We start from the raw sequence: 144179 nt of genomic DNA, 5'->3' as shown, positions 1-144179 counted from the left end.
AGAATAACGTACTCTTTTTCCTTCACTAGGTTTTTATCCCATAGGGTTTTTCCTAGTAAGGTTTTAATGAGACATATTCTTATGTAATGGACATCCAAGGGGGAGTGTTATGAATATAGTGGATGGTCCATTCATTTGTAACTCCCAATATTAATCTCCACTACCCCACTACCATTGGAATTTATATCCCACTACTATTTAGACTTCATTTTCATATTTATTATTGTAATGGTTTTTCATTTACAATTGGTAGCCTATAAATAGAGGCATTGTAATCTTGTATTGTACATATGAGAAATATATGAATAAGAGATAGCCATTATTTACAATCTCTCATTCTTCTTTATTCTTGTTTTTGCTTGTTTATCTTTATATTATAACAATATATATATATATATATAGAGTTAGGCTGGGGTGCTATGGATAGCATAGTGGCCTCTATGCTACGGCTCAATATTCGAGTTTTCAAAATCCAAACGGTCGATCCGAACCGTTCATCTTATTCTCCATATTAATATCTGTTTGGAGACCAAATTTTATAATTTTCTGAATTTTTTTACTATTTATTAAGCCACTTTGAAAATCACTAATCCAACGGTTTTACTGTTTTGTGCAGCCACCGTTGGATCAACAATTTTGTAAAATACTTAATAAATAGTCAAAAAATTCAGAAAAATATAAAATTTGGTCTCCAAGCAGATATTAATATGGAGAATAAGATGAACGGTTCGGATCGACCGTTTGGATTTTGAAAACTCGAATATTGAGCCGTAGCATAGAGGCCACTATGCTATCCATAGCACCCCAGCCTAACTCTATATATATATATATATATATAGGGTCCGGCTAATTTGCTGCCGGCAGCATTTTAGCCAGAGGTGCTGCCACCTTTTTTTTATTTTGTGATGTCCAAACAACAAATCCAAACCGTTAGATGTTTAATCTATATTATAATCTACTTGGAGACCAAATTTTACATTTTTTAGAATTTTTTTACTATTTATTAAGCTGGTTTAAAAACTGCTGATTTCAGTCAATTTCTGCAGCATTGAACTCAGCGGTTTTCAAACCAGCTTAATAAATAGTAAAAAAATTCCAAAAAATGTAAAATTTGGTCTCCAAGTAAATTATAATATAGATTAAACATCTAACGGTTTGAATTTGTTGTTTCGACATCACAAAATAAAAAAAAAAAGGCGGCAGCACCGCCGGCAAAAATTAGCCACAGCCTATATATATATATATATATATATATATAGGATTTGGCTAATATGCTATGGGTACCTAAGAGGCCTCCCGTGCTACGGCTCAATATTCGACTTTTCAAAATCTTAACGGTCGATCCGAACCGTTTATCTTGTTCTCCATATTAATATGTGCTTGAAAACCAAATTTTACATTTTTTGGAAATTTTTTACTATTTTTTTAGATTTATTGAATATCGCTGTTTTTTATGGTCCAGATTTGTTTGAAAAACAACGATTTTCAATAAATCTAAAAAAATAGTAAAAAATTTCCAAAAAATGTAAAATTTGGTCTCCAAGCACATATTAATATGGAGAACAAGATGAACGGTACGGATCGACCGTTAAGATTTTGAAAAGTCGAATATTGAGCCGTAGCACGGGAACCCTCTTAGCTACCCATAGCACCGTAGCCAAGTCCTATATATATATATATATATATATATATATAGGAATATGCTAGCATACTATGCATAGCATAGAGCCCCTCCATGCAACGCCTTGGATTTCGACTTTTCAAAATCCTAACGGTCGATCCGAACCGTTCATCTTGTTCTCCATATTAATATGTATTTGGGGACCAAATTTTACAATTTTGAAATTTTTTTACTATTTCTTTAGATTTATTGAAAATCGCTGTTTTCAGCAAATCTGGACCATAAAAAAACAGCGATTTTCAATAAATCTAACGAAATAGTAAAAAAATTCCAAAAAATGTAAAATTTGGTCCCCAAATACATATTAACATGGAGAACAAGATGAACGGTTCGGATCGACCGTTAAGATTTTGAAAAGTCGAAATTCAAGGCGTTGCATGGAGGGGCTCTATGCTATGCATAGCATGCTTGCATATTCCTATATACATATATATAGGGCACGGCTAAATTGTTGCCAGCAGCATTTCTGTCGGCGATGCTGCCGCCTTTTTTTTTATTTTCTGATGTCCAAACAACAAATCCAAACCGTTAGATGTTTAATATATACTATAATCTACTTGGAGACCAAATTTTATATTTTTTGGAAATTTTTTACTATTTATTAAGCTGGTTTGAAAACCGCTGATTTCAATGCTGCAGAAATTTATTGAAATCAGCAGTTTTCAAACCAGCTTAATAAATAGTAAAAAAATTCCAAAAAATGTAAAATTTGGTCTCCAAGTAGATTATAGTATAGATTAAACATCTAACGGTTTGGATTTGTTGTTTGGACATCAGAAAATAAAAAAAACGACAGCAACACCGCCGGCAGCAAATTAGCCGTGCCCTATATATATATATATACACACACATATACTTAAGTAGCCTGGGTTAACATCTTACTTGGTACCACATTTAAATTATGAATACAGTTATAAAATTAATATTGAAATATTCATTTTGGATCAGAAACCAAATCCTAGTTAATTGAATCGTTTTGGAAGACAAAGTCTTGTATTAAATAATTTAAATATATAACTTTTTTAGTTGTGCCGAAATGGGGACTCGGTTCAACTACTTTCTTTTTCTTTGGGCCAAATTGAGAACTCGGCACAACACTTTCTCTTTTTTTAATTGATTTTCACTTATGTGCTGAATTCCCAATTCGGCACATAGGGTTATTATTATTATTTTTTTAAGTTATAGGTAAATTTGTAATTGGTTAAGATTTGTTTATAAATATTCTTTTCTTCTCTTTCTAACTCTCAGCCATTATTTGTAATTGGTCAGTTTTTTGTTTATTATTATTATTATTATTATTATATGTTTATATATATTTTCAATTATAAGCGTTACGATCAAAATATTTGATAGTATATATATAGAGATGGACTATGGTGCATTGCAATGCATGGAGGGGTTTGTGCATTGGACCATAAATCTAAAATTTAAAATTCAAATGGCCGATTCAAACCGTTCATCTTGTTCTCCATATTAATATGTGCTTGGAGACCAAATTTTACATTTTTCTGAATTTTTTTACTATTTATTAAGTATTTTACAAAATTGTTGATCCAACGGTGGCTTAACAAAACAGTAAAATCAGCAGCCACCGTTGGATCAACAATTTTGTAAAATACTTAATAAATAGTAAAAAAATTCAGAAAAATGTAAAATTTGGTCTCCAAGCACATATTAATATGGAGAACAAGATGAACGGTTTGGATCGGCCATTTGGACTTTGAATTTTAGATTTATGGTCCAATGCACCAACCCCTCCATGCATTGCAATGCACCATAGCCCATCTCTCTCTCTCTCTCTATATATAGAGGTTGGCTAAGATCAAAGTGGTAGTTCCTGAGCTTTGGTGCTACCAATTTGTTTTTCAATTTTCAAAGTTCAAAACGTCGATCCGAACCATTCAAGTTAATCTCTATATTAAAATATGCTTGGAGACCAAATTTTATATTTTTCTGAATTTTTTTACTATTTATTAAGCCACTTTGAAAACAGCTGATCCAACGGTGGCTTCTAATTTTACTGTTTTGTTAAGCCACCGTTGGATCAACGATTTTCAAAATGGCATAATAAATAGTAAAAAATTCAGAAAAATGTAAATTTTGGTCTCCAAGCACAATTTAATATGGAGAACAACTTGAACGGTTCGGATCGACGTTTTAAACTTTAAAAATTAAAAAATGAATTGGTAGCACCAAAGCTTAGGAACTACCACTTTGATCTTAGCCAACCTCTATATATATATATATATATATATATATATATATATATTTTTCGTTCTTATCAACATCCTTTCTTTAATATAATATATTCATTTTAAAGAAGTCATTTTGGAGGATTTCATATTAAATTAATTGAAGGTCTTATTACCTCGCTTGTACTCTTTCTATAATTTTTTCTTCCTCATTTCTGTAGTAATTAATTTATCATACGATATGAATAATATTCTTTTAGTGAAGCTCATACAGGGTGCCTAATCAGGTTTGATATATTCTACAGGTTTAACCCATCAAGTTTTAATAATCAGGCTTGAACCATGGTTCAGATATTCTTCTCTTTTTCTAATATAGTCCGCTGTTTTTTTGTTTTTTTTTTAACATAAGATAGCTTACGAATATTAAACGTGATGATAAAAAATTCAAACCTTAATTTCCATCGATCATATTTATTTGCATATATATAATCATCTCTTCCGTTAAGTAGTGTATATATATAGTAGAGGAGGGTTCAAATGCCTCCATTTTTTGTGTCTCTATAGTGCTTTTATTTTTAAAAACTTTAATAATTCAAAATATAAATCTTAAAATTCAAAATAAAACCGTTGGATATGAACTACATCATTTTATCTATGCACATGTAAAATATTATGGCATTTCAACTTTGTTATGTCATTTTGAGCTTGTAAAAATGTATATTAACGTGGATAATTTCTAGACGTCGATTTTTTAACTTATTAATTCACATAAAAGCAAAATCAAAATGTGATATTTTTTATGGGCACATAGAGAAAATAACATAGATCACATCTAATGGTTTTATTTTGACGTTTAAGTTTTAAACATTGAGTTATTTAAGTTTTTAAAAATGGAGGTATGATGGAGACAAAAAAATGGAGGCATTTGATGCTCCTCTTTATAATATTTGTATTTCGAATTTCATTTATGATTAAAAAAATGATATATATAATATTGAAACATGGTAGATTGGTAGTATATACTAAAGACAACTAGCCGTATAAGTAAGTCACTATTTTGTGTGTGTGTATTATGAGGCGTTTACGCACATCAAAGCATGAGTTTCTTATGAACGCATTACTATTTTTATAATTTATTTCTCTCTGTGAACCGTTCATATATATATATATAGGGTCCGGCTAATTTGCTGCCGGCAGCATTTTAGTCGGAGGTGCTGTCACCATTTTTTATTTTCTGATGTCCAAACAACAAATCCAAACCATTAGATGTTTAATCTATATTATAATCTACTTGGAGACCAAATTTTACATTTTTTGGGATTTTTTTACTATTTATTAAGCTAGTTTGAAAACCGCTGTTTTCAGTAAATTTCTACAGCATTGAAATCAGCAGTTTTCAAACTAGCTTAATAAATAGTAAAAATATTCCAAAAAATGTAAAATTTGGTCTCCAAGTAGATTATAGTATAGATTAAATATCTAACAGTTTGGATTTGTTGTTTGGACATCAGAAAATTCAAAAAAGGCTGGCAGCACCGCTGGCAGAAATGTTGCCGGCAGCAAATTAGCCACAGCCATATATATATATAGAGAGAGAGAGAGAGAGAGAGTAAGGCTTGGATGCTATGGATAGCATAGAGGCCTCTATGCTACGGCTCAATATTCGAGTTTTCAAAATTCAAACGGTCGATCCGAACCGTTCATCTTATTCTCCATATTAATATCTGCTTGGAAACCAAATTTTACATTTTTCTGAATTTTTTTACTATTTATTAAGTATTTTACAAAATTGTTGATCCAACGGTGGCTGCACAAAACAGTAAAACCGTTGGATTAGCGAATTTCAAAGTGGCTTAATAAATGGTAAAAAAATTCAGAAAATTATAAAATTTGGTCTCCAAGCAGATATTAATATGGAGAATAAGATGAACGGTTCGGATGGACCGTTTGGATTTTGAAAACTCGAATATTGAGCCGTAGCATAGAGGCCTCTATGCTATCCATAGCACCCAAGCCTTACTCTATATATATATATATATATATATATATATATATATGAGGTAGTCTACGGTGAGTTGCGAAGTAAAACGTATTTTTACTTCACGCTGTATTTTTATTTTGAAAGTCCAAATTACTGATCCGAACCGTTAGATATTTAATCTATATTGAAATGTGCTTGGAGACCAAATTTTATATTTTTTGGAATTTTTTTACTATTTATTAAGCATTTTTTAAAATTGCTGTTTTGCTGTGAACAGTAAAAAGTAAAATTTTCTGGACCATCAGATCAGCGACTTTCAAAATTGCTTAATAAATAGTAAAAAAATTCCAAAAAATGTAAAATTTGGTCTCCAAGCACATTTCAATATGAAGAACAATATGAACGGTTCGGATCGACGTTTTGAACTTTAAAATCGCAAAATATGAGCGTGGAGTAAAATAGTCGCTTTACTTCGCAACTCACCGTAGCCTAGCTCTATATATATATATATATATATATATATATGGTCCTTTGCAATCTTAATTAATCCTGCACCGAAAAATAATAATTTAACCAATCCGTCTCTTATTATTTTTCCATTGATCCTTAACTTGCAATTAAGTTATAGAATTAAATTAATTGAGCTAGAGCTATACTAGCGTTGTAGCACTGTTTCCGATAGAATTAAAGCACATATTATTAGAAGAGATGGGCTACGGTGAGTTGCGAAGTAAAACGTGTTTCTACTTCACGCCGTATTTTTATTTTGAAAGTCCAAACGACCGATCCGAACCGTTAGATGTTTAATCCATATTGAAATGTGCTTGGACCAAATTTTACATTATTTTGGAATTTTTTTACTATTTATTAAGCATTTTTGAAAATTGTTGTTTTGCTGTAAACAGTAAAAACAGTAAAATTTTCTGGACCATCAGATCAGCGACTTTCAAAATTGCTTAATAAATAGTAAAAAAATTCCAAAAAATGTAAAATTTGGTCTCCAAGCACATTTCAATATGGAGAACAAGATGAACGGTTCGGATCGACATTTTGAACTTTAAAATTGCAAAATATGAGCATGAAGTAAAATAGTCGCTTTATTTCGCAACTCACCGTAGCCCATCTCTTATTAGAATATATATATATATATATAGAGGTAGGCTAATATACAATCGATTGTTCCTGAGGTCCCGTACAACCAAGTCGTTTTCTAATTTTTAAAGTCCAAATGATCGATCCAAACCGTTCATCTTGTTCTCCATATTAATATGTGCTTGGAGACCAAATTTTACGTTTTTCTGAATTTTTTTACTATTTATTAAGCCACTTTGAAAACCACTGATCCAACGGTGGCTTAACAAAATAGTAAAATCAGAAGCCACCGTTGGATCAGCGATTTTCAAAGTGGCTTAATAAATAGTAAAAAAATTCAGAAAAATATAAAATTTGGTCTCCAAGCACATATTAATATGGAGAACAAGATGAACGGTTTGGATCGATCATTTGGACTTTAAAAATTAGAAAATGACTTGGTTGTACGGGACCTCAGGAACAATCGATTGTATATTAGCCTACCTCTATATATATATATATAGAGAGAGAGAGAGAGAGAGAGATAGGCTAATATGCTTTCGGTAGCATATGGGCCGAAATACACACGGTCCAAATTTGAAATTTCAAAATCCAAACGGTCAATCCGAACTGTTCATCTTCTTCTCCATATTAATATCTGTTTGGAGACCAAATTTTACATTTTTCTGAATTTTTTTACTATTTATTAAGTATTTTACAAAATTATTGATTCAACGGTGGTTGCACAAAACAGTAAAATCGTTGGATTAGCGATTTTAAAAGTGGCTTAATAAATAGTAAAAAAATTCAGAAAAATATAAAATTTGGTCTCCAAGTAGATATTAATATGGAGAAGAAGATGAACAGTTCGGATCGACCGTTTGGATTTTGAAATTTTAAATTTGAACCGTGTATTTCGACCCATATGCTACCGAAAGCACATTAGCCTATCTCTCTCTCTCTCTATATATATATATATATATATATATAGGGTCTGTCTAGATTGCTGCTGGCAGCATTTCAGCAGAGGTGCTGCCCGGGCTATATTTAGCCGTGTGATTTCCAAACAACAAATCTAAACCGTTAGATGTTTAATCTATATTATAATCTACTTGGAGACCAAATTTTACATTTTTTGGAATTTTTTTACTATATATTAAGCTGGTTTGAAAACCGCTGATTTCAGTAAATTTCTACAGCATTGAAATCAGCGGTTTTCAAACCAGCTTAATATATAGTAAAAAAAAATCCCAAAAAATGTAAAATTTGGTCTCCATGTATATTATAATATAGATTAAACATCTAACGGTTTGGATTTGTTATTTGGACATCAAAAAATAAAAAAAAACAGCGGCAGCACTGCCGGCAGCAAATTAGCCACAGCCTATATATATATATATATATATATATACTAAGGTATTATATATGAACTCTTTACCTTGAGGCCCTCAACCAACTAATTTGTCATATATTTCAAAAGACTTGTTGATATCACCAAGTCCACAAAATTCAATAATGAGACCAGATATTTAGAAATTACTTTTTTTAGAAATGTTTAGCATTTAGAAAATAATAATTTTATCCCCAGATATTCATAATCTATCTGCTGCTAGGACAGATTTTGATTATGTTTGAAATCTGTATTTTCTTTTCAAGTTCCGAATAAATTTGAATTTGTGGAGGATAAAATATCGTCAAACATATATATTCAGAAACGATTGACATATGTTAAATGTGAATACGGTACAATTTTTTCTTATTAAACATGAATTAAATATCAAATTGAATTAATAATTTTTTTATATCATAGGATATTTCACACATCAAAATCTGTCCTGACAAATTAAAATTCATGCTAATTGTCATTGAAGGATAATTGATAGAAGGCCCAGTAAACTCCCTCAAAATCATTCAACAAATCTAAAAGTTCATAGATGAGCTAGACCTACCAACGGCGACACCCGGCCCAGTAGCTCCAGTGCTCGGCCCAAACCCAACAGCCCAGTTCATAGATGAGCTAGACCTACCAACGGCGGCACCTGGCCCAGTAGCTCCAGTGCTCGGCCCAAATCCAACAGCCCAGTTCATAGATGAGCTAGACCTACCAACGAGTGTATAGTTCCCTACACACAAATAGTTTCCAATAAACGATAAAAATAATTTTCATATAAAATAATAATAATAATAATAATAATAAAGATAATTTTCAAGCAATTTAAATTATGATAGTTTCTCACATGCATTTAATTTTTATGATTCATTTATTTGACAATATTGTTAACACTAAAAAAAACATATAAATTGTACATGTTATTTCCTATTTAAATAGGTCTTATATAAGATTTGTCACAATTTCAATAATAATTAGCCATTTATCAACGACAAATTTATTATTTTAGAATTTTTTTCAAATGTTTAGCTTCTGAAAACGTAACGATTAAGTAACTTTCAAGCTACTCAATTGATGCATAACATGTATAAATGATATAAAATATATTTATATCTTAATTTGGATTATGCCAAATCCATGATGTCTGTAATCCTTGACAGCCAGTTTACTCCTTCAATTGTCTTTTTTTATATATATAAATTTTCTCTAATTACTGTTTTCTTGATGAGCATTGACATTCTTGTTGCTGTTCATTGGAGCCGTATTTGCCAGAACCAAATCTGTTCTTATGTTTAGTTCAGAATTTTAATTTTGTACAAAAAATGGGTTCAAATAATTCATTAAGAATTACATTTTCATTTACAGCTCATAAAATTTGAGGTTAGAATGTTTTATTTTTCCATATATACAACAAAAACAGTAATAATATTTAACTTCTGTAGTCTTAATTTCTAATAACTTCGCATAACTATTTAATTATACAACAAAAAAAATAACTTGACAATTAATTTTTCAAACAGTTCCAAACTAAAACACAACAACACTTGCTGCTCATTATCCAAGTTATAGACACCACATAATTATATCAATTACAATCTATAAATATAGCATATCAGAAAAAGTACCAAGTAAAATTCCCTTAAAATCCTTCATCATCTCTAGGAAGAGGTGAATGTGTACTAACAATAAAAATGTTCTCATAAACCAGACCAGCGAGCCCGCCACCGATAATGGGTCCCACCCAATAGACCCAGTGATCGGTCCAATCTCCGGCGGCTAAAGCAGGCCCAAATGACCTAGCCGGGTTCATGGATGCACCAGAAAAGGGCCCACCAGCAAAGATGTTAGCCCCGACCACTAACCCGACAAGCAGCGGGCCTAGACCCGCTATGATGCCCTTCTTTGGGTCTACAATTGTGGCATAAACTGTGAAGAGGAGAGAGAAAGTGAGCACTATTTCCATTATTACCCCTTGGAAGGATCCCATACCAGCAGCAAGAGTGTGTACCGGTGTTTCCTGCATATGAAATGTAGCATCATGGTTAAGTTTAAGCATGATCAATGGTTTAAATTATTGCAATATAAATTGTATCACTTATCTTTATTTTATTGTGACAAACCAAATACCATTCTGTTACAATTACTATCACAAATAACCAATTTTTTAACTTGCTACTTTCATCACTTGAAGGTTGAACCACTTGCAAAAAACAATATAAAAATGTTATTTACATAATATTCTACCTGATAAAGTACTTTTTTTATAGCTGAAAGAGAATTTTTAGAAAACTTCTGAACTAAAACATGATACAAACTCTGATTTACCACCTAACCATGTCAGTCCAGTTTACTGGTATATACATCCCAGAATAATTGGTAACTGGTACAATTATTAAGATCAGAGTGATTAATGCTGTAGAAAGATTAAGTCTTGATCTAAAATATGCAAACAAATTCTACTGTAACACACAAATTTCTTGATTAATATAAAAAAGCTGCACCAAATACTTGAAAAAATCGCGTACCAATCCCCCTGTGAGGTACTTGAGTAGAAAGCATGCGAAGGACGAGCCGAGTAACTGAGCCAAGATGTACAAAACAGACCTGATCAGAGTGATGTGGCCACCCACAGCAAGTCCAACTGTCACTGCCGGGTTTAGGTGGCCACCTGAAATGTGGAGCCCGGCTGATATCATAACCGCCACCACCAGTGTGTGGGCTATTGCCACCGCTGACAGTGCCATTATTGTGTCGCCTCCGCCCGACATTTTCACTGCTTAAATGGTTAGATATACTAGTACAAGCCAAATAATCATATATTGTAGTTTTAGCCTGTGCCCGATTGAACAATTATTTGAAACTTTTTAATAATTTCATTGCTGATTTATGACAATCACTGGCTGGATATTGAATCCTTTCATTTTGCCTGTTTCTTGACCCATCTAATTACAAGATACAATACAATTCACTGAAAAAATAGACACTTTTTTCTGGATATGAAATCATATTTTGTGCTTAAATACCATTGAATTATAATATATATATATATATATAGAGAGAGAGAGGGGTTGGCTATTCTACTTCCATAAGCATATGTGGGTATATTCTTATAACTTGTTTTTGCGTTTCTAATGTCTAAATGATCGATCTGAAGTGCTCAACATGTTCTCCATATTAATATGTGCTTGGAGACCAAATTTTACATTTTTTGAAATTTTTTTACTATTTTTTCAGAATTTTTCAAAACAGGACTTTTTATTTTTTATTTTTTTTTCATATTTTTTATGACAGTTTTGAAATTTTTTGAAAAAATAGTAAAAAAATTTCAAAAAATGTAAAATTTGGTCTCCAAGCATATATTAATGTGGAGAACGTGTTGAGCGCTTCAGATCAACCATTTGGACATTAAAAACGCAAAAACGAGTTATAAGCATATGCCCACATATGCTTATGCACATATGCTTATGGAAGTAGAATAGTCAATCTCTCTATATCTCTATTTTATTATTAAGCATGTTGGGTGTCCGATCCGCCAACGGCTACGATTGAGAGATGAAACTTCGGATTTGATCTCAGCTCTCCAATTACATATTTTGTTTTATTTTGTTTAAATGCATCTGTTTTATGTATAGAAGTCTAAATTTAGTTAAAAACATACCCACCACATATGCTGCCGCACGATACGTTACAATTAAAATTAAATAAATTCTGAAATTTAGCGATATATTTATCTGTTTTTTTTTTTTTTCCATATTTCTCCTCTTCAATTGAGAAGACTCCACCTTCCATTTTCTTATTTATTGTTTCCTTACTTCTTCGTTTCTATACGGATCACAATGGAAATCATTTTTTTTATTTTCTTATTTCTCTTTCTTTGTTTCTATACATATTGGTGTGGGCAATTTAGAATATATTTCCGATATAGAATATATCAATGTGTGTGTGTGTGTGTGTTCTAAATTGGAAACAAAGAAGAATATAAATTGGAACGTGTGTGTAAATATATATTTTCTTATAATATGTGTGTGTGTGTATATATCATATACATACACACGATAACACTTTTTATTTATGTTTTTTGATACCATATTACATGTTGATATTGAATTGTTGTATGATATTTGATATTAGATTCGAATCGAGCTATTATTTGATACAATTGGTACTTAAAAATAAAAAACCATCACATCATCAAATTGTTATCAGAGATCACGATTAAAGTTAATTAAAAATACATAATCATATAAATATTCTATTAACATGTGTTTTAATTTTTAGATAATTATTATTTTCATTGATATATTAGTTTCTTATAATATGTCCCCGTTGCAACGCACGGGTATGATACTAGTATATATAATATATAATGAGGTTAAAGAGAACTTGGTTAATTGGTTGGTGGCAGTAACTAACAATTCTTTTTAAATTTTGAATGGCAAAATTCATCTGTGTTTGTATGATCATGTCAAGGAGACTGATAGACAAATGTATAGAGAAACATACCAGAAGCCATTGCTGCACCGACACCAGCAAAGACGAAAAGAAATGTGAGAACCACCTCGGCTAGTACGGCACGGACACAGTCAGGCTGAGCCGCTTCATTGTGGTTTCCAAGTGCAATCTTTGCCATGACTTAATATAAACAGTTAACTTGTTTTGATGTGAAAAAGTAAGAAAAATATTAGCGAGTTCTGGGAGGAAGTGGAAGCTGATGGGAAAAGGAATGAGTTAGGCGCTGGGTCTTATAGAGATGGGAGTATTTTATAGGGGAAATTTTGGAATTTCACTTGGTTCTTTTCAGACCAATTCAAGTGTGACAAGGAATAATCATAATAATCACAAAAATAAAATAATAGATTATTAATAAACAAATAAATAAACAACACCATTATTTGCAAAAGAATCAATGTTAACGTTTGATTTAGGGCTAAAATATTGTTCTCTGCGTGAAAATTGCAAGTTCAAAATATATGTTAATTTTTTTTTATATATTTAAAATTGAAAAACTTAACTTCATTTTATCTTAAAAAACACTATCTGCAAAGAAGCAAAGCCACAGGCCCACAACCAATTCAAACAAGGAATAAATGGCCGAACAAAAGGTAAAAGTGAGAACTAGTTTTTGATTTAGTGACAAAGACACATGATATCTATATAAGAGGTATTAAATAGTTGGGAAAGAGGTATTAAACTCGGATGGGAAAATCCTTTGTTATAATAACAAGGGTATTAAATAGTTGGGTATGATCTTCAATTACTAAAAAAAAAAAAAAAGTTAGAAGTCGAACATTATTATTATTATATATATATATATATATATATATATATATATACTAGTATTATACCCATGCGTTGCAACGGGGATATATTATAAGAAACAAATATATCAATGAAAATAATAATTATCTAAAAATTAAAACACATGTTAATAGAAAATTTATATGATTTTGTATTTTTAATTAACTTTAATTGTGATCTCTGATAACAATTTGATGATGTGATGATTTTTTATTTTTAAGTACCAATGATATCAAATAATAGCTCGATTTGAATCTAATATCAAATATCATACAACAATTCAATATCAACATATAATATGATATAAAAAACATAAATAAAAAGTGTTATCGTGTGTATGTATATGATATATACACACACACATATTATAAGAAAAATATAAATTCACACACACGTTCCAATTTATATTCTTCTTTGTTTTCAATTTAGAACACACACACACATTGATATATTATATATCAAAAATATATTCTAAATTGCCCACACCAATATGTATAGAAAGTTAGAAACAAAGAAAGAGAAATAAGGAAATAAAAAAATTATTTCCATTGTAATCCATATAAAAACGAAGAAGTAAGGAAACAATAAATAAGAAAATGGAAGGTGGAGTCTTCTCAATTGAAGATGAGAAATATGGAAACAAAAAAAAAAGGAAACGGATAAATATATCGCTAAATTTCATAATTTATTCAATTTTAATTGTAACGTATCGTGTGGCAGCATATGTGGTGGGTATGTTTTTAACTAAATTTAGATTTCTATACATAAAACAGATACATTTAATCAAAAGAAGACAAAATATGTAATTGGAGAGCTGAGATCAAATCCGAAGTTTCATCTCTCAATCGTAGCCGTTGGCGGATCGGACACCCAACATTCTTAATAATAGAAAATAGTGATATATATATATATATATATATATATATATATATATATCCTATATAGGATTTGGCTAATATGCTATGGGTTGCATAGAGGCCTCCCGTGTTACGGCTCAATATTCGAGTTTCAAAATTCTAACGGTTGATTCGAATCCTTCATCTTGTTCTCCATATTAATATGTGTTTGGAGACCAAATTTTACATTTTTTGGAAATTTTTTACTATTTTTTTAGATTTATTGAATATCGCTGTTTTTTATGGTCCAGATTTGTCTGAAAAACAACGATTTTCAATAAATCTAAAAAAATAGTAAAAAATTTCCAAAAAATGTAAAATTTGGTCTCCAAACACATATTAATATGGAGAACAAGATGAACGGTTTAGATCGACCGTTAGAATTTTGAAAACTCGAATATTGAGCCGTAGCACGAGAGGCCTCTATGCAACCCATAGCACCGTAGCTAAGTCATATCAAAATCCAAACGGTCGATCCGAACCGTTCATCTTGTTCTCCATATTAATATGTGTTTGGAGGTCAAATTTTACATTTTTTGGAAATTGTTTACTATTTTTTTAGATTTATTGAAAATCGTTGTTTTTCAGACAAATCTGGACCATAAAAAACAGCGATATTCAATAAATCTAAAAAAATAGTAAATTTTTTTCAAAAAATATAAAATTTGGTCTCCAAACACATATTAATATGGAGAACAAGATGAACTGTTCGGATTGACCATTAGAATTTTGAAAAGTTGAATATTAAGCCGTAGCACGGGAGGCCTCTATGCAACTCATAGCATATTAGCTAAATCCTATATATATATATAGAGAGAGAGAGAGAGAGAGATAGGCTAATATGCTTTCGGTAGCATATGAGTCGAAATACACACGATCCAAATTTGAAATTTCAAAATTCAAAAAGTCAATCTGAACCGTTCATCTTGTTCTCCATATTAATATGTGCTTGGAGACCAAATTTTACATTTTTCTGAATTTTTTTACTATTTATTAAGTCACTTTGAAAATTGCTGATCCAACGGTGGCTTAACAAAAGAGTAAAACCGTTGGATCAATGATTTTCAAAGTGGCTTAATAAATAGTAAAAAAATTCATAAAAATGTAAAATTTGGTCTCCAAGCAGATATAAATATGGAGAACAAGATGAACGGTTCAGATTGACTTTTTGGATTTTAAAATTTCAAATTTTGACCGTGTGTATTTCGGCCCATTTGCTACCGAAAGCACATTAGCCTATCTCTCTCTCTCTCTCTATATATATATATACATAGGAATATGTTAGCATGCTATGCATAGCACAGAGCCCCTCCATGCAACGGCTCGAATTTCGAGTTTTCAAAATCCTAACGGTCGATCCGAACCGTTCATCTTGTTCTCCATATTAATATGTGTTTGAAGACAAAATTTTACATTTTTTGGAATTTTTTTTACTATTTCTTTAGATTTATTGAAAATCCCTGTTTTCAGCAAATCTGGACCATAAAAAAACAACTATTTTCAATAAATCTAAAGAAATAGTATAAAGTTTCAAAAAATGTAAAATTTGGTCTCCAAACACATATTAATATGGAGAACAAGATGAACGGTTCGGATCGACCGTTAGAATTTTGAAAACTCGAAATCTGAGCCGTTGCATGGAGGGGCTCTATGCTATGCATAGCATGCTAGCATATTCCTATATATATATATAGAGAGAGAGATGGGCTACGGTGAGTTGCGAAGTAAAACACGTTTCTATTTCACGCTGTATTTTTATTTTGAAAGTCCAAATGACCGATCCGAACCGTTAGATGTTTAATCCATATTGAAATGTGCTTGGAGACCAAATTTTATATTTTTTGGAATTTTTTTTACTATTTATTAAACATTTTTTAAAATTGCTGTTTTGCTGTGAACAGTAAAAAACAGTAAAATTTTCTGGACCATCAGATCAGCGACTTTCAAAATTGCTTAATAAATAGTAAAAAAATTCCAAAAAATGTAAAATTTGGTTTCCAAGCACATTTCAATATGAAGAACAAGATGAACGGTTCGGATTGACATTTGAACTTTAAAATCACAAAATATGAGCGTGAAGTAAAATAGTCGCTTTACTTCACAACTCACCGTAGCCTAGCTCTATATATATATATATTTAATATTTAAAGTTAGTACTACATATGCTAGAACAAAAAAGTTTGCAAATGGTTGAATAAGAAAAGCACAAAAAAACAAAAAACAAAAATTCAAAATCAAGTGATAGTACAATAGTAAGCGATATGACATGCGGTGGACGGTGGACCTATTCCGCATGAGTTAGCACAATTTTTCATCTTGGCCATGTTTGATTTTCTTTAAATTTAAGTTAAGGCGTTTTAAATTATTTTAGAGTTCCGAAAAAATATTTATTTGTTCAAAATTTACTTGATTGTTAAATTTTTTTATGGAAATTATCATTATAATAATTCAATTTATTATGTCAAGGAATGATCACAGGGGCGGACCCACATGGTCTCAAGAGGTAGCTGTCTTTTCTGGATCTTGAGTTTTAGTGGAGATTGGAATGTTTCGATCGACTTTGCTTCTATCCTAAAAAATTTTTTGCCCTCTTCTGAACATTTGATTTGTAATTTGTGTTAAATTTAGAATAATAATTAAAATATTTTTTTTGAATTATGATTGGTAAATAGAATTATAGGTTTTAGAGAATCAGAAATTACAAATAAGAATAGTGGAAAGTATAAGTTAAAGCATTATTTTTTTTTTTATCGAGTATCTAATTAGTTAATAGATATAAATCCGATTAGCTATTTAAAACTCGATTCAATATTTTTTTGCCTCATGACGAAAATTATGAATCTGCCCTAGATGATCATACATTTATAAGTTTTAGAAAATAAGAAAAGAAAAGCGTCCGAGGCAATCACCATGTACAGAATACTTTTCCAAAATTTGATTCAACCAATTGCCAAAAGATGAATTGGGAAAGTAAATTCAATAATTGATACTTCTTACCTTATGCTGGTCTGGTGAACCAGCTCTGCATAATCTGTTAAAAATATACAGCTGTGATCTATGAACATACATAACATTGAATAATATTAAAAGAAAAATTCTGAAAAAGATATATAAATATCAAATCACATTAAGATTCAGAGATGATACGAACTAGAGCTCTTGACACCGGTTAATTAGTATAATGGTTAATTAACTTAGACAAGACATAACTATTATGTCTTATTATAAAGAAAATCAGGATACATGAACCAGGTCAATTCAATACTCATTGCAATATTATCTTTTGTTTCTTCCTTCTTGCTTTCTTTATTTTTTCTCCTTTTTAAACTACACATTGGTTGGATCAGAGATAAGATAAAGATATATATATATATATATATAGTACAGCGGCTCAAAGTCAGATAGGTTAATTAGTTCATTTCATGTACTCTGTTTGGCGTTTTCTCATAAAACAAGAGAGAGGGTTCTATTAATTCTATATTTCCATAACATTCATGCTGGACCTTTTTTCACTTTAGACCTTGTGAAATTTAATTTTTGTTCTCTCTTTATGCGTCACTTGGTCTTTATATTTGTCTTAAAATTTTTCTTTCTGTAATCACCGGCATCTCTAAAATGATCTATTAAACGGTCTAAGTTTAACAGGGGTGAGAAAAAAATTGAAGTGAGATATTTTTTTTTATATTGTTTTGAATATTAAGTATATTTTTATATTATTATTTATAAAAGCTTAGAAATAGAACCATTAAGAAAAATGTTAGGATCATAAATTTATAAATTTATAATTTTGTTTTTTAGAAAATCATACAAATATAAGCTATTATTTTAAAAAATTATGAGACAGAGAGGACATGTAACCCGTCTAGTTCGAGTCCGCATCGTCTCTATTAACTCAAAAGAGCATTTTTGAGTTAATACATCTCAACCATCTAATTTTAAACGAAGCCAATTTAGACCCCCACCTATAACGTAGGAACTTTTTAATATTAGTGCGGATCTAATCTGCACGAATATTAAAGTGTATTGAACAGTTCAAATGCATTACCTCCAAAGATTCTTATTAAGTTAATGCAGAGGATACAAATTCGTCCGGTTCTATGCGGCTCCGTACTAAGAAATTTATATCACGGCGGCACGGCCTAAGATAGCTGAATATTTATGTTCTGATCTGGAGCGTCCAATCAAAATTCATATGAATATTAAAGGAAAATTTGCATTTCACCTTGAACCCGAATGATTCAAATTCTAATCAGACGGTCCGTATCTAAACAAAAATATTATGTTACCTCAGCGGATATGGACTCATAAGTCCTAAGTGTGACCTTAAAAAAACAAAAAACAAAAATCCTATGTGATGTAGTTTATAAATAAAATTACTAAAAAGAGAGAAAATAATCTTACCAAGAAGAAGAAACCTACAGTAATAGTTATGTGCTCAATTGACATATAGTTAAAAATAATTAAGTTTGTGGGAGTTAGTAGGAAAGGAGACAGGCTATATTTTTTTTTCTTACACAATTTTTTTAACACAAGAATACAAGGTACTATCCTTCTATTTTTTTTTTTTTTTTTTTTTTTGAGGTAATACTTTCCTGTTTGTCACAGAAACAAGGGGACAAATCAAAGTGTGAAATAAAATAAAGCCCTTGTTTTTCCTGTGCACTTTCTATATGGCCATTCGTGTCAAGCTAAAATTACAGTATGGGCCTGACAATCAAAGTGACAAGACTCGCGAGAAATTAGCGTATTATTCGTTTTTTTTATGTTACAGAACTGAACTCCGAATAACACGCAAAAAAACGTATAATACGAATTATTCGCAAAAAATAAATTTTACATTTTTTTAGGGTTTTTTTGGGGGTTTTTTTTTGTTTTGCTTCCTTGTTGTACCGAATCATTCCCGAATGATACCCGAAACACGAACTTTTGACCCATCGAACTGAATCTGAACTATACGTTTGTCATTGTGCTGGTAATCTCCTCCCCTCCTCTCTGATTATATTCCAGTGAAAGAAAATTTAATGTTCTCATTGTAGCGGGTATCATAGTGACAAACGAATAGTTTAGGTTCGGTTTAGCAGGGTCAAAAGTCCGTGATTTGGGTATAATTCAGGAATGATTCGGTAAAATAAAGAAGCAAAAAAAAACTGAATTTTTTTAAAAAAAATTGGCTTTTTTCGAGTTCTATCCGCAAATGAAACATATTATATTTTTTTTGCGTTTTATTCGGAGTTTGATTTGGTAACATCAAAAAAACGAATAATACGCAAATTTCTTGCGAGTCTTGTCACTATGGCGGGTATCCATTTGCAGTACAGACGGGTTTGTACAACCCATTATACCATTTAACAACAAATGCTCCATGCAAAATTTATTCTAACCATTAATTCCTGGCTGGCTCCCAGCTTTTACACAAGAGATCCTCTTAAAGTTTAATAATTGCAAATAGATATTGAACAATTTAAAATACACAACATGATTAAAAAAATTACTTTTAACGTTTAAAAATTAAAAAAAAATGTAATTATCAATGCAGAAATAATATTACTATGATGTCATATACAAATTATAACTTGATTCTTTCTCTGAATTGATTGCTCTAGAGTCTAGACATACATAAGCACCAACAACCTATCTATGAAAAGTTGCAAAAAAATAAGGCTAGTGACAGCTGAGCCATCAGTACTATAAGAGTAAAATTGTACTAGTGTGCCAGGGGAGAGGGAGGTTTCCGATGGGCATCGAACCAAATTCTGTTCGATGGGCTGTTAGAACCGTCATATCTGCTTTAGGATTCGTGTGTACGGATTTTAAAGCAGATGCGAAATTGCGGGCGCGAATCCTAAAGCAGATCCGACGATTCCAACAGCCCATCGAACAGGATTTGATCCGATGCCCATCGGACACCCCCCTCACCCGTGTGCCAGTGTGTGTTGTGATGGAGACAGAGGGATAATGTATTCAGGTTTCAGGCATGATACACCTTGATTGATGATTCTTGTCTTTGCATGTGGTGCACAATATGGGTCTGTCATGCCATTATTCTAGGAGATCCAATGATAAGGAAAGTCAAAACTTTATTCAATTAAAGAAGAATAACAACAACAATAATAGAACTAAAAAAATGAAAGTTGGAGCTGGTAAAGTTTTTTAATAAAAAAAAAACATTTCTGGAGTTGTTAAAGCTTATCTCATTCTTATTTGCAGGAAGTATTAAATTGTGCAACCTTATACTATTCTTGACTTCTTGTGCTTAAAAGATCACTTGTTGGCATTAAAATAACTCAATAATTGCTCTGGAAGCACACATTATTTCCTTTATAAAAAAATACTACTAAGAAAGTTAATACAAATATGAGTCCCCTGGTTTCCACAAATTTATATAAGACCCTGATACCTCTATATAATTGTTGTTTGAGAAAAGGTTTTTGTCCACAGCCTTCTGTCCACTATTTGTCCACAGCGCTATCCATCTCATGTTTAACTAAATTTAACGGACACCGGTCCCCACTTCTAACCACTTACTCCGCCTATTTAACCTTCCTTCCGTGCTTCTATTCCCTTTTGTGAATCTCATTTTCAAAATATTTCTTCTCCGATCAACTTGTTTCCTTTCTGAGGCGATTTCTTTCCGATATTACTTTTTTGCTTTACGGAGATAAAAATTTCTAAATCTAAAAATCGATCGATATCTGAAAAAGGATTTCTTCTCCGATATCTTAAATTTTTGAGGCGATTTCTTCTCCGTAAAGCGGCTAAAAATTTCTGAGGCGATTTCCTTGTTTTCGTTGTTTCTCCGATTTTCTTGTTTTCATTTGAAAATTTCTGAGGCGATTTCCTTGTTTTTGTTGTTTTCTAAGGAGATTTCTTCCGTGACTCTATTCACCACATCGGAAGTTGTTTCTGAAATCTCTTATTCTTATTCTTCCGATATCTTAAATCGATCGATATCTTAAATCTTTCTGAAAGTCAGTAAGATATCGGAAGTTGTTTCTCCGATCTCTTATTCTTATTCTTCCGATATCTTAAATCGATTGATATCTTAAATCTTTCTGAAAGTCAGTAAGTTATATCTGAAAAAGGATTGGACCGATTGATCGTGGAGCGCGATCGAATAGAAGTTGTTTTTGTTGAAGAGCACGGCAAAATTCAAATCTAATAAGTTATTTCTGTTGAATTTGTTGTTTTCGTTGTATGCAGTAACAGATCTAGCATTTCAAATGAAATCTGGAGGAAAGAGATGATAGAGATGAGATATGGAGTATTGATCTGTTAATTTTACTGTATTGCCCCGTTAATTTTACAGTATTCATCTGTCATTTTACAGTATTCATCTTGTGAAAATCTGGAGGAAATAGATGATAGAGAGGCGATATGGAGTATTAATCTGTTAATTTTACAGTATTTCCTTGTTAATTTTACAGTATTCATCTTGTCATTTTACAGTATTCATCTTGTGGAAATCTGGAAGAAAGAGATGATAGAGATGCGATATGGAGTATTGATCTGTTAATTTTATAGTATTGCCCCGTTAATTTTACAGTATTCATCTTGTCATTTTATAGTATTCATCTTGTGAAAATCTGGAGGAAAGAGATGATAGAAAGACGATATGGAGTATTGATTTGTTAATTTTACAGTATTTATCTTGTAATTTTACAGTATTCATCTTGTAATTTTACAGTATTCATCTTGTGAAAATCTGAAAGAAAAAGATGATAGAAAGGCTTCTTACTCATCCGAACAATATTCAATTGAAAATTCTACTGTATATAAGATTCAATTTTACAGTTCTGCTGATTCAATTTTACAGTATACAAGATTCAATTGTAAATTTTACTGTGTAGAAGATTCAATTTTACAGTATACAAGATTCAATTGAAAATTTTACAGTATACAAGATTCAATTTTACAGTATACAAGATTCAATTTTACAGTATACAAGATTCAATTTTACAGTATACAATATTCAATTTTACAGTATACAATATTCAATTTTACAGTATACAAGATTCAACCCAGTGTTAATAACCGCTAATAACTAACTCTAACTGCCAATAACTTCCTATAACTGTAATTTTCGAAAGTACAGTTTGAAAATACATTTATTTTGTCATGTTGTGCAAGTTGCACTCTTTTTCTAACTATCATGGGACCACTTCAAATAGTTGTTGGATGTTTTGTGATTAAATGATATATTTTATGTGATATATTGTATAATTATACAGCGTGTAGAAGTAATTTTACAGTATTCGCGCAAGTCAAAGCTGTGGACAAATGGTGGACAAAAGGCTGTGGACAATTAGACGCCTCCTTTAGTCTTTAAAGTATATATTCAAATAATAAATTATACATTTATTTTATTAATTATCATTTTTATTTTCATTTTTCCAAGGGTTAGGTATACATACATTAATCCTGGTGGGTTTTCAATAGCATGAAATGATGAAAAGTCATATATAGCAAAAAATTCGAAACAACAAAGTTTAAATGAGGCATGCATTTACGCTTAAACTGAGTTTAAATGAGGCATATTAAGTTCAGGTCGTCGATGTATTGCTTGGAATACATGGGACATTTATAAGGACAATTTCTCTCAAAATGACAGAGGTTCGTAAATGTAATACATTCGGTTTAATGCAAATAAACTTTTGAGGGGGAATATGTAATTTTGATGTTTTCGAGGGGTATATATGAAATTCCACATATGTTATTTATACAATTTATTTGTACATAAATTATGTAGATAGGTTAAACAGTACGCATACAAAAAAAAAAAAAAAAACTAATATATATGATTCTAACATCATTAAAAATTACGCTTGCACATGATTATAAATTTATTTGCCAATTTATAATATAATATAAAAGTTTCATATGTCTATCTTTTTCTTAATATAATATATAGACTTCGCCTTTAATAGCTCAATGGAGGTTAATTTTCAAATTTAGAGTTTTAAGTTTGGCCATACTATTGCAATATATAACAAGGCAATTTGGTACATGGGTTTAATTGGGATTTAGTTTAATTTATACCTCAGCTTGTAAGTAATTTAAAGCAGCATAATTGTTTTGGAAAATTATAGCAGCAGGTAGCTTTGAAATCGGATTTTTTTTTTTTTTATAAACCATAAATAGAAAAAAAAAAAAAAAACTAGCAAACCAATTTGATGGACTTATTGATCTTGAATAAGGATCTCGGCCCCGTGAATTTTAGAAAAATTTTCTTTGTGCCGAGATTGCAAATCAGCCCTCTATTTTTTGCCATATACCATTCTGTCATTTCGGTCCCATTTCGGCCGGTCCATTTCATCCCATTTTTGTTTGTGCCGAATTTTATATACAAACTAATTAGAAATTTAGTTATAAAAAAAATGAAATAACCCGAAGTGCCAAATTCTCAATTCGGCACATAGGTGAAAAATCAATTAAAATGTTATAGGCGAGTCTCCAATTCGGCACAAACAAAAAGAGAATATAATTTATAACCCAACTAGCATTATGTATAGATCAATAATTTTACTTATTTATTATTATCTCAGAAGTCGTTGAACAAGTATTGTTATTGTCAATTTGAATTTAAAATTTATTTAATTTAGGGACATATTCAATCTTGATACTAAGACTCTAAGAGTCTGCTTTTTCTCAAAAAAATAAAAATAAATAAAGCTTGCCAATTTTTTTTTTTTTTTGAAAATAAGATAGAGTCAAGCCCCTAATCTTATATTTTATTGATAAATTAAATATAAGATACAATTAAAATAGTCAAAAAGCAAGGAATTGCTCAATGAGTATTGAGCAAAGAAAAAATAAAAATTACATCTCTTATACCACTTGACCAACCAACTGAAAAATAGAGCAAAATTTGTCTCTAAAGATTCGATTGTATCGCTCTCTCCATAATATGAAGATGACAATCATGAAGACTTTTCTCAACTGCATAGGATACTTATTTTGAAGAATAGCACACAATGGTGTTGCATTTATCATTTCACCATATCTATGTGAGAGCAATAGTATTTAAAATCACGGTTTGTAAGGATTGGTAGAGAGATAAGGAGAAGGGGCATTCATTAAACACTTGCTAAACACTTGTTCCTTTGTAAAACTTAAAACTATTTTCTTAAGCCTCCTTTTATCCATATTTTTAAGCTTGCCTAAATTTTTAAGGAGTCATTCTATATGTCTTAAGCACTTGAAGCTTCTTAAAAAAGCTAAGCATCTACTTTCTAAACTTTTTGTTGCCAAACACTTCTTCCTTAGCAAAGTTTAAAATTTAATCCTACCCACAACTTGCCGAACACCCTCGATGAACTCTTTAATAAAGGCTAGCTAGTAATCTTGTATCATGTATCATTTAAAAACCGACCCGACTCACATAATATAATTAGTATCTTTAATTTTACTTAGATTTATCATATCAAAAATTCGTCGAAGAAGATTGTTACTATCAATTTGAATTTGTTATATGTCAGATCTAATCGGCGACGCTATTGTATGGTTAATGCTACTTTGCAAATTTTAATTAAAACTTTCATCATGTTATTGTTTGTTGGGTTAATTTTTAGTTTGTATTTTAGGGATTATTAATAGTAGTGTTCAATTTTACGTACTTTTGTGTTTAACTTTTTGCCAATAAAAGCATAATATTGGTATGATTTTGAAGTTACAATAGTTAATTATAGAGTAAAAATGCGAACATTTTCAACCTCTCCATGTATAAAATATTTACAAACCACGCAAAATATGGTCAATCAAACTAAAAAAAAATTAGGAGCTGGTAACGCCAAAAAAAAAAAAACTAAATGTTTATAATAAAAAATTCTATAATTATGAGATACTGAGCGAATAACAAGAACAAGTAGAAAAATTGTTTTATTAAAATTTGAAAGAAAAATATGGTTCCATTACAAAGTAAGAATATTAGAAAATTAAAACAAACTAAAAAGTAGTCTACTGTCAGATCCCATTCAGCTGGAAGAAGAACCAAAAATTTGGGTTGTATATAAATAGCACCTATCAGTATCTTCATTAACAAAAATAAGTTAATGAATAGAGACTAAATCATATCTCATTTTGATAATATATATATGTCTATTACATGTGCATAAATTTAACAATGGAGGTGCTCTAAGGTCAGGAAATCAAAACGTGCAACCAACTCCAAGGAAACGAATGAAAGGAAAAGCTGAACGGATCACCAATTCACCAGAGAAGCCATTTTTTTCATTTATCATGAATGAAGGTAATTTCATCCGTGTACAGTTGTACTGTCAAACCGGATAACATTTAGTGCTGCTCATTTCATCACCTTATTGTTATATATAAATTAGGATTTTGACAAAAGTTATGGGTTTAACTTAGAAAAACCAGGCTTGTATTGAATCTGAATTCAAAATTAAGCTGAAAATTCATTGTGTTGGCAACCCTTGACAAATTAATATCATTGGTAGTCAATAATCTTCTAATTAGCAAGCTTTCAACATTTAAGATGTTCTTACATGCATCTTTTTGTTTACACATCAAATTGTTTAAAATAATCAGATCAGGAGATATAAAATTGCAGCTTTGTTTTGGTACATCATGCACCATTTTTATTGGGCTTTAGTAATTCGGAATCCAATTTCCTAACAACAAATCAGAGCAAACAATATCACCCTGTGAGAAATGCATTCATGCACAAAATTGTAAGATACATTCCCTAAACCTGCAACATTGGAAACAACCAAATACAGATCAGCTATTCACGGTTTGCTAAATCAGTAGGGTACAATATATAGTGCCACATGAAAGACAACAACAGAAGATAGAATTAAAACACATTTTACAAAAAAACAAATTCAAAGTTCAAAGAAAAACTCCTTTGCCAATGTAACTTCACCTTTCTTAGAGAGCCCATCTATTAAAGAGTTATGAGTTAAAAGTCGAAATGGAAATCCATGCTATGCAGCACCTTCCTCTGCCTTCTCAATGTCACTTTTCTTGCACAGCCCTCTCATAAAAGTGGAATAAGTCACAACATCAGGCTTGATCCCTTTGGAAATCATGCTATGCAGCACCTCCTTTGCCTTCTTAATTTTACCTCTATTGCACAGTCCATCTATTAGGGTGTTGTAAGTCACGGCATCAGGCTTGATCCCTTTGGAAATCATGCCATGCAGCACCTCCTCTGCCTTCTCAATTTCACCTTTCTTGCAAAACCCATATATAAGAGTGTTGTTGTAAGTCATGACATTAGGCTTGAACCCTTCGTAAAACATCACAAAAAGCACCCATGCCATCTCAGTTTCATCTTTTTTGTACAGCCCATCTATAAGAGTTAGGTAAGTCCTGTCATCAAGCTCGATCCCTTTGGAAATCATGCTATGCAGCACCTCCTTTGCCTTCTTAATTTTACCTCTCTTGGACAGTCCATCTATTAGGGTGTTGTAAGTCACGGCATCAGGCTCGATCCCTTTGGAAATCATGCCATGCAGCACCTCCTCTGCCTTCTCAGGTTCACCTTTCTTGCACAACTCATCTATAAGAGTGTTATGGTAAGTCACAACATTAGGCTTGAGCCCTTCGTCAAGCATTGTAAAAAGCACCCCTGCCATTGCAGTTTCACCTTTTTTGCACAGCTCATCTATAAGAGTGAGGTAAGTCCTGTCATCAGGCTCGATCCCTTCGGAAATCATACTATGCAGCAACACCTTTGCCTTCTCAATTTCACCTTTCTTGCACAGCCTACAGATAAGAGGGGTGTAATTCACGGGATAAGGCTCGATCCCTTTGGAAATCATGCTATGCAGCGTCTCCTCTGCCTTCTCAATTTCACCTTTGTAGCAGAAACTATATATAAAAATGGAATAAATCACGCCATTAGGCTCGATCCCTCTGGAAATCATACTATGCAGCACCTCCTCGGCCTTCTCAATTTCACCTTTGTCACACAGCGCATCTATAAGAGTGGCATAAGTCGAGACATAAGGCTCAAACCCTTTGAAAATCATTCTATGCAGCAGCTCCTCTGCCTTGTCAGTTTCACCTTTGTTGCACAGCCCTCTGATAAGAATGGAATAAGTCACAAAATCAGGGTTGAACCCTTTGGAAATCATTCTATGCAGGACCTCCTGTGCCTTCTCAATTTCAAGTTTGTCGCACCACCCACCTATAAGAGGGTAGTAAGTAAAGACATTAGGCTTGATTCTTTTGGAAATCATGCTATGCAGCACCTCCTCTGCCTTCTCAGTTTCACCTTTCTTGCACAGCCCATGTATAAGATTGTTGTAAGTCATGACATTAGGCTTGATTCTTTTGGAAATCATGCTATGCAACACCTCCTCTGCCTTCTCAATTTCACCTTTGTTGCAGAGCCCATAGATAAGACTGTTGTAAGTCACGACATTAGGCTTGATTCTTTTGGAAATCATGTTATGCAACACCTCCTCTGCCTTCTCAATTTCACCTATGTTGCACAGCCCATATATAAGATTGTTGTAAGTCACGACATTGGGCTGGAGCTCTTTGGAAATTATGTTGTGCAGCATCTTCTCTGCCTTCTCAATTTCACCTTTTTTGCAAAACCCATCTTTAAGACTGTTGTAAGTCTCTACATCAGGAATACATCCCAGCTGGGGCATTTTTTGGGTTACAATGGCAGCAGCCTCACCGATCCTATTCTCGTAACAAAGGCGCTTGAGTATTGGATTGAATATCCCGGTCCCAGCTCTGTGACCCTTTTTGAGAAGCCGACCAAGATAAGAAAATGCTACATTGAGCCGATCCGCTTCAGCAATCATGATCCCAACGGAGGGTTCAGAGTTGCCAACCTTAGCCGATAGAGAGCCAAAATGGTGTGAAGCCACTCTTGGGTTGAAAAAGCGCCCGCCTTTCATTGTCTCAGCCTTCTTCTCTCCCTCCCGCCTTGTTGCTGGTGCTGGTGCTGCTGCGGCCGCCTCCAAATCGTCCCCAAAGATGTTGCCAATAATGTTGTCAAAGAAGCCCAAGTCTCATAAAAATTGTGGGTTAATTCAACCAGTAATTTATATATGGCATCATACTCAATGCCGCATGCAGCAAATTTTTGTTTTAGGGAAGTAAACGGGAAATGGCTTGCGTATCCGACAGTACGAAAGCTGTATATGTTTATGGGATATCCGAAAATTAAAAAGTTACGTTATTATCTGTATTTGTCTCTATATCTGATTCTGTTTCCGAAATTAAAACTGTATAAATCTCCATTTTTCCATTCTATTATTAAGCACGTTGGGTGTCCGATCCCCCAACGGCTACGATTAAAAATTGAAATTTCAAATTTAATCTCAGTCATTCAATTACATAATCTGTCTTTTTTTTATTAAATGCATCTGAATAATGTGTAGAAATTTAAATTTAACTAAAAATATACTCGCCACACGTACCGCCACATGACGCATTACAATTAAAATTAAATAAACTCTGAAATTTAGCAATATAATATATTTCCTTATTTCATTCATTCCTTATTTCTTCCTCTCCAATTTAGCGATATAATTATGTTTCCTTATTTCTTTCATTCATTATTTCTCTTTTATGTTTCTATAGCTATTGCCGTGAAAAATTTAGAAATATTATCAATTTTGTTTCTATACATATCAGGATATTTGATAACAAGTTATCTGGCTTTTAGCGATTTTTTTCTTTGTTTCCTTGTTTCTCCTCTTCAGATATCTACATGTATGAAAATACGTTGGCATATTCTTTTATTGTTAAATAATTATTTTTTATTAGTCTATTTTTCATAAAAATATGTTATTTTGTATGAAATTTTTTTTCTCTTATAATATATTCCGTTGTAACGCATGAAAATGATACTAGTTTTCAAATACAGATCTTGACGAATATTATCCGATCCGTTTGTATCATAAGTCTCTCTGGACAGTTGATATCAAGATATCATTGTATATATCATTTAATCATTGCATTCCGTAATTATTTCCAAACACGAGGACACACCTGTCACCTGTGTAATTTCTGTAACTTTTATGTGCATTTTTAACTAGACATGGATTCAAATGTCTCCGTTTTTTTGTGTCTATGTCATGTCTTCATTTTAAAAATTTAAATAACTCAAAATTTAAACCTTAAAATAAAAAACAAAACCGTTGGATATGAACTACATCATTTTATCTATGCACGTGTAAAAATTTATGGCATTTCAACTTTGTTTTGGTTGTCATCTTGAACTTATAAAAATGTATACTAATGTGGATAATTTTTAGACGTTGATTTTTAAACTTATTGATTCATATAAAAGCAAAATTGAAATGTGATAATTTTTTATGAGCATATAGAGAAAATAACATAGATCACATATAACGGTTTTATTTTGACGTTTAAGTTTTAAACTTTGAGTTATTTTAAGTTTTTTAAAATAGAAGTATGATGTAGGCACAAAAATGGAGGCATTTAAACCGTCTTCTTCCTAACTAATTTCATATGAAGTATTGTCATAAAATATACCGAAATTTTTATTTATACAATAAAAAAAAATCACCCTGGTTTTGAGAAAATTCGAAAAATATTCAGGCCGCACAGGCGATTGACGGCCTCAAATACTGCAATCTGCATAGACATTCTGCGGCCCCAACTTTTTTTTTTAGATACAATGTTTTTGTGGCACACAATCGAACCAATGCAAAAATATTGATTTAGTAAAAACATTGTTTTTACTCCGCAGAAATCCAACCAATGCAATGTGCCACAAAAATCAATGTTTTTGTTTCTTATTAATTAATTTTCTGTAACAAAATAAAAAAAAGTTGGGGCTGCAAAACGCCTGTGCAGACCAATATTTAGAGCTACAGATCGCTTGTACAATATGGGTATTTTTCGAATTCTGATCAAATGAGAGTGATTTTTTTTTTTTTTATGTTATAAATAAAATTTTCGGTAAAATATACGAAAGCCGTGTCTTTGTTTCATAAAAAAAGTGATGTTATTAATACTATATTTAATGCATTTTTTTTTCAGCCGCTAACCCAACGTTATATATTAATTTGGACTCAATTGCATTATTGTTAAGGGTGCAAACGGATCATATAGTGGTGTACAAATCAGATGTTTGACATATACGGATTATATCTTTTAAGTATGCAAGTACATATACGGATCAGATATTTACAAATATAGATTGTATATATGTAAATATATACATAATTTTTTCATAATATATATATTAAACTATATGATATATACCTACTATTTTGAATACGGATAATTGAAAATTAAAATAATATATACATATATATCCATACGGATATTCATATATAATTTTGAGATACGAACATATAATATCTGATCCGTTGCACCCCTAATTATTATAGGGCCGGAAAGGGTCTTACTAAAAGATTAAAAGTTTGATCTTTGAAATTTTAAGGGCTCTTTCACAAATATTCAGATTTTACTTTTTAAGATTTTTCCATTAATTTTAAAAACTTGCAGGGTAGTTCGTGAAAAATTGAAAGGATGGCACTGCGCATTCACCGGTTTTTCGGGGTTTTATTTGTAAATTAATATTTTAATCCAAAGCGATCCTTCAAATTCTTACTATGGCATCAGGATTCGTTCTGTATGCTGTAAGTTTCGTGCATGCTTGATGAGCTTCAGGATTTGAACCCGATTAGGGTTTGCAACCCGTTTAGGACCTTGACGTCGTATCTCCCTCTTGCTGGCCATGGCTGGCCGAGATCCTGATACCATCAGTATCGCCTTGATCTCCTGAGTCGATTTCATATTCTCTCGGTGGCAGGAGATCGCCGGAACTTCATAGTGCCGCATTCTTCTTGGCTAGAGCGAACCTGAGACGGGGAAGGATTTTCATCAAATTGAACAATTCTTTGATTGAATTTTCTTAATTAGTTCTAATTATTTGGATCCTTTAGTCAAATTTGAGGTTTAGACGATATGTGCTACGATCTTAGATCCCAGCAGCTAATTGGATTCAAATGGAATAGAATCCAATAAGAGAAAAGAGAATTTGGGTGGAAACTGAGAATACGGAAAGAACAGAACTTTATTTCAAGAACAAGATGAATTTCACAATTGTATTATTTCATTGATTAAATTGGTTCTCTGATTACATTGGCCTTATAAAGGCGATTCCATTCCAACAAAAATAACAGAAAACGGTTAAGGAATTCTTCTAATCCCTATTGCTTTGACACATCAGCTTCTAGAGCTTTGCTGTCTTCTTACGTGTCTGAGCGACTCTTCAATCATATGGAGTTTTCCTTCTTCTTCATCTCCAGTTGCAAGCCTCACTGACCTCTCCAGTTTGTGATTTAAACTCTGGGCCCCTTCGTCAGTATTTAATTTCTCCTGAACTCCAACGGTCGTCCCTAATTCTGCTGAGCCTCGCTGCATTCCTTCCCCGTTAACAACATTTGTGGCTTCACAAATAAAATCTGGGAATCGACGTGCAATCTCATCATAGTTCTCCCAAGTAGCGTCATCAGCTGTCTGGTTCTGCCATTGTACCAAGATTTGAACTAGGGCGGCATTTCTTCTCTTGACTAACCGCCGGGCTAAGATCAGTTGAGGAGCTGGGTCTGATTCAGCCCTTGGTCCGATGATGGGAAGCATCGGAGAGACCGCCTGAGAATCACCAATCTTTGCTTTGAGCTGGGAGACATGAAACACTGGGTGAATGAGCGAATTGGGTGGCAGGTTGAGTTTGTATGCCACGGTACCGATGCGTTGTACCACCTCAAAAGGTCCGTAGAACTTGGAGCTGAGTTTAGGATTTCGAACCCCTGCCACTGTAATTTGACGGTAAGGCTGCAATTTTAAGTAAACCCAGTCTCCCACAACAAATGTCCTCTCTCTTCTATGTCGATCTTCATTCTTTCGCATGTGCTCTTGAGCTTTCTTCAGGTTCAGTTTTAATTGAGCCAATGTAGCTTGCCTATCCCTCAAGAAAATGTTAACTGATTCTACTTGACTCCTTGGAATGCTCCCTAATGCTAGTTGAGGTGGAGGGTACCCATAGAGAGCCTCAAAAGGTGACATTTTAATCGCACTATGCCAAGTCGTGTTATACCACCATTCTGCCAAGGAGAGGTAATTCATCCATTTTGCTTGCTTATCAAACACCATACTGCGCAGATAACTTTCTAAACACTGATTCACCTTTTCGGTTTGTCCATCCGATTGAGGGTGATAGGCTGAGCTCATGTTTAATTGAACATCTAGCTTACTCATCAGCTCCTTCCAAAACCTTCTTGTAAACAAGGGATCTCTATCTGATACTATGTTTGAGGGTAAACCATGCAATTTGTATATGTGATCCATGAACGCTTGAGCCACAGTAATAGCAGTATAGGGATGGGAGAGAGGGATGAAGTGAGAATATTTGGTTAACCTGTCAACTACTACTAGAATCACCTCCTGACCTTTGGACTTAGGTAAACCCGTAATAAAGTCCATCCCCACACTTGACCAAACTTCCTCTGGAATAGGTAAAGGCTGCAGCAACCCAGGGGTGGGTATATGCTCAGTTTTGTTTAATTGACAGTTTTCACACCTTTGAACGAACTGATGCACATCCTCCTTCATTTTCGGCCAATAGAAGTGCTTCTTAGCTCTGTGATAAGTAGCTGTTATTCCCGAGTGCCCCCCTAAACTTGAGGCATGTACTTCTCTCAAAACTGCATCCCTCCAATCTTTTTGATCTCCCACACATATTCTATTCTTGTACCTTACCACCCCTTGATGCTCAGTCAAACGATGACTTGCAGCTTGATCTGAATTTTCTGAACTCTCCCTCAACTTCCTTCTCAACTCCTTAATCCACTCATCATTTACATAACTTTCTTTAATATCATTCACCCATTGAGGTATCAATTCACTGACACCATTAATTTCAGCCTCATCTTCTCCAAAATACCCCTCTCTTCTAGATAGAGCATCAGCCACCTTATTCTCTACTCCTTTCTTATATTCAATTTTATAATTAAGCCCTAAAAGTTTGCTCAATCCCTTGTGTTGCATAGGAGTATTGACCTTTTGCTCCAACAAGTATTTCAGGCTGATTTGATCGGTTCTGATTACAAATTCACCCCCCAACAAATAATGCTTCCATTTAGAAACTGCTGTGAATAGTGCTAGCAGCTCCTTTTCATATGTAGAGAGGGCTTGACTCTTAACCCCTAGCTTCTTACTCAAAAATGCAATAGGCCTCTTGCACTGCATCAATACTGCTCCTATTCCTCCTTGGCTTGCATCCACCTCTACCACAAACGGTTGCTTAAAATCTGGTAAAATAAGAACTGGAGCTGCAACCATTGCCCTTTTTAGCTCCTCAAAAGCCTCCTGGGCTGACGGGTTCCACTTGAATGCTCCTTTTTTTAACAATTCAGTTAAAGGTCTAGATATAGTACCATACCCTTTAATGAATTTTCTGTAATATCCCGTGAGGCCTAAGAAACCCCTTAGCCCTTTGACATCTTTGGGTGTTGGCCATTGCACCATTGCTTTCACCTTTGTGGGGTCAGTTGATACACCGTCACTTGAAATGATGTGGCCTAGATAGTGCACTTGTTGAACACCGAATTCACACTTTGACTTTTTTACATACAGCTGATGCTCCTTCAGGGTTTGAAAGGTCAGCTCCAAGTGCTTGGCATGTGCTTCTAGATCCCTACTAAAAACAAGGATATCATCAAAAAAAACAAGAATGAATTTTCTTAGAAAGGCTTTGAAAACCCTGTTCATTAGTGCTTGGAATGTGGCAGGAGCGTTTGTCAGCCCAAATGGCATGACCTTGAACTCATAGAGACCCTCATGTGTGCAAAAGGCTGTTTTAGACACATCTTCTTCAGCCATCAAAATCTGATGATAACCGGATCTTAAATCCAGCTTAGAGAAGTATTTAGCTCCATTAAGCTCATCCAGTAGATCATCGATTATAGGTATTGGAAACTTGTTTTTCACTGTCTCCTCATTTAATTTCCTATAATCTATGCACATTCTCCACGTCCCATCTTTTTTCTTCACTAGCAATACTGGAGAAGCATAGTTACTGGTACTGTGCTGAATCAGTGAATTTCTGAGTAATTCTTGTACAATTTTTTCCACCTCCAGTTTTTGAAAATGAGAAAACCGATAAGGTCTTTGGCTGAAAGGTTGGGAACCCGGTTTGAGCTCAATTTTATGGTCAACCCATCTTCTTGGTGGTAGTGACTGTGGTTCTTCAAAAACTGAATTGTACTTGTGCATAATTTTCTGAAGTAAAGGGTCTGGATCAGAACTTTGTTTATCCTCTACTCCTTCTAGTTTAAACAGTTGAGCATATATCACATGGTTACCCTTTTTCTTCTCCTTTGTCACATCAATTTCACCTTCACAAACATGAACCTCATCTTTTACTCCTTCTGACACTAGTCTGATCTTTTTGCCATCCCTTTTTATTTGAAACATTCCCTCTTCAAGGTTCATCTTAAGGGTACCTAACCGGGCAATCCAGTCCACACCTAATATTATGTCATAGCCATTGTGTTCTAATACCCTCAGGTTTGCTGAAAACAATTGGCCTTGTATGGTGAATTCTACTCCTTTGCACATAGTATTTGAAACCACCTTATTACCCAGAGCACCCCACACTCGTAAGGGTTTGATTTTGACTGTTTCTAGGCTCAAATTATGGACCAGATTTGGGTGTATAAAAGAATGAGATGCCCCAGTATCGAATAAGGCACAAATAGGAATCTCTTTCATGAATCCCTTGAATTGTAAGGTTTGGTTGTAAGATGGGTTACTGATACTGTTTAGTGTGACAGTTTGTTCTTCCTCTTCCTCTTCCCCATTTAGGTTTGCTTCCTCTTCCCGTTGTTCTATGCACCCTTGACCCTCTTCTTGTTCTTCCTCAGCATCAATAGCATGAAGACCCCTTTGACATTTATGCCCTTGAAACCATTTTTCGTTACACTTGTAACACAGATTCATGGCTCTCTTCTGTTCCCGGGTGAGGTTAGTCCTAGAGATGGTTTTAGGTGCATCATTCCAAGGTTTTGAATTTGTTTTAATTGTTTCTGTCCCTTTCTGTACATGATTATCTGGTGGTCGGTTGGGTCTGAAATTCTGATTCAGTGGAGGTTTGGAATTGAAGGTTGTTTGAGGCTTGAAAAGATTAAGTCTCTTATCTATGGGACCTATAATCTCCTCTACCTCGAGAGCAAGATTTATGGCTTCATTTAGGCTTTTTGGTTTGAACAATTGAATGGGGTTTTGCAATTCTACTTTAAGGCCGCTGATGAAATTCCACACAAAAAAGAAATCATTATCAATGCCCGTCTCAGCTAGCAACCTTGATTTAGCCCTTTCAAACTTTTCTACATACTCATCTACAGTTCCAATTTGCTGGATTTTTCTCATTTGAATTACTGAATTTGAACCCTTTCTAGGTCTAAACCTCACAAAGATTTCATCAACCAGTACCGGCCATGGTGGGTTTGGATGCCCCAATCTAAAGCTGCTAAACCATTCTTTAGCAACTCCAAAAAAATTCATAGTTGCCATTCTAGTTTTGTACTCTTCAGGAATCTGATACATATCAAAATAAAACTTGCATTCTTCGAACCAATCAACTGGGCTACCCCCTCCAAACGATGGAAAATCTATTCTAGGTAAATTTACCCTTTGAGAGTTGTGTTGGTAGTCATGGTACCGGTATTCTCTTCTTAAGTCATGCCTGTCCCCTTCAGGTGATTGGCTTCTCTCATGGAACTCCCGTCTTCTAGATGGACCAGTTGCTCTCATGGTCGAATTGCTGCCATCACCTGCTTCTCTTTGCTTACTCGAGATATAATCTGTGAACATGCGAGTTAGTGCTTCAATCTTGCCATCCACTTCTTTAATAGCAGCACAATTCCCTTGAACGGTACTCTCTAGTCGATCACACCTAGCATCACGAACTTGGGCTGACATCTGAGACTCTCTAGCCATCCCTGCTAGCTTCTCGTTGATTGTCGCCATGTCCCAGATGTCCTCCTCTTCTGGAGGATCGTTCTTCCTTGATTTCGGCATTCTTGTCTCTTCTTGGTTGTTCGAACTACTACTGCCCAGCTACAACCGAAGGCTCCTGATACCAATTCTGCTACGATCTTAGATCCCAGCAGCTAATTGGATTCAAATGGAATAGAATCCAATAAGAGAAAAGAGAATTTGGGTGGAAACTGAGAATACGGAAAGAACAGAACTTTATTTCAAGAACAAGATGAATTTCACAATTGTATTATTTCATTGATTAAATTGGTTCTCTGATTACATTGGCCTTATAAAGGCGATTCCATTCCAACAAAAATAACAGAAAACGGTTAAGGAATTCTTCTAATCCCTATTGCTTTGACACATCAGCTTCTAGAGCTTTGCTGTCTTCTTACGTGTCTGAGCGACTCTTCAATCATATGGAGTTTTCCTTCTTCTTCATCTCCAGTTGCAAGCCTCACTGACCTCTCCAGTTTGTGATTTAAACTCTGGGCCCCTTCGTCAGTATTTAATTTCTCCTGAACTCCAACGGTCGTCCCTAATTCTGCTGAGCCTCGCTGCAATATGATTCTGTAATCATTTAATGTGTTTGATTCAGGATTAAGTCAATTTGTCAGGAACTAGCAACACAATTGAATACAGAATCGTTAAGGAAGAAGAACGAAAGACTGGGAACCGTTATAAATCATGCGGTCAAAAGGATTTAAAATCCTGACAAACGGGACCCAACAAGAGACAGAAACAAAATTGATGAAATGCCTTTCTAATGCACAGGGACCCACAAAACAGTGAAACATTAAATGGAAATGGAGACGACAGAGATAGGAGAACTGGAGAAGATAAGATTATGTTTTCAAATAGTAATCGTTAGACCAATGGCAATCTTGTAATTCCTTTATAAGAAAATTTCTATTTACTCGCCTCGGAGAGAACCCGTCATAAGAACTAAGAAGTCAGCATACATGATAGGTTGAATAAAGCTATGCTAGCCAAGTGAGCAGACCACGAGACTTCTTCTTTTTTATTAAATTGGTTATACATATTTTACCCAGGTTTATATCACAATCATCCATATTTCTTACATTATTCCAAAAATGCGTAAATCTCAATTTGGCCCAAATTTTCGAAACTTAATTACAAAACAAAGGTAGAAACAAAATCAAGTTAAACAAAGCTTCAACACAATCAAAGTACACAAGTGGACTCCTTGGCACATACCAAACAATTGTTCTGTTTTAGAGAAACAAATTGATGGATATTTATTTACATTCACAGATGATATTGATCAGGAGACTAAAAATTCATCATCTTTTATTCCAATTTCTCCTCTTTGTTGTAAGGTCGGTGCTAGCGAGAGAGAGAGAGAGGAGAATCGTCTCTCTAAAAATCTCAAATAAATTCAAAGTCAGAAAAAAGAACCCAGATTTTCTCTGCTTGAATCATTGATTCCTCTTCTCTCGATTTTGAAACCAGATTACATTTTTTTTTCAGACAAATATTCATTTGTGCATCAAGCCATCAATTTTGGTTCATTCCTTGTTCAATTCAATCATGTTGCTGATTGAAAGGGACATCTCTATTTGAAAGGAAGGGTATATTTGTCAAAAGAACTAATTTAATGAATAGAAGGGGATAAAAGAAAAAATGTTAAATTTCTATGGTGATATTGGATATTAAGATGTTTTAATCGGAAAATCGGCTATTTTAAAAGTTTCCATGGGTGCACTAGAAATTTTCTATTTCTTTATAGTCTCCCATAGCAATTAAGGCTGAGAATTGTAAAAAATACTATGCAATTAATAAAAAGTTATTTCCTTTATATCTATTCTTCTTCTTTTCTCTCTCTCTTCTCCCTCAACTCTTTTTAATCCTCTCAATTCATTGATCCGCATCAATTCCAATCAGAGTTCAACTGAAAACTGACCTTCGTATTTGACTAATTGCCTTTGTTATATCCAAAATTCAATTAAGGATATAACATAATTGGGACACGGAACCGAGATACTGGTATAACAGCTTGGAGATCGCCTGAGTTCCCTTCATTGCGTTTTATACCAATTTTCCTCAAATTCATGTTTCTACATATCATCCATATGATCTAAAGAATCTGAGGGCTACAGGAGCATTGTACATGTGCTAATGTCACTGTTAATACTGTAATTTCCATCGATTTTAATCCAGAATCCTTTCTGAATTCAGTTGTCTCAATTGGTTATTTCTTTAAACTGGTAAACTAGAAAATTCTGGAAAATTCAGATTAAGTGTGTCTACTTTGTTTATAAGGCCTAAAGATTTTAAGAAAAGATTCTAAACCATTTGAGAATGAAAAATTATTTAGTGTTTATCCCAGCTTTGCCCTTGACAGCAACCATACAGTATTTCACTCGTTTCCTCTATGCTTCACGTGTACTGTTGTGTAATAACCTTTCTAAAGACTGAAATTAAACACAAAATAACAAATCAAGCAAAGAAATTAAAGAATACAAAAGAAACTACAATGAAAAGCTTGATTTTAACAATTCTAAAGCTGTGTCAGTATAAAGAAACATATTTGTGTATAAAGGGACAGATTTTGTGTTTCTGTACCGAGCTAAATGAGAACTGTAAACAACACTTGAATCTCTATGAAAATATCTTCATTCAATCTTTGGCTAGTATAAAATAAAGGGAGAATTTCACATATAACTTCAAAATTCTTGAAATTACGTATTCTCCCTCTAAATTCATAATATCATCATATTAACATTTCAAAAACTCACTAATTTATTGTCTATTCTATTTAACCTCATTTAAAATCTATAAAGTTTCTATTTTTCTCTTTATTAAAAAAATAAAAAATATGTAGTCTATGCAAGAGAATAGTCTTCTAATGAACCGGTTTTTTACGACAATAAAGTACCAGTCCTTTCTTCAAAAAATATTAGAATTGCATCCAACGGTATGGTTTGAATGCTCTAATGATGTAATGATTCCGTGTACCGTTGTCGAATAGGCATCTGATGATATGGTGTTTAGATTATCAATTATAAGAACAATTGAACAACAATATATGAGGAAAATACTGACATCTCTATACATAATAGAGAGTACATAGTTTCTCCTTTCCAGTGATTACGAACAAAATTTACATAAAACACATGTTGAGTTTTACTGAGAGAAAATGTGATCGAGAAAACCAAGTCAACAAAATGAAAAGAAATACATTGTTTTTCCTAATTTGTGTTGCTCTAGTGAGCAGCATCTTCTTCTTCACAATGCTTTGTGTAGCTGCTCGAGTCCAAGAGAGAGTCGAGATCTGAAGGGCTGCTTGGTTTCACTTTAATCATCCACCCATCCTCGTATGGGCTTGAATTGATCTGAAAAATAAGAGGAATTAATTAAATATATCAAACAAATCCTTAATTGTAGAATCTAGACAATGGTTTCCTTTCAAAACAAATTAAGAACCAGTTCCATGTACTTTGGTAGATATTACAACCATTTGTACTGGTAAAGGGATATTTCTCTATCTTAATTATTGAGGGGGTCATATATAATTAAAAGGAAAAGAAATAACCAGGCCGGGTGTTTCAGTAAGCTTAGTGTTGACATCAATGACTTCGCCGGAGATAGGGCAGTTGATATCACTGGTAGCCTTCACACTCTCCACTGCTCCAAATCCCTTTCCTTGTGTAACGGCCACTCCCTTCTCTGGCAATTCCACAAACACAACCTCTCCTAGATGACCCTGTTAATTTTTTAGTCCCCAATCATTTATTTAATTAATTAAATATCATATATATATTAATGTCAAAAAGATGGTCGTGCATGAATAATGTGAATAATAAATTAATAATAACCTGGGCATGATCAGTGATACCGACAGTGGCCACAGAACCCTCATGTTTGACCCATTCATGAGATTTTGTGTATTTGAGACCATCTAGCACTGAAACATGAAACCATAAAAACAATTGAACTAATTCTTAGAGTAATTTATATAAGAAATAATAGAAGAATTAAGTTTGATGGAGTTACCAGAGGAGAAGCATCTAGAGAGGGCAGGAAAAGCAGAGATTTTGGTACCACTACATGAAATTTTTAGTGCATTGGCTGCTGAAGAAGCCCAAAATTTTGATGCCATTTCTCTTTACCTCACCTCTTATCTATCTATTATCTATCTAGAGAGAGAGGAGGGAAGGATGAAGTTTTTGAGTGGGGTATTCGTTATAACATTGGAGGAGGGAATTAAGGATGATGGATGAATGGATGGAAAGGCTCCTTACTAAGAATTCGAATCTCCTAAAGTAACTCAAAGTTTGAGTTTGGATTTAGACCGTCCGATAATAATCTGCGCGAATATTAAAGGGTCCTAGGAATTATATCTCAGAATGGATTGGCCGAATTCATATCCAACGGTCTGGATCCGCTTACAAGGTTTACAAGGGATATAAGATTATAGCTTGCGGCTAGGGATGCAAACGGATCGGATACGGATCGGATAGCGGTAAAACCATTTGGCTGAGAAGATGATGAAGAAAGGCTTTAAGCCTAATGATGTCATGAGAATCCCGATAAATGAAGAAAATTATATGTATAGATGAAAAAACAATAGTTGTCAGATTTTCTGTAACTTTACTTTGCAGCTAAAAGTGTAAGAGGTTGAAAAAATAGCAGCAAATAAGAAAGCTTGGATAAGAGTGCGTATCCTCGGAGATATCTCATATTTTTCGTGACTGACGTGTCCGGTGACTATTCGGGGGTGGTGTAGGGGGCCAATATTATTTGAGCTTTGAGATTCGTGCAGAACGCATTGTAACGGTTGAGATTTTCCAAAAAGGCACGCAAAATATGAGATATCTCAGAGGATGCGAATTCGCTTGGATATGAATCAGTGTAATAGTTGTTAGATTTTCTGTACCAATGGCTTCATATACTTTCTGCAATTTGTTAAAAAAAATTTAGTTCAACAAATAAAGTTTCCTCGTTTTGTTTATATTTTACAATTATCAAATTTGCTTTGATGTATCGCTGAATATTTTTAGGAAATATTTTTAATTTTTTTTATGTTTTCTGTATCAATAAACAGCAATCTCCAGTCCAAACTACAAAGCCTCCATTGGAATATTATCAAGGAGTTCAAAACAAATTGACAGTCTTCAGCCTATCACTATAAAAATGAGACACGTTCGTGAGGATAAAAAAAAATACTATATAACAAAAGGAAGGACATTGAATAAATTTCACGTGACCGAGAAGTACAAGAGGGAAAAATTTATCTGTCGATTTTGATTACCTTGATATCATGGGTGTGATCAGAATTGATAAAAAAAAAACATGAACAAACACATAAACACATTGTAAATGCAATATAAATGAATTTTATACATAGTACGTAGTTGGTACAAACAATTAACTTAGCGTATATCTATAATTAACTTAGTGTATGTGATTGTGTATACATGGTACGTAGTTGAGTCTGCAGCATATCACCAGAAACACTACCAGGCAGATCTCTAAGTCTCCTAATTCTCCGTTCTGAGCCGTATTGTACGTAGTTGAGTCTGCAGCATATCACCAGAAACACTACCAGGCAGATCTCTAAGTCTCCTAATTCTCCGTTCTGAGCCGTATTCATAATCGGTTGATCGATCCAGAACCAAGATTATATTCCTATAAAAATAAAATAAAAAAATAAGTGGCACAACCAAGCTCTTCTAATAAACTTTACAATACTAATAAGAATTAATTACTGATAACAACATAATCAAGTACCTGAATTACATCATTGAACGATCCTTCACTTTCCCCCAAACCCAGCTCTTCCAGCCCTTCTGTTGATGAGGTGCAAACTTCACAAGCATCTAAAAGTTCAAATTACTTCAATTTCCAATAAGTGAAAAAGAAATTACATCTAAAAGTACATAAAAGTAACAAATGATCACAAATAATTAATTAAATATGATAGCAATATACCTCTTGATTTAGACACTTCAAGTGATATGTGCGGGGACAGCTGTCACAACATAGCAGCTTGCCACCAATATTGCACTCTTCACATTCATAGTAGTGCTACATACATAAGGATCATAAATATGAAAATAAAAAAAATTTAAAAAGTGTCCATATTTGCCAAAACATTGTAATAAAAATATTATACATTACTTACTCTTGCTATGAGAAAACGAACTTGCCAAAACATCCATATTTCTGTCACACTCTGTGTCTCAGCACGCCGAAGTGTAATCATGACATTATTTTTTGCATCCATCTACGTGATGTTAAACCGACATCCCCAATGAAAAGATAGAAAACAAAATAAACAAAGTCCAACAAAAAGCACAGTTTTGGTTATTAAAATATCCAGTTCGCTCAAAAGGTGTTTATAAAAAACAAATAGTAAATAGATGACTGAGATATTTTACCATAATTAATTTATTTCGAAGCAGTTAATTCATGTACCTTAATTGGTCTTTTATTAAAGCATATGGTAATGGCTCAAAATCCCACAAGGTACATTGGAAAACCGAGAATTTTAGAGGCTTCTGGTAAAGAAACAACCATGTAATTCCACTATAGAAACACATGCTGACAACTCTTAAGGTGACCAATGCAAGTTAATTTGGTAAGGTACAAAAACACTTGGTGACCAACACAGGGCCAGGTTAGCTGACCTCCAAAACACATTTCTATAAATACACTTGAGTTCAATTAGCCACATATAAATTCCTTTTCCATGCACCGAGCCAACCATACTGTCCTTAACCAATGGACATGTGCAAGTCCATTAAATTTGGCAGCCAACAGATGGTCTTTCCCAATGTTTACATGAGATTCTGTAAACCAAAAATCTCAGATGTGTACTTGAAACTAGGATTAAAGTGACTACAACACATTAATTAATTTTATCTAAATTAACTTCTATCCCCAATAGGTGGCTTACCCAGCAACCAAAAGTTTAATACTATTTCATATTGTGCCATCAATTTTGTAAAAATATAATGCAATATGACAACAAATTTACAAAGCAGGATGCCTTCAATTGCAAGAATGAATTTCATGCAATTGGTAAATTAATCTAAGTATCTCAAACTTTCATTCATATTTCAAAATTAATATATATATTTGCCCAAGCAGTTGAAATAGAAAATAAAAAATAAAAAATTTATGTCACAAAGCAATTTTGTTACCTTAAATGAAACCGAGTAGAATTCAGACACAATTCAAATCTTTACCTGAACAAGCAACCAGAATCATCAAACAACGGAGGATCAGATTCAATCAAGCACCACCATCGATCAAACTGGAATTTAAACTTTCTTCTACTTCCGTCGGAATAACAAGCACTAAAAGGATTAAGCAGCTATTATGTAGGTATTATGCTGCTATGAAGGTAGGTTATGGTTTAGGGTTTAATACTTTCTTTGTTTAATAAACAAAGGAAAGAAAGAAATAAATTAATTTGGATTGGGGAGAGAGAAGAGAAGACGGCCGCTTTGTTTTCCCTTTTTCTGTTCTCGGTGCAAGTCGGCGCACAAGAGAAAGAGAAGCAGCCGCTACCAAGGTTTTGAGAGAGAAGGGGTTCTTATAATTGGGGTTTAGGGTTAGGGTTAGGGTTAGGGTTAGGGTTAATGGGCGTTCTTTATGGGGTTCGGCCGCCTTTTCATGGTGCACAAGTATTCTTTATTATTAATTATTTTTTTATTTTTTCGTCGAGTCTTTTAGAACTTTTCATTGAAGGCCTTATATTTATTATTACTATAAAAGAGTCCATTGATAACTACAAAATCACTATTCAAACTTTAAAAAAATGTTACAACTTTACAAACAAAATAGAATGGTTAATATTATAGTTTTGAATGTTATAAAGCCATCCTCAGTATGAATGTGATTGTGAATTTATCACTTCCCTAGATAATTTATCTCAAAAAAATGAAATGGGCTTTTAAAAGTACCCTTGTGGTAAATATGCTCTCTCATTACAATGCATGTTAGGAATGAAAAGTGCAAAATATAAATTGCAGATTATGCACAAAAACAGATACAATAACATGAGAAATGCAGGTATCAAGCATGGGTACCTCTGTAAACCATTCCGTGCAGACATCTGATTTTCTTGTCAAAGTTTACTAAGCCAGGCAAACTGGAACAGCAAGATGACAACTTAAATTAACACAATGAAAATATTTCTTTCCATGTGATGTCATGTCAGTAGAAAATTTTGATCATTCAAATTATATTGAAAACTTCAAATGTAATGAAAAATGCTTGTAGACTTCAAATTATATAAGCAGATGTGTGAACAGAAACCAACATTTTTGTTAAGGTCCACCGAGCTATAAGAACTGAAGCAATAAAGAAGATAACTGAAACAAAATAAAAAAAATAGATTTTTTTTAGACAACACCATGTTTCCAGAAATTTTATCACAGAAATCAGATTAAAAAAATTTGAAGGAAATGCAGTTGCATAATGATTAATGTAAATAATTATCTATGAGAATCAAATGCTGGTACTTCTGGCTGCTGCAATTTATAATGTTACTAATTTTATTTTAGCCAATTGAGCTGGGAAAAACCCAAGTGCTGCTATTGTGAAATGAGCATCAGCACTTCTTCTTTACTTAAATGTATCATGACTCAATACTGGGTAGTCTGATTTGATACAAGGATATATCAGCCTTAAACGCTTATTTTAGCATGAACTAAATTAAGTAATCAGGTATGAGAATCCAAAATAAATGCTTGACATTTATTTAAGGAAATGTATATTTGGTGTTGCTCTTATCAAATGACACGTGAAGCATACAATTTTGTTTATAGAGGTGACAAGATATTAATTTGATAGCAATATTTGACTAATTAGAAGCTAAAAGGTAGACTTTCTGTTGTTTGGAGAAATGAAATCAGAAGTGACAAGATTCTGATATGTGACTCTTTTAAAGTAACTGATGACAGAATGATCCCTCATAACTAAAACTGTACCAGCAAAACTTGTGTCAGCATATTTGGAACGATTATCTATCAAAGCTAAGTCAATAGCAGCATCAAATATAGCCAAAATTAGAATAATGATAGGTTGAATGAAAAATTCATGCACAGATGGTGGTGAAATTTTTTCTCAAATTTCCAAACAGAAATATAAACCAAGCACTACCTACAAAAAGCTATAGCTGGTGTTCAAGCAGTAGAGTGAGAGGCTGAGTAGTTCTGTTAGAATAAATCAAAACATGTATGGGAGATAATACTCACAATAGGAACTAATCAAACTTGCTTTATATAGACAACAATATAATACTTACATTCCTTTCCTCAAGAAGAGAATCAGAGGGGGAGGGAGGGAGAGAGAAAGTACTTGCATTTCCAAGGTAATCTGAAAGGAAATCTATCTTTCATTAGCTGCTTCATTGTCGGCCGTTATTGGCTGTGCAAAACAATCAAATATGTTTGTCAGCTTTACCACATATTACATCTTAATCAAATGCACAGGTACAACAACAATTTGAGTAAGAATATATCAGCTCTAGTGCCAGTGAGTGTTAATAATTTAATATATAAGATTATCATCATAAGTTGTATATTTATAATTCTTTTTTTTTTTATTTGCAATAGACCATTAGAAGTCATACTCTTCCCACAATATCTCTAATTGTACAAAACCTATGCTCAATTAAGATTTGGATTTTCTATAGAGCCCGCATAATAACTTACTGTGATTGATACTTAATTTAGTAGCCCTTTAGCCCAAGGACCCTAGAGTTTTGCAATTTGTACTCATTTTAGCTTTAAATTTCTGCCAAAACATATGCCAAATTATAGTAGATCAGTATCAATAGATATATTAGATAACAAAATTAATAATATGTACGAGCACATCAAAACAATTCCAAGATATCTCATCAATACCATTTGACCAAAAATGTACTAAATTGATCACCCATTTAAAAATTATCAAAACAACCATACATCTGATATCAAGTAAACCAACACCCATCCAAATACTTCACATATCCATGACCCACAATTCCAACTATGACTCCTCCTTGTACCTTTACAAGACTTTTGTAACCGGCTTTTGATTAATGAAATGAGGGGGTTGAACCTGATAAAAATTATAACTCTTCCTTTCTTTTCAAGAGCACTGAACCAACTCCATTTGAAACAACCAAAGAAATATCAGCTGCCTTTTGCGGATTGCTAAATCAGTAAGGCACAATAGTACAGCACAAGTTAGAATTAAAACACATTTTACAAAATTGTAAAATTTACAGAAGCAAATTCAAAGTTCAAAGAAACAACTCCTTTGCATATGTACCTTCACCTTTGTTGCAGAACCCATCTATAAGAGAGTAATTATAAGTTCAAAGCCGAAAGGGAAATCATGTCAAGCAGCAGCTAATTTACCTTCTCAATTTTACCTTACTTGCACAATTGTAAGTCTCGACATCGGAAATACAACCCAGCTTAGGCATTTTGTCGAACATAATGGCTGAAGAACCCTTTTAATTTGAATCCTTCGCTTCAATCAGCTCTTGGTCACCTTAGTTCGCAAAATGCCTAAGCTAGGATGTATACCCGATGTGATCTCGTATAACATTATTATCAAGGCGCTTTACTCCTAATTTGTAAGGTGTTAGGGACAGAAGTGTTGGCGAAAGAGAGAGAGAAAGAGGGGACGGCGAAGGCGGAGGCAAAGAAATTCGGAAAAAGAAGGGATAAGGGAGAGAGAGTTCAGATCCAGGCTAGTGGCTCATGGCTGAGTGGAATGAGATCTGAGTCTTCAGTTTTAGTCTGAAGCGAATCTCAAAACGGACACGGGACACCCATGTCTATGTGTCCGCATCGTCTGCATTAACTCAGAAGAGCATCTTTAGGAATTGGGTAAATTTCGCTCTAGGTCACTAAATTTTGTTATTTGTTACGAATTGGTCACTCAAGTTTGATTTGTCCCTTTTAAGTCACTCAATTTTGTTATTTGTTCCAATCAAGTCCCTCTATTTTTTTCATTCAAAATTTTAACGGAATATACTAATTCCGTTAGTATTTTGGATGGAATATGCTCATTCCGTTAATATTTTGGATGGAATGAGTATATTCGGTTAATTTTTTGGACGGAATAGGAATATTCCGTTAAAATTTTGGATGGAAAAGTGTAGAGGGACTTGATTGGAACAAATAACAAAGTTGAGTGACTCAAAAGGGACAAATCAAACTTGAGTGACCAATTCGTGACAAATAACAAAGTTTAGTGACCTACAGCGAAATTTACCCTTAGGAATTCTATCTTCTTTTTTTGAGTAAAGCCCGTAGGCTCCAATTCTGCCCCCAAGCAGAATCGATCCCATGTCCCTCCCGTAGGGAAACTATGCCTTAACCAACTGCCCCATGCAGTGGTGGTGGCTAGGAATTCTATCTGTTTCACCGGATAATTTCCCGGCCGAAATTTTTATTAATATAAAAAAAAATTAATTTCAAATTCTAGCCATATATTCGCTGAAATTCGAAAAGTGTCAAAATTGACATTTTTTTCACCGATTTCAAGCCAACTTTCCGGTAATAATTTAGTCGGTTTCAAGCCTTCAGAAATCAGTGATAAACTGATAATTTTGCAGACTTCTATAACCGATGAAAAATTTGCATATTTCTTAATTAACTTTTATAACACCGAACCAAAGTAAAATGTAAACCAGTGATTTTATGATCGGTTTTGGAATAGAAACCGGTAGTTTTATCATTAAATCTAGGTAACCAATTAAATTATCACTGATTTTGGAAGGGAGAAATCTGTTAAATTATTGCCAGAAAGTTGGCTTGAAACCGGTGAGAAAAATTCTGATTTGGATACTTTTCGAATTCCAGTGAATAAGTGGATAGAATTGTTTTTTTATATTAATAAAAATTTCGGATTTCTCGGCCTTGATATTTCGTAAAAGAATTACAATTTGTTTAGAAGAAGTTATGGCGTATCAATCTTAGTTTCATATAAATTTTCAATATAACACTAATGCCTTGGTTTTAATCTGATATTTTTGCTAATATGTTTATTTAAATAACTTCTCCTAACGTATCAGATTAGTTTGTACGAAATTTTTATAATTATCGTTGCATCTTCACTGTCAATTCAATTATGTTTAGTTAGTTTTATTTTTATTTCTAGTATAATATTGAACTTTTTTATTTTTCATAAATTTTAAATGAGAGGCTGAAATGCCCCATTGCTTCATGTCGCAATCGTACCTCAACATTTTTATCTTTGATTTCAAAGTCTAAATAAAATATTTGAATCGTTCGACATGATATCCACATTAAATGTTCTTAGAGATTAAATTTTATATTTTTTGAAAAAAAAATTTTATATTTTTTGAAAAAAAAATTTTATATTTTTTGAAAAAAAAATTTTATATTTTTTGAAAAAAAAATTTTCTATTTTTTAAGATAGATACAAAATCACTATTTTTTAATTTTGTGGTTTTTAGCTGTTATAGAGGAATTCAGTACTGAGATACTGAAGTTTGTATATAATGATTACTCTCTATTTATATTAATGCACTTCTTTAATAGTCACTACCAAAATTAAAAAAAAAAAATTCTCGACCCACCAAACAAAATCAGTGCCTTTTTTTTAATAATCATTCACTTTGTCGTTACATTAAAATTTTATATTAACAAATTAATACATAACACTATTAATATTCAGTATAAAATCAAACGGTCAAAATATAAAGATTTATGAGTTAATGTTAATGCATTAATTTTCATTAATATTTTATCGTTTCACTTTATATTAAATGAATTCAAAACTTAAATTTTTTTACATGTAAACGTATTAGTGAAATTTATATTTTTCAACAGTTTAAATTTGTTATTTGAAGTCTATTTGATAGATTCTATAAGCAATAGCACATCAACCAAACCCTTTATAATAACTTGTAAAATATTATTGAATGATTTTTTCCATCCTCAATAAGCAAATTCAACCTTGTTTAGTATTTATGAGTCTATGTCATATGACCAATCTTTTATTTTATCCTCTAATTTTGCACGTAGATATCGCCTTTTTAAGTGCTCCTTTTTTCAAAGCAACATTGTTTTGGAAATTATTTATTGGCAAATTACTCTCCTTAGAGTAGAACTAGGGTGCTCTTAAGCTCACTAAAGTTTTGGTGAGCTTAACTCTAAAACTCATAAAATCAATTTCAAATGACGAATTCGAACCGTTGAAATCCGCCTACCTTACGTGTGATGCATCTACATATGAAATTAGTATAAAGTCAAGCGATCAAAAAACATTCAAAAATGAATACACTAAAATTAATTTATTAACTTCATTTGCTTTTCAGATTTTGACTGTTCAATTAATTCATATTTTTTTGAAAACTTTTATTGCCATCAACTTTTAGTTTTCTTTTCTTTTGATAAAAATAGTTGAAAATTTTGAATTACGACAAACTTTGCAAACGCTAAGGCTTCAAGCCTTCAAGTATGGATATTTATTTTTAACTTGCGAAGGATGAAATTACCCCCTTTTGAAATAGTGGGTGACTAGTTGCTTCCACCTCCAAATTATTTTGGGCCGTGCTATTGAATTTGCAATCATCAGGCGGTCTAAAATCTCTCTCCTCATGGAAGAATCTCTCTCCTCTTTACAAATATTAGTATGATTGATATTTTAAAGAAAGTAAATTAGTGAAGCGGTCAATACACTCCTACTAGGATGACATTATTCCTTTTCCAATTATCACTATCAAAAGCTAACGTTAGACACACCACAGCTATATTACCACTATTTAGTATTCTACATTTTCTATTTTCCAATTACCACTATCTAGAATTCTACCTTTTTTATTTTTTTGATATGTAGCTAACTAAGCTTTCTATATTAGGTTACATGTACTTGAATGAAAGTGTCAAGTTAGTTGACAACTCTTCTTCTTCAGTCTCCACAGAAACCTCCATTAAGCGTTGTAACGCTCTTATGATACTCTGTAAATGAAAATCTTAATTAAAAGATTGACCTTAGTAAATTAAATCAATAGAAGGGTGAAAAGTAGTACAAATTACAATTGTCAAACATATTGAATAAAAAAAAAAATTATACTTCTTTCCAAGTGATAACTTCTAATATTTTTGGTTCTTTGTTTTCATTTCTTTTGTCAATTTACCACCTTAATCCAAAATTCATTGCTTAAGTTTGAAAATATGATGTAATTTTAGATAAAGTTGGTATTCATAAGTCATTACAAGCACAACATTGTTAGAGTTTCTAAGGAGAAACCCTGATGCAAGCACAAAATATGTTAATACTATTCAATATGCATGAAGAAGACAAATCAGTTTTAAAAACTAGTTGAGCTCATAATGTGATATCTCGTAATCATATCTACTTTCCGACCCATATTTTGTACCAAAACCTGTGTTTAGAACCATTAAATCGGTTGTAATTCATTGAATATCTATAGAATATGGTACTGCTGCAAGTTTGTTCTTATTTTACAGGAATCGGGCGAAATCGAGGAAAAATTTGGAATTAAGTTTTTACACGGGTCATACAGCATTCTACGTGGACCGTACAACCCTCTGCCCGACCACAGACACGACCAGGACACCTGATGCTGAAATTTCAGGAGCTGAACTTAAAACAGTCATAGATTTTGACTCGTAACTCCGTTTTTGGAAATTCTGGATCTGTTTTGACCACTTTCCGGCTCGTACAAAATCCTGCCCGGGCCGTACCAAACAAATTCTGAAACAGATCCAGAATTTGGAAACAAGGTCTAATGAAGGAAGGTCAGCCAGAGATGGATATAGACGGGATTTCTTACACCTGAGAGCTAATTCTGGGAGTAGAGAAGCATTCCTAGGGTTTTAGATTGGTGGCTATTGCTTGGAGACAAAGTTGAGAAGCAAAAGACGCGAGTTTTGTTGTGGATCTTCTTCATCTTTTGGATTTTATCATGATTTCTCTTTACTTTATCTGTGTTATTTGTTTCAGAACCATGTTTGAGTAGATTTCTTAGTTTCTAGGGTTAAGATGTAATCGAATGTTTTGTTTTGCATTTTGGATATTGGAATTTTTGTGTTGAAATTTGTGTTTGATTTTAATTGCTTAGCATAAATTGTTTGATTATTATTGGTTTGCCAATAGATGAATGACCACGTCTGTAGCGCATTACAAACTTTATAATCTCTCGACCAAATTAAGTACATGAGGTAGAATTAGTGACCCGAAAGGTAAAACCATTTACTAAATTAGACAAATGATAAATCCATTCCATTACTTAATTCCACATACGAGTTTGATATTGTCACATGGTTCCTCGACAACTCACCCATTCTTGAGAAGCTCACATTATAAAATCCTAAACGAGTTCTCTCAGTGCAAGAAACTTAAGCGAGTTGAGATAAAATTTTGCAAGAATCTCTTCGGTGACCGCAATTTCAAAGAGGCATTGCTTCAAGACATGACAAGTATCTTGAATTTGTATTAATTTCAGCGTGTACTATGCAAATGCAAGCTATGATTAGACTTTCGTTTTTATTTTCTTAAAGAAACTTGTTATTCCTTTTCATTGTCTCTTAATTTCATGTGTTGTGCCTGGTTTAAATATCACTTGTAACATTTTTGTGCTACAAATATCATTGGCCGAGAAGAAAAACTTGCAAATTAAATGATAATATACAAAAGTTGCCAACATTAAAAGCTGCATTTTAATTTTTAAGAGAATAACTGTCACTAAACACAAGCACTTGCTATAGAGATAAGTTGATAATAGTTTATATATCATATTATTTGTTACACCACTATATGGTAGGCACCTTGGCTGGCAACGTAATGGAAGAACAACAATGGTAATACCCACTCTCATCAAATTTGAACCTCTGGGATAGATGAATCTCACTGATCGGGTATTCTCCCCACTCCTCTGACCCGTATTCATCAAATATGCGCCGTGCATCAAAGGAATCATTCCACCTTTTCCTTTTACTGTAAAACATAACACGAGTAATTAATAGCTCAAGGGAGGTCTAATTTTGGAATTGACTGCATATGGCTTTATGGTGTTTATATTGATACTCTAAGATGACAAATACAATGGCTTGGTTAATACTGGCTTCAACAGCTTGCAATTCCTGTAATAGGAATTTGAGTGCTTGTGTAATTTTGGTCTGGTTATTTTAGTGTCAATGTCCTTTTGGATTCAATGGGTCATTCTGGATTTGGTTCAATTTCGGTCCAACAGGTCTGAGAATAAAATTGATTTCAAGATGTAATTAATATTTGGTCCCTGCTTATTGTTCAGGGGAATTTTGCCTTCGGCTTGCTAACTAATGCTATCGCGACATGTCACCCCTGCACCTTCGTCCATAAGTGTGGACATTGTACATATTTTTTGTATACGGTTCACCTGTTTGTGGAACAGCATGGTTGGTTGGTGATAGTGTGGGAAAAATGGCACGGCGGAGCCGGCTCCGTCACGGAACAGCACGGTTACAGCACGGCACGTGTTACTATTCCATGCTGTGACTTGTGTGTCGCGTGCCGTGACCACTCCTTGACATTTTGGTCACGGCACGACACGTAATCACACGAGTCACGTATAATTAGGACCGTTAGGTCTTAATCAAATGGTGAAACATGAATAAACTAACTTAAATTATGAAAAATAGTTAAACATGACCGGTTACATTTGGACATGGCACGCGAGTCGCGTGCCATGACCATTCGTGTGCCGTGACGTTTTTTCCACACTAGTTGATGAGCATGACGCAAAATTTCCACGAGCAAGTAAAATCATTCCCGTAATATATAATGGGTAAAAAAATGTCAGATTTTCAGGTCAGAAGGACTTGACCTATACATTCAGTGTGGTTTTGGTTATTGTTGTATCAGTTTTACAGCTCTATAATTTATTGTAAATCTGGTCAGGTTTCAAGCAGCTCGGATCAGATTTTCTAATAATATGGACCTGTTATAATACAGGTACAGTAAGGAAAAATAATATGAAAAGGTTATTGTACCTCTTTCTGTGCCTAACATTCATCAGAGTGGCATGAAGCTTCAATAGAAGAAGAAAAATCAGAAACTTTGAAGGACAACAAGTATTTTTAAGAAAACTAAAGTATTTATAAGATTCAATTTTGAATAGTTAGTGCTTTGTATAGAAGTCTTACTTTAAGAGTTTGCTGTGCATCCTTGTCAACTATAAGACCTGACTCAACAAATGCATCTCTGATCACCTCTATTTAAAATTCATCAAGTTAAGAGAAAACCATTTACAATTAAATAAACTCACCAATGAGTGCAGCATTGTAACCAAATTAAAGAAATAAAGTACCAACTATGCAATGATGCCATCAAAGCAAAGAGAAAAGCAGTCCCCGCACCCCCCACCCCCAATAGAAGTAAGAAAACGATATTTTTATAAGATAAAAAAAATTTAAAGAGCATGAAATAGGATACGACAGGCTCGAACTAAGCGACCCTCTTCGCCAACCTCAAAAACAGGGGCATATAACACCCGAGCCTTAGCCGGTGAACCTTTCATGCAAGTCTGCAGTATTAAAGTAACTCTGAAACTTTATGTAAAAGGTACAATAAAATAAAATAAAATAAATCTAAATGTACAAAAACTATGCAAAAACTGAAACGGAATAAATACTTAAAACTTGTCTGGCAAGATCTCGGTACAAGATAGCTACATTAAATGGATCAAATGGTAATTAGCCACTGGAAAATGCTATGTTCTTATTAAAATTAGGATTGCAAAAAGGGAAACTCACCAGACCTTTGAGCTGTATAGATATAGGTCTATTTTCAAGTGCATCCATTACTTTTGAAGATATCCTCTGTTTTCAATAGATGGAAATTCCTTTTAAGCCCAGAGAGATTCAAATATAAAATACAATAAATTAGATTCAATAGCATTTACCTGTAGGATATCAGAAGCGGTGGCAACACGGTCTTTATTCCATAACTTTAGCATGAGAACGGTTAAGTGAAATGTTTTTGGTTTAATAAATATTGATTTATCTATGCCCAAACCTGCAATTTATTTAAAGACAGTCCAAATTAATTAATCAACACTAGCAAAATAAACCTATGTTATCCTTGAATAAAAGACACAAGTGCCTACTGCTAAAACAAGAAGGTACCATCAGGGCAGGACTTATACCAGTTGATACCAAACATAAAATATACTGTAATATAGCTAAAATTAAAGATCCTTTACCTGATAAAATTCTTGACTTGGAGCCTGAACCGACCGCTCTCTCAGCAATCTCAACCCTCACTTGGTCCTTTTTCTCTTCGACCTCCAGCTGGACAGAAACGCTTTGGCTCTCCGATTTGTCCCCAGAATCATCTGTTTCACCTGAATCACCCTCTGCAATTTCTCCCAGAATTGTGCTTTGAAACATGACTAGCTTTTGGACAAGATCAGAATGTAAAGCCAATGGAAGAGAGATAAAGTGCGAGTAGTCAAGCATTCGACTTTGTACTGCCTAGTAAAAATAAAAAAAGTTAATTAGCTCACTTTTAATACATTACTTCTATTTGAGCATGTGTGCACATCTGGATCACCTTTACATTTACAAGCTGTATTTAGTGCATTGAGCTGACTCAATAATAAAATGATGGTACTCTGGACATGTTGGGAACCTCGACTTGGCAATTCAACAACAAAAGATAAAAAATTAAATAAAAACTGAGTACCAAAAACATATGATAATTACGTAAAGGTGATAAATTCTCTAAAACATAAGACAATTTACAATGAAAGGCAAATTTACCTCCTCGAGCACTTGTTTGATCCTTTCAGATGCTTTAGTCAAGTTCTCAACTTTGCTTCCTTCAATAACTGCTAAGGTAAACCAAAAGAAACACTATCCATGAAACTTAGCACACTAATAACATTTTATAATATGTGACCAGGTAGCACATACTTCCACTGCCGTTAGTAAATTATTTGGTATGGATTGCCAAAATAATATAAATAATTAACTTATATACCAAGAGAAGTCTCCACTTTAGACGAAGGAAATATGAGTTTGACTTGTAGCTCTTCTTCAATTTGCTTCTGAACAGATCCACTAGAATAGAAAACTAGATATAAGACTAGAAGAACAAAGTTGGTAAGAAAAAGCACTAACAACAAGAATAGGGAATAAAATGTATCGTACCCCTTTCCTTTTACAAAACGTACTAAGGGAGTATCAACCTGGAAAAAGAAAAATAAAAGTTTAAATAAAGCAAAAAATCGTTTTGTTTCAATATACATACCTCCATAGTAATTGAGCACTTTCAAAATTTTGAATAAAGCAAAAAAGACATTTAAAAATCAATCAATTTGTTTCAATATACATACCTCCATAGTAATTGAGCACTTTTCATCTTTCACATTTGCCTCTGTAATTAAATCTTTTTTGCTACTTTCTGCAGTACTACTACTTGACTGTAGACAAACAGAATCATCTACCTCAAGCTTTTCTGTATGATTGAATTCAGGACTGGAATTAATTTGACATATTATAAACAAAGTTAAATCTCATATAATTTTCAAAAGTACCAGATTGATCAATGAATTTGTAAGGCTGATCTCAATTTCATCATTGTTATTTTCAATTTTGTTTCCAATTTTCTTTTTCTTCCCTTGTTCTCCTGCACTTTCTTTTCTTTATGAAAGTTTTAGTTCCCTAAACTAGTTTTATGCTATGATAATCAAGGCGTCATTCACGAGAAATCATTGTTTTAATCGAAAATAAACTCATTCATTTTTTAAATTGAACCCAACATATTCCTATAGTCACAGATTGTACCCACAGTTGCCATCACATTGACTTACTCCAAACTTTAGAGTTAACCCCTACTAGTAGTAAACCATCATTTTTACAAAATAAAAAAGCAAGCCAAAACCAAACAGTGGAGGATTCATAAGATAGATGCATGTTTTAGTATACTAGTCCAAAAGCAAATGCTTTGATCAAAATGAGATATGATTTAGTCTTTTTTTCATTAATTTTTTTTTATTACTGATGGGAGCTATTTATATACAACCCAAAAGTGTCTAATTCTTTTTTCCAAGCCAGGTCACATATTGGGTCTGATAAGTAGAAACTCCCCCCCTCCCTCCCCCCACCCACACACACAAAAAATAAATAAATAAACACCCCTCTTACTACCTTCTCTTTTTTTCGACACCGCTCAGCTGCTGGCAATGTAAGAGCTTGACTGGTATATACCCCCTCTTACAAAAATAAATAAATAAACACCCTTCTTACATAACTGGTATGGTTATCTAACATAAGTACGTAACAAACCTTCACTGGAAACTGCTTCAGTAGAAATGGGCTTCCATACTTGCTTAAAGGTTCTATGCCTTCTCTTTGGGCTTGTCTGATTAGAATCACTTTTAGCCACATTCATTGTTGTAACAGACCTCAAATTTGCTCGACTGTTTGTCCCCTACAATATACAACACTCAATCTCCAAATCAAAAGGATTTGACAAGGGAATGAATAATAAACTATCACTCACTATAAAGTATAAACCTGCTCACCTGCTGCTATAATCTTTCAAAACAATCATGCAGCTTTAAATTACTTACAATAGAAGGTATTAAGCTAAACCCCAATAAACCCATGCACCAAATTGCCTTGTTATTGTGATACTATGACCAAATCTAAAACCCTAAATTTGAAAATCAACCTCAATTGAGCGATTAAAGGAAGCATGTGCTGCAAAACCCTTGAAAACCTCAATTGAGCAATTAAACAACTAGCCTCAAATAAAATCAATATAATATTAAGAAACAAAGCTAAAACCTGAAAAGTTCGCAGAGCATACGAAACTCTAGGAAGACGATCAATCCTACTTTTGGGATTCAAATGTCAGAACCTCACAAGCCATTACAGCAGAAATTTGCTTTGAAAACAATGTTACCTTAAGAAAAGAGCTCTACAACTAGAAGCGATCATCTGATTGAATGATTTGTCAAGCGGAGAGGAAATGTAGAGCGCTTGCTTGAGCGATCAATTTTGCCCCTACTGTTCGCCTCTTCCTTCCCGCGAGATAAGAGACTGTTGTGTTTGTGTGTCGTCACTCGTCACTGGTCGGGTTTGTCGCAGAATTTTGCAAGAAATGTCAATCCGATCCATGATGGAATGCACGGGACTCCTTCAATATTCGTGCCAAAGCAGATCCGACGGTCCTGATCTAAACTCAAAATTAGAGTTACTGAATTCTTATTTCACTGCAGATGTCTTGATTACCTGTCATTAAATTCCTTTTTTTTATTGCATCCTATCAATTTCACTCGAAATAAATTTAATTAAATATATTTATTTTCACGAAAAAAATATTTTTTTGTTTAAATTAATTATTTTAACAAGAAAAATAATCTTTAAATAAAAATAAAAAAACATAAAGCACACCTTATTTTTCTTCAGCGGCCTAATTTTATTATTTATGTAAAATATTTATTTGTTCAATTTGAAAAGTATAAACATATTTTACGCAACATAACTTCTTGTAAAGCATCTACAGCTTTTTTTTTTTTTTTGCTTTTTTTTAAAATCGAGTAACGGGGTTCAAGCCATCAAAGATTTTTTATTTCAATCTTTGTAACAAAAAAAATTTCTCCATTTAAATTTCAAACTCATGACTTCTCACATTAAGATACATGTGTCTTTATATATTCTAATTTTTTTATTAATCTGAATGCACTTCAACTGATTAAATCACCACATAAAATCTATAATGTAAAGAAATAAAATTATTGATTTGGTTTCTTACATTATAGATTTTTTATAATTAAAATTTGACACTGCATATATTTTTTAAAGAATCAAATCATTAATTCGGTTCATACAAAATGTCTAAAAAAAGCAAATCAACTATTCAATTGTACGCTATTTTCGAAATAATATTTAGTGAAAATGATTAGTATCTGAAGCAGGCTTTGTAGGCCCAATTAATACCACTGAAGCCCAAAAATGGTGCCAGCCCAACAAAATGGATTGAATTTAATTGACCGTTGATAGCTCATCAATAGTTGGTAATTAGAATATATGTCTAACAGTTGTTAAAAAATATACAGAGAGATCTTTTTCGGCTGTAATTAGGGGTGCACAAAAAATTCGAGATTCGTGATTCGATTCGAGTTCGATTCGAAAAAAGTTCGAAAAAAATTCGATTCGAAAGTAATTCGGTTCGAAATTAATTCAAACCGGTTCGATTCGAAATTAATTCAATTCGAATTCGAACAGGGGATGATTCGATTCGATAGGTTCGCGAATCTCTTAAGGTTCGAATCTCCGATATTAATCTGAACCGTCCATTTAATTTACGCTTGTTATCTGTTATTTCTCCCTCTCGCTCGCACTCTCACAGGCGACCTAACCTAGCCGACTTTCTTTTCTCTCTCCTCTCGCGAAGCTCTCTCCTCTGACTGGCGCTTCTCTCTTCTCCTCTGTTATTCACTAACTGCGGTTACACCTCTCTGTTGCGAAGCTGCTGGTTACGTTAGGTTTTTTGTAATTTTGAGCCAGAAAAATCTATTGATCTTAATTTGTGCTACTGATAAGTTTTTCTGATTTCTGAAATGAAACGAGCACAAGTGCTTTTTATATAAAAAAAAAATTGATGCTTGCTTGGTTGACGGTACCAGTTTACTAGTTTACTAGTACATTCTCAGTTTCTGGTTGCAATTTCAATTTGATGCTTGCTTGGATGGTTGGGTAATAAAAATTAATTCACTAACTACTGTGTAATCTCTGTGTTATTTCATATCTCTGTTATTGTACTGTGTAATCAAATTGTTGAAAATTGGTTATCTTAACTGAAAATGACTGAAAATCTGTCTCAATTTCGAACTATTTCGAATTCGAATCGAACCAGTTCGAATTAAACCGAACCGAATTCGAACTGGGTTTTTAGGTTTGAAATCATTTCAATTTCGAACCTAGTTCGATTCGAATTAATTTCGAATTCAAATTCGAACCTGGGCAAGTTCGGTTTGGTTCGGTTCGTTTGCAGGCCTAGCTGTAATTATCAAATAAATTTTGAGTTTTCATTTTTATTATTCTAACACTATAACCATCAAATAAATTGTGACACCAACACATGCACTCAGCTCAAAGCACATGGAGTTGACTACCAAAACAATTTTATTTCTCTTTTAAACAAACATGATGGGGGACATAAAAGCCCCATTTTGAGGCCATGGTTCTTTCATGTGTCCAAACATGTTACCTATATAAATTTGCTGATGAATTTTGAGTTATCTTTTTTATATATATATTATATATTCTAACAATATTGTAACAATCAAATTAATGGCGACACCAAACGCATCCACTAAGGTGCAAATGCTTGTGCATTTTGGGGTGTTCTGTTTGGCTTAAAATGCAATATATAACTTTGGTATGATAAAAGCTCAAAGCACATGGGGTTGAGTAGCAAAGTGCAAAACAGTTTGATTTCTCCTTTAAACAAACAAACATGATTAGAAAACCTAAACCCACAATTGGAGGCTATGATTCTTTCAATATTTGCTCAATGCTACTTTAATTTGTGATCAAACCATGAAAATATATACAAGTTTTAATGTTTTGTACAATGTAATTAACATAAAATATTTGCCATGACGCGACTCAGGCACGTGATATGGCGTGACAAAAATAATTTTTTTCCATCATGAATATATACCATATTCTACTTGAAAACCTCAGTGTTGTGTTGGCTTTTGATGACAATCGTCACTCTCAAATCAGGATGTAAAATAATTGTGAGGAGGTGTGCCTCACCTCCGATCTCTCTCCTCACTTCTCTATAATGAGGGGTTTCTCCCTCGTTCTGAAGCACAGCCTCAGCTTTTTATACAATGGTAGAAACATAATATATTTTATCTATTTTGATATTTAAATTTAAGATTTCGAATTATAAAATTCTAAAAATATAGACAAAGCGAAGTCACTAAAAGTGAATGTATTTTATCTCTTCTCTCTATATAAAAATAAGTTAATAGAACTGAGTAAAATTTGGTGAAGTCTTGAATATTTGAAATTCCGTTGAAAATAAACGTTGCATGATGACATAATATGTATGTGTTCTTGAACTAATTATTGAACTTATTCGTCATTTTCAAATATAATTTTTCTACTAAAAATCCAGCAATGTGTAGAAATTAGTAATATATACTTATTCTTTTTACAATGGAGAGCCAATAATTAGATATTCGCATCGCAATATATTTCATCATATGTTTGTGGTATGGAGTTCAGATCTCCTGTCTCCTGGGGTGCAGAAAATTTATGTCTCCAGAGTCACTGCGGTGTGGACCCAGTTACTGTTAAAGAGTTAAAATTAACTGGTTACTGTTTACTAGGGACTCACTTTGCAGTGACTTTAGGGACAGAAATTTCTTGCCCCCAGAGGATAGACGATTAGGTCTCTTGTGGTATGACGAATTGGGATGTCATCCACTTTTGTTTGGGTATGTATTGGTTGAGATGTGTGCCATGTCAGAAATTTGAACTCTCTTACCAATATAAATAATTGAAACCCTGGACTTATATGCTAATGCTCTGCAATACAGAGTTCGGATCTCCTAAAGTAACTCAATGTTTGAGTTTAGATCCAAACCGTCAGATTCGAATCAGACTGTCATATTAAAAGGGACCCGTGCGCTCTATTTTGGGCCGGATTGGCCCAAATTTGAATCAGACGGTCCGGATCTAAACTAAGAAATTGGGTTACTTTAGGGGATCCGGACCCTGCAATACAGTTAAATCTTACTTTCATATTTTTGTCTTTACACTGAAAAACAAACAGGGGGGTGGATCATCAATGTGACACAAGTATTTTTGCAACAGCTGATGCACAAGTTTGACCGGTTAAGAAAAAAAAAATGAAACTGATCCCAGTTAGGGGCTGCAGACTGGTTGTGCGGTTCCGGATAATTGATTCCGCCTATTGGATCTGTGATCGGATATTTTTCGAATTCTCTCGAAATTTAGTTCTTTTTTTATTATGATATTTAAAAAAAAAATCGGGATAATATAAGTTGGCCTATTGTAATTTATGAAGTAAATAACATATTTTATTTCACGCTCATATTTTTATTTTTGAAGTCTAAAACGTTGATTCAAACAATTTAACATAATCTTCATAATACAAATATGACTGAAGACAAAATTTTATATTTTTTTGGAAACTTTTTATTTTTTTTAGAATTTTTTAAAATCGTTTTTTTTTTTGGGAAATTTTGGACTATAAAAAATAACAATTTTCAAAATTCTAAATAAATAATAAAAAAAATTTCAAAAAAATGTAAAAGTTGGTCTCCAAGCACAATACAATATAATATAGAGATCAATTTGATCAGTTCGAATCAACGTTTTGATAATATTATAAGTGATTAGACCATATTTAATATCAAATACTTCGGTGCCAATTCAATTCCAATTAAATTAAAACTCAATTAACTTTTTTTTAATTGATATAGTATACATAAACTATTCAAATTTTTTGTTTAAACAAAAACCAAAAGACTGACAATGTGGCAGTATTTAAAACAAAAATTGTTGCCAATTAAATTCGTCATTATGAATGAATTGCAAGGTTTGTTTCTTGTGACTGAACTAATAATCCCAACTCATCACATTTATGTGAACCACTTATTATATATATATTATCTAATTGCCGAGTAAAGCTAATATACACTTAAGTGTACCGTACACTTAACTTTATGACTGTCAGATTTCTTTAAAAGTCGTGCTATCACGACTTTTAAAGAAATCTGATGGTCCTAAGGTTAAGTGTACGGTACACTTGGTACACTTAAGTGTATTGTTCGCTTACAAAAGTATGCTACAAAGTTTCAGTACAATGATTAATTGTACCTTTTAAAACCTTGAGTTACTCTCGATTAAGGCTGCAAGTGCACAGCCCTGCTCGTATAGTAAATCAGGTATCGATCCACAGGGACGGTTTAATTCGATTCTAAATTCCTACAAATCCGAGCTAGGTACTAGAAGTGTGAAAAGTTGGGTTTGGTTTGTTTATATTTCCTAATTTCGAGTGACAATTCAATTAACAGTAAATGAAAGCAATTAAAGGTTTTGGTTTTGAACAATGATAAAAGGCGCTCCCAGGGTTTCAGGTTTCATCCCAAACTTTGCCTTCTCTGGACCTATCATGCGACTCGCATCATCTCTGATGCGGGTCGCTTGGCCCTCGAGCTGAGCTGACATGTGTTCGTATCTAAGTTGATTTCTTGTGCGAGGCTTCAACCTGAAGCTCTCACCTACTGGTATCTAACCTAAATTGATTGTCTGGTTTGCTAGAAGTATCCACAACCTTTCGATAATGGAAAGTTCACCTCTCGGCTACTATTGACCATAAATCTACTTCAAATACTAAATCTCAATTGCAAGAAACATCAAGACCAAATTACTAGAAGAGATGCTATAGACATCCAACAGTAGACAATCAAGAATCAATCAAGCAATCAAAATCAAGCAATCAATGAATACTCAAACAAAGAATCACACAAGTTCAAACTTAGATCAAAACAACATGCAACTCAAAGACAAAGTTTAGAGACTACATCCTAACCCTAGGAACTAAAGATCTACTCAAGCATGGTGAAAGAAAGCATAAAAGAGAGGAGAAGAGAAGAGATCATGATGAAGCTCGAAGATCCAAGGTGGATTGGAGAGGATCTTGCAATCTTCTCTTCTTCTCCAAGCGATCTCCAATCTCTCTCTTCTTTCTTGATCAACACTCCAATTCTTGAGGTTTTGAATCTTCAAATTCGGAACTCCCTCCCTGGTAGCAGGGGTGGTCTATTTATAGACATTTCAAAACAAGTGCTTCAATTCTGGGCCTTAATTGGGCCTTTGCTGTCTGCTCTGGAAGCTCGCGATGCGACCTGCATCAGGTCTGATGAGGGTCGCGTCAGATGTGATAATGGTCGCGTCAGATGTGATGAGGGTCGCATCAGATGTCTCAGAATTCAGTAACTTCCCTGATTTCGCCCGTTTTCTGCAAAATAAGAATGAAATCGCAGCAGTACCACATTCTATGGATATTCAATGTAAAATACGCGATTTGGTGGTTTAAAACGCAGATTTTGGTACAAGAATTGGTCGGAACAATAGATCAAATATGGAGATATCATGTATATTAGTTTTACTCCTAATTGCCTCAACCATCTTATTCATATAAAATACAGCTTATATTGATGAATAGAGTATATATTTACAAGCTGTTTTCTACTTGAAGATTTACCCTTAGAAAATTGCTATGGTGAATTTTGGAGCCTTTCTAGGAAAATTAAAGTATTTTTTTTTAAATATGAGAACATAACATGATGCATTTGAATGAATCAAGGAATAGTTCGGAATAGCAGCTATTGTTGGGTTCGGAAGAGCCGCTAACCCAACATTTCATAGGAATAGCGGAATAGCAGCTAACCCAAGCTATTCCTTTGTTGAGAATAGCGTTTTTTTCACCCAAATGTGTTGTGTTGAGAATAGCTCGCCAAGAATAGCAGCTATTCCTGAATTAGCGCTATTCCTATGTCACCCAAACGTACTGTTATTTCACCAAAACTAAGTTGATTCGGATTCGATCTCGGCACAATTTAATTGTTTTTCATTATTCTTGAATGATTAGCACACAAGTCCTAAAAAGAGGCTCTACTAGTTTATCATTATTTATGACGGTTAATTGCATTATTAAATTATGTTGTTGTTTTTTATGAAACTTTATTATGTTATTAATTTTCAAGTTGTTTATTTAGATTTTCAATATTATTATAATTATGTTAGATTTTCCAAGAGTTGATTAGAACTTCTAAATTCATTATGTGTTGTAATTCATAAGTTGTCTATTTAGTTTCTCTAACTTAATTATTATGTGATGGTTATATTATAAGAAGAGATGTATCTTCTACTTTAATTCTTTATAATATATGAAATATTTCTTATTTTTTTCTCTAGTGATTTCTCTCTTTTTAATCTAAATTCTCTATTTTATTGCTCAATATCTAACTAAATCAAACGAAACATGTACACGCGGAGTGGAATTAAAAAGCGATGTCGTGATTACCTATTTATAAATTACAGTTTTTACACTACAATGTGTGGGCCCTTAACTAGTCTGATTTAAATTAATTAACAATATAAATAGACATATATAAAAATATTATAATTATATTTTAATCAAATTTTAGGTACTATGTCTGATAATGTTGATGTGACAAAATATTTCCATTAATGTTTTGATGATTTATGAAAGCAACAATAGCTGCATAGAGTACCTCTGATGTGTTCTGATATGTGCTAAACTAATTATTTTTCCGAATTTTTCCAAATTATTCATAAAATTTATTAATTATTTTCAAACTATACCATAATGTTTTTGCCAAAAGTTTATAATTTTAATTTCAGAATTTTGTTATATTTATATGTGTATATCATATATCAAAATGAACAGTTTTTAAAAAAAAAAATTATATCCGTATTATATTTGAATTACAAATTTTTGGCATTTTTATTTTCACACTGATCCTGATTCAGTAGCTACTAAAATTGAAGGAAATAAATCTGCTGCGATCTAAAGTTCGGGAACAGTAACTCTGAAATTTCTCCTTTTCTGAATCCAACCGTCCAATTTTTATTGTACACGCATCTCGAAACAATTCGACAGTCGAATTCAGAAAAGCGGAGATTTCAGAATACTGTTCACACGTGAAAGATCGCAGCAAATTGGGATCCAAAATTTGAAATATGAACTTGAAAATTTGGTGGCTGAATTGGGTTAGGAATATTTTATAAAGTCAGTAATGCATGTACTGCGCCAGCTATAAAGTACATCCCACATTTTCCAAACCAAATAAACAAATGAAAGTTTGCAAAACCGGTTGCACAACATGAAAACCGTATGAAGAGAATTGGAAATCAGAACATTCGAGCACACTTGAGTGGAACAGGGGACCAGTTTAGTTTATGCCTAATTTTTCATCTGTAGCATTTATGAAAAATAAAATTAAACTTATAACATCAAATAGGCAAAAATTCAAAACATAGAACAAAGGATCTAGTTTTAGTGTGCATTTATCACCCTTTCTATTTTTTTTCTAAGAAAAAAAATGTTTTAGTATCGGTTTATTGTGCCATACGGTTCTTGCTACGAAAAAGTTGTTGGTTTATTGTGACATACGGTTCTTACTGGTTTAGAGTTATTAACAGTGATAAAAATACCAGTTTAGAGTATATTAACAGTGATTTATACCACATATTACTGTATACTTATTTATATATATATAATTTTTCATTTAAAATCCGCTTATATAAGTCCGCATAAATATCCGTATATGTAGTATGCAGTGGCTTGCCACATACCGCATATAAACAGAAGAGAAAATGTTTCTGTCCACTAGGTTTTGTCCACCATTTGTCCACAGCACTATCTACCAACAGACTTTCAACGACGCTTTCAAACTACCTTATTTAATAACTTTCCGATCTCTTTCTTTCTCCGTTCTTTTTTCTCTTCTCAATTTTTCCGATCAATCTCCTCTTTCATCAAATTCTCTGCTCCGATAAATCTACATCTCTTTTCTTTCGTTCATCAAAATTTATCTTCTGATCTGATAATAAGAGAAATCAAATCCAATGAACTCTCTCTCTCTTTTCATTTTGTTCTCTTCTAATCTACACCTGTACCTTCGCGTGTAACAAAATTATTAAAAACTCGAATCGAATCTGGAGAATCGATTCCAGGCGCGCAGTGAAAAAGGAGCGACTGGTCTCTGCTAATCCTGTGGAAGGTGAGCGATATTACTTGCATTCTCGTTAATCCGCTAATCCTGTGGAAGGTGAGCGACTGGTCTCCGCTAATCCGCTAATCCTGTGGAAGGTGCGCAAAATTGCAGTATTTCCTGTTGATAAAAGGAAAATTTTGGAGTCTAGTAGTTGGTGACAACGTGAGGGGATTTGTTCTTCAGGTCAACAGTAAAAATAATGCATTTAGATTGAAAAAATATATATAGTTTGCTGAATTTATGTTAGATTACTATATATTGAATATGGTTTTGTATTTGAATCATGCATCAAGCAGTGAAATGGCTGTTTCCAAATGCAAGAATATGTACTATTTTTTTTACAGTATTTTACAGTATTTCCTTGTTAATTTTACAGTATTCATCTTGTCATTTTACAGTATTCATCTTCTGGAAATCTGGAAGAAAGAGATGATAGAGAGGCGATATGGAGTATTGATCTGTTAATTTTATAGTATTGCCCCGTTAATTTTACAGTATTCATCTTGTCATTTTATAGTATTCATCTTGTGGAAATTTGGAGAAAAGAGATGATAGAAAGGCGATATGGAGTATTGATTTGTTAATTTTACAGTATTTATCTTGTAATTTGACAGTATTCATATTGTAATTTGACAGTATTCATCTTGTGAAAATCTGGAAGAAAAAGATGATAGAAAAACTTCTTACTCATCCGAACAATATTCAATTGAAAATTCTACTGTATACAAGATTGAATTTTACAGTATACAAGATTCAATTGTAAATTTTACTGTGTAGAAGATTCAATTTTACAGTATACAAGATTCAATTAAAAATTTTACTGTATACAAGATTCAATTTTACAGTATACAAGATTCAATTTTACAGTATACAATATTCAATTTTACAGTATACAATATTCAATTTTACAGTATACAATATTCAATTTTACAGTATACAATATTCAATTTTACAGTATACAAGATTCAACCCAGTGCTAATAACCGCTAATAACTAACTCTAACTGCCAATAACTTCCTATAACTATAATTTTCGAAAGTACAGTTTGAAAGTACATTTATTTTGTCCTGTTGTGCAAGTTGCAATCTTTTTCTAACTATCATGGGACCATTTCAAATAGTTGCTGGATGTTTTGTGATTAAGTGATATATTTTATGTGATATATTGTATAATTATACAGCATGTAGAAGTGATTTTACAGTATTCGCGCAAGTCAAAGCTGTGGACAAATGGTGGACAAAAGGCTGTGGACAATTAGACGCCTCCTAAACAGAATATTAAAACGCTGGTCCCAACTATGTATGTGCTATGTTTTGAGATATTACTAATTTGTTGGTATATGTTTAATTTTATATTATTAAATGGTATATATGAAAAAAAATATGCAGTTTATGGGAACAAAGTCTATTCACTTGAAAGTGCAGAGAACAGCATTTGGATGGATGTTGCTTTTGCACATACAGCTTTGCATCGCATAAACTTCAACAAAAGGAGAAAGAATACTTTCTGTTACCTTTTCTATTTTTTCTATTTAATTTTGACAGACTTGGATAACATATTTTTCTGAACACTAAACTTTAAGCACACTTCTGTCTTAAATAAAAGGAAGAAAATGAAAATTTAAGCATGCTCAGATCAGGCCACTGAGAATCCAGATTTTTCTATTGATTCTAATACGCTAGAATTATTGTACATAGAATGCCAATTTGTATTCATCTTTTTTTTTTTTTAGAAAACAATTGAACTACTTTTATTCAATTTTATAGATTTTTTTTTTTTTTTTTGTATTCATTTCAAACCATCCAAGTGAAATCAGGAGCAGAGGCAGACTTTCAAGTTATGAGGATCAAATTTCGGAATTTTCGTATGGGCATCAATCATATAATTTTTTTACAAAAATATGGGAGTCAATATTATTGTATTCGTAGTATTTACTCTAAATTATATAACAAAAACATATCAAAGTACATTTTTTTTTTAAAATGAATGGAGATCAATTCAATCATCATGAGTGGCTCCACCTCTGAAGTGAATGATCCGAATGCTAATTTGACGAGTTTTCTGCCACAATACAGTTATCTATCGGTCTGAATGATTGCTCATTAAAATAATATGAGTAGCAAATTTAGTTAGTTCAAAACTAAAGGATATTAACTAAGCATTACTTGTTAAACTTATTATTTAATTATCCACTTTTTTTTTTCTAAGAGAGCAAAAGTTGACATTTTAGGAAGATTCTACGTGAAAAGATTGTAGGGGAATCAAACCCACAATCACTAAATAACTAACCTTCTTTATCTTGTACTCAAGAGTCTCTGCCAAACCTGAAAACAAAGGAAACAACAATGAGAGCTTTCTGTTATTTCCTTCTCATTCCTCTATTCATACATCTATCTAATGCTTCAATTGTTGAAGACACATGCAAGAACATCTCTACCTCACGTCCGAACATTGCGTATGACTTTTGCGTAAATTCTTTCGAGTCGTATGAACATAGCCTTCTTGCGGCGGATCAACGCACTCTTGCTATAATCGCCTCTCGCTTGGCAAATTCAACTGCGGTGAAGACAGTGGTACGCATCCAAGAGTTGATGGAAGAGGAGAAGAACCAACCAAGAAGGAACCGGCTTGATTCGTGCATGGAGGTACACTTTTACATACATTTGAACACATACACACACATATTTTGAGAAAAATTTTAAGGTCTAGCAATTCAAATTTCAATATTTATAAAAAATATTTTATCTAAATTTCGAACATGTGATTTATGAAACAAGGTATATTGTTTTATATCACTAGACCAAAAGCTAATTTTCTTTAAAATAGTATTATCTTACATTCTATGCAAGAAATACCCCTAATTGAATATGTTGTATGAATCAATCATATACCAACTAGCTATTTTGAAATAACAGGAGTACTCGAATGCAATCGATGAATTGAACACTGCAGCAAGGGCGTTAAATGCCAGTCGCGATAGCGATGCGCAGACATTTTTAAGCGCAGCATTGGATGCGGCGAGTAATTGCGAGGATGCATTCGCCGAAGCAGAGGATTCATCTCCTTTAGAGGAAGAAGATGGAGAATATGGCCAATTGGCAGCAATTGCACTTGCCATTGTAGCAGCATTAAGAAGATGAATATTGTATGTTTATACTTTGATTTTCTCAGGAGAATCAAAATCTGACTTTAGCAAATCAGTCTCTGGTTGGATCACATTCCTCATTTGTTGTTCAGATATTTTCTCTAAGTTTGTACAATTAATAAAGCTTGTAGAGACATATATAGTTATATATTGATAGATACTATCATTATTGACCAAATATTATAGTCCAATTTTTTTTTTCCTGCTGTTTTTTTGTATTCCTCGAGTCATAATTATGTGTAATTTAACATATATATTATTGTAATTTAAAAGTTACTATATTAGTTAAGATCTTTCACTGAAGACGGAACAGTAATTTTGCACAAAATTTTGTTAGTCCTCTGAGCCTTTGGATTTATGCATGGAATTAAGGTGAAAGATAAATATGAAAAAACAAGAGGCTAATTAAGTTGTTTACAGGAAAACTTGAAAGAATTTATATATGTCGAAATTTTATTAAAATTGAAGGGAAAATGAGTCAATTTTTTTATTAAAATTTAAAGAATTTGTGTTTTTTCTACTTGTAAAGCTGATTAAGGATAGTAACAACTGGTTTTTCAATGAAATTTGAAATATGAATAGAAAAAATGATGCGCTCTTTGGGGAAGATGAATAGTTTGCAAAATTTGTGGGGTGAGGTCATTTTTTTTTTTTGAAATCCTATGTATATTATAGAAGATCTAAAATAACATAATAGAGAGATAATTTGGAGAAGAATTTCTTTTGTATATAACAGGAAGCGAGAATGTCTAAACTCTAGTTATATTCTTTACTCTGGTTAAAACCATGACTCACACAAATAGACAAAAGGAATAAAGAAGTCTTTAGAAGAATCAGAGAATTATGCTGTTATGCATTTGTAGCTAGCTGAGATTATTTGACTGACTTTGAGTTATTCTTTTGTGCTTCAATAGAAGATTTTTTCACTTTGTAGGTTACGAACTCATGACCTGTCACATGAGAGTCATGTGTCTTTGACACTAGATCAAAAATAACTTGTTGTGGGTGATGTTATTGATTGCAAAAAAAATAGCCTAAGCTCAAGTAGCGCATTGTTGATAGATTTTTTTTAGAATGACAAGTTTGTCCCTTTTGTTTTCTATTTCAGAAAATAGATAATTAAATATCACATTTAGATCTGAAAATGGATCCGGTAATATCCGTCCGGATTCGCTTATGATCTCAATACAAATAAACGGAGCGAATAATTTTACAGATCTGAAAATTTGTCAAATAAGAAGAAAAGATCCGAATTCAAAAATGAATATTTTAGATGATACGTACAAGATCACATCATTCATATCAAAAAATGTTTACAGGAAAATATAAATCATAACCAACTTAAAAAAAGAGCTTGGATATGCTCACTAAATAATACTCATAATTCTTTGATTAATATAGAAAACAGAAAAGAGCTGGGATCAAAACTTGAATTGAATTTGGGCTGAAATGGGAGATTCGGCCCATCTTCAATTTATAGGCCTCTGTTTTGTCGGCCCAAATATTAAACATAGATGATAGATCAGAATCATATGACCGTATTCCGTATATTTATACGAAATACAGGTCCGAACACAAGGCCCCAAATATTGGTCCACGACAGCTCATAAATAGACAATAGTTATGAGAAGCCCGTGGCCATACTGCCACTCTGCTGCCAGCTCCTTTTCGAAATTGCGGAGGGTCATTCTAGTCATTTCACCTCCCATGTAATTCATAAAGGTGGTATCTATCCATAGATTGGGTCCGTTTTACCTAAAGTAACCCAATATTTGATTTTAGATCTGGACCGTCAATTTGGATTCGGCCAAATCTGGATCCTTTATTCTATCAGCTTGATTTAAATCTAACGGTCCGGATCTAAACTTAAAAATTGGGTTACTTTAGGAGATCTGAACTCCCATAGATTAGTCCATCTCTATCACTTCACTTCACTCCCTTGTGCCACTGGACTCGCCTCGATCCTTTTGCAAACAATTAATGGCCATCTCGATGACTTCACACTACGCAGCCCTGCTCCTTCTCCTCCTCCTCCTCTTAGCTTGGCAACCCCACCACACCACCGCCACGGACCACATCGTCGGAGCCAATCATGGTTGGAACCCTAACATCAACTACTCATCTTGGTCCCACAATCAGACATTCTTCGTCGGAGATCTCATATGTATGTATTTATTTAATTTCTATAGTTCTAGCTAGCTAATTAAGTTCTAATTGTATCGATCCACATGCATTTATGCAGCATTCAGGTACCAAAAAAACACCTACAATGTGTTTGAGGTGAACAAAACGGGGTATGACAACTGCACCATGGATGGATATGCCGGCAATTGGACTTCCGGCAAAGACTTCATACCCTTGAACAAGTCCCAGAGGTATTATTTCATATGTAATGGGTTTTGTTTTGGGGGTATGAAAGTTTCTGTACTGGTACAACCTCTCCCTGCGAATGCCACAAATGCAGCATTGCGTGCACGAGGCTCTGCCTCCGGCGCTGTCAAATCTATGGCGGTACAAAGAGTCGGTGATATTATGATCATGGCGGCATCTTTGGTTATAGCAGCAGTTGTCACTGGAGTCGGACTGATGTAATTTCATTAATTTGTCTCCTCCTTATTAATTAAGAACTTTCTTATTCTTTTATTCCATTTAATTTGTCATTTCAAGAGACAATTGATTCATCAGCAAGATCGAGCATTAGTTGTAATTGCAATATTGAAACCGTAATCTAAGATCTTTATATTACATTTTGGGCTGGTACCAGTATGTACTTTGGATACATTCTATTTGCTGTTGATACATAGCAAATAGCATGTATTATTGATTGTATAAGGATATTGATGTCAGCACTCAGATGATTTTACATTTTAGATAAATTTCAACTTATTGATACTTTTATATAATCTATGTAGCCATCAAGAATGAAAATTTTCTTGAAAAAAGCGGAATTATTGCTTTGTTAGCTTTAATGCATATCGAAACTTTTATCGTATTAGAACAAAGTTGAAATGATGCGAAGTTCATTGTTTGCACAAAGTTCGACTAGTTCTATCTATTTGTGTAACTACAATATATATATATATTTGCTGGAGTTTTCTGGTACGGATCAGTGTTTTCTGGTACAGTCCAGTGTTTTCTGGTTCTGACAGTGGTCAGTGTATGCTTCAACTGGTAACTAGTAACTGGTTTTAGAGTTTCTGGTACGAATGCCGGTGCCGAACTGTTGTGAATAGTGGTCAGCGTTAACTGGTACAAGTCCGGTACCAATGCCTTCTGATCCTAGGGGTATGGATGTAAAACTTTCTTGTTTTACTTAGCTTATTTTTCTTTACACTTTGACATTTAGCTTCCTTTTTTAAAGTTATAGTTTATATTTATTTTATTTTACTTCCATTTGTAGTTTCATTTTAATTTTTGTAATTTAATTTTGTTGTTTTCTTTTTTAGGATCTTATGTAAATAATGACACTACTTGTATCTTCTTATAAATGAAAAAGGAATTTGGGGCTTGGCCGGTTGACCCTTATCTTTCATTAAAAGATATATATATCCTAAAGATTTTTCAAATAATTTTTGAACTTGTGAATAATATAAATATTATTCAAAAACTTTTTTACTATGCATAATACAAGTACATTCCCACAATCTATATTCACACAAAAAATTGATGTGCAGTGTCATGTACTTGGGTGAAAATGGAGCGGTTTTACCACTATTCATATCTTCTTTTTTTTCTTCTTTTTTTCCGGATATAGATACAAATCGATTATCAGATGGGTACGGATCTGAATCAGATATTTATTATGTTGAGATTTATGTATGTTTATTGCATTAATAGTAACTATAGGGTTATATTGGTAAGAAAGCAATTATAGAGAACCGTAGGGTTACGGATGTAATTGTAACGCCTATATAGGCCCAAACGAACAAAGGAATGAAACAATTCTATTTTCTGAAATTTCTACTTGGTATCAAGAGCTAGGGTTAGCGTTTTTTTCTTCTTCTCTCTTTTTCCCGTTTTACTGTAGCGACGCTACTGTAGCTCCGCTTCACAGATCAGATCAAGGCAGAGCACCGATCAGCACTGCTGCTGAACCTTCCGCCGCCGCCGCCGGCGGGGATAGGGTCGCCTCCGCCTAGGCCCACCACTGGTAGCCTCCGCCTAGCAACCACCGGTCGGATGACCTAGATCCGCCCCCAGAACCTAAGTTCGTTGCTCCGCCTCGCAACAGTGACCTCCGCCTAGCACCTCCGCCTAGCTCTGCCCGAGTCAGCCACCTCTTAGCCGCTAGCTACATGGTTTTTGGTTGATCCGCTACTGGTTTGGTTTTTTGTTTTTTTTAGTTGATCTGTTACTGTTTTTGGTTATTTGAGAGAGAAGGAAAAAAAAAAAGGGCAACAGTAACAGCTCCGTTTGCAATAGTAACAGCTTCGCTTACCTAAGGTAAGAAGAGTTGTTCTTTGTTGAGTGATTTGGCCGGCATGGGGGGCCTATACCCCACGATACCCGAGAAGCGGGTTTGGATCGGGCTCTTGATCGGGTTTGATCAGGTTTGATCGGGTTTGGGCTCGAATCTTGATGAGGTAGATCAAGATCGGGTCAAGAAAGAGAAGAAGAAAGGGGGAGATGATGTGGATCTCGATCTTAACAGTGTAAGATCGGGTCTAAGAGAGTAATAAGAAGGATTCAGACTTGGATTGATACGTGAGGCGTAGATTTGAGTCGGATCAATGTCAGAGGAGGAGACTGGGAATGCGTTTGCGAAGGCTTGCGCAAAGCTGACCTCTGATGAGATGGCTGTCATGGTGCGACGAGCGTTGGCCGTGTACCAAGCTTCTGTTGAGAGCAAGCCGAAGGTGCAGAAGGTTGAGCTGCCACCTATCGACATGAGACTCGAAGGGAAGGATCTTGAGGGGGTACTTAACTGAGGAGAAGACCCGGATTAGGCTACAGGCTGGGGCAGCAGAACTTCCAGGGGTGAAGTCAGCACTAGCGGTCTCCAACTCAGGTCACACAGGGTTTAGAGGCGAGCCTCGACTGTGTTACAGATGCAGTGAGGTAGGTCACCTGAAGCAGGCTTGCCCTAAGCCACCAAAGGAGAGAGATACAGGTGGGAGGGGGCAGTTTGGGAGTCGCGGCTGCGGCCGTGGAGGTCGGAGAGGTGGAAGAGGAGACAACCGGACACATCTGATGGTTGCAGAGGAGGAAGAAAAAGCTGGTGGGGACCTTATAGAGGAGGATCAGGCACTCGTGGAGGCCTATTCTCAGGGACTCAGGAACAGGCAGAAGTTGATGGGTGATGTGAAGAGCGTGAGAGATGATGCATCAACCTCTGCTTCATCCAGGGGTAACTTTGCTTCTCTTGCCCACACAGCTACAGGTACTCATGATACCCTTGCTCTAGCCTCTATACCCACCACGAGATCACCAGATTGGATAGTCGACTCTGGTGCGTCTCGCCATGTGACTGGTACTGTTGGAGAGTTTTCTTCCTATACTCGCCTAACAGTCCCAGAGAGCGTTCAGATCGCAGATGGTACAGCTCAGCCCGTAGTTGGTAAGGGTACCGTAAAATGTACTGATTCAGTGACTCTGACCAATGTGTTGCATGCTCCTTCCTTTCCGGTAAACCTGGTGTCCATTAGTGCTATTATCCGTGAGCAGAAATGCATCGTGACCTTTGATATTCCGAAGATGGTCTTCCAGGAGAAGAGGACGGGACAGATACTTGGGACTGGTACATGGCGTAATGGGTTGTGGTACATGGATAGAAAAGGGATGGACACAGCGCTGGCATCTGTGGTCGATAGAGTGGGGGCAGGAGGATCTGGGGTGAGTGTGGAGGATGAGTTGCTTCTGATTCATCGGCGGATGGGGCACTCTTCCTTCAGCTTACTGGAACGTTTGTATCCATCAGAGTATGAGAAAGCTGACAAATAGAAACTTGTGTGTGATGGATGTGAGTTTGGGAAGCATACAAGGAGTTCATATGTAAGCTCAGGAAGTATGAGTTCTCATGCCTTTAATCTGGTTCATTCAGACGTATGGGGGCCTTGTCCTACAACTACTGTTAATATGTTCAGATATTTTGTCTCCTTCATCGATTGTTTTTCTCGTGTGACTTGGATTTATCTGATGAAGAATAAGAGTGACGTGTTTGCTTGCTTCAAGGATTTTCACAAAGGGATTCAGACTCAATACGGTGCAGTTGTGAAGGTATTGAGGTCTGACAATGGAACAGAGTACACCAATAGGGCGTTTGGGGAGTACTTGTCATCCCAGGGAATACAGCATCAAACCACGTGTCCATACACACCAGAGCAGAATGGGGTAGCAGAACGGAAGAACAGGCATCTCCTTGAGGTAACTCGGAGTATGATGATTTCGATGAATGTTCCGAAATATTTGTGGGGACAAGCAGTCCTGACAGCCGCACAATTGATCAATAGAATGCCATCTAGAGTGTTGGACTAGCAGACTCCATGTGTGATGTTGAAAGGAGATAATGAGGGTATTCTTCGTCCAAAGGTATTTGGTTGTGTGTGCTTTGTGAAAGACAACATACCAAATGTTGGAAAATTGGATCCGAGGGCTGTGAGGTGTATCTTTGTGGGGTACTCAGCTACTTAAAAGGGTTATGTGTGCTGGAGTCCGGTAGAGAGGAGATTGTTTGTGAGTATGGATGTTACATTCCGCGAGCTCGAACCTTACTACTCAGAGACTGCATCACCATTTGGAGACTCGCTCGATACAGGAGGTATGGGGCGAGAGGGGGGGAGTAGTAGTGATGGTGAGAGGAGGATGGTGAGTGTGGGTGGTATTCCTTGCCCACTGGTGGATTCGACTAGATTTGAGCCGGAAAATGAGGATTCGGCCAGGGTTGAGCCGCAAAGGGAGGATTCGGCCAGAGTTGAGCCGCAAAGGAAGGATTCGGCAGGTGAGCCGGAAGTTGAGAGAAATAGGCCCGAAGGTGGTAGAACTCAAGCTCAGGGGGAGTCAAGATACCGTGAGGTGTATGTGAGAAGAAATAAGCAGAGTGAGGGAGCCGTGCCTACAGTGCCACCTGTGCCAAGTCCCTTGTCCCTACCTAATCCAACTCCTGAGACACTCACACCATCCACCTCAGACTCAGAATACACAGGTGCTATGATTCCTCTCTCTACTCCTCCCACTCCCCTATCAGTAAGAAGGACTCCTCGCGAGAATGCGGGCATTCCTCCTGAACGATATGATTTTCCGCATGAGATTGCCCAGTTTGTCTCTTACTCACACATATCACCGGTACATAGAGCGTTCATTGCATCATTAGACACTGTCTCTATTCCTAAGTGTTGGCAGGTTGCTAAAGGAGATCCGAAATGGAAAGCAGCCATGCAAGAAGAGCTCGAGGCCCTCGAGAAGAACAGAACCTGGGAGCTTGTGTCACTACCACCAGGTAAGAAGACTGTTGGGTGCAAGTGGGTCTTTACAGTGAAACAGAATCCAGAGGGTCTGGTTGAGCGCTACAAGGCTAGGTTGGTAGCAAAGGGGTACAGTCAGACCTATGGCATCGATTATGATGAGACCTTTGCACCCGTGGCGAAGATGAGTACAGTGAGGACACTGGTTTCCATGGCAGCGAATGGAGGATGGAAGTTACACCAACTTGACGTGAAGAATGCGTTTCTTCATGGTGACCTGTTAGAGGAGGTGTATATGGAGATTCCATCAGGATTTGGCACGAATCAGACAGTGGGTAAGGTGTGCAGGCTCAAGAAGTCGCTTTATGGGTTGAAGCAATCTCCCCGGGCCTGGTTTGATAGGTTCAGGAAGGCTATGGTAGGCATGGGCTATCAGCAGATCAATGCTGATCACACGGTGTTTACTAGACAACATGGTGGTCACATTACTATGCTGGCTGTGTATGTCGATGATATGATCATTACCGGGGATGATGAGGGGGAGATTGCACAGTTGAAGGCAAGATTGGGGAAGGAATTCGAGGTGAAGGATCTGGGACAGCTTAGGTACTTTCTTGGGATTGAGGTGGCTCGTGGAGCAGAGGGGATTGTTCTATCTCAAAGGAAGTATGTCCTAGACTTGCTCACTGAGACAGGCATGTTGGGGTGCAAGCCTGCAGTTTCTCCAATTGATGTGAAGGCCAAGATTAGTGCTGAGGCAGGAGAACAAGTTGATCGTTAGAGGTACCAGAGATTGGTAGGCAGATTGATCTATTTGACACATACACGTCCCGATATCTCATTTGCAGTGAGCGTGGTGAGCCGCTACATGCATGACCCTAGGAAGGGCCATATGGACGGAGTGTATCACATTCTGAGGTACCTGAAGAGTGCACCAGGGAAAAGCTTGATTTTCAGGCAGAATGAACATATGAACATTGAGGGCTACTGTGACTCTGATTGGGCTAGTTGCCAAGATGACAGGAGGTCCACAGCTGGCTATTGCATGTTCGTAGGGGGCAACTTGGTCTCTTGGAAGAGCAAGAAGCAGCCAGTTGTTGCGAGATCAACAACAGAAGCCGAGTACAGGGCTATGGCATTGGGAGTTGCTGAGATGGTGTGGCTGAAGAGGTTGTTGGAAGAGCTCAAGGTAAATCACGGAGCTCAAATGAAATTGTGGTGCGATAGCAAGTCAGCGATCAGCATTGCCAACAATCCTGTGCAGCATGACAGAACCAAGCATGTGGAGATCGATAGGTTTTTCATAAAGGAAAAGCTAGAAAGTAGACTATTGGAGCTGAGTCATATAGCTACTGGAGATCAAGTAGCTGACTGTCTCACCAAAGGACTTAGCTCAATAGATTTAGAGAGGTTTTGTGACAAGATGGGCTTGATTGATATCTTTTGCCCATCTTGATGGGGAGTGTTGAGATTTATGTATGTTTATTGCATTAATAGTAACTATAGGATTATATTGGTAAGAAAGCAATTATAGAGAACCGTAGGGTTACGGATGTAATTGTAACGCCTATATAGGCCCAAACGAACAAAGGAATGAAACAATTCTATTTTCTGAAATTTCTACTTATTAAAATGATATAAAAAATATTAAAAAATATAAAAGTTCGTAATATTTATCATTATCTAATTATAATGGTGAATAACATAAATTTTTCATGATATATATGTTAAAATTATATCAGTATTCTTATTGACACGGATATTCAGATATCAGATATTGAATATCTCATCTAAGTTTTCGAAAACGGATAAAATACGATATTGAATATTGTCCATACCATTTTCACCCCTGACTTGAGGAGGCAAAAAAAAAAATGTAGAATGTATATAGTGATAAGAGTCAAATGAACCGGACAATTTTTGAAATGTGTAGCGAATGGTTCCAACGCTTCCTTTGAGAGATACTCAAGAGGATGTGACCAGTCAAATTAACTATTCCAGATTTACATTTTTTTTTTCTTGTTTAGACTATTCAAGCTTTCACTTCAATTTCTGCAGAAGGAAAATGGGACTTGGAAAGGACAGCCACTAACCCCCATTTTTTTAAGAATTTTTTTATATAGAAATTCATTAAAAATGATGATTTGTCTAAAATCTAAAATTTCTTTTTTGACGGAGTATATGAGGTAGAACGGTACATCAAATAATTCGATTTCTTTAAAAAAATGCACAAAGAAACTGATAATTCGGTTTCTTGATAGCATCAAAATATCATCATCATCTTTTTAATTAACTATATTATTTTATAATTAAATTATATAAATAAAAATTGTGGCCCTTTCTGACATGATACATGTCACTTGGTACTTTATCCTTGCTTCTTGCTCACCTATATATATACAGGTGAGCTCTTCTTTTATTATCCAAAGCACCAAAATGAAAATATAATTTTTCCCTTTCATTGTTAAGTTCTCTTATCCATAGAGAGATTATGATGGTGAGAGCTGGTTGTTCTAACACATCTTTTAGACCCCAATTCATCACTGAATTACAACACGCTGATCTTGACATGCTGGTAATTAATTTGTTATTTTCATCAATTTTTTTGGGTGTACTTTTCAGGCTCTTCGGTTAATAAATCATACTCTCTTGCATTATTTATAATATCATCACACTAAGACCTTCATCTTTTTAACCAGTTTTCATGATATAAATTGATATTTTTTTTTTCTTAAATTACTTAGTTTATTGCTTGTTATGTTTTGCTATTAATTATTTTTCCTTTTTGTTTAGTACTAAGAGGTTTACATATGGTCAGTTCTAACTAGGTTCCATTAACCTTTGCTTGTGAATACATACACAATTTCAACATAGATACAAATGCAACTTTTATTCTAGTTTCAGTAATTCTATCATTAGGCCACCAGCCTTGAAAAAAAAAAAAAAAAAAACTCAACAGAACCAATTTTCTCCTTCCAGAAACTTCCATCAGAATTCATGATGCATGTGGAAGACGAAAACAAGAGTCGTTCGTTTGCAACTGTCTTGAGCCCTATAGGTAAAACTTGGAATATCAAGTTAAATAGGGATCAAGAAGAAACCTTTTTGAAAGGAGGTTGGCCTGAGTTCTCCAAAATTCACAAATTAGAAGTGGGTTTCAAGCTGGTGTTTCGGTACGAAGGCAACATGGTTTTCAATGTGAAGGTGTTTGGTTTGAATGGATGCCTCAAGGATTACAATCAAGGTGCAGTAAAAATTCTCAGGAGGATTGGATTCAATGCCTCAAGAGAACAATCTCCAGCAAAATGTGCAAGTGTTACAGAAGGCAAACATCTCTTTAATTATTATACTTCAGTCCCCTTTACTATCACTACTATTTCTATTGTTGTTTTTAACTAGAACTCAATGTTAAATGAAAACAAAGACAAGAATGGAATCTGATATAAGTATATATATAGCCAACCATTTTAAGGGTCTAGTACCAGTAAGCTGGTGAACAATATCCAAAACAACCTCTAAAACTATATTAGTTATAATTGAATTCTTTAAGCTGCAGCGTCGACATCTTCAGGCAAACAAACAAAAAGAAAGCATGAACTGGTGATAGAGAAGGAGACACCACATGACCGCTCCAAAATGCGTGAGGAAATCGGAACAGCAACGAAATCCTATGTTGAGAAGAAAAAAAAATATAGGACTACCATTTCTTCTTCTCATCAAACTCTTATAACAAAAATGACTCATTGCAACATCCATAAATTCTTGGTAACAAGTTGTTTTGTTTATTTTCATTTCTATTTAATTAGGAAAAAAAAATCAAAACCCCCAAAATTTAGAATCCACTAGAAAGCATTGTTCCTCCCAGGCAGTATTATTGGGCTTTGAGATTTGTGGCAAGTTAAAAATAATGGTCCAGATCCACTAATTCTAAAAGATTCCCGATTACGGTACCGAGAAGGATCTGAATTCTAAAATACTAGGGTTATGAACCATAGATCTGATAGCCAGTTGCTCTACTGAAATATGGCTACATGATACTTTAATTAGGATTGTCTTACATTTTCTCTCTGGTATTAGTAGCCCTTTAAGGAATTCAAATCCAATGTAATACCTGACCCCGTAGAATGAGGTCGATCTGAATCATCAGTTTTAATATAGCACGGATCTCAAAGCAGGCTACCTTATATTCCAAATAGGCACAAAATTGTTTTGGCCCGGCTACGAGTATTCTACACAGTAAGGTACCTGAGGGTATACTCACTTGCCCTTTTTTGGTGGTAATTTTAAATTTGAAAAAAAAAAAAAATCTAGCTAAATGAAATGAAATGTCAATTGCAGACTCTTCGAAAAATATTCGGCTCAGTGGCTCCATACAATTTGGAAAAAGGAGAGATTACAGTGAAGAATGAGAAACAAGAAATTTGCAAGGTACGGTTTAAAACTGCTGCTAGATACAATAGTTTGTGTGGAGGATGGAAACAGTTCTGCTGGAAGAACAACATAAAATGTGGAGACATATGCACACTTGAGATCATAGCCAAGAATGAAATTCTAGTCACCATCTCTAAGGCAGCTAAAACTGTGGAAACAATTGATGTCAAATCAGAAGTGTAAATTGTGATTCATCTCTAAGGATAGTAATCAGAAGCTTGGTTGTATCAGTAGGTTGTCCTTTCCTGTTAAATATTTTGCTAGGGAACAAATCCTGAAGGTTAATTAACTGTTTTCTTTGTTTTGATCAAGTTTGTTTCTGTTGTATTATATAACTAATCTAGCTTAGGCGATGTGCATATGCATGCTCGGTTGTCTTTCAGTTACTACTGAATGTATTTCATCGTCTTTTAGTTGACTTTCAATTTGTACTGATTGTCTTTCATACTCCACTGGTTTTCACCGATCTCTAATCACTTTTAATTTGTACTGATTGTCTTTCATACTCCACTGGTTTTCACCGATCTCTAATTTGTACTGATTGTCTTTCTTCTTTTTTTTTTTTTTTTTTTTTTTTTTTGAGGTTTAGTGGAAATGGTCCACTAAAAGATATATTTATAAAAAAGAGATATTTACATTGGGCCGACCGTCAATGGCGGTTTCATAACCTATGTGCTGCTAAAATATTTAAATATTAAAGAGGCCCGCTATCAAAAATAAAAAAGCCAGGACCCTACCAGGGCTAGCCTCCCATAATGTTGCACTAACCCTAAACCACCGCTGCTATATAAATAAGGACTAGTTGTGCACATCGATTGTCGCTGCATTGAGAAGAATTTGTTCTGGTTTGCGCAGCTGGGAGAAGGTCCGACGGTTCCGTTTCTTCCATAGTGCCCATGTACCTGCCGCCCATGCTATATCCCACCTCTTCTTTAGATCACCCCATGTACTGATTGTCTTTCATGGGTTGGTTCATAATACAGATCAATATTTTCGTTTTCAAAATACTTATCATCGATCAGAACCGTTCAACAAAATTCCCATATGAATATGTACTTGCAGACCGAATATTTTTTTTTTACCATTTTTTTAAGATAGGTAGAAAATCACTTGATCTGAAAATTCTAGATCATTCAAAAACAATGATTTTTTTTTTATCTATCTTTAAAAGTAGTAAAAATATTCTAAAAAAATATAAAATTTAGTGTGCAAGTATATATTTATATGAAAATCATGTCGAACAGTTCAGATCAACGGTTAGAATTTTAAAAACAAAAATATTAATTTATATTACAGACCAAATCATGCTATGCATAGTACCATAGACTCACTCTAAATATTATTCAAACTCTTTTACTTTGCATAATAGAAGTACATTCCAACAATCTATATTCGCACAAAAGCTTATATTTTTTTTTTCGTGTTATGATAGCTTAGCCTTTATACATGTAGTTTAAAATACATATGTGGACATGTTCGGCAAACAAATTATTTTGTTGAGATGTGATTTTCTAAATTTTATATGGAATTCCATATAAAATTTAGAAAATCACGAGTACAAAAATATTGGGAAAAGTGAAGGAATTAATAAACCTTTGGGATGTGTTATCATGAAAACTATGCTAGGAGTTTGTAACATTTTAAAAATTAGTCACTTTTTATATATACCAAATTGATTTAGTTTTTACTAATAGAATATTTTTTATATAAACTTATATATCCGTCATTTAGTTTTTATAATTTAGATATTTTCTCATACAAATTAAAAATCAATTATTTCTCCATCTAAAATCACTAATTTTATAAATATTTTTAGTTTATAATTTAATCAATTAAAAATACAGTTTAATATTATAAAAAATATATATCGTTATTAAATGAGATGAATATATATAAAATCTCTCTTACTAATATATGTGGTTTATAGTTGAAACTAGAGTGGGACAAATGGCACGACAGAGCCGGTTTCGTCACGGAACGGTACGAAACGGTACGGTAAGTGTGTCAGTTATGTACTGTGACTTGCGTGTTTCATGCCATAATCATTTTTTGAAACTTTGACACGGCACGGCACGTCACGTGAAAGATCTAGTTACGGCACGTGGTCACGCGAGTCACATATAATTAGGACCATTAGATATTGATCAAATGATGAATCTTGAATAAATTAACTTAAATTATCACGTGAATCACATTTGATTACAACACGGTACATGAAAAATTAACTTGATCACGACATAACACAATACGAGACAAAAATCACGACATATTAACGTTATTTCCACTCTAGTTGAAATCTGAACCCTGCCTATCAGGTAAAATACTTAAATGTATCAAATAAATTTGACAGAGACAGCGAGTGAGAGAGTCAGAGAGAGGATATGGCCCATAGAGGAGCTTCTCCTCGGAATTCAGATCTAGTGGGGTACACTACAGTGTATAATGAGATCTGAATCGTCTTTTTTTAATCAATTACGAATCTTAAAGCGTACCTCTAGTCCAAATCAGCACCGAAATTATTTTGGCTCGGCTGGGAGCTGATTCTACCGAGTCCATATCCTCTGAGGTAACAGAATATTTCTATTTAGGTCTTAACCGTCCGATCAGAATCCAAACCAATCCGACCCGAGTGGAATGCACGGATTATTTAATATTCGTGCGTATTCTGTTCTGTTACCTTAGGTGATATGAATTCATTTTTACCGTGCGGTATCTGAATCCGTATCACCCCAGGTACCTGAGGTGCAAGTGGTGAATCTGGACCGTTCATTCACTTGGCATGAATCTTAAAGCAGACCCTCTACAGCTTCAACAGCCACCGGATTGAGTTTGGCCTGAATAAAATTAATCTAGACCGTCCATTTGTTTCGATTGCACCTCAGGTACCTGGGGAGACACGGACTCGTATCAGAGGATATCCTTCCTCCCTTCTCCTCGCCTTTCCGACAATCGAGAGAATGATTCAGTGGAGAGTGGCGAAATAAAAGCGGTGCCTATTTCCAAATAATAAAATTTTTACCTTAAAAACGCTATAAATTCTGTTCAAATTTCAATTTGGGTTTTCCATATAAGTTTTTGTTAACCAAATTCGGTGTTTGCTCGCGATGGTAAGGGTTCTTCCCATGACCGCTGCCGCTGCCTCATCGCTCCACCTGGCCTCCGTCGCCGCCGTCAGATCCGTATCCAACGGTCGCCTCCGCCTCCCCTTCGCTCGACCAAGTTTACATCGCTCTTCTCTCTTAAGCCTCGGTACAAGTAAGATTTTGATTTTTGATTTTTTTTTTTTTTTTTAAATTGATTGGGAGGAATGGAGATTCAATTTATTATCACATGATCACATAACATGTTACAGTTTCGCAACAAGAGGGTTTGTTTGGGAGGAGAGGAGGTAGATTTATTAGAACTCTTAGTTCGATGGAAGCAGGTGCAGCTGGAAACATGGCGCAAGCAAGCACAGCACTTAAGCAAGAAGAAGCTTTGGATTGGGTTAAAAAAGATAAAAGAAGGCTTCTTCATGTAGTTTACCGTGTCGGTGACCTTGACAAAACCATAAAGTAAATAATTTTCCCTTGTTTTGAATATGTTATTTTATTTTATTTTTTTAAATTTGGAACCGTTTATCATACTGTCATGTATAGCCAAATGTTTTTCTTGAATTATTTACAAACAGCACTGATATGCTGAAATCGAGTAAATCAACTAAACCATGTAAGTTTGTATAAGTTCAACATCAATTCCTAGATCCATTTGATTTGATCTTAATTGAATTTGACTTGGATGCACACTCTCCTTTTGATTACACAAATCCTATGTTATCGAGATAGCAATATAAAGCAGTCTTGCCAGGTGTGACAAATGTATAGCGTTTGGATACATGTGCGTTTTTGCATACTCATACTATACATATCTGATACATTTGCTGGTGGACCTTTTATAAAGATATAATTTTGTTGTTGTGGACAAGAAAATATGACAGTAAACTTTGGATTTTAGGATTTTCTGTATTGCCGTATAATATAATATCTGATATGATACCCGGATATGTGTTCATGCAGCATACCAGAAATCTAACAATGCTTCTTGCTATTGCCATAATACAAAAAAAATAGGTCTTATTATGAGGATCAATAAAAACACAGGCTGGTACTTTTAGAAATTTAATCGTCATGTCTTGCTTTTTCCCACCATCCCAATAAAAATGGAATTAATCACCTAATCCCTCACAAAATTTGGCGCAGGTTCTATACAGAGTGTTTAGGGATGAAACTATTGAGGAAGCGTGATATACCAGAGGAGAGATATACAAATGCATTCCTTGGATATGGCCCTGAAGATTCTCATTTTGTCATTGAATTGACATACAGTATGCTTCGATGCTCAATTTTTATATCACCCAAAATTTACCACACTGCCATGTACTGGTATAAGCTGGTATTGTGTACAGATCCAAACACAGTGCAATACCTCTTGGTTAAAATCTGAATTAGATGATTCAATGCCTGAAATGAATTAAGATTTGTGTGGTGCGTTGTGTCTAACATTTTCTAGATTTGCATCCTGGTTTATATGTCTTGTGGTTTTTGCAAGTTAACATTGAAACGGTTTAAAGATGCGTGTAAAATTGATTAAGTGTCCATATAATTTTGTGTTGTTTCCATCAACTAGTCATTTATAGGCAATCAAACTAGGGCATTTCTTATTTATTTCGGGCAATGTTGTCAAATTTTAATAGAACACAGCTTTTGTGTCCAATAAATTAATGGTTATGGTGTTATTTGTAAATTAGTTTTAATATTGTATACCAGAATGCATATCTGAGAAATTTTGAGTTCAATTAGCCAAAAAAAAAATGATGTTAACTGTTATCTGCAAAACAGAAACACCCTATATTTAATTGGCAAACAAAATAGAATTCGGTATCTGACTTGGGTTCTAGAACTCTAACTTGTTTCCCTTGTGAACAGATTATGGTGTCCACTCATATGATATAGGCACTGGTTTCGGCCATTTTGGAATTGCTGTTGAGGATGTAAGATTCTTACTTGAAATGTTCTGTACACAGCCCTGAGAAATCTCACAAATTCTTAATATAGGAAAATACTTCTTTGGTTTTTTTTAAAATCTACCTAAATTACCCTCCATCATTCATAGAAGAGGATAGCTTTATTTTTATTTTTTTTTTCTGAAAAACAATGAGAAAACGATGAAGGGGCATGCTTTTGGCAAGTGAAGTGTCCATACTTTTGACGGCTGTATAGGATTTTTTTTTTTTTTTTTTTTTAATTTAGCAGAGTCACAGGTACAATTTCTTATTGATATGAAAATTGTTGAGTAGAACTAAAGTGCTCTCAAGTTCAAGTCCTTAATGAGTTTTAACTCCAAAACCTATCGAATTGACTTCAAACGACGAATTCAAATCATTAAAACCAATCTACTTCACGAGTGATGCATTTACATGCAAAATTTATAAGCTTTTGAATTAATTTAGTATAAAGTCGAGCGGTTTAAAAAAAAAGAAGGCTTATAAGTTAATCTTAATACATTTATTGTTCATCATTTTTTTCCGCTTGACTTTATACTAAATTAATTCAAAATTTTATAAGTCTTACATGTAAATGCATCACTCGTGAAGTAGAGCGGTTTCAACGGTTTTGGATTCGTTGTTTGCAGTCAATCCGATAGGTTTTGAAGTTAAGCTCACCAGGAAGCTTGATGAGCTTAAGAACACCCTAGTTTTACTCAATTTTTTGTAGTGTCTTGGTTTACTTGGTTGTCATGCAAGTACAAGTTTTTCTACATTCTCACTATAGGTTGTGAAGACAGTGGATCTAATAAAGGCAAAAGGAGGTACGGTGACAAGAGAACCTGGACCCGTAAAAGGGGGCAAAACAGTAATTGCATTCGTTGAAGATCCTGATGGTTACAAATTTGAGCTTGTTGAAAGGGGCCCCACGCCAGAGCCGCTTTGCCAAGTCATGCTTCGAGTTGGCGACCTTGATCGTTCCATTGATTTCTATGAGAAGGTAAGCAAGTCTTGTCAAAGTGTACCATTTTGAAATACGGTGCAGCTTGAGACCCCCCCCCCCCCCCCCCCACACACACACACACCAAACACACACACACAAATGAAGTATAGAATAAAGATATAGAAATGAGAACCAATCACAACAAAATTGGCGAAGCAATCTAGTTCTTGTTTGACCTAGTACTTTTAAATTGGTATATACTGGTGTGATTTTACCTTCGGAAGCTTAGAATTATACCCGTGTTGGTGTTTGTTTCCGATTTTTTTATCGGTAGATAAAATAATATCAAAATTTCACCCATACCATCGATTTCGGACAGTTTGGTTTTATACCACAACCGTTGAATTATTCAGCTGTTGAAATCTGCGTTATCATCTTTTGAAAAACCAGCTATCTCATACCACAGATTTCAACCGCTGAAGTTGTGGTATAAAACGAAATTTGCCGAAATTGATGGTATTTGTTTATTTTTTTTTGTTTTGTTTTGCTATGAATAAAAAATTCGGCATTTGTTAACCTAAGAAATAGCAACATACTCCTTTCCACTTTGCAAAATGGCTACATTTACTTCTTGTTTTTCTCTTATAAGGCATTTGGAATGGAGCTTTTGCGGAAGAGAGATAACCCAGAGAATAAGGTACTGTTTTCCCATAAAGAACCATTTATGTAGGAAATTAATTATTAATTCATTTGTAAAACCCCGCATGAACACAAATCAGGCGGCACTATAACACGGACAAGAGAACGAGAAATAATTGTTTCTAGTTTTGGACTTGATGTCAGCATGCCAATTTAATAGTTCTGCATTTTATGATATTTCTTTTTTCCTATTTGTTTTAGTATACAATTGCAATGATGGGATATGGTCCGGAAGACAAAAGCACGGTGTTGGAGCTGACATATAATTATGGTGTGAAAGAGTATAGTAAAGGAAATGCCTATGCTCAAGTAAGTTGTACATCATAAAGGAAATGCCTATGTTAATATGCATCTTTCACAGCGGTCCGTGCTGTGGACTTATATCTCCCTTTAAAGTTCAAAGAGTCAATCTGAACCGGTCAACATGAATCTTCATATGAAAATGTAGTTGCAGCCCAACTTTTACATTTTTTTAGAATATTTTTAACTATTTTTTAGATTGGTATAAAATCACTTGATCTGAAAATTATGGACCATAAAAAAGTGGTGGTTTTCTAAATATGTTGATCATGTCTGACGGTTCGGATCGACTATTTGAACTTTAGAAACAGAATTATGGATCCATAGCATGGGTCGATCCGTAATATGCATATTACCATAGCCTCACTCTGATATAATTTAGTTGAGTCATTTACATGTTACTTTTGTGGCAGATTGCTATTGGTACTGATGATGTGTTCAAGACAGCTGAGGCTGTTAAGATGTATGGAGGTCAAATCACACGTGAACCTGGTCCGTTGCCCGGCATAAACACTAAGATTACTGCCTGTGTGGACCCAGACGGTTGGAAAACTGTAAGCCTGAACAACTTTTTTTTTTTTTTTTTAACTTTTATTGCATATGAGCTGTGTCAGTTAGCTTATTCATTTTTTTCACATACTCCTTTACCTTGAAAAGTTACTGGCAAGCTTGAAAAGCTAGCACAATCAATTCATGGGCAACGTGTATCAGAAACACTTTCTTATCTGAAAGTTAAAAGGTGTCAAGTGAAATTTACAGCGGGGTAGTAATTGTACCAAATTAGAACTTCCTGTGGGACTGCAGGCATTACCCAAAAATATAAGAAGCTTGACTTTGTGCAAAAACTGTCTGAAAGTTTGTTCCTGATACGAAATTTCAGTTTAATCCCAGGTCATTTGTTTTTATTTAATTTTGACTTTTTTTTTATTTTTTACGTGTTAGGTGTTTGTTGACAACATAGATTTTGCAAAGGAACTGGAGTAAGCAAACAAATTGGAAGAGCATCACATACCTTTTGTTGGAGACAATAAATTGCCAGGGGTATAATCGTCCTTTGTTGTTGTAAGAGAAAGTAGCAGATCAGCACGCAAGTAGATTTGTAGATAGGCTTAATTGTTTCCCCTTTTGGCATATGAATTGTTCAGATTCTTTGAAATTAGCCAGATATTATCATAGAGAGTAGCAGTATGTACATTAAGCCCGTCATATATTTTAATTTTGTATCTTAAATTTTTTTATATCTGTGAAAATTTCCTGTTTGCTCCAAATTTGAGAAGCATCTGTACTCTTGCTGTTCAACAGATGCTGTATCTTTTGAATGAGGCTATGGTACTATCCGTAGCACACATTGGTCTGTACTTTGGATTAATATCTTTGTTAAAATCCAAACAGTCAATTTGAACCGTTTGACATGGTCTCTTAATGAAAATGTACTTGTGGACTCAATTTTATATTTCTTAGAATTTTTTTACTTTTTTCATTTTAAGATAGGTAAAAGTCACTACTTTTGAATTGTCTAGAATTTTTACATCAAGTGATTTTCTACCTATCTAAAAATATAATAGAAAAATTTCTAGAAAAATTTAAAATTTGATCATATGGTTATCATGTTGAAGCGGTTCAGATTTACTGGTTGAACTTTGTAAATGGAGATATTGGTCCAAAGCACAATGTTACCATAGCCTCGTATTTTTTACTATCTTTTTTCTTTCACAATTGTTTTAATAAAATCCATAGTACTGCACATAGTAACAATATATTTGTTTTTTTTTATGTTTCCGAATCAAATTCTGAATAAAATGCAAGAAAACATATAATACGTTTTATTCGCGAATAAAACGCGAGAAATGAATTATCCGCGAGAAAAAACATGAGAAAAATACCAAAAAAAAAAATTTCCTTTTTTTAGAGTTTTTTTTTTTTTTTGCTTCTTTATTGTACCGAATCATTCTCGAATTATGAATTTTTGACCCCACCAAACCGAACCCAAACTATTCGTTTTTCTCTATGGTACTGCACTCATTTATAATGTTTTGCAAGATTTATACAGGATTTTCATATCTAGTGTTACTAGTTATGGATATTCTAAATTTGCAGAGTAAAAGTATTTCTTTATTATTTATGGGTACATTGTTTTACACAACCATGGGAATATTAATGCTGTCACGGCGATTAAGCATTTCCTTGATCCCTTGGATCCATAATTTCTTGTCATGTTGATTTCTACATTCAAATTCAATTCTTCTTTCAGGTGTTTTGATCCCAAAATATGCTCTTTGGTTTAAGCCTTCTTCCAGTTCTCTTCCTGGCCATGCCGCAACTTCAGAACACAAGTCAATTACTAGACCTGACAGATGATTAAAACAAACTTATTTAAATGTCTAACTTTAAAATTATATAACTAATATAGAGGAATTTTCAAATGTTTTCATTTTTTGTACCTCTATTACGCTTCCGTTTTTAAAACTACAATAACATAAATCTAAAACTTAAATGTTTTTTTTAAAAGCTTCGCAGAGGTGTGAAATCGTGAGAGGGGCTCGAACTCTCGACATTGGAGTAACCAGTTCTAGAACATTTCTCCTAGCCAACTGTACTACCACCCTTTCCTTTTAAAACTTAAATGTCAAAATGAAACCATTATATATATTCTTATTATTTTTCTATGCACACGTAAAAGATCACGATGTTTCGATTTTGTTTTTATGAGTATCAAGAACTTGCATACACCGATGTAGATAAATTCTAGAGGTTGATTCTTTAACTTATCTATTTATATAAAATCAAAATCGAACAATGATAGTTTTATGTGCATGATATAAATAATATATATCACATCTAATAATTTTATTTTAAACTTTAAACTTTAAAAATTTTGTTATTAAAAATTAAAAAGTAAAGATATGACGAAGACACAAAAAATGCAAATATTTGAACCCTCTTATTTCTAAAATAAAAAAGCAGTTTATGAAAGAATCTTACTTTTCTTTGTCTTAACAAAAGTTCCTGCCATGTGTGTACTCTTCAATTTTACAATCACCTGAAGAATATATTTTATGTTATTTTAATTGATAATGGGTGCTGGATAGGCTTAAAAATAATAATATGCAATTTGCACTTTAGTTGCTAACCTGGCAGTTGGAGTTTACATAGACTGAAACTTGTTTCCAATGGAGAATACCTATAAACAACATAAATCAATATTCAAAGGCCTTCTTTGCAAAATCAATGAGCACTAGTATATGTAATTTTAAATTTGTATTCTTAAAAGTTCAGGAGTTCAGATCTTCTAAAGTAACTTAAAATTTGAGTTTTCATCCGGACCGTCCATTTCACATTTGCACAAATATTAAAGGACTTCATAAATTTTCAAATTGGTCCAAATTGGCTTGAATTCTGATCAGACGGTTCAGATATAAACTCATAATTTTAGTTACCACACCACATGTAATCCGACTAAAAAGAAGAAACTAATTAAAAAAAAATACTGTATAATTATGAATTTACAGATGTATGTGTTAAGAAAAAGAACACCTTTTCTTGTTCGTTTGAGAAGTTCACCGCCTCTGGAAACAAAAACCAACGGTGATACACAACTCTCTGTTTCTTTGATTTCTCCTGTGAGATTTGCAGCTTGAAATTCTCTGTGGAGCCTTGCTTTCAGCATTGCTGCTGCCCGTAGAGCTGCATTTATTTGTAAAAAAAAAATACAATTTAATGAGGTACAATGTATACATTATGTCATGTATTTTTCCTCTTCTGAGCTTATATAGCATAATAACAACTAATTTGCTATTATTTGTTTTTTTTTTCTTGAGGTTTAAATGCCTTTATTTTTTGTGTTTCTATCATATCTCTATCTTTAAAACTTCTGTAACTTAAAATTTAAAATTAAAATGTCAAAATAAAATCATTAGATATAATGTATATATCATTTTCTCTATGCACATGTAAAAGAATATGACATTTGAACTTTATTTTGATTGTTATCAAGAGCTTGCAAAATCTTAATCATGTTGATAAATATATAATTAAAAAGGTTATTATTTTTTATTTGCGTGTAGAGAACATAATATAAATCACATTTAACGGTTTTATTTTGACGTATAAATTTTACATTTTTTTTGTTATTAGACAATTAAAGACATTTCAACACTTCTTTTTCTTTTCTTTTTTCTGCAATAGACAGAGGCAAAGAAAAAAATAGATAATTTGATATCCCTTCTTTCAAACAATTTAAGATATTATGTTTGGTCTTATTAATTTCAAATTTTTTTAATATGATATGGTGAAATTTGAACCACGTACCAGTAGCGGCCCCAGCGGTCAGTGCCATGATATCGCCACTGGTCTGCGCATTAACTGCTGATTGAATGGCAGTCAATATCTGATCCTGACTCGCGCCCATGTTTTGCGCCATCTCCACACAGTGCGAAGCTACAAGCGCAGAAGCAGAGGCCACTGTGGCAGCCATCTTCGAGTTGCGGTTGGATTCAGATCTCTCGTGTGCAAACACAGTTTCTGCAACTATAGCTGCAACCGCAGCTGCAACACCCGCAACTGAGGTCGCTGCGTAGGCCTGTGCATTGTGCGATCGTGCTTCAGCTCGCTTCTTCTCCTTTTGTTCTTTTATCCATCCTCCCATTGTCCTTGATTTTGCACTTCTAAGAGGCTGTCATATGAATGCAAATTCAAACTTTGGTAAGTATAATTTAACATGATTAAGTAATCTATATTCTAAAAAAATAAAGAGAATTGATATTAACTTAATCCATTAAAAACATTAATTGTAGGTAAATATTTCCTTTCTCTTAATTTTACCTTCATATCCGGATTAAATCGTGGAGATATCGGCGGGCTAATCGTGTTTGCATCATTCGAAATCGGTGGTACTTTTAGTGCTAATTTCGGTCTCTACAAAAATATTACCAATGTCATTAGTTTTATTAAATGGATTATGAGTCTTAATTAACATGAGACAAAAAATAATTCCTAAAAAAAAATAATGAAATACTTCTTCATGTTTAGCATTGCTGTTTACTAAAAGACTGTTCTTCTCTACTCCTTTTTCTCCTATGGTATCTCTTTTATCTAACAAAGTTAGCGCTCGGGATATCTCTAGAGCCGATAAACTCCATGATCTTGCGAGGAACTCCATTGTTTCTGTTGGTGTTTCTGGCGGTGGGACCGACACTACCGGCATCTCGCTGGTATGGTCGCAATCTTCTCCTTCTCTCTCCATTGTTTCAATGCACTCTACTTGGATATTATCCTCTTCCTCTATGTTCTCAAGTTTTTGAGATGTGCTCTTGGATAGGTGGTGATATTGGTGCTTCATGTATTGTTCCATAACTAATGAAAACAAGTTATGTTTATGGCAAGCAATACTTGCTATGGTTTGGCATAATGTGGCAGTGTATATATATATATATATATATATAAGATGAGAACAAACTAAAGATGCTGTCATGAAAGGATCATTAATTATTGTGCAAGGGATATTTAGAGTGGTGTGTAAAGAGAACATAAAACAAAAATAATGCACAAGCGCATTATAATTTTTATTATTTTGTCAGTACTTGAAACTTTGTAATTATCTGAGTGCACACAATCACTAGAAGTGCATAAAATAATATAGTTACTGGAAATGAGGTTATGAATTATGATATTCTGCTTAGCTTTAATTTAATTATCAACTATTAGCTAGTGCTATGTTCTATTTATAATTAGTAGCATAATAAAATGTACAGGGTACACAAACCATATCTGTCATATTAAACCAAATTTAATTAAGACCTAGATTCCAATTATTTGAGTAAATAGCACTAGGTACTGAGTTTTAACTTATGTATTCCACACGGACAACTATATATATATATGCTATGTTCTTATTTTAAAAAAAATTAATAATTAAATTTTAAAACTTAAATATCAAATAAAACCGTTAGATATGATTTATATCATTATATATACACACATAAATAACATTATAACATTTTAATTTTATTTTGATTGTTCGAGATCTTGCAAATGTATACTGATGCGGATTAATTATGGACATTGATTTTTTAACTTATTGATTCATATAAAAATAAAACAGAAAAATAATATTATTTTTTTTATTTGCATGTAGAGAAAATAATATATATATCACATCTAACAAAAAATTAATTGTATAATGAGAACACCAAAAAATGAAGGCTCCTAATGTACTAATCAACTTTGTTAAATCAAAACTCACAATTGATACGGTTGATGCACTTGTAACCGTCACAGAAATTCATTGAAATTGTAGAAAGTATATATTTTGTGTAAAAAGAGTACTGTCTGGTGCAACTCTGAGGTATCTTTTGATTAAAATTTGCACCATCTTTTCTTTTGTGAAAGGAAGAGCTTGGCCCGGGCTTTTGGAGCGGCGTGTGAAATGATCATTATTGATTTGTTTTTAGTGCACCTCTGGACCCAAAATGTTCCTCCCAATTTGAACCAACTTGAATTTGCAAAAGTCTAAATTAATTAATTAATTAAGTTGAACCAACTTGACTCAAAATTGTTTGTGGGACATGCTATAATACTATGATTTTTATGAAATTAATATTTGTACTAGCTATCATAGCAGAGGAGGGTTCAAATGTTTCATTGCTAGCTTCATGTTCCAATCGTATTCTAACATTTCAATATATTTATATTCAATTTCAAAGTTCAAACAAAAAATCTCAACCACTCAACATGATATCCATGTTAAAATATGCTTAGAGGTCAATTTTTTTTAAACTATTTTTAAGATAGATACAAAATTATTGTTTTTTAGAAAATTGTGGACCATTTAAAAATTATGATTTTGTACATATCTTAAAATAGAGTAAAAAATTCCAAAAAAATATATAAAATTTGGTCTCCAATCATATTTTAACATGGATATCTTGTTGAGCAGTTCAGATCGTCTATTTGAACTTTGAAATTGAAAATAAAGATGTTGGATTACAATTGAAGTATGAAGCAATGGGAGTATTTGAGTCCTCCTCATCATAGCAACCCTCTTAAAATGTACAATTTTTTTGTTTAGAATGTATTAAATATATTGTAATTAATTAAAAAAAATCAATAGTTTTTTTTTGTGAAACCATAGAAGGAATCGAAGTATTGATTCGGTTCCTTCTAGTGCATCGAAAAAAAATTGATTTTTCTCCTTTCCGAAAAAATATTTAATATATCTCTAAAAATAAAAAATCTGAAAAATGTAGATCCAATGTACTCTGGTTGACTCACTGCATTGTACCTGCCACAGAAGATCTGTACTCGTTCTGCACATGTCAGTAACGCTGTAAAAATTGTTTAAAATTCCAAATTTAATGATCTCAAGAGATTACATGCATGTTCTAGTCATGATGGCACAAAATTGTAATAGAACTTTCTATTGGTTAAAATGATTCATAGATTTGTACAAAGTTATTTGTTTGATGACTGCCTTTTGAAAAATCAGATCAAAAGCATCGCTTCCAAAATTTCATGATAGAGATGAAAACATGTTTTTGATTTAAGATTTTTCGTAATATTTTTACCATCAATTTTGTTAGCGTTCCACTTTAATTATTAAGAGAATTTTTCAAAAGATGTGCAAATACCATCGGAAATTATGGATGTGGTACCGCACTAAAATTGTAACAGTCCATCTTCATAAACCATCAAAAAAACATCAATTGTTTTTATTTTATTTTTAATACATTTTTGTAAGAGTTTATGTTAGAGTAGAGTTAGTGTGTTATTAATTAAGCTCGTCAAGTATTTTTATAAATTTAATTTCAATAAATTTGACTTCAATCTAAACATTTAAAACAGATCTATTTACATACTAAATTGTAAGTTTTAATTTCATTTAGTGTATATTCAACCTATGAAAAAAATGATGCAAGTAAATGAATGTACTAAAGCAACTTAGAATTCTTTTTAGAAAAATGTGCATCACCGTTGATGCTGTAAGCTTAGCATTGAAAAAAGAGATGATGCATCCAGGTTTTCCGTAAATGGAAGCGCACTTGTTAGTGGATATGATTGCTGCAAGCATTTACATTTTCTTAATTATTGTTTCTTCAATAGAATTAAAATAACACTAATCAGAGTTCATTTCTACAATTTGGGATTTTTCTTGGTCTTACCGCTTCTCCCTTTCTCTCCCTCTCTTTCCTTGCACACTCTAAATACTTTTTAATCTAGCACAAATAAAAGTTCTATTATTGGAAGGAAATGTGGTATTTAGGAACTTTTTTTTTGGCATTATAATAGAACTATCGAAGCCACTTGTTAAATTCTGGTTAGATATACTTGATGGAGAAGTTGAACTTGGTGCTCTCTTGGGGCTTGGAAGCGACAAGATCACTTCTCTTTCAAATGGATCATATCCTATCATCATAGAGATATCTCTCAAATCTGTACTTTGATATATCCTGTAATTAATGAAATTAAAATGTAATTATGATCATACATTGACTGGCCAACCACCACGCATTTTCTTGGGAAAACCCTACCAAATTAATTTTATAGATGTGATGCAAAATGCCATTGCAGATTTGCACTGATCATTCAAAAAGGAAACAAAAAGAAGCGCTGCATAATGATGCTTCAATTGTATATTTTCTTATATTCATCTCATTATTGCTACATTAGTAACACAAATAGTGGTACATCTCATAATTCCCTTCAAATGGATTTAGGCCCCAGCAAATATATCTATCAACTATATAATTCTTCCACTACCAGAATAGCACATATCTTAACCGAAATTCCCAGATCCTTTATTTTGCACTTTCACTGTTTTTAAAATGTTTATTTTTGAAATTAACATGTCAGTCAAATTTACTTGGGGCAAGAAAAGATCGATGCAACCAGAATGAATATCAAATATGAATTACAATCAGGCAGCACAATTTGTAATCTTGTATGTCTAAACGAAATAACCACATTATTACTAATCAAAATATAGATATATAAAGAAAAACCTACAAGATTATAACCCAAAAACAAAAGATGAGCATTGAGGCAACAGAGGTATAATATCAAACCATGTAGTGGATAGAAAACTATTCATGGGACAGAAAATTGAGAACTGATTTGTCTTGACAACATCACAAAGGTAGCAAAATCTAACCTAATCTGATCAGAGATAATTTAAAGCAAGGTTGGGTGCTATGGATAGCACAAGGTCATCCGTGCTATGGTTTCAAAAATCTAACATATAAACTTCAAATTTCGATTTAAGTAGCTCAATAAATTGGTTATATAATAAACTTGTAGAATACTAATTTTAACTATTTTTAATGATTTATAAAAGATGGCAAAAATGACCTAAAATTAAAAGAAAATTGTCAATATTTTAGACTATTTTTTTGTCATTTTTCATGAATCATAAAAAATAGTTAAAAAATTTCAAAAAAAGTAAAAATTAGTATTCTACAAGTTTATTATATAACCAATTTATTGAACTACTTAAATCGAAATTTGAAGTTTATATGTTAGATTTTTGAAGCCGTAGCACGCATGACCTTGTGCTATCCATAGCACCCAAGCCTTACTCATTTAAAGCCAGACAACATCACAAAGGTAGCAAAATCTAACCTAATCTGATCAGAGATAATTTGAAGCCAGACGGCCCACAACCGAAATGGCTCAAAGGCATACAACCCCTAAAATCTGAAAATGACTCAAACTCAGTAAAGTTCCTTTTCATGCCTTACAAGTACCCACTCTAGCTCTGACACAGTACACTAATGTGAGACTAGGTTAGGTGCCCAATTAGAGCAAGGGTTGTGCAACAAAAATATAAGCAAAATATAACAAACATTATTCACAAAAGCAAAATAAGAGCTGATGACACTATTATTGACAACAGACGGACAATAAGGTGCCACTTTACAACACTAACCCTCTCCCATGTTAATAACAAGAAATACAATACGATGCTTTCTATGCTTGTTTCGACCAATTTTGGTCAGATTAAAATCACAACAGATCAAAGCTATATTTTGAGATAACCAGCTATCTGATATGTCAAATTAAATGAATTACCAGAAGCCAGCTAATGAGTACTAATTTAAACTTTTGCCCCTACTCCCTTTTCAGTGACTCCAGCAGTGAGTGAATACTTCACATCTTTCTTTAAACCACAGGTAAGGGTCCTTTTTTTACTCCTTCGCAGCATTCCTTTTTAAATCAGTGCATGGCATCAAGGACCTAAAAAATAAGTAAAAAAAATTTAGTCAAAACATTGTACAAGCTCCGGAAGCTACTCATCAAGTGCCAAGTAATTAGTATCACAATTTGTATTGTGCTAATTTGTACCATTCCAGACTGGACCCACCTTAGTCTACTTGTTACATTTTATTCCATCTAATAGAAATATGTCAGGTGCCGAACTGTTCAGGTCAAGGAAGTATTGGCCTATGCTGCAATACTCCTAAGTAGAAAGTGCTAGAGAAGGAATGAGGGTATTTTGGCAAATTATAAATCATGGACTTGCTTTGTAAGGGTACACATATGCTCTATATAGGGTCAAAATATTTCTGTGATTCTTAACGGGTTGTGGGTTACATTTTACACTTCTTATTTTTTAAAGCAAACATAGCCACTTTGAGATTCTGCGGGGACGAGAAAACCAATAAGCACTAAATAAAATAAAAATAATAAAAGGGAAAGCATACCAAAGGTTATTTTGCAGAAGCATTACGCCGTAACGTAGGTGGGACCCACGTGCTTGGTGTCGTGTAGTTGTTGGCACCATAACCTTGGGCTTGGTATGAAGTCTCACCCGGCGGGGCCACCCTTGAAGTCGTACCACTGCTCTTCCAAGGAGCACCTGGCGTTGCTGTAAAGGTAGATGCTGATCCAACAACCTGACCCCTCTGTTCAAAATAGGAAGAGTTACAGATTTGTAATCATGGAAAAAACAAACTAAAAGAAAATAAAAGACATCACCAATGCAGTCCAGTTGGTGCCAATAGGTTGGTCCAATTCAATGTATACTCTTATGAAATTAATATATACCTTCCGAGTGTCCCAAAACCATATGCACAACTTTAAAACTGAGGAAATACTACAAATATAATCCTAAAAGATATGACATATATCACCTCAAACCTTACTGACTTGAAAAAACAGAGGAAATACTACAAATATAATCCTAAAGATATGAAATTCTTCATCGCAAAGCTTACCGACTTATTTTCAAATATGCTCAAATTACCCCTCAATGACTTCTCTACAAATGAATGAGTTATTAGATATATGGAGCCTAAACCTGTTTTATTGCCCTCCTTCCATTTTATTTCCGTTCTTCTACATTTTTATTTCTCAGTTTGATCTCGCTATCTTTGATTGCGCTAGTAATGAGAGCAACTTCAGCCTCAAACAAAGTAAGTTATGCACTATGTGTTGCCGACAAGAAGTTATGCAACACTAACAAGGTATATTTTATGTGATGATAATTTTACCCTCGTTCTATTAAATTTCTTTAAATGGAGTTCATATACTTTATGCAAACTGTTTGTAAAACACTTATCTAAGCTAATAAGAAATTTTCATCCTATTTAACCTGGGTTTTATGAAAGATGCTGATTCTTAACTGCTTAGCAAATATATGTCATTAACTATGGATTTGGCAGGGTGGGACCTTTTTAGTTTCTAAGTGAAAGTATAAGTTTTGCTTGTAGAATGCAAACCAGATACCAATCCTACTTCCTAATACAGTCTAAATTAAATGTGTTTAGCTACACAATTCTGAGTGAATGCCGTAAAAAATATAAAGGGAAAATTTCCAATATCTGGAACAGCGGCGTTGATCATTTTTGCAGGGCTAATCAAACGGAAGCAGGGGGCGTCCGATGCCCGCTCAGAACAGTCCGAATAGCTCCAGGATTCATGCGTGCCGCTTCAATATTCGTGTATGTCGCTTCAAGATTCGTGCGGATCAAGTGTACACAAATCCTGGAGCAAATCGGACAGTTCCAAGCGGGCATCGGACACTCCCCGCTTCCTAATCAAATAAGTTAGAGATTACTATCAATGTCCAAACAAACTCAAGTTTCATACTTTCCCTGGCTTAAAAGCTCGCAAATTAATTCTATATCACGACATGTTATTGTTGGAAACACAAAATTCTATATCACGACATGTCATAAAAACCCTCACCCCTTTCATCATATTTGGAAACACAAAATTTAAGCTTTGTTATTGTTGTTTTCTCAAGCTGTTTTAATATTAGGTGAAGGATGACAAGATTAACATTAAAAGGAAATTGAAGTCAATATCAAAAAGAGTACTTATCTTATAAGGTTTTGGTGCTTATTCTAAACAACATCACTACAAGAAAGACAATTATTTAATAAGCCCGACTAATAGCTAGTTTAGCATTCTCTTTTCTTAATAACTGCACTGCTTACATGGAATAAAGCTGCTGTACCCCACAAATTTTGACATCATTTCTAGTATGATAATTTAATTAGTGTCCAAGATGACAGGGTTGGTACAACCAGGTAATTTGAGAACTACATCCTAATTGGGGAATTAGAATTTGTAGATGAACAGGCATAAATTGAAGCTTCATCAGAATAAACCTGCGGAATCTGACAAGACCATCAATTTATTAAGAGTATATGGAAATAAAAAAAAGTTCCTATATAGTAATTGTTTATTGATTTAATTTACGTCGACTTGTTCCGGTCAATACAGGCATGTATGCTACTTATTCCTGGTGGTGGTTGGTTGAGGCCTAAGTTGGTTATTCCAACTTAGGCTGTCCTAAGCTATTTATGTTTGGTTGAGGTCTAAAGTTATATCATGGCCTATGCTATTAAGAAATAGTATTGACTAACGAAGAGAGAGAGGGGGAAAAAATGGATAGTCACTGACAGTGGACCGTAGGGGGGGACTAACTCTTAAACCAACTGGAGAGTGTTTAAATTTAGAGGCCTAATTTAGAGTTAAGCCTAGTTAGGCCCGGCCTAATTAATCCGCGTTTGGTGGAATAATTGAGGGGGAGGAAATTGGATAGTCACTAACAGTCGGGCTGCAAGAGAACTAACTCTTAGGCCACCTGGAGAGGTGGTTTAAATTTAGAGGGCTAATTTAGAGTTAGGCCTAGTTAGGACCAGCCTAATTAATATGTGTTTGGTGGAATAACTGAGGCCTAAACCTCATATTCCATGATTTAGGCCTCAACCAAACACTGCCCAACATTCTTAAAATGTACTATGAGGAGAATGGCATCATAGCAGATGCATTGATAACCTTATTCTATATTTGAACCTCCAAGGTTATGTCAAGGTCAAGTTTCTACATTTGGATAACATAATGGTCATTGATTACATATGTGCATTACTTTTACTCTTTTTGCAAAGTTAGTGTAATACAGTAAGCAACTGGCACAACCAAATAAGGACCAATTAGACGAGGCACATTAACTAAGGAGCCTATGACACAAGGAAAGATCAAAGTATGCCATATCTTCATATTATACTGCAGTAGCTCTAAACTGTAGCACACACTTACATAGATGGGGCAGATCATTAAGAACATACATTTAGCGACACCACAAGTTGAGCCAAAAAAAGAGGTGTTTCTAAACTTGCTACTTATCTAATCCTTTTACATACAATTTTGAAGAGAGTGAAATAGGTTAGAGCATTAGATGTATATATTCACCAAAAAAACTTAATTTGCTATGGTACCTAAGAATGTTGGAGGTCGATGGACAAGACACTCGCAACTTACCAGAAAAAATATGGAAAGAAACTGATCTCCTCAGAGACATAGAACTAAAATAACATATGCATTGCTAGCTAACTTTTCACTAACCGTATAGGATGTGCTAGCAGCAACAAACTGTCATATTACTAATATTATCAGATGATAAAACTTTCATATGTTAGTTGTGGTCAAAATGAATGATTACCCAGAGAAAGCAATGCAGGACAATAAAATGCAACACATACTTGTTTCCTTCAAGAATTAAGTGCATTGCTTATAGGGTACCAATTAGTTGTGCATTAGCCTATGGATGGTGCGTCAGACACAATCAAAAAAACTTTTTATAATCAAGTTCTTTACAGAAGCACAGGCACCAATTATAGTTTTAAGGGGGGAAAAAACTAACTTTGTATTGGCACCATTCCTCACGGTTCTGCATGATAGTTGTATTGTAAATGCATATTTAGTCTCTCACAAGTTCCATAATCCATAAAATATAGTATCAGAGGACCATGTTTGTATTAAAAATTTAGATGCAGTATAGATTAAAACATTGAAATGCTCTGATCTGTTGTTCCAAAAGAATTTATTAGAAAGATCATTCATTATTTATAATTTTATATGTTTTCACCAGCAGTGATAAATGCTGCTCGCAGCAGAGAGACGAGTAAGCATCTGGTTGTGTAGGCAATTTCAAATAATATGGATGAGTCTATGCAGGATATCTAATGCTCTTTTAGGGTATATTAGATATTTCTCTTTATCGAGGAGTATAAATAATTTTCATGTTTTCTAGGGGTACATGTGAGAGAATTACTTACATGATTTTCAGACAAAGGATTGGCAGCAGTTGGCTTGAATTGCATCTGCACTGTCTGTCGAGCCATATTACTCGGACCCACATGATCCTCAAGTTCTTCTGGCTGGGCACTACCATTTCCCACTGAAATTTTAAAAAAAAAAAAAAAAGAAAGAAAGAAAGGAAAATGAAATTCAATCACATTGTGAGCCCATCATGCAATCTCTCAAAATTAGAAAATAGATACCAAATTCAACAGTTCTCCATTGAAAAGATGTGCAAACATAAAATATTTTGTGAACCGTTGACAGCTACCAAAGTACAATATTTGTGTTGATTTTTGCAGACAAATTTACTAGAACTCTGATATTTACCCTAGACGGTTAGTTCTACTACAACAACCTATTCAAGGTCGCAGGGAAACAAACGTATAATAAGAAATTTTGCAATGGCATATAGAAAATTCCTTATTTTATTTAAGCACAGAAAAATATACCATGATGCTTGTCAGAATCCATAGAAGGTAATGGACCAGTAGTCACACCAGATCCCTGCCAAAATAAATTGAAAAGAGAAAGAAGAAAAATAAAAATACAAAAGGAAAATAATATTTCTCGTGTATGAGTTGTAGAATAACCTCTAATGTCTAAAACTGAGATGGAGTACTGGAAAGGAAACTAACAGAGAACCGAGGCTGAGACTGAGACTGAGGATGAGGCTGAGGCTGAGCCTGAGCCTGAGCCTGAGGCTTAGGTTGATTATGAGATTGAGATAACTTGTTCAGTTTTTGCAATCTCATCACTGTCCAGTCATATACGAAGTCATACTCGTGTCCTGTTAAAAATAAAAAATAAATTGAAAACTAATACATGATAAAAACAACAGTAATAATAATGCAAAGCACACAAATTCAAACTTATATCCAATTAGAGTAAGGCTAAAATAGCAGATTCTATAGTTTTTTTTTTTTTTTTTTTCAAGAAAGTACACCTGCCATTCTAAATGATATGCAAACAACACCTACAATTTCTCGGTCAGACATCTGACACTCAATTACATATTTGCCCCTACTTATCTTTTCTATTATATGCTGAATTCAGATTTGCATGTACAGGTTGAAAAGGAATTGGTTTTAACTCAAAGTGAACATGTCACTTGCCATATACTTGTGCCATTACTTAAACTTTCGTTTCAAAGGTGAGATGATATTTGCAAAGAAAGGACTAAACAAAATTGGTATGTTAAGCTTTATAATGTAAAATCGGGGTTCAATTGAATAGCACCCCAATATACGTGGGTACCAATGCCATGGAAATATTGCAACAAGCAAGTTTCAGCATATTGAGAAATTATTAAAAAATAGTAAACCTTGACGAGAAGCCAAGTCACGAAAGAGACGCTTCAAGAAACCATAATCAGGCCGCTGATCAAATGTCAGAGAATGGCAATAGTGGAAATATGATGCAAATTCAACTGGGCTTGACTTGCATAATACCTGATAGTGGAAATAAGAAGCATTAAATTTATTGCTGCTCCATAGTGCATTTCTAGTTATCTTTTCAATATAAAGCATTCTTGGTATTTAGTTACAGTAATTCATGTGAACTAAATAGAATTTGCATGAGGATGACTAAATGCTAAATAGAGACTGGAGTAGTTTAGAATTAAGGAGATAGAGACATAACACATCAAGACACAAACCTCGATTGGTGTAGAAAGTTTCTTCTCACATATTTTGTCATACTTCTGTTTCTTTGTTGCAGCTTTTAATCCCTGCCAGGGGAGCCTAAAGAAGCAGTTATCACTTAATATCATGCCACATAACAGTTTTGCAGATTCATTACAGTATAGAAAGGTAGTTCGAATTAATCTCATGAGAAATAAAATTTGAAGAAATTTACCCTCCACGCAGGAAATACAGGAGAACGTAACCAAGCGATTCCAAATCATCCCTTCGGCTTTGCTCTAAAATCAGAAGTTTGAAATTTGTCATTAAACAAATAGATAATAAGTAAATAGGAACACAGACATACACACAGGATGCAAATATCTGAATATAGGATAAGATTTTATGCACTCACCAATGCCAAGATGTGTGTTGCAACTGGCATAGCGAGCAGTGCCAGTAAGGTTTTTGTTCTCCCTACAAAAGAAGTATGAAAAAAATTTCAACTTTACCAAAATGAGTATATGTGAAGTTGATCCAAAATATACATTTAACATTCATATATACCTATAAGGGATATGCCTATTTGAGATCGCGTCCCGGTATCTTTTGGCAAGCCCAAAATCAATAATATATACCTAAATAAAATTAAATATTATCAGAATGAATGTCGTATAATTTCTATTAAATTCTTCGCCAAATTTTTTTATCAAATATGAGATACTGCATCAACTGGTGTTAAGAGCAGTACCTGGTTCGCTTTTCGACCAAGGCCCATGAGAAAATTATCTGGTTTAATGTCTCTATGCAAATACCCTTTTGAGTGCATAAACTCTATTCTTGAAATCTGTCCAACAAAAGATGTAAAATGGCAAAGTTCACTATCATATTAATTTATTTATGCTTCCAGGAAAATAGATAGATAGATAGAGAGAGAGAGAGAGATTTCATTCATTTGGCAAACCACTACAAAGCATAATTGAAAAAAGGAGGGGCACTTCAAGCATTATCTTGAATTAAAAGAAAAGGAGGTTCAAGTTTGGGTGTAGGATTATTTCTGAACATTCTTTTGATATTTTCAAAATATTGCAATGCTCCGCAAAGTACTAAAAATTACTCAAAAGACCCTCCTTCCGCCTTGAGAAAAATGTTCAAAGCAAATCCTTCTTTCCAATATTTCTAAGAAGTAAAAGAAAATAGAGCCCCCCCCCCCTCCTCAATGAATGGCATGTAAATAAGGTGAAACATTCAGTCTTTTATGAATATAGAATGGCATGAGTAGAAATTTGAATTGTTCGATTTACCATCTGATCAGCCAACATAAGAACTGTCTTGAGAGTGAATTTGCGGCCACAGTATACAAACAAATCCTCTAAACTCGGTCCCAGCAAATCAAGAATTAGCACGTTATCTTCACCTTCTACACCACACCATTTTATGCTCGCTATCCCACCTGAATTAATAGATTTAATACTTAATAACACATATTTAATTGCAGTTTAGTTCATGGGACGTAGCCCAATTTAAATAAGTGTACGGAAATTATTGCAATATAACATACTTCCTCCCTGGAGATTGTTGTATAGCTTCGCCTCATATAGCAATTGGGGATGCTTCGTCTTTCTATTCTCCTGCGTAATGAAAAGAAATTGTATTCTCACTATATATTTACAACAGTATCTTAGTATCAGGATTAAACTCTAGGAAGTAGATTATGCAAAAAATGCAGGTTGGTTTAATTCTTCATCTTCACTAGTATTGAAAGCTGAAACCGATAAAAGGTTGCAATCTATGTTCATCCGGAAGTTAAATCCCGTATTGATCAAAATCAGGGAGAAGGCTATAAGATTGTGATTGTACAAATTTTAATCACAATTCCAATGAGAGAAGTTTGGAATTAAATTCAATTGAAATCAGGAATATGTGTATCAATTATTAAAAAAAAAAATAACCTTCATACCTAACAATGCAGGATCAATAACAAGCTTATTCAAGTAAAAAACTCCAATTTAACCATGGAGGTTTTTAAGTTCAGCTGGAACTGCAATTCCAATCCAGAAATAACTAAACTAGCTTATGTATGGGAACTGGAATTACAGTTTTAATCAGAGAACCGTCCACGTGTGCAACAGTGACTCCAATTTTTTTTTTATCTCAGAAATAAAATTCAGGTTGACTGTGTAGGCAGGATTATTCTTGTCAAAAAACCTTATCTAATCCTTATCCCAAATAAAATTCCACTTAAAAGAACAGAATAAATAAATGTAGGACAACAAAAAAAATATATATATCGATACTCACAATTTTCACCGCCACAATCTCAAAAGTGTCCACATGGGTTGCTGAAACAGTTTAAAAAGTACAAAAACGAACACAAATTAGTCCTAGTACTACATGCAAAGCTAAATTCAATCGAAATTCAATCTGACAAGAAACTGATTGAGCGAAAACGAACCCAGAAAGATCTCTCCGAAGGATCCACTTCCTATCTTGCGTCCCAGCTTGTATTTCGCACCTACAATCCGATCCATGACCTAAATCGACACCGACAGAGCGAGCGAGCGAGCGCGAGAGAGAGAGAGAAAGAGAGAGAGAGGTCCAAAAGTGAGACGGTGGAGAAATGGAAGGTAAGGGATTGAGGATGCATAATAGGACCAAACTGAGGGGGTATTGTGAATAAATGTGGTAAGCTGGGGCCATCTGATGGGCATTGGACCAAATTCGATCCAGTAACCGGTCTAAGCCGTCAGATCTACATCGATATTCGTGCGATCAACCTTCTCACGAATATAAATCCGGATCGGATGGTTTTTACCTGGCATCGGACCGAATTGATCCATACCCCATTGGACCGACCCCCAACTTGAAAAAAGAGAAAATGCTTAGAAAGGAAGCCTTGAATTAATAAGCTCGGTTGGACCCGGTGTCCCGGTCTACTCCATTACCACTTTTGTGCAATAGAAACTGGAAGACAAGTTACAAAAAACAGCTGTCTCATTGTTTTGTATAATTTAAACTTTTTGTAACTGCCAGGTTTCAAAAGAAAATAAAAAAATAAAAAAGCTTTTGTAACTGCCAGTCCGTGGAAGTTTCTCGTTGAGAGGTAAATAAAAACCAAACGAGATGAATAATTCATCCAAATTTGGGCCCATGTTTGTATTGGGCCTTTAACTAAACAGGCCCATTATTAGTTCCTCACTTCACCGTATAAATACTTGCTCTTTTAAGTCATTTTGGTCGTTATTGGAGCAGTAAAGGAGGTAAGTTAGGTAAGGTTTGAGCTCGATTTATAAAAAAGACGACGAACTGAGATCCTGACTTTAATCGAGTCATTTTGTTAACAGTCTGTTCGTGTTGTGAGGTGTACATAAACTAAATTTTTTGTCAATTTGTTGTTGTGAGTCAAACATAGACTATGTGTTGGTCATCTCGCCCTTTGTGACTTCTCGCTCTACCACTGTGGACCTATCTCATGATGTCCCATTTTTAAAGGCGGATGCAGGATTTCTGTCAGAGAGGGGCAGGATTTGAGTTCAAATCTATTAACTAATTTGATACTAAATAAAAAAAAAAAATAGTATACTCATACATAACAAAAACAACAAAATATTATCATTTTACATATTAAAAAATAAAAAAGTTGATTCAGATCCGTAAATTTTTATAAAACTTCTATAAAAACAACAAATTTTCTCATTAATGGTGCTTTTGAACTGGACTGGCGGGCATTCCAGCTCCAAGAGAGGAACAAACACTAGTGGAAAAACTGGAATTATAATCGGTTATTTACGAATTATGCATATTAGGATCGAAAAATAACCGATCCTGATCCATGCGATACAAATACGAAACTAATCTGGATCGGTTAAACAGTCGATACTAAAAGTTTGAATTAGGATTACCGATCCTAATAGTGCCATTATGATCGGTTGTTACAAATAACCGATCCTAATAGATCTAATCTGAATCGGACATATAGTTACAACCAATCCTAAATGTGCCTATCAAGATCGGGCCTATATTTACAGCCGATCCTAAATATACTTATCAAGGTCGAACATATATCATACCCGATTCCTGATTCAATTTTTTTCATTATTAGTGGGTTCATTTAATTAATAGCCGATTCACCCTGATTCTATTTTTCTTTTTCTTTTTTCTTGTTTTGCAATTTTGTTTGTAATGATGTGCCCGCCACAATATTAGTTCACTAATAATTTCAACACTCACAATTTCAATTAATCATACTAAATTATATCAAAATATCACTAAATAACACTCACAATTTACAAATAACGCTCCCTAAATAACATATTATCCAAATTGCCAAATATTTACATTTACAAAATCAAAGTTTATCATTATTCAACACACACAATTTCATGAATCTAGAATCAGTGAAGAATTAAAATCAAACCACAATGGGCACAATTCACCTACAATTTTACTCAAAAGCACTTAATCAAATCGCAGCCAACCCCTCTCCTCGTCAGTAGCAACATCGATGTTTTTGCACCTTCCTCGTGCTATTTAGCAGAACATTTTGAAACAAGTAAACTACCATTTAGCATTAATAGTAATATTCACTAATCAGGTGATGTATCAAAAATTTACATAGGTCATGCATGAAAAATATAAGACTCCAAATATAAGCATCCAAATATCTACTATTTCCTTGGCACATCTTCAATGACCAAACAATTCATGAATCAAACAAAACAAAACTTAAAGACAAATTTTTACCAGCAAAGGTGTCGCTGGCTCCAGTTGTATTGACTATTTCCTTTGATGCAGGAATGACAGATCTTTCCCTATGCCTTCACACCCTGCTTTCATTCCACAAAAGAAGTATGCATTGTGATTGTTGGGTTTCGGGGTAATCAAAATCTGTTTAGGCTTAAGCTGCGGAATGACCGTAGAACAAAAATTTCTACGGCCAACTTAAGATCAGGATTAAACGGGGTATGTCATGAAACTTTCCAAGGCGGTCCACCTTCAGTATTCCTTTGGCATCAAAACTCAATTTAATCTTTTTTACAGATCTACTCCATGATTGATTTCTAAAACATTAATCTACTTACCAATTAAATAGATTAATATAACATATTTATACCTTGTTTCCAAATCACAGTTGGAATGCAGACCGAGCGAGTAGAGCTACATCACGGGAATGATTCTCCTCGGAGCATACGTCTGATGCCTCTATCGGTTATCCATCAGGACTAACCGGAGAGCGGTTTATTTCTTTTGCCAGAAATACTATAAACCGCGGAATTCTGCAAAAACACTATTCACGGAGAAAAAGACGAAAACCCGTAAACATAAATTTTCGATTACTCAGTTTCATCAATGAGCAAAACTGAAATACCGCGAAATTCGAGAAAACACTATTCATCGATCCCATAAATATACTTCACAACAACCCGCAAGATTATACGTCAACTACGTATAACTTTCTTTTCTCAATCGAAACACTATTTGGGAGAGAAACCGAGAAAGAAAGAAAATACTGATTCGTTTCGATACGAAACGATACAAGTGAATTAGTATTTTAATCTCTTTATGCACCCTCTATTTATAGCCTCTAAAATGATGTGAAAAGACCAAAATACCCCTATGACAAGGCATGCCACCTAGGGGGTGAGGTGTTATGTGGATAGGATTGATGACGTGTCATCTGGATAGGATCGATGACATGTCATGCGGATAAGGACGAATCTGAAATGACCCGAATGCCCTCGGCCCGAATACAAATAATATTCGTATAATTATTCTGAACAATTATATTTCTTGCGGTTGTTGTTTCGGTAACTTTTATACAACGTACCGTGTACGTTTATAAATTAACCGTTGTTTTTGCTTGTCATCTTATATGACATTTATAATTTAATTATAACACGTATAATTAATTATAACCATCTTACTATTGATCATAACCAATTTATAATCAATCACAATAAGATTATCCGATTAACTCCTATATGGTGTGACCCAATAGGATCTGTGTTATGTTGGTAAATAGAGTTAAAACTGTTTTAACTTCTATAATCATGAGCGGTATCTGGCAGTATACATCATGACCATCCAATTACACAGATGATGCTGTACTGTACAATATCACGATCCAGTAAACTATTTACTTGTGTCTGTTCTTCTGTCTCATAGCTATCAGATTAGTTTCAAGGTAGATGTGTGTCATCCTTGCTAACTGAATCTTTTCTTGATCTTGAGCAGATTATCAAATATAATTACTCTTGTAATTATACCGCTAGCAGATAATCTTACTCTATCAAGGGGCCCAGTAATGTTATAGCTTGTATAAAATACGAGGGACAAATAGTATTCTTGGTAAACTATCACTTTCTCAGCTAAGTTATACATATGGAAAAGCTACTGTTATGACTGCTTTTTACGGACAGCGTTAGATAACAATCACACATACATATTTCTCAGTGGGAAAGATAAATACCTCATACTGTAGAACCTGACACTGAATGAAAACATAAATGACACGAACACAATTCTATTTAATGTTTCATTCTGGGTCTGTCAAATACCATGTTCCTAGAACATGTATCTATGTGATTAAAATGACATCTCGTGTCAGGTGGTTTGTAAAACTTAACCATCTTTTAATCCACATACTAACCTTATCACGGTAATTAGTGTTCCTGCTAATTACCTTGGTCAGTGACTTTTTAAGAGTATATATATCATCTATATTATGGAGTTTCACAATTTCAGTCATGAACTCGAAATGATCTATAAATTCAATAATACTCAAGGCAACAAAATGATATATAAATAAACATTCAATTCATGAACAAAGCTTTATGATAATTTATCGTATTATTGACTTCTAGATTATTACAAACTAACAGTGATTAGGGCTGTAAACGAGCTGGCTCAGGCCGAGCTGGGCCTTAGCTTGGCTCGTTTATTTTGGCCCGAGCCTGGACCGAGCGAGCTGGACCTAGTTCTTTTCAAAGGTGTTCTTAGTGAATTATTCGCGTTCCACGGTATCTTTCATTTAAATAGAGGAGGTTTATGAAAAAAGAATTGGTATGTTCCTTTCTATTCGATTTATGGAATCATTTTGTTCTATTTTTTATTTTACTCATTTTGGTTTGAACCACGATCAACACAACATAGGTCATTGAAAGGATCTAGCACAACTCACCAAAGCACAAAAGCCAGGATCTTTCAGAAAGTTGATTCCTTTTCAAGAGTGCATAACCGCATGGATAAGCTTACACTAACCCGTCAATTTTGGATCCAATTGGGGATTTTCCTTGGGAGGTATCGGGAAGAGATTGAAATGAAATAATATAGATTCATAGGTTCTCTATTGATTCTATCCCATAGAGCTCATAAGATAGATAGCATGTGACTATCTAATCAGTCTCCCATAAGCGGGCTTGGAAAGTACGTTCGTCGACTTGGTCGACTATGTATGCTAGATTACGTATGAACATGAGGCCTCCCTTCTTATTACAAAGCGTGGTCGACCCCCGAGCCAAAACCCCTGGCTCAGCTCGTGACAAGCCAGCCCGAGCTAGCTCGCGAGCTGACGAGCTGGCTCGCTGGGCTTTATTGGGTTGCTATTATACAAATTCAAAAATAAAAAAATAAGAAAGTCCATTCAAAAAATTTAAGAAATCGTCCAGCAGCACATCTTCAAGCAACTAAAGCCCATATTCTTTCTTCCCAAATCGAAAATACATCAATTTTGCATAATTACGTCTTTGAAAATGGGACTGGACTTAAAATTATACGGGACTAAATCCTAAATCCAATGTATCTTAATGAGCCGAGCTGGCCCAGTCCGAGCTGACCCCTGGCTCAACTCGTTTATTTTGGCCCGAGCTTGGGCCGAGCTGGCTCGTTAATAGCTCGGTCCACTACTGAGCGAGCTGTTAGCGAGCCACGAGCGAGCCATGAGCCACGAACTTTTTTGACATCCCTAATTGTGATTAATTCATCGTATACTTGAATTAATGCAATTTTGAGGCAATATATAAAATAATTCCACAAAAGAAGGAAAGCATGCATGCATTCTTAATTTTTCTAAATAAGATTACACTGTCTTGATTTGTCAATACTAAAAATTAACAAAGAAAGCTTAAAAATTTCAGTTCCTGCACAGCCAACAGAAATTTGTCAATTCAGAGTTTACCTGTCAATTTGTCAGTGCTAGTTGGCTTCTAGCGTCTTGCACAACCAATAGAGACACGGAGCCGTGGAGGGAGGAGATGCGCGGAGATCAGAGAAACGTACTATCAGTGGTGTCTACAGCTAGCCCACCGATGAAGATTTTTCTAAAAGCAAAAACGAGAATTATTCAGTTAAGACAAATCATATGAGAAACATACGAAATCACATATTGAAAGGTACATTCACCCAAAGCATGCAATCTTAAACTCATTGGATTAAATTGAAAAAAATACACCTCAAGCATCACCTGATTAAAGACCTAGATTGAATCACAACTTGAACCCTAAATGTAAGAAATCTCACAAAATTCAAATTCTCAGCTAAGAAAGCTAGACCCTAAAATCACAACTTGATTCATAAATTCTACGGTAAATATTTACCTGAGGTGCAGAGGCTTCAGAGACGGGGAGAGAGACGAGTGGTGGAGCAACGTGTCGAGAGACTTGCGGGGATAGAGATTTGCAGCAAGGCTGACCGGAGGAGACGAGGGATGGGGAAGGGCGGAGGAGGCGAGACGAGGAGAGGTGCAACCCTAACTGTGAACAAGAGGAAGTGGGACTTGGAAATAATTGGGGAAGATGTGAGCGCGAAGTAGAAACTAAGGAGCGGGAGCTCTACATAAAGCGAATTTGGGTATTAGGATCTGTTATTTTAGAAAACTGATCCTAATGTATATACTATTAGAATTGGTTCTTTATAATAACTGATTCTAAAAACTATCAAGATCGGTTCTTTATAAATAACTGATCCTAATAGTATATACATTAGGATCGGTTCTTTATAATAACCGATTCTAAAAACTATCAGGATCGGTTATTATAAAGAACCAATCCTGATAATTTTTAGGATCGGTATTGTGAAATTAACCGATTCAGATAGGTATTAGTATCGGTGTTTGATAATAATCGATTCAGATAGGCCGATTCTAATTTAAGTTTCTCCACTAGTGAAAGTGGTACCAAACCCATATTTTTTCATTGAATTTCAAAATCCAGGGGAGATGCAACTGCCCCCCTGGTTCAAGATGGGTCTGCCCCTGTCCCTTCTTACAACAACACCTAGTCGCTCTCTTCCTCTTCTTACAATGGAAATTGAATCTTCATATCGAAGTTTCATTAGCTTTCTCTAAGTTGCATGAGTCCAGTCTGGGATTTGATTGAGAAGGAAAGAGTGAGGAGGGAGTTTACGCGGGGTGTAATCAGAACTGTCAAAAACAGAGTTCAAAGTGGAGAAGAGAAAGAAAAAGAGAGAATATGTCAAATAGTTGAAGAGATAGTTACAACGGAGAATATGTGGCAGACTATGAATTGTGCTTAAAAGAAGACTCTCATAGTTGGTATCAAAAGAAATAGTGAAAGTGTCAAGAAAAATATTTATCATCTTCTTAATTATAACAAGCTTAATTAGGAACGAACCGAGTTAAACAAAATTTGAACTCAGCTCATACTAAAACAAGTATGGCCACGTACACATAACACATTGACTAATTTGATTGTCACCTATCATTTTAATCACGTCATGTTACGTCATCAGGATATAAAACAAAAAAATCACATCACTACATCTTTGTCATCTCATGTCAGGTTACCTTTTTTTTCTTTTACTAATTAAATTAAGGTGGACAATCAAATAAACAGTGAAGAGGTGGCGCATATGATGATCCTTTATGAAAACATAATGCGCAGCACATTGTTTGAGGGCCTGCCTACGAGGTGAATATAAAATATAATATTTTCATACATCTTGTATATATTTGCCAGAAAAGAAAGAAGAAGAAATGTCGCCACTAAAGGTGTCAATATTTTATCTGATCCTACAAGTTGTCAAGTTGATCTAATTCATTCAATCAATACAGCTAGGGCTACAAACGAATCAAACCAAATCAAACTTACTTTAGTTTGAGTTTGAATAAGATTCGAATCAAACTGGTTTGATTTTTTTCAGAACGAACTTCAATTGAACGAGTTAATTGCAAAAAAAAATCGAATCAAAGTCAATTGAATCATGAACTATATACGAGCTTTTTTTGGCAGCCTTACCTCCCTTAGTTATTTTTTGAAAATTGAATAGTTTAAACTAAACATTGCATTGGATCTTATCTAATCATATCAGGTACATATTTGTACCTATTTGAAATGAAACCTTGATTTTGCACTGAGCCATTGGTGTTGCTCTAATTTGAACGGTACATGTTAATTTGAGATTTGAACATAAATAGTTCGCGAACCAATTTCGAACGAACTATACGCAGTTTGAGTTTGAGTTTGAATAAGATTCGAACCGAACTTCAATCGAACGAGTTAATTGCAAAAAAAAAAAATCAAATCAAAGTCAATCGAATCACGAACTACGAGCTTTTTTGGCCGCCCTGCTGCACAGCTATTCAAACCTGAGACAGGTTTTCTTCATGTAATGGATATGGAAAATAAACATTAATTGATCATAAACAAGGCATCATACATTTCTAATTAATTTTGTCTAATTAAACTGTATAGCATCTAGCTCTCTAAACTACAATGCTAATCTAAGCTCCAAATCTACTTCTTGATTCTCCTTTGATGAATCCTGGTAACAATGGTAATACATTGAAGAAGCTTGGTAATTATAGTTTGTTTTCCACTGCATTGAATCCTGCATTATACACAATTATATGCAATTTTATTAGTGCATTGATTAATTAATGTATAAAAATTTGGAAAATAAGATTTAAGAAAAAATCAACCAAAGAGAAAATTTCCTAGTTTATATTAGTACATTTCATAACCCTTTTTTTTTAGTATACAGCAAAATTCAAATTTTCAAAATTATTCTTAATTTAGAAAAGAATTATGTTTAATACAAACCTCCAAACTTTGTGCAAACAGTGGGAGTGCCTCATTTTGTTGACCAATGACATTATGTGAAAAGGACACAGCTTCTCCATGAACTGAGGATCTGTGAGAATAGATAGATATATATAACATTATTTAAATGAGCGCATTAATGAAAAATTGAAAACTATATATATAAAATAAAGATTAATAGCTAGCTAGGAACTATATTGGTTTGTACCTGATTGCTGTTCTCTGATGGGATCCACCATACAAAGAATCTCTTCTTGATGCATCTACATATCCAATCTAATTAAGTAACACAAAAAAAGCAAATGATTAATTAACTTAACATTTGTATTTTTTATTTGTTGCAAAAGAAAGAACTTTGAATTTACATGAAGAGGAGGGGGGGAGGATATATATGTACCTCAAAACCATTTTGATATGGAGGTTGACATGAAGGTATATAATTAGCCATGATTTCATTTTGCATCCTTATCTTCTCTAGTTGTGCTACTCCAAGGCCTCTTTGTGGTTGCTTTGGCTTGTCAGAAATGCTCCTTTTACCCTTCTTACATGATCCTGTTTTGCCATAGTTGCACTTGTTATCCATCTCTAGAGAAAGAGAGAGAGAGAGAGAGAGAGAGAGAGAGAGGAAATTGAGATATGATAGGAAGGAGAAGAGAAGAGAAGATAGATGAGTTTGTTAGAAAGAAAAGTTGGTCTCTTTAAAGGGTTATGCTAACAAGAAACTAATTAAGATAGTTGATTGGTGATGAAAGGCTGTACAAATTGGATTTTATGAAGATTTTGGGTGGATTTTCTTTGTTTTCTTATTTATTTTATTGCATGGTCAGAGAAGCATAATATAGTACGCAACCACGCGTTTCTGATGATCTTGTACTTAATATTAATGCTAGGTGTACCCCAAAATGCACATGGAAAAATATGTTTTGGTTTGCCAGAGCTCAAAACCTCCTGTATAAACATAAAACATTGATATTGATGCACTGAAAATGTTATTACAGAGCTAACTTTTTTTTTGGAACCAGAAATCTGATATATAAATTATGTAGATGCATATGAATCAGTTTCAATTTTCTCAAGAAGCATTAATTGCATCAAACAATTTATGCCGGAATTAACGAGTACGTCTTTATTTTAATAAATAATACATTTTTCGATCTTGCATATCCAACTTTGTAAATTATGCCTATTAATTAACAAAATTTAATATTTATGATCTAACTATTTCCTGGAGGGTTCTCTTATTTAAGATAATTTAATTATGAGGACATCAACTATGAGGCATATATGTTAGAAATGGTTTTTTGTATGCCGGATATCTATGTCGAAGTAAATTGTCAGTTTCATAATGTTTGTAGAGAAGGATTCTAATATCTCTATTTTTTGCGTCTTTATTATGCCTTCATTTTTTAATTTTTTAATAACAAAAAAATTAAATTTAAATATCAAATAAGATGGTTAGATATGACTACATTGTGTTCTCTACATGTATATAAAAAATTATCATTTCTTGGTTTTGTTTATATGAATCAATAATAATTTGAAAAATCAATGTTCATAACACATCAATGTATTTTTATAAGTTCATATAATAACAATCAAAACAAAGTTGACGTATCATAATATTTTACATATACATAGAGAAAATGGTATAGATCATATCGGCAATTTATTTTGACATTTCAGTTTTTACAGTTATTAAAGTTTTAAAAACAAAAGCATATATAATAGAGTACGAAAAATGGAATCATTAATCCTTTTCATGTTTGTTTCTATAGTTTTAAGAATTATATATAATTTCACAATTATTTTTTTATTTGGATTAGACTATACTAAACCAATTCCATTGATAAAGTTGTTTCAATTACTATTTTAGTTTCTCTCTTCAGGTTCCTTTAGGGGTGCAAACAGATCGGATACGGATCGGATATTGGTAAAATCATATATGTATCTACTTTTATTTTTCAGATACGGATAAACGGATACGGATACGGATATCCGCTTTTTATAATAGTAAATAATATTTTTTTTCATAATATGTATATAGTATATATATCTACTATTCAGATACAGATAATTAAAATTTAAAACCATGTTTGTATCCATATCTGCATGGATATTCGGATATCGGATATCTGTATTTAATTTTTGAATATGGATTCAGATACGGTCGGATATATCCAATCCGTTTGCACCCCTAGGTTCCTTGGAGTAGGTATAGAGCATGTTGTGTTGGGTGTTCTAGCAATTACCAAACTTCCTTTTTAAAAAAAAAACAAATAGCTCATAATAATTAAAAAAAAAAATCAATGGTTTTGATTAGTTAATCAAAGTTGATCCGATAGGATTTGCTCCTTAAAATATTTGAAAATATGAACTGTCAAGAGATTTAGAAGCTAGATCTGTGTGGTTCCCTTGACACTTGACACCATAAAATAAACCATGCAAAAACAGATCCTCTCCTTAATTCTCTCATTAAAGGGCTACATGACAAAAGGTTAATCTTTAGTTAATCTATTACAAAAATAGATTGACCAAGTAAAAAGTTGGTTAAGTATTATAATATATCTTAGGCCATGTGCTCTGTGTTGTAATTATATTTGTTAAGTAATATAATATGCAATCAAGAATCTTAGAGATTGTAATTTGCTTTCTTTTTGAAAATCTAAACAAGATTCTTAACCAAGTTGTTCTAGCGTGTAAGAATAACAGGCAGAAAACCAAATGCTTCATAAAAAATATATATAATGAATTAATTGCCAAAAAAGAAATTTTTCTAGTCATAATTAATTGCCAACATGGAATCCAGGATTTACAAGAACATGTTAGCTAACTAAATTAACTATATATATATATACAGTAGAAAACATAAATAAAATTAAAAAAATCAGTTTCTAAGAGCCATTATTTTTTTTTATTATTAAGGGTTTCAAACTTCCAATAACCTGACATCTTTTACGGAAGTCTAACCTGCACCTTTCTGTATAAAGATAAATCTCGCGCCACTATACTAAGTCCGCGGTTCAAGAGAGAGACTTTATAAATTTTCAAAAAAGTAGCAAGAAAGCATTTTTGCAAAGCTGATTTGATCGTGAGAATAGTTCAAATACTTCTATTTTTTGTACCTCCAAATTAAAATTTTAATAATTTTAAATCTAGAACTTAAATATAAAAGTAAAACCATTAATGGTCTACACCATTTGCTCTATTTACATGTAAAAGAATATGGCATTTCAATTTTGTTTTGTTTGTTGTCAAGAGCTTGCAAAAATACATTGATCGGTGTATATAATTTGTTAATATTGATTTTTCAACTTATTGATTCTTATAAAACTAAAGTAAAAAATAATAATAATTTATGTGTATGCAGAGAAAATAATATGTTTTGATATATAAAATTAAAAAAAAGGTTATTATTTTTTTTAATGAAGTCATTTGAATCCTCCTCTTTTATCATTTCAGGAATATTTTGTGGATATATATTTGTATAATAAATCATAAAACTATCACTTAAATATAAATTGTGAAGTCAACAAAAAATTAAAGCACTCGAATCACGCACAAGAATCCACCTATTTGTTTATTCTTTCATTTGATACAAGATATATTAATTAAAGTCAAATATATTAATCTTTAGAGAAAAACAAACATAAACACGTCTTTTTAGATAATCTAAAAGGCATAATATAAAAAAAAGGAGCCTGATAATTCTACCCCAAACAAAATCCCTAAGCGTATCCCCCAAGTAATTTAACAAAAAAAAACTTTCAATGTTATATAACTTTCATTTTCAGCGCTAATATCCAAACATTTAAAGCCCTGTTTATAATATTTTACAATGCTACTTGCAAGCATTTAAACCTCTGTCTGCAAGCATTAAAATTATAAATCTGTATAGTTTTAACTTCTAACTACTTTTATTTTCAAGCCAAAAATAGAAGGATTCCTTTCACTCACTTTTTTTAATTTTTTATCTGATCATTCTCATCAATTTTCTCGAAGATCCGTGATGAATTTTGCGAATCTAAAAATATGAACGTTTTTTATCCAATTTTCTCTTTCAAATGAGATCCATGAAGAATAACTTTCGAGTTATATTTGTGTTGTAATTTTTTTTACCACTTTAAATTTTTGTGACTTTCAGTTTTTTTTTTTTAATTTTGCTTCAAAATAATTTAAACCTCTGTTTACAAGCATATAAACCTCATGTACAAGCACATAAACCTCATTAATAATACTTTAAATCTCTAGAATAAAACATATAAACCTCATGTACAAAGAATTAAAACCTCAACAATAGCACTGCATTTACAAAGCATATAAACCTCATGTAGAAAGAATTAAAACCTTAACAATAACATTTCAAAGCATATAAACCTCAACAATAACACTGCATTTACAAAGCATATAAATCTCATGTACAAAGAATTAAAACCTCAACAATAACATTTCAAAGCATATAAATCTCAACAATAACACTTCATTTACAAAGCATATAAACCTCATGTACAAAGCCTTGAAAATTTTAATGGTTGCAGACTGAGATTTCAAAACTTGAAAATTCAAAGTGCTCATGAGCTTTACTTTAAAAAAGCAAATGACTTTAAAATTACTCAAAAGTATTTCTTCATGGATCTTATTTGAAAGATAAAATCGAATAGAAAACGTTCGTATTTTTAGATTCGTAAAATTCATCACGGATCATCGAGAAAATAAATTATAATGATCAGAGAAAAAATAAAAAAGAGTGAGTGAAAGGAATCTTTCCGTTTTTGGCTTGAAGACAAAAGTAGTTAGGAGTTAAAATTATGCAGATTTAGAATTTTAATGATTTCAGACAAAGGTTTACATGCTTGTGAGTAGCATTATAAAATGTTATAAATGTTATACTAAGTGCACCTCTAATTAGCTCAAAAACTGAAATTAAATTGCAATTGAAAGTAAATAGATATGAGTTTAGAGAAATTTGACACGCGGGATGATAACGGAGTTCGGCAAAACAAAGGCCTACGTCTCCGGGGCGTCGCAACCTCTTTATAGGTGCGCCTTTCTATTACCCAATATGAAAGGATTACAATTGTGAACCGTGAGCCCTTACAAAACGGGAAGTCACGGCCAACGAGAGATGAGCGCCGGCGAGCCTTTACAACCAAGGGAAGTCACACAAGCTACTCAAGAACAAGAGAAACACTCAATAGATCACTCTAACCTAATCTAATTAGAGATTAGTGAAGTGGATTTGAGGTTGTTTGAGATTGATTGAGAGATATTGAAGTTTTAAGCTCAATCAACAATGGTGGAACCAAGCTCTCAGAAAATCACCTCTTTTGAAGTTTAGGGACGCGTTAAAGTGGGGAAGAGACCCCACAGCTCTATTTATAGAGACAGCTCTAGAAAGAGCAAATTGAGCTAAAACGTTACAACGTTTTCACAAAACGTTACAACGTTTTCCCTTTGCAATTTTAGAGTTTCAAATTGTCTGAAAGCTCAGCTTAAACGATCCAAAACGTTACAACATTTATAAAACGTTACATAACGTTTTGCTCTGTAAAATCTTGATCAAAAACATGAATTTTTGAAGCTCAAAATTAATTAAAACGTTTCAACGTTTTGTGAAAACGTTATAACGTTTTAGGACTTTTGTACAATTGGATTTTACCGTTCTGTCACATCCTTAAAACGTTATAACGTTTTTGTGAAATGTTATAACGTTTCATGTTGTTTCTGAGTTTGATCAAGCTGTTACTTCAGTGTTTCTGACAGGTTTAAAACGTTACAACGTTTTATAAACGTTACTAATGTTTTACCTCTGTTAAAACAGCCTCAAACTTACTTTACCAAGTACAAAGTATTACAATTTGCATTCTTGACAAATATCTTCATGATTTCTTCTGTCCAAGCATTTTACATTGTAATTCCAATTCTTCTTGAACCTACATAATCTTAAAGTAGAAGAAATCGTAAAATTCAATAATTTTATGTTTTTGCAAATTAGTCAAATAGACGTAAAAGATTATTGTACGAACAACAATAAACATAGCTTTAAATGTTTTGATATTAGCGCTGAAAATGAAAGTTAAATAACATTGGAAGTTTTTTCTGTTAAACTACTTGGGGGACGTGCTCGGGTATGATTGCTCGGGGTACCAAAACATTTCTCTATAAAAAATTAGGTTGTTCCGCGTTTCTTGGTAGATCTGTTTATAAAATATATATAATTTTGAGTGATGCTTCTATGGACATAAGGACCTATTTTAAAATGAACACTCTTTTTATTTTCAAAGTTCAAACAGTTGATCCGAACCGTTCATCTTGTTCTCCATATTAATATGTGCTTGGAGACCAAATTTTACATTTTTCTGAATTTTTTTACTATTTATTAAGATGGGTACAAAAAATATCAAATTCAGACCATTGAATTTTGTACCCATCTTAATAAATAGTAAAAAAATTCAGAAAAATGTAAAATTTGGTCTCCAAACACATATTAATATGGAGAACAAGATGAACGGTTCGGATCGACTGTTTGAACTTTGAAAATAAAAATATGTTCATTTTACAAATAGGTCCTTATGTCCATAGAAGCCTTTGCCTATAATTTTTGTTGATGATTATTAGTTAGTTGTTGTAATATATTAATATGAATATTAATTAATTACCAAAAAGAAATACATATCAATATATGTTCACATAAAATCTATATTTTGATATTTTAAACAGCTTGTTACATTTATTTTATTGTGTTAGAAAATTTTTTGTATGTTATGCAATCTGAGAAATTATAGAGATAAATTTTTACTGCAAAATATTTATTCATTATTAGAAATTTTATTTTCAGAGATGGATTAAAAAATTTGAAGTTGAATTCCACCAGAGTTGTATTAATTGTTCCAAATTTCCAGGGATTAAATCATTAAATGCATTCTTTAAGAATTTCCTGCTATTCACCCTTGACTGTGTATCCACACATGCAGCGGGTTGAAACAATTAAAACCAGCGATCCAAACAGAGACCACACAGAAAACCATTGAGTAACTACAACAGAAATATTTTATATTGCAATACATGCTTGTAGTGTATTTATACTCGGGCGGGTACGGGTACGTCTCGGGTACAAGGGTATACGGGTACAGGTATGGCAGGTATAATTTTCAAAAACCATACCCTACCCGTCCTATACCCTTACCCGTGTACCCTTGACGGGTAAGGCGGGTACGGGTACGGGTTTTTTTTTTTTTTTTTTTTTTTTTTTGCTGTTTTTTTTTTCTGGTTTTTTTGTTTTTGTTTTTTTGTTGGTTTTTTTTGGTTTTTTTTTCTGATTTTTTTTGTTGGTTTGGGGGGGAAAAAATCAGATTTTTTGAATTTTGAAATGGGATGAACAGTGGTCGGATATACGGGTACGGGTTTAGTCGGGTACGGGTAAACTCGGGTAGGGTATGGTCGGGTATTGGTCCAAAATAACGGGTCCGGTCCGGTTTTTGCCCGTACCCGCGTACCCGAGTACCCGACCCATACCCGGGCTCGAGCACGGGTACCCCGGGCGGCGGGTACGGGCGGGTATGGTCGGGTATACCCGACCCGGGTTTTATTCAAACTCTACATGCTTGTCACGCTTCCCTGTGTGTGGGGCCCACGATGTTAAGGTATATAAATAATAAATTGGGTTAATTGTTTGAGCATAAAAAAACTTATAGAAATTTTTTATTGGGCTATTTAGGTAAGCTCTTTGGGTTGGGCCTTCTATTATTCATTTTACCATGGCACATATGCAAATATTTCTGTCATAAAAAAATTACAACACTTTTTTTTAGTAAATTATTATTATTATTATTATTATTATTATTATTATTATTTTACAACATTTTTTTAATTACACTGTTGGTCTTTATATATTGACTATGATGAATAGATCTGATCAGATAGACAATTAAAATAATCTTTTTAAGGTTCAATGTTAGTCTTTATATATTGACTATGATGAATAGATCTGATCAGATAGACAATTAAAATAATCTTTTTAAGGTTCAATGTTAGTCTTTAAATATGACCATGATAAATCGACCTTATCAAATGCACAATGCACGGGATTTGTGGATTAAAATTAGTCATCATTGACAGCAGTTTCAGGGACGGGTTCAGAATTTTCATCAGGAGGAAGCAAAATTGAATCTGATTAGAACCCATTAACTAATTTGATACTCGATAAAAATAATACTTTGATTTATACTTTCTAATATTTTAACTTGTAATTTTTGATGTTCTATCTTATAATTTTAATTACCAATAATAATTCAAAAAAATTATTTTGATTTTAATCCTAAATTTAACCCGAATTACAAATCAAACATTCAAAGAGGCAAAATTTCAGAAGGAGACAAAGTCAATTGAGACCGATAGATCTCCACTAAAACTCAAAATTTAGGAGAACCAACTGGCCCCCAACCCCCCAACCATGTGGGTTCGCCCCTGACAATTTGTACTGCTATATCTTGTTATTGCCTCTATTTTTTTTTTATGGATACCAATCCTGCTTATATATTTTTTTCTTAAATTAAAATAGTACGAAATCATCTAATTTCACAACGAAGATCAATGTATTAGAAAAAAAATTGTCAAGATCTCTGCAAATTGACTGCTTAGTTCGTTATAAAAGATTTAAAATATCATATTTATAAATATCAAGTGATTTAAAATTTCAGCAATTTAAAATAAAGACTTACTAGTGCATTATCAAACAACATTTAAATGGCAAAAATAATTGATTGTTTATATTATTTTTTATTATTGTCACAATAATCATAGTCAAGATATCTCTCCTCGTGCTTCAAAATAATTAATTAATTTCCTCTTAACTTGCTTAAGATCGCTAGCTCATGAAAATAAAAACACATGTACTTTGTGTACTAAAACAGTATTAATATATCTTGGAGAATTTCAGAGTTTCTACTCAGAAACTCTAAAAAATATAATCAATCACGGTTAATAAAATAGAAGCAAATTCTTATTGTTTCTCAAAAATAAATTTTGGAAAAATATATGATCCAGAAACAACATATTTATAAATTTTGATCAATTTAATTAGACGAGAAAGATATGATCCAAAATAAAAAGTAACATCATTTTTACCTTGCATAACTATGCGATTTATAATCATATATATGTATACATGATCTGTGACCATTATGTATTTTCATAATTAAATTTTCAACTGTTCTATAAAATAGTAAAGCAGCAAGATTTATAAAACTTAGTTTTATATACATTTTCATATAGAGATCACGTTAAGTCTCTTAAATCGACTGTTTGAACATTGTAAAGTGGATTAATTATTGATGTGTAACACATGAGGCTCTTAATTACCGATATAATACGTCGAAATTTTTATTAATACCATTTCAAAAAAAAAAAAAACACTACTGAAATTGAGGAATTTGAAAAAGGAAGCAGCTAACAGTCCCCCAACTCCAGTCCCCCAAAAATCCCCGGAGATTTTCAACTAATTCTGTAAACATCAATACTAAATCCTGTAAACATCAATACTAAATCCTGTAAACTAATTCAACAAATCTGTTATCACATTATTAGACCTATCATTTCGACTTGTTTCCATACGAAAATCTATGTTTTGAACCAACAAAGGGTGCCTTTTACATTGAACATCCATAGAATGTGGTACTGCTAAGTTTTGGTTCTTACTTTGCAGGAATCAGGCGAAATTGGGCAAAATCAGGCAATTGGCAGACTTCAGGAAGCTCTGATGCGAGTCGCATTCATCTGGTGCGAGTCGCATCCAAGCCCAAAGCGACCTGCGATGCGACCCTCACTGCTCTCTCTTGAAGACCATCTGATGCGAGTCGCATCCACCTGATGCGAGTCGCATCCACCTGATGCGAGTCGCATCCACCTGATGCGAGTCGCATCCACCTGATGCGAGTCGCATCAACTGTTGCCGCCCAGTTCAAATTAAATCTGACAAGCCCAAAGTCAACTCTGTTGCCTATATAAGGAGGTCCTATGCCAGAATTGAAGAGGCTTTTCCCCCCTCTACATTCCAGAACACAAAAAGAGCGAAGATCAAGAGAGAAGAAGGAGATTGGAGCTTGATTGAAGAAGAAGAGAAGGGAAGATTTCAAGATCCTCTCCAATCTACTTTGGATCTTCGAGCTCCATCATGATTTGCTTATTCTCTCTCTCTTTCATGTTTACTTTTGTTATGCTTGAGTAGATCCCTGTTTCTTAGGGTTAAGATGTAATCTCCAAACCTTTTCTTTGAGTTGAATGATGTTTTGATCTAATGTTGAACTTGTGTGATTGTTGTTTGAGTATTCATTGTTTGCTTGATTGTGATTTCTTGATTGATTCTTGATTGTCTACTGTTAGATGTCTATAGCATCTCTTCTAGTAATTAGGCCTTGATGTATCTTGTAATTGTAATTGAGCACTTGAAGTAGATCTAAGATCAATAGTAACCGAGAGGTGAAATTTCTATTATCGAGAGGTTATAGATACTTCTAGTTAACCAGACAATCAATCTAGGTTAGATACCAGTAGGCGAGAGCCACAGGTCGAAGCCTCGCACAAGAAATCAACTTAGATACGAACTCATGTCAGCTCTGCTTGAGGGCCATGCGACCCGCATCAGAGATGATGCGAGTCGCATCACACAGGTCGCATCAGAGATGATGCGAGTTGTATGATAGGTCCAGAGAAGGAAAAGTTTGGAGATGAAGTCTGAAACCCTAAGAACACCTTTTATAATTGATTCAAAACCAAACCTTTTAATCACTTTCATTTACCTTTAATTGAATTGTCTTTTGAAATTTAGAAATTGAAACAAATCAAACCCAATTCTTCAAACTTCTAGTACCTAACTTGGATTTGTGAAAGTCTAGAATTGAGTTTAACCGTCCCTGAGGATCGATACCTTATTTTACTACACGGATAGGATTGTACACTTGCAATCCTAGACGTGAGTGGATTCAAGGTTTAAAACAAGTACAATTAGTTGTATTTGGAACTTTGTAAGCACAATCTGAGAAGCGAACAAGTTTTGGCGCCGTTGCCGGGGACGGCTATTAATTTTTTTCTGGATTTTTGCTTATCCGAGTTAATCTAGATTTTAATTTGTATATTTTTCTTTTATTTTTCTCTTACCACAGGAAGACCAAGACACCATGGCAACATACCAACAGTGGTCCGGCCACAACAATTCTCGAGGAGGAGGAGGCGGTCGATACAGGGTTGATCAGATCACAGCTCTATATGCTAGAGCTGCCGAGCTGGAGGAGGCCATGCAAGAGGCTCTAATCAAAATGAGCATGAAGGCAGTCGGTAACCATCAACCATAGCCATGTGTCATATGTGGGGATAGGAGGCACTCTTACGAGTATTGCCCACTGGCGGAATGGGATGAGGAACCCGAACAGGTCAACTTCTACAACAATGCACCATTCGACAACTCAAACAACTGCTCATTCCAATCCGATCCACCCGAGCCGTACATTGATCTCGTTGTGAGCAACTTCACACATGAGCAAGGGAAGATGAACCAAATGATGTGGGAGCAAATGCAATCGATGGCAACTCAAATGGCCGCCCAAAGCAAATTGTTGGAGCAACTGAGTCACATCGTCACCTCGAGCCAACCACAACTTGGAAAGCTGCCCGCGCAGCCAGAACCAAACCCCAGAGGAGAAGCTAAGGCGATCACACTGAGGAGTGGGACCCAGTACGATGAACCAGCTTTCCCAACTGATCAGATCCCAACTGATGCGACCCGCACCACCACCATGCGACCCGCATCAACCTCGGAGGAACCTGTGAATCCTGGTCGCATCGAGCCAATGCGACCAGCAACACCACCTGAAGAACCTGTGGACGCGACCCGCAATGGTACCACGCGACCCGCATCAAAAGAGTCTGACAAAGAGAAAGGGAAAGGGGTTGAGAAACCTGCACCTTACAGACCACCGGTACCCTTTCCCCGACGATTAGCTGAACCAGAAGCATGCTGCACAATCAACATGGAGGATCAATTGGCTAAGGGATAACTTCGCGAGGGATACGGGAGCTCAATTAAAAATTACCCTGATTATCTATCTGAGTTGCAGGTTAAAACAAGCGAGTTGGAATCAGTGTATGGAGCAGATGTGAAAGCAGCTGACCTGGGAGAACTTGGATGCGACCCGCATCAACCTCATGCGAGTCGCATGCCATGGTCTGAAGGCCTTGAAGCTGGTCGAAGCGAGTCGGATGGAGCAGATGCAAGGTCAGAATGCGAGTCGAGTCCACCCGATGCGACCCGCTTAGACCATGATGCGACCCGCGTCAAGGACCAGACAGAGAAACTCACTCCTGAACTCAAGCCTCTTCCAGTAAATTTCAGGTATGAGTTCCTAGATCCAGATAAAAGTTGTCCTGTGATCTTAAATGCAGATCTCAACCCTGATCGGACTGCCACACTCTTGGGGAAATTGAAAGCTCACATAAGCGCGATCGGGTGGTCGATCAAAGATTTGAAAGATATGGGGTGGATTTTTCTTTTGCAAATGTTTGAGAACACGACGCTCCACTCAGATTTGCCACCGTATTGCACTGCTGGACACTTTGAGGATTTCCAAACTCAGCAAAATGTGATCGCGAACTTTATTGAGAAGCTGACGGGCACGAACCTAGCCACATGCATGCACAAGACCTTACCAGCGGATGATCACAGACACACGGACCATGCAGACCATCATACGGGCCATGCACAACCAACCTGGTCGATGCATTATGTTCCTTGGTGTGTTAGAAAGAAAAAACCACCCGACCCTTATGAGGAAAGAATGGTGTATCCCTCCGACACATTCGACATGGCGCTCCACCAAAAACCACCCGATCCACCTCCCACCAATCAGTGAGACGCCCCCGCCTCACCCCCCACTCAATGTCTTTATCAGTGATCCTCAGCATCCCTTGGAGCTCCTGCAAGCTCTTATCCAACTCTTGCTTATGGGAGTTCACAATGAACTCCGAATAGCTGGGAGGAAATAAGTTCAGGATAACTTCTGTGGCCAACTCGTGGCTCCACAGACAGTTAAGCTTTTACAGTTTCTCATCATCGCTTGTCATACGAAGAGTGTGAGTACTGACAAAGCCGCTCTCTACTATTTCAGCAGGGACCGGTGTATTTAGGATATATTCTTTTTTCTCACGTATGTCTACCTTTCGAATAGAGAGCGTAAAGAGAAAGACGTTTCTTTAGCCATATTTCTACAACGTTTAATGTAAAGATTTTAGCTTTGTTCATGTAATGTTTTATTCCAATAATAAAACTCCCACTGCAAATTTGTTCTATTCCCGTTTGCAGTAGGACCAAGATCCATGTTTTCACCAATAACCAAGGCAGTGTATGCATATCATGGCTATCAGTTATCTTAGGTAAGCAAACATGCTAATCACAACTCTTTGTGATTCTTAGTTTCGTTAAAACATCACGTGTATTTAACGAAGACTTTGCCCCGAGCCCAAAACTGTTTTGGAAATCATCGGTAAGTAACCTCACTCTATTTGGTTTGATATGTCGGACATAACCCTCGACCACCAAAGGTAAAAGGCGATGTCTACTGAGTAGTTTACCCATCAACCAATGAACAATGGTTTGAGGAGGATAGAGTGGGAAGGGCATACTACTTAGTATTTAATGGGTTGGTGTTTATGCTTAACAGTACCAGCAATATTTAAAAGGAGGTTTGCTAGAAAGAACGACTAATGTGATTTTATTCGTATCTAAAGAGACCTCTTTCATATGCTTCATTAAGCAGTCGTGGAAAGGAAGTCTAGAAAGAATACCGAATGTGATCCCCATTACTTTCTATCCTTAGCAGTACCATTTCGCCAGAAAGAACGACTAATGTGATTCTATTCGTATTTAAAGAGACCTCTTTCATATGCTTCATTAAGCAGTCGTGGAAAGGAAGTCTAGAAAGAATACCGAATATGATCCCCATTACTTTCTATTCTTAGCAGTACCTTTTTCATATGCTTTGACTTGGTTAAGCAGTCAGTTCTTGAAACTGACTCTAGCTACCGTCTATCTTGTAGAGGTAGTTTTTATGGTTTCTTATAAAAACGGTAAATCTAATCTATACGTTTTTATATGATAGCAGTAAATCTGATTTACCTATATATGTGACCGAGTCACGTATATTTCTTTCAGTTCGTAATGTTGACCTTGGTCAGCGTTACGGACACGTGAAAGTTGCTTGTCAGAAAAATACCGATTGTGATTCAATTCCTATCTTCCTGAGTGACCTCTTTCATATGCTTCAGTAAGCAGTCGTGGAAAGGAAGTCAGACAGAAAGAATAGTGAATATGATCCCATTTACATTTTCCTAAAAGACCTCTTTCATATGCTTCAGCAAGCAGTCGTGGAAAGGAAGTCAGAAAGAAACAATGTCAAATGTGATCTCACATTCATATTTTTCTTCAAAGAAAGTTTTCTTTCACGGTTCCTTGGAAAGACGGTAAATCTAGTTTTACCCATTTTCATTTTAAAGCAGTAAATATAATTTACTCTAAGCTGTAAATCTAATTTACTTATATACGGGACCAAGTCGGGTATATAATCTATCAGTTACCAATTCTTTATTTTGCAGCTATGCTCGGTTCTTATTTATACCATTTAAAGCACATAAACAATTTATATGTTTTAAAATCAGATATTCTTTTCGGTCCATAAAGCAATTTGGTAACGTGACAAAGTTCCTTTTGGGCCAGCCATTAGGACACGTGAAAGGGGCTCCCAGGAAAGATTGGGGTCACGAGGACCGCTTAGACTCAATCTTTCCTAGACAGAACCATCTCTTTCTTGTGTGGAAATGACAGCTCTTACTCAGGTACTTTATTGCTTCATCACATTCTTCGATGAACTTTACTTATCCGAAGGTTTTCGAAAAGGCAAAAGAGTTACACTAAATTTTGCTATTTCAAAAGCGTTAAAGCAATTTGGTAACGTGACAAAGTCCCCTTTGGGCCAGCTATCAGGACACGTAAAAGAGGGTTAGACGAAAAGCCAAGACTTTTCTTGTCATTAACCTTGTCTTTTACGGGTGGAGATTAACAGTTCTTACTTGGGTACTTTATTGCTTCATCACATTCTTAGATATACTCAAACGCAGTTGAAAGTTTTGAAAACGAAAACATAAAGAAAGCATAAAATCCTATTTTATCTTTCTCGGTCGGAAAACCGATCCAAGAAATGTAAAAGTTTACATTTTATAAGAAAGCATAAAGAAAGCTTAAATCTAATTTAACTTTCTTAGTCGGTAGAACCGATCCAAGAAAATCTCATTTCTAATCGGTTTTGGACTTAAGCTGCAAATTTAAGAATTAAACTGATATGCGGTATATGCACTTAATTTGCATAAGTTATAACTTTTAGAAAATCAATCAGCGGGAGAGCCTTGTGCTCTGATACCACTGTTGGGGTTCACGCGGTGCTAACCGGAAACCGTTTAGGCTTAAGGTGCGGAATGACCGTAGAACAAAAATTTCTACGGCCAACTTAAGCTCAGGATTAAATGGGGTATGTCAGGAAACTTTCCAAGGCGGTCCACCTTCAGTATTCCTTTGGCATCAAAACCCAATTTAATCCTTTTACAGATCTACTCCATGATTGATTTCTAAAACTTTAATCTACTTACAAATTAAATAGATTAATATAACATATTTATACCTTGTTTCCAAATCACAGTTGGAATGCAGACCGAGCGAGTAGAGCCTCACCAGGGAAGGAATCGACTCGGAGTATCACACGTGTGATACCTCTATCGGTTATCCACCAGGACTAACCGGAGAGCGGTTTATTTCTTCTGCCAGAAATACCGTAAACCGCAGAATTCTGCAAAAACACTATTCACGGGGAAAAGACGAAAACCCGTAAACACGAATTTTCGGTTGCTCAGTTTCATCAATATGCAAAACTGACATACCGCTAAATTCGGTAAAACACTATTCATCGATCCCGTAAATATACTCCACAACAACCCGCAAGATTATACGTCAACTACGTATAACTTTCTTTTCTCAACCGAAACACTATTTGGGAGAGAAACCGAGAAAGAGAGAAAATACCGATTCGTTTCTGCACGAAAAGATACATGTGAATGTGCATATGTATATATGTGAATATATATTTCTCTCTCTACCCCTCCACCCCTATTTATAGTGTTTAGATTCGGTTGAAAAAGACCAAAATGCCCTCCAAGTTCGGCCTATTTACAAGATATGCCATTGACACCTCATCCTTTTATATGTGAAATGACCAAAATACCCCTTCCACACCCTTCCACATTCTTCTCCATGCTTCTACACATGCAAGGTGGCATAGGTGTGAAATGACCATTTTGCCCTTGTGGATAGGATTGATGACATGTCATCTGGATAGGATCAATGACGTGTCATGCGGATAAGCACGAATCTGAAAAGACCCGAATGCCCTCGGCCCAAACACAAATAATATTCGTATAATTATTCTGAACAATTATATATATATTTTTCTTTCGGTTATTTTTTTCGGTATCGATGACGTGTCATCTGGATAGGATCGATGACGTGTCATGCGGATAAGGACGAATCTGAAAAGACTCGAATGCCCTCGACCCGAACACAAATAATATTCGTATAATTATTCTGAATAATTATATATATTTTTCTTGCGGTTATTTGTTATTTCGATAATTTATACAATGTGTCCTGCACATTTATAAATTAACCGGTTAACTTTTATACAACGTGTCATACACGTTTATAAATTAACCAATGTTTTTGCTTGTTATTTTTACATAACATTTATAATTTAATTATAACACGTATAATTAATTATAACCATCTTAATATTAATTATAATCAATTTATAATTAATCAGTAAGATTCTCCGAGTAGCTCCTATATGGTGTGACCCAATAGGATCTGTGTTATGTTGGTAAACAGAGTTAAAACTGTTTTAACTTCTGTTAGTCATGGGTGGCATCTGGCAACACATCATGACCATCCAATTACACAGATGATGCTGTACTGTACAATATCACGATCCAGTAAACAATTTACTTGTGTCTGTTCTTCTGTCTCATAGCTATCAGATTAGTTTCAAGGTAGATGTGTGTCATCCTTGCTAACTTAATCTTTTCTTGATCTTGAGCAGATTATCAAATATAATTACTCTTGTAATTATACCGCTAGCAGATAATCTAACTCTATCAAGGGGCCCAGTGATGCTATAGCTCGTATAGAGATACGAGGGACAAATAGTATTCTTGGTAAACTATCACTTCCTCAGCTAAGCTATACATATGGAAAAGCTACCGTTATGACTGCTTTTTACGGACAGCGGTGGATAACAATCACACATACATATTTCTCAGTGGGAACGATAAATACCTCATACTGTAGAACGTGACACTGAATGAAAACATAAATGACACGAACACAATTCTATTTAATGTTTCATTCGGGGTCTGTCAAATACCATGTTCCTAGAACATGTATCTATGTGATTAAAATGACATCTCGTGTCAGGTGGTTTGTAAAACTTAACCATCTTTTAATCCACATACTAACCTTATCGCGGTAATTAGTGTTCCTGCTAATTACCTTGGTCAGTGACCTTTTAAGAGTATATATTATCTATATTATGGAGTTTCACGATTTCAGTCATGAACTCGAAATGATCCATAAATTCAATAATACTCAAGGCAACAAAATGATATTAATCATCCAATTCATGAACAAAGCTTTATGATAATTTATCGTATTATTGACTTCTAGATTATTACAAACTAACAGCTTGTTCCAAGCTTGGGGGAGAAAAAGGGAAAATCTCCACAAATGAGACCTTGATTTTAGTAAAATAATGATAGATTGATCAATTCGAGTATTCAGAATTGCAAGTATTAAAACATTCTAGAACTTGAAGTTTGATTAGTCAATTTGTGGGGTGAATCAAAATTGATCAAGGAAAGTCCAAATCATACCATAAAGATTCTCGAGGTTCTTGATTTAAGCAATTCATGTAAATTTTCACATTTAGGAACTTAACTTGCATTAAGGGTGCCTTTTACATTGAACATCAATACTAAATCTGTTATCACATTATTAGACCTATCATTTCGACTTGTTTCCATACTAAAATCTATGTTTTGAACCAACAAAGGGTGCCTTTTACATTGAACATCCATAGAATGTGGTACTGCTAAGTTTTGGTTTTTACTTTGCAGGAATCAGGCGAAATTGGGCAAAATCAGGCAATTGGCAGACTTCAGGAAGCTCTGATGCGAGTCGCATTCATCTGGTGCGAGTCGCATCCAAGCCCAAAGCGACCTGCGATGCGACCCTCACTGCTCTCTCTTGAAGACCATCTGATGCGAGTCGCATCCACCTGATGCGAGTCGCATCCACCTGATGCGAGTCGCATCCACCTGATGCGAGTCGCATCCACCTGATGCGAGTCGCATCCACCTGATGCGAGTCGCATCCACCTGATGCGAGTCGCATCAACTGTTGCCGCCCAGTTCAAATTAAATCTGACAAGCCCAAAGTCAACTCTGTTGCCTATATAAGGAGGTCCTATGCCAGAATTGAAGAGGTTTTTCCCCCCCTCTACATTCCAGAACACAAAAAGAGCGAAGATCAAGAGAGAAGAAGGAGATTGGAGCTTGATTGAAGAAGAAGAGAAGGGAAGATTTCAAGATCCTCTCCAATCTACTTTGGATCTTCGAGCTCCATCATGATTTGCTTATTCTCTCTCTCTTTCATGTTTACTTTTGTTATGCTTGAGTAGATCCCTGTTTCTTAGGGTTAAGATGTAATCTCCAAACCTTTTCTTTGAGTTGAATGATGTTTTGATCTAATGTTGAACTTGTGTGATTGTTGTTTGAGTATTCATTGTTTGCTTGATTGTGATTTCTTGATTGATTCTTGATTGTCTACTGTTAGATGTCTATAGCATCTCTTCTAGTAATTAGGCCTTGATGTATCTTGTAATTGTAATTGAGCACTTGAAGTAGATCTAAGATCAATAGTAACCGAGAGGTGAAATTTCTATTATCGAGAGGTTATAGATACTTCTAGTTAACCAGACAATCAATCTAGGTTAGATACCAGTAGGCGAGAGCCACAGGTCGAAGCCTCGCACAAGAAATCAACTTAGATACGAACTCATGTCAGCTCTGCTTGAGGGCCATGCGACCCGCATCAGAGATGATGCGAGTCGCATCACACAGGTCGCATCAGAGATGATGCGAGTTGTATGATAGGTCCAGAGAAGGAAAAGTTTGGAGATGAAGTCTGAAACCCTAAGAACATCTTTTATAATTGATTCAAAACCAAACCTTTTAATCACTTTCATTTACCTTTAATTGAATTGTCTTTTGAAATTTAGAAATTGAAACAAATCAAACCCAATTCTTCAAACTTCTAGTACCTAACTTGGATTTGTGAAAGTCTAGAATTGAGTTTAACCGTCCCTGAGGATCGATACCTTATTTTACTACACGGATAGGATTGTATACTTGCAATCCTAGACGTGAGTGGATTCAAGGTTTAAAACAAGTACAATTAGTTGTATTTGGAACTTTGTAAGCACACTCTGAGAAGCGAACAAAATCCTGTAAACATAAAAACGCGTGAAAGCTGTTAAAAATGCGTGACAGCTGTTGAAAACGCGTGACAGCTATTGAAAACGCGTGACAGCTGTTGGGGACCACCTTTTGTGAACATGCACATAATATCATGTAAACATAGACATATTATCCTGTAAACATACACATATTATTTTGTAAACATACATAGTGTACTTGAAATTATAGCAGTTAAAATTATGGCTAATATCCTGTAAACATACACATATTATCCTGTAAACATACACATATTATCCTATAAACATACACATATAATTCTGTAAACATACATTGTCACACCCCGCGGCCACGGGTCGTAACAGTCCCCCGCCGTAAGCATACAACGCCGTGTATGCTTACAAGGCAATTAACAATTCATACAACATAACAAGCAATATAAAATAAGTTTCTAGTATATAATCAGAGTACACAGTCTGGTCAGAATATCATACAAACAAAGTATCTCATCCGGATACCAACCACGAGGCCTACCCTAAATCTATACAACAAAACATATCTAGGGTCATATACTGGTAAGCTACTAAGGCCTACTACTCTCGTGCCTCTCCGGAATCAGTCGCACCAGTACCTGTAAAATAACCGGGAGGGTGGGGGTGAGAATAAATTCTCAGTGCGAAATTTGCCACAGTTTAGATTATTGGACTTGCAATCAAACTCTATATTCAAAAATGAAACCCAAACAATAACAATGCAAACAGATATATATATAAACATAAATAACAGAATGCCAGTGCTTGACAACAATTTATCAACCTGAGACACAGTTCACGGAATTTCCAAGATGAATTTCAAACACAACATATATTTTGGCTTAACTCAATTCAATAACTCAATTCAATAGGGCTTGTAGCAATTACAGATGTTCTTTCGAGCTGAACCATTATCAAACCCACATCTGTAGGGTTACAGACGCCTACAGATGGCCAACCAAACTGGACCCTTTATCTGACACCCATCTGCAATCGCTTGGCTTAACAGTTTATTAAGGTCTGGTTTGAATCATATAAAGAAAATCCTCTCTGGAATCATTCCAATAGTCGTAATATTCAATTGACCTTTCAAATGCATTAACACGTAGGAAAATGCCACCGAGCCATAGACGTTACACATGTCACCCACGATTTCCAATCACATCTCATAACATAATCACCCTCCCTCGTCCCAACCGGTACTGGGAATATCGAGGGCCGTTCACCTAAGGCCATTAGGATCCTGGGAATCCAAGTCAGCATACAGCCCGACTTGGCAAATTCATTGGATCCAAGTGCTTAACTTCGTAAATCCATTCACATACATATCAAATCAAATCAAATCAAATCGTGGTGACTTTCAATCAAATCAGATCATAATAGATCGACACAACCTACAACCATACCAGCATGCAAATCACTCAAGTCATATCAATTCGAGTTTAATTTGATTGGGCTATGCAAATGTTTTACACAATTCAATGATGCAATCAATGATATTCAACATGACAAACGAAAACAGTTTAATTCCTGAAAATAAAGTATCAAACAAGTCCAAGAATCCCGCACCTTATTATGACGAGCGTACCGCTTAGTTACGGACCGGACGTCTCGAATTGCCTCGCTAAGTTTTGCTCGACCGAGCCTACACCTATATTATACGTATACTTGGTTTAACATTGGTTCACTATTGGAAACATTTACTCGAGTTACATCAGGCTTACACCTTAATCAATTTCCTATCCTTTGGTACCAATCCGTTCAATTCCTGATTTCTTACTTACAACCTTTCAAATCACACCATTTACCTCGGGTTCCTTCAAACCCTACACAATTATAATTAGGTAACCATTCAGTCACAGTTTCACTACCTTGGTTCTCGGTTCATTTCAATTTACCGTTTGGTTAACCCTAATTTGGTCAAAACCTCAAATCAGCCGTTAAATGTTCTAAAAATTCATGATCAGGAGGCAACCCTACCGATTACAAGTCTAATTGGTTGGGTTAAGCAAATCAAATCACGATTATGCCAACTTTCAATTTTGGCACGAAACCCTAGAAATCAGATTTCACAAATCGGAAGAAATCGGGAAAAAGATTGACAAACAAACTAGTAAGGAGTGTAGAGGAACTAGTCCTCGAGCAATTCGAACACAAATCTCGAGTTTAAAATGAAAATCCGAGAAATCGAGAAAATTCGAGGTTTCGAAAGAAATAGAGAGAGAAAGAAATACCAAATAAGAGGGTTAGGAGAGATCCTCGGCTGCTGTCTCGGTTCCAAACTTGATTTCTCGCAACAATCGAGAGTCAGAAAGAAACGGAAAGTTCTCACACTCTTTTCCTTCTCCTTGGACGAAATCACTTGAAAAATGGGGAAAATATGAAGTGGGAGAGAGAGAGAAGGTTCGATTTGAGTTTTAGGGTTAAAATTACTCTGAATGCGGATGCACCCATCCGCACTGCGGGTGGCTTGACCCGCACTCAGCACTTAGTCGGTTTTCAACATGAATTTTAACACAGAAATCACCCGCAGTGCGGGTGGCTTCACTCGCAGTTAGAACTTAGTAGATTTTTTGAATGAATTTTAACACAGAAACCACCCGCAGTGCGGGTCCCTCACCCGCACTCGGGACTTAGGCAAGAGGTCGGGAAAAGTCCGAGCGTAGTGCGGATGAACCCCACCCGTAGTGCGGGTCAACCTCATCCGCACTCGGTACTTAGCCGATTTTAGGAAATTCAGTTCAATACAAGAATTCATGAGTGCGGCTGAACCCATCCGTAGTGCGGGTCACTCACCCGCACTCAGTACTTAGCTAATTTTTCAGAATTTCAAATCAACACATGTTTGAATGAGTGCGGGTCAACCCATCCGCACTCAGCCTATAAAATCTCAAAATATCGAAATTTCAACGCGGTTTTGATTCATACTTAATTTACTTATTTAGGGGAACCTTAATTAAGGTTTAAACTTCCATTTTATTAGCAAAATTTTTAAATTCTTGCTTTTAAATCCTTTGACTTTAAATACTAAAATTTCGTAACGTAACATACATAGTGTACTTGAAATTATAGAAGTTGAAATTATGGCAGTTGTGGCAGTTAAAAACGCGTCAGAACTAAGCTAAAAAGGAAAGGCTTTTATACACGGGGATTTTTGGGGGACTGTAGCCCGGGGGACATTACATTTTCTCTTTGCAAAATACTAGGGTCTCTAATTCAATCTGTGGCTCCATTCTTGAAGGGCACAAATTGAATTGGAGGTCTCCAAAAATCTAAATATTAGTATATTACAGTACATTTTTTTGTTTTTAGAGGCCCTGATATTTTTCGAATTTCTCATAATTTGTGGGATTTTTTTTTACAGTGGTATTAATAAAAATTTTGGTATAATACGGCCGTAGGTAAAAGTTCTTTAGTGTGGATTTTCCGATTTTTTTATTTATATCCAAAAAAATATATAAATTTAGAAAACTAACCAAACCGCTTGTTATTTTCCAAAACTACCCAAACCGGAAAAAAAATTTCCGGTTTCAATACCAATTTCCGGAAAAAAAATTTCTGAAATAATTTTTTTTTTCAGTTTTTATTAATAATTTATTTATTTTTTTAGGATTTAGGATTTTTTTTTTCAGTTTTTATTAATAATTTTTGTTTTTAGGATTTATTAATAATTTCCGGATTTAGGATTTTTTTTTTTCAGTTTTTATTAATAATTTATTTATTTTTTGTATTGAAGTATTACAAATATTTAATATATTTTTTTAAAAATAGATGGAATACTATATAATTTGATTTATTCGAAAGACTGCTACAAATAATCCGGATCAACATTTTTCATGCCGGATTTTTTACGGCCGTAAAAAGAAATAATGTAATATAATATATGTATATGTATATATAATATAATATATGTATATGTATATATAATATAATATATGTATATATAATATAATATATATGAAAATGAAGATATAAAATATGAGGTATAATGAGGTATAAAAAATATGAGGTATTGGAACCCTCGTTTAGTGCCTCAAAAATTCAGTTTAAGTTTTCGTTCAACGGTAGGCATTCAATGATGGGTATTTTCAAAGTTTTCAAAGTTCAAACAGTCGATCCAAACCGTTCAACATGATGGATATTTTAAAATGTGCTTGCAGATCAAATTTTACATTTTTCTAAAAAAATTTACTATTTATTAAGATGGGTACAAAAATTCAATGGTCTGAATATAGATAGCGATTTTGTTAAATACTTAATAAATAGTAAAAAAATTCAAAAAAATATAAAATTTGATATGCAAGCACATTTTAACATATATATTATATTATATATACATATATATACATATATTATATTATAAATACATATACATATATTATATTATATATACATATACATATATTATATTATATATACATATACATATATTATATTATATTATATTAATTTTTCTTACGGTCATAAAAAATCCGGCATGAAAAATGTTGATCCGGATTATTTGTAGCAGTATTTCGAATAAATCAAATTATATAGTATTCCATCTATTTTTTTTAAATATATTAAATATTTGTAATACTTCAATACAAAAAATAAATAAATTATAAATAAAAACTGAAAAATAAAAAAAAAATTCCTATAAAAAAAAATTTCGGAAAAAAAAAATTCCTAAAAAAAAAAAGAAATCCTAAATCCGGCAAAAATTATTCCGGATTTAGGATCCAATTTCCGGAAATTGGTATTGAAACCGGAAAAAAAATTTCCGGTTTGGGTAGTTTTGGAAAAAAATAAGCAGTTTGGTTAGTTTTTTAAATTTATATTTTTTTTTTGGATATAAATAAAAAAATCGGGTGGATTTTTATGAAATAATAAAAAAAGGTGAGACTGAAATTCAGAACGTCCGATTAGAATCCAAGTCAATGTGAGCCAATTTAAAAATTCACAAACTACTTTAATATTTGTGTGAATTTATAACAAATTTTTCCGAATTCAAACTCAAATTTTGAGTTTAACTTAGAGGATCTAAAATCAAAAAATTTTGTGTGTACAGTTGTAGAGATGATAAGCATTTCTTCGGTACTCAAATGACATTATTGATTATCTAATTAATTAGTAAATCATTGTCCTTTGTTCATTGATTATTATTTTTATATGATTAATTTATCCAATGGGATAGCAACTTTGTGCAACTGTGCCTGGATGCAACAGGTTAATTAATTAATTAATTAATTAAGTCAAAGTTACTCTAATTTCAACATATAGATAGATACCTTCTGTACTTAAATTATATAAATAAACCAAACTTCATAAACTTAAGTTTAAGATGCCTTTAACATGTTGATAAATAAACCAAGTTTTTAGAATAATCATAAATGTATAATCAGTAAAAAGGTGTCTTGATACATTTTCTTGTCTCTAGCAAAAGAGATAAATTTGGTTCTTTTGTGTAAAAGATTGTATATTCGAAATTAAAATATAATTTTTTATGAATATTAAATAGTTTAATGGCTTGATTTTAAATTAATTCTGAAAAAAGATATCAAACAAACATATAGAGTGCTAATTTTTGAAATTAGCATCTAAATAATGTTGGAGTGTATTATGATTTTTTAATTAAAAAAACATATACAATGTTAATTACACCAAAATTGTATCCGAATTATCTTCAAAATCAAAGTTAACCATTATTATTAAAATTTATATTAACCAAATAGTTTTGTGTTAAATATGGACTAATGAACAACAATAATTCAGGGCCTATTCGGCGTAAACCCAAAGTTACTGTTTACGTGGGAAAAAAAAAATTTATTCAGACTGAATTTTTTTTTTCCCGCGTGAACAGTAAAAATCAGTTCAAACTTTTTTGCAACCCATTCCTATTCCCATTCCCTTAGGCCCGCCGAACAGGCCCTCAATGTTCATAAATAACTCCCATTTCCATGTCTTCCGCACGGAGAACGTTATCCTTTGTCACTAGATTGAAAACTAATTCTTAAAAAGTGAGACTATATATAATAACTTTATATTATAGAGCGGTATTATAGATTCATATTTCTGATTTTGAAGTTCAAACAATTGATTTGATTGACTCAATATAATTTTTCTTATTAAAATATACTTGGAGACCAAATTTTATATATTTTTAAATTATATTAGTATTTTTCAAATATATAAAAAATTATTTGATCCAAAAAAATTGAATCATTAAAAAAAGGTCATTTATTTAAAAAAAATAGTTAAAAGATTTTACCAACTCAAAATCGCGAAACCCGGAGATAGAGAGAGAAACATTTATTAATGTTTTGCCACTTGGCACGTGGTTCCACGTCAGCCCTAACTTGCACATGTATTTGTATCTCTTAATAATTAAAATTAATGTAAACAACTTCCAATTAAAAATTAATGCATCACATTATTCCCAGATCATGGGAACCTGACCTTTGGATATATCATAAGCTTGTTTATGTTCTAAACAAAGGTTTCGTCATAAACTAACATACACTGTGGGCCCACAATACAGCGAGACAGTCTGATCGGAGAGTCCGTGTCCCACCAGCTACCCGGAAGCGTATCCTCTGCGGAGTTTTTCCGTGCGGAGCTGTGCAGAGCTTTTAATCTGGTCCGTTCGTTTCGAATCGGACGGACCAGATCAGATCTTGCCTGAATTTTAAAAAAAATAAAAAATTCAAAATTTGCGGAACTTTTAATCCGATCCGTCCGATCCAAAATGAATGGACCAGATTAAAAGATCCGCACAGCTCCGCACGGAAAAACTCCGCAGAGGATATCATTTCCCAGCTACCCGAGATGCAATTGGAAAAAATGGACAGTCTAGATTAATTATAGCTGGATCAAACTCAATTCGGTGTCTGTTGGGACTGTAGAGGTCTGCTTTGAGATTTGTGTCAAGTGAAATGAACGGACCAGATTTACCATTTGCACCTCAGGTACCTGGGGGTGATACGGATTCCTAATCGAAGGAGGTATTCGTGAATTTTGAAGATCACTCTTCGGAAAGAATAAATGATACGGTACGCAGATTGGTTTAGTGAAATATGGCACGGCAGGTGACTAAACCTGACTCTATAATTTATGTCATTATTTATTCTAAACAACAATTCAAATTTTACACAAAATTTTGACAGCATTTGTTTCTTTATTTTGCAATTTTGTTAGAAAAATCCACATTTTAGACATTTTTATTTGTTTTCTCCCATAAAAGAACTTCAAATTCGAAAAATTAAATAGTCAAAATATAATCAAATGCGATTACATGTGGCTAAATTTCACGTTTGATTACAACGTGACTAATCTCGTGACCATTTTCCGCAACTTTGGTCACAATAATTGAAAACTTGACTTGATTACATTACATTACAACACGACAAATGACTAATCACGACACGCCACAACACAACAATAATTTACATCTATAATGACAACGTACTAGCAACAACAATTAAGAATAATATATGCAACTTGAAAAAACATGATTCAAAGAGGGAGCTTTATAATGTTTTTTATTAACATATTATTATTATTATTGTTGTTGTTGTTTTTATTGCTTGTGATGATGATGTTGTAGTAGTAAATAATAATAAAAAAGGAGGTAGATCCAAATAATTGTGATATTGTATTTTGAGGGTGAAATTCCGGGAGCCCTTTGCTTAAAAAAAATTACTTGTTTTAGAATAGTAACATGTACTAAAATTAGATTGTCACAGATTCATTGAAACTAAGGCCTTTTGAAAGCCCAAATATGTTGAGGAGTTTTGGGCCACCATTTAGTCAATCCTTGGGCCTATGGGCCTACAATTAATTTGTGCAAATTTGAGCTTTCATGTTTTGGAAAAGGGGTCTTGTACTTGGGTACAAAATCCAATCCGGGTATAATAAATATTAGAAATAATACTCAAAACAAAAGCATTGTATATATCATGCATATGTTACACAATTACTTGGTTACCCCCCAATTCTACACTAATAATGCATGTTTATATGCAACTTGAAGAAAAGTGATAGGCTTTTGCACAAAGCAAATAAAAGTTAAAAAGTTGAAAAAGGTCCCTCTTTAATCTTTTCCATTACATCTTTTCTTGATTTGGTACAAAATTAACGGCCCACAAATTGGCCTGCTCTGCTTTTAGGCCTAAAGCACAAAACCCTAAAGGCCCACTTTTTATCCTTTGTTAAGCATGTTTCAACTTTACTTAGATTCACTAAAAACTGTGGTTGAGTGCTTAAAAAGATCCTTAATGGCTTTAAACTGATTCATATTTTGCAAGTTTACCCAAAACAAATTAGAGATTTCGCACGAAAGATAACAAAACAAATTAGAGATTTCGCACGAAAGACAACAACATGTTTTCGATTCGCTTTGTTCATTCCGAGCCAGTCGATCGTAACGCAGTGTATCTTAAATTTACTTTTATATATAATGTTTTTGCCTTTTTAAATTATTGCATGAACCTTTGGTAGTTTAGGAACCATTATTTCCAAAGGTAAAATTTAGGCAATATTTTGTTGTCATGTATTATAAGTTATAATGTATTAATTACTTTTGCATAGTACATATACATCTGAGAAACAAGTTTTGAGTATAAAAATAAATAAAATAAAAACTGTTTTTTTTTTCTACTTCTTCTAAGCTTTCAAAAGCAACTAGCTTGCTAGTAAAATTAAAGGCCAGCATAAAAATATTTAACTTGTTTGGGCTATACATATAAAAATTCCAATTTTACAAGGGCATATAAGAAAGTGCATCAACTTTTATTAGTTAAGAGAAGGTTTAGGTGGTGGTTTAACTTTTAATAAACCTTTTCTTGAGGTCTTGGACCACAAAAAAGGGGCACCCTTTAGTAAAAGATGTATGAATAAGTACCTCAATTTTGCTTTCAGCTTTACTCATCAAATCAGGGTATTATGTGTCTAATAAAAGCCATACCAACACTATTATAGTTCTAGTTTGCATTTTTATACGGTTCTCATATCTGATATATACCTTTAAAATGTT

The 144179-nt window shown here is 34.0% G+C and overlaps 10 protein-coding genes and 2 long non-coding RNA genes across 24 annotated transcripts; 3 read left to right on the top strand and 9 right to left on the bottom strand.

The window, feature by feature from the left end:
* Nucleotides 1-9741: 9741 nt before the first annotated feature.
* On the bottom strand, nt 9742-13045 carry TIP4;1 (tonoplast intrinsic protein 4;1). The gene is made up of 3 exons (XM_078318969.1): nt 12819-13045; nt 10841-11088; nt 9742-10332 (listed from the first exon to the last, which is right to left on the bottom strand). The coding sequence occupies exons 1-3, from the start codon at nt 12943-12945 to the stop codon at nt 9955-9957; spliced, it is 753 nt and encodes a 250-aa protein (XP_078175095.1). The 5' UTR covers nt 12946-13045; the 3' UTR covers nt 9742-9954.
* A 14013-nt stretch (nt 13046-27058) lies between these two features.
* On the bottom strand, nt 27059-31309 carry LOC144568692 (uncharacterized). The gene is made up of 4 exons (XM_078319062.1): nt 31177-31309; nt 27656-28499; nt 27128-27235; nt 27059-27071 (listed from the first exon to the last, which is right to left on the bottom strand). Exons 1-4 carry the CDS (start codon nt 31307-31309, stop codon nt 27059-27061), a joined length of 1098 nt encoding a protein of 365 aa, XP_078175188.1.
* Nucleotides 31310-39562: 8253 nt separating this feature from the next.
* LOC144568252 (glycine cleavage system H protein, mitochondrial-like) lies at nt 39563-40762 on the bottom strand. The gene is made up of 4 exons (XM_078318536.1): nt 40532-40762; nt 40354-40442; nt 40071-40241; nt 39563-39870 (listed from the first exon to the last, which is right to left on the bottom strand). The coding sequence occupies exons 1-4, from the start codon at nt 40635-40637 to the stop codon at nt 39742-39744; spliced, it is 495 nt and encodes a 164-aa protein (XP_078174662.1). The 5' UTR covers nt 40638-40762; the 3' UTR covers nt 39563-39741.
* A 1071-nt stretch (nt 40763-41833) lies between these two features.
* Nucleotides 41834-47222, bottom strand: LOC144567917 (uncharacterized). Of its 2 annotated transcripts, XR_013515556.1 has the most exons (5): nt 44575-47222; nt 42663-43839; nt 42470-42565; nt 42269-42357; nt 41834-42166 (listed from the first exon to the last, which is right to left on the bottom strand). It is a non-coding gene; the product is annotated as an uncharacterized LOC144567917 (long non-coding RNA). The 2 variants fall into 2 exon arrangements; XR_013515555.1 differs by having other exon boundaries at nt 42663-47222.
* Nucleotides 47223-52156: 4934 nt separating this feature from the next.
* LOC144568232 (uncharacterized) lies at nt 52157-57577 on the bottom strand. 9 transcript variants are annotated; one of them, XM_078318502.1, is made up of 14 exons: nt 57431-57577; nt 57313-57361; nt 56809-56953; nt 55857-55978; nt 55672-55709; nt 55502-55581; nt 55282-55352; nt 54723-54993; nt 54423-54535; nt 54274-54339; nt 53954-54044; nt 53665-53732; nt 53512-53549; nt 52157-52477 (listed from the first exon to the last, which is right to left on the bottom strand). In XM_078318502.1, the coding sequence occupies exons 1-14, from the start codon at nt 57463-57465 to the stop codon at nt 52294-52296; spliced, it is 1371 nt and encodes a 456-aa protein (XP_078174628.1). In that variant the 5' UTR covers nt 57466-57577; the 3' UTR covers nt 52157-52293. The 9 variants fall into 9 exon arrangements, with proteins under 9 accessions (XP_078174628.1, XP_078174629.1, XP_078174630.1 ...); XM_078318503.1 differs by having other exon boundaries at nt 55282-55349; XM_078318504.1 differs by having other exon boundaries at nt 57313-57358.
* Nucleotides 57578-68623: 11046 nt separating this feature from the next.
* Nucleotides 68624-69643, top strand: LOC144568540 (putative invertase inhibitor). Its single transcript, XM_078318904.1, has 2 exons — nt 68624-68965; nt 69236-69643. Exons 1-2 carry the CDS (start codon nt 68666-68668, stop codon nt 69458-69460), a joined length of 525 nt encoding a protein of 174 aa, XP_078175030.1. The 5' UTR covers nt 68624-68665; the 3' UTR covers nt 69461-69643.
* Nucleotides 69644-71396: 1753 nt separating this feature from the next.
* Nucleotides 71397-72204, top strand: LOC144568296 (basic blue protein-like). Its single transcript, XM_078318593.1, has 2 exons — nt 71397-71629; nt 71708-72204. The coding sequence occupies exons 1-2, from the start codon at nt 71446-71448 to the stop codon at nt 72055-72057; spliced, it is 534 nt and encodes a 177-aa protein (XP_078174719.1). The 5' UTR covers nt 71397-71445; the 3' UTR covers nt 72058-72204.
* An 11998-nt stretch (nt 72205-84202) lies between these two features.
* Nucleotides 84203-89491, top strand: LOC144568231 (putative lactoylglutathione lyase, chloroplastic). Its single transcript, XM_078318501.1, has 9 exons — nt 84203-84551; nt 84649-84850; nt 85535-85659; nt 86261-86325; nt 87107-87319; nt 87912-87959; nt 88163-88270; nt 88675-88815; nt 89204-89491. Exons 1-9 carry the CDS (start codon nt 84401-84403, stop codon nt 89243-89245), a joined length of 1095 nt encoding a protein of 364 aa, XP_078174627.1. The 5' UTR covers nt 84203-84400; the 3' UTR covers nt 89246-89491.
* An 860-nt stretch (nt 89492-90351) lies between these two features.
* LOC144568230 (phosphoinositide binding protein) lies at nt 90352-93678 on the bottom strand. Its single transcript, XM_078318500.1, has 7 exons — nt 93276-93678; nt 93083-93175; nt 92570-92933; nt 91796-91945; nt 91393-91442; nt 91244-91301; nt 90352-90608 (listed from the first exon to the last, which is right to left on the bottom strand). Exons 1-7 carry the CDS (start codon nt 93609-93611, stop codon nt 90397-90399), a joined length of 1263 nt encoding a protein of 420 aa, XP_078174626.1. The 5' UTR covers nt 93612-93678; the 3' UTR covers nt 90352-90396.
* A 4423-nt stretch (nt 93679-98101) lies between these two features.
* On the bottom strand, nt 98102-107116 carry LOC144568229 (casein kinase 1-like protein 4). 4 transcript variants are annotated; one of them, XR_013515614.1, is made up of 15 exons: nt 106919-107116; nt 106765-106805; nt 106025-106094; nt 105768-105916; nt 105215-105310; nt 105031-105101; nt 104879-104940; nt 104699-104762; nt 104499-104583; nt 104166-104292; nt 103480-103631; nt 103294-103351; nt 102820-102941; nt 98956-100286; nt 98102-98488 (listed from the first exon to the last, which is right to left on the bottom strand). XR_013515614.1 is itself a non-coding variant. In XM_078318498.1 (15 exons), the coding sequence occupies exons 1-14, from the start codon at nt 106992-106994 to the stop codon at nt 98962-98964; spliced, it is 1368 nt and encodes a 455-aa protein (XP_078174624.1). In that variant the 5' UTR covers nt 106995-107113; the 3' UTR covers nt 98102-98488; nt 98956-98961. The 4 variants fall into 4 exon arrangements, 2 of the variants coding, with proteins under 2 accessions (XP_078174624.1, XP_078174625.1); XR_013515615.1 differs by having other exon boundaries at nt 103294-103348; nt 106919-107115; XM_078318498.1 differs by having other exon boundaries at nt 98956-99156; nt 106919-107113.
* A 1745-nt stretch (nt 107117-108861) lies between these two features.
* On the bottom strand, nt 108862-112776 carry LOC144568142 (uncharacterized). The gene is made up of 3 exons (XR_013515598.1): nt 112640-112776; nt 109207-109289; nt 108862-108989 (listed from the first exon to the last, which is right to left on the bottom strand). It is a non-coding gene; the product is annotated as an uncharacterized LOC144568142 (long non-coding RNA).
* A 2278-nt stretch (nt 112777-115054) lies between these two features.
* Nucleotides 115055-116193, bottom strand: LOC144568548 (protein SPEAR1-like). The gene is made up of 4 exons (XM_078318912.1): nt 115918-116193; nt 115729-115796; nt 115521-115611; nt 115055-115308 (listed from the first exon to the last, which is right to left on the bottom strand). Exons 1-4 carry the CDS (start codon nt 116101-116103, stop codon nt 115189-115191), a joined length of 465 nt encoding a protein of 154 aa, XP_078175038.1. The 5' UTR covers nt 116104-116193; the 3' UTR covers nt 115055-115188.
* Nucleotides 116194-144179: the final 27986 nt, after the last annotated feature.

The sequence above is a fragment of the Carex rostrata genome, chromosome 17 (assembly GCF_964058835.1).
Source record: "Carex rostrata chromosome 17, lpCarRost1.2, whole genome shotgun sequence".
Taxonomy (NCBI): domain Eukaryota; kingdom Viridiplantae; phylum Streptophyta; class Magnoliopsida; order Poales; family Cyperaceae; genus Carex; species Carex rostrata.
Note: the sequence above shows the minus strand (reverse complement) of the source record. Positions and strands in the feature narration are given on the sequence as shown.

Bases quoted from the DNA above. Each gene is read 5' to 3' on its own strand.
- LOC144568692 (XM_078319062.1), bottom strand. From the start codon at position 31,309: ATGCGGCACTATGAAGTTCCGGCGATCTCCTGCCACCGAGAGAATATG. The intron at 28,500-31,176 runs GTCCTAAACGGG...AATTTTTATGAG, and splicing joins GAGGGAGATACGACGTCAAG to ACTTGGGCTTCTTTGACAAC. The intron at 27,236-27,655 runs GTGGTGCGACAA...TCTTATCTGTAG, and splicing joins TACTACCCTCTTATAGGTGG to GCTGTGCAAGAAAGGTGAAA.
- LOC144568252 (XM_078318536.1), bottom strand. From the start codon at position 40,637: ATGGCATCAAAATTTTGGGCTTCTTCAGCAGCCAATGCACTAAAAATT. The intron at 40,242-40,353 runs GTTATTATTAAT...AAAAATTAACAG, and splicing joins GTATCACTGATCATGCCCAG to GGTCATCTAGGAGAGGTTGT. The intron at 39,871-40,070 runs GTTATTTCTTTT...CTTATTTTTCAG, and splicing joins TTACTGAAACACCCGGCCTG to ATCAATTCAAGCCCATACGA.
- LOC144568232 (XM_078318502.1), bottom strand. From the start codon at position 57,465: ATGATCGCTTCTAGTTGTAGAGCTCTTTTCTTAAG. The intron at 55,710-55,856 runs GTATGTATATTG...TTCTTTTTCCAG, and splicing joins AGTGCTCAATTACTATGGAG to GTTGATACTCCCTTAGTACG. The intron at 53,733-53,953 runs GTATCCTATTTC...AATTTTAAATAG, and splicing joins TCGCTTAGTTCGAGCCTGTC to AGGTGATCAGAGATGCATTT.
- LOC144568540 (XM_078318904.1), top strand. From the start codon at position 68,666: ATGAGAGCTTTCTGTTATTTCCTTCTCATTCCTCTATTCATACATCTA. The intron at 68,966-69,235 runs GTACACTTTTAC...TTGAAATAACAG, and splicing joins GGCTTGATTCGTGCATGGAG to GAGTACTCGAATGCAATCGA.
- LOC144568296 (XM_078318593.1), top strand. From the start codon at position 71,446: ATGGCCATCTCGATGACTTCACACTACGCAGCCCTGCTCCTTCTCCTC. The intron at 71,630-71,707 runs GTATGTATTTAT...GCATTTATGCAG, and splicing joins CTTCGTCGGAGATCTCATAT to CATTCAGGTACCAAAAAAAC.
- LOC144568231 (XM_078318501.1), top strand. From the start codon at position 84,401: ATGGTAAGGGTTCTTCCCATGACCGCTGCCGCTGCCTCATCGCTCCAC. The intron at 87,320-87,911 runs GTAAGCAAGTCT...TTCTCTTATAAG, and splicing joins CCATTGATTTCTATGAGAAG to GCATTTGGAATGGAGCTTTT. The intron at 87,960-88,162 runs GTACTGTTTTCC...TATTTGTTTTAG, and splicing joins GAGATAACCCAGAGAATAAG to TATACAATTGCAATGATGGG.
- LOC144568230 (XM_078318500.1), bottom strand. From the start codon at position 93,611: ATGGAACAATACATGAAGCACCAATATCACCACCTATCCAAGAGCACA. The intron at 93,176-93,275 runs GTATTTCATTAT...ATATTTTTGTAG, and splicing joins GCAATGCTAAACATGAAGAA to AGACCGAAATTAGCACTAAA. The intron at 91,302-91,392 runs GTTAGCAACTAA...TATATTCTTCAG, and splicing joins ATGTAAACTCCAACTGCCAG to GTGATTGTAAAATTGAAGAG.
- LOC144568229 (XM_078318498.1), bottom strand. From the start codon at position 106,994: ATGGATCGGATTGTAGGTGCGAAATACAAGCTGGGACGCAAGATAGGA. The intron at 106,095-106,764 runs GTGAGTATCGAT...TTCATTACGCAG, and splicing joins AGATTGTGGCGGTGAAAATT to GAGAATAGAAAGACGAAGCA. The intron at 105,311-105,767 runs GTAAATCGAACA...TTTGTTGGACAG, and splicing joins TTATGTTGGCTGATCAGATG to ATTTCAAGAATAGAGTTTAT.
- LOC144568548 (XM_078318912.1), bottom strand. From the start codon at position 116,103: ATGGATAACAAGTGCAACTATGGCAAAACAGGATCATGTAAGAAGGGT. The intron at 115,797-115,917 runs GTACATATATAT...TTACTTAATTAG, and splicing joins CATATCAAAATGGTTTTGAG to ATTGGATATGTAGATGCATC. The intron at 115,612-115,728 runs GTACAAACCAAT...CTATTCTCACAG, and splicing joins CATCAGAGAACAGCAATCAG to ATCCTCAGTTCATGGAGAAG.